The sequence below is a fragment of the Manihot esculenta genome, chromosome 7 (assembly GCF_001659605.2).
Source record: "Manihot esculenta cultivar AM560-2 chromosome 7, M.esculenta_v8, whole genome shotgun sequence".
Classification (NCBI taxonomy): Eukaryota; Viridiplantae; Streptophyta; class Magnoliopsida; order Malpighiales; family Euphorbiaceae; genus Manihot; species Manihot esculenta.
In genome coordinates this window covers 11,022,963-11,167,141 of record NC_035167.2, presented here as the reverse complement: position 1 = coordinate 11,167,141, position 144,179 = coordinate 11,022,963, and the positions used below count along the sequence as shown (strand labels likewise).

The 144,179-nt window shown below is 35.6% G+C and overlaps 4 protein-coding genes and 1 pseudogene across 10 annotated transcripts; all 5 read left to right on the top strand.

Moving 5' to 3' along the window:
* Positions 1-74,219: 74,219 nt before the first annotated feature.
* On the top strand, positions 74,220-77,499 carry LOC122724034. 3 transcript variants are annotated; one of them, XM_043958255.1, is made up of 6 exons: positions 74,909-75,379; positions 75,551-75,672; positions 75,772-75,864; positions 76,747-76,848; positions 76,942-77,292; positions 77,422-77,499. In XM_043958255.1, exons 2-5 carry the CDS (start codon positions 75,616-75,618, stop codon positions 77,248-77,250), a joined length of 561 nt encoding a protein of 186 aa, XP_043814190.1. In that variant the 5' UTR covers positions 74,909-75,379; positions 75,551-75,615; the 3' UTR covers positions 77,251-77,292; positions 77,422-77,499. The 3 variants fall into 3 exon arrangements, with proteins under 3 accessions (XP_043814189.1, XP_043814188.1, XP_043814190.1); XM_043958254.1 differs by lacking the exons at positions 76,747-76,848; positions 76,942-77,292; positions 77,422-77,499 and adding an exon at positions 74,220-74,520 and having other exon boundaries at positions 74,601-75,029; positions 75,135-75,379; XM_043958253.1 differs by lacking the exons at positions 75,772-75,864; positions 76,747-76,848; positions 76,942-77,292; positions 77,422-77,499 and adding an exon at positions 74,220-74,520 and having other exon boundaries at positions 74,601-75,029; positions 75,135-75,603.
* A 3,824-nt stretch (positions 77,500-81,323) lies between these two features.
* On the top strand, positions 81,324-94,649 carry LOC110618598. 4 transcript variants are annotated; one of them, XM_043958257.1, is made up of 10 exons: positions 81,342-81,420; positions 81,559-84,351; positions 86,459-86,965; positions 87,194-87,889; positions 88,635-89,444; positions 89,566-90,246; positions 91,572-92,411; positions 92,505-93,245; positions 93,521-94,417; positions 94,512-94,649. In XM_043958257.1, exons 2-10 carry the CDS (start codon positions 81,580-81,582, stop codon positions 94,551-94,553), a joined length of 7,986 nt encoding a protein of 2,661 aa, XP_043814192.1. In that variant the 5' UTR covers positions 81,342-81,420; positions 81,559-81,579; the 3' UTR covers positions 94,554-94,649. The 4 variants fall into 4 exon arrangements, with proteins under 4 accessions (XP_021617458.1, XP_021617459.1, XP_043814193.1 ...); XM_021761766.2 differs by having other exon boundaries at positions 81,324-84,351; positions 94,516-94,649; XM_021761767.2 differs by having other exon boundaries at positions 81,329-84,351; positions 86,627-86,965.
* Positions 94,650-104,228: 9,579 nt separating this feature from the next.
* On the top strand, positions 104,229-118,865 carry LOC110618958 (annotated as a pseudogene).
* Positions 118,504-123,433, top strand: LOC122724036. Its single transcript, XM_043958259.1, has 5 exons — positions 118,504-118,935; positions 120,702-121,214; positions 121,455-122,150; positions 122,302-123,120; positions 123,242-123,433. Exons 1-4 carry the CDS (start codon positions 118,504-118,506, stop codon positions 123,115-123,117), a joined length of 2,457 nt encoding a protein of 818 aa, XP_043814194.1. The 3' UTR covers positions 123,118-123,120; positions 123,242-123,433.
* On the top strand, positions 123,413-130,139 carry LOC110618600. 2 transcript variants are annotated; one of them, XM_021761768.2, is made up of 7 exons: positions 123,458-123,845; positions 125,000-125,243; positions 127,119-127,464; positions 127,501-127,714; positions 127,834-128,589; positions 128,912-129,663; positions 129,756-130,139. In XM_021761768.2, the coding sequence occupies exons 1-6, from the start codon at positions 123,552-123,554 to the stop codon at positions 128,951-128,953; spliced, it is 1,896 nt and encodes a 631-aa protein (XP_021617460.1). In that variant the 5' UTR covers positions 123,458-123,551; the 3' UTR covers positions 128,954-129,663; positions 129,756-130,139. The 2 variants fall into 2 exon arrangements, with proteins under 2 accessions (XP_021617461.1, XP_021617460.1); XM_021761769.2 differs by having other exon boundaries at positions 123,413-123,845; positions 127,119-127,714.
* The last annotated feature ends 14,040 nt before the right edge of the window (positions 130,140-144,179 follow it).

The following is a 144,179-nucleotide window of genomic DNA, read 5'->3' as shown; positions in this document are numbered from 1 at the left end:
TATACGACTACCTTTATTGTAAGAGTTCTTCTATCCTTCTTATCCTTGATCTTCAACATGTCTAAGGGATGGTAGGAGTCTTAACTCATCTCTTTCCAAGTTTCTCCTTTCAGTTCAATTAAAGGCACTTTTGTTATTTTCCGTCTATTGTCTTACCCAATATTCTGATCAAACACCTGTTGGAAGAGTTTTATCACATCATTTGCATAAGAGGTAATCACTCTACTATACTCTTTACTGAAAACCTTTTCCATGAATCAAATGGATCCTCAGCTGGAATATTATCATCATATAAAATGTTTGAACAAAAATCAATAATAAAGACCAATCTACAACCATATAATCATAAAAATAAAATCAGATAAAATTTAAGAATAAAGGAACATTTGGCTCCTATAACCTATAAACAAACACAAATCCAATAAAGAAGGGAATAAAAAAATAAATACAAAGTCATAGTAAATTTGGGGTTGATGCATAGATCTGTTTTTATATTTGTCTGTGACACATGAAACAATTTGCTCAGTACTCGTTCGCAAAAACAATGGGGAACAAAACTCAGTATATTACACCAGCCAAGCTCTAAAAGGGGCAAAGTTGAATTATCGTCATCTCGAAAAATTGGCATTCGCAGTCCTCATGTCGGCCACAAAGTTGTGACCATACTTTGAGTCATACACCATAGAAGTCAAAACTGATTACCCTCCCTGAAAGATTCTACACAGGCCGCAGTTATCAAAGTGATTATCCACCTAGGCAGTAATATTGTTAGCCTATGATATTAGGTATTTTCCAAGGAAAGCCATGAAAGTCCAGGTACTAGCCGATTTTGCTGCGAAAATGACTCCATCGTTAAAACCTTTGGAGTCCTCTAGTGCGACCATAAAAGAACGAAAGGTATGGGCAGATGGAGTTTGTGGGGCCAGGGGTTCAGGAATCAGGATCCTGTTGTAGTCTCAAACCGGTATAAAACTTCAGTATGCAGCAAAGCTTGCCTTTAATGCCACCAACAATGTAGCTGAGTACGAAGCTGTAATAATGGTCTTGAGAATCATCAAGGAGTTAAGTATCTAAAAATTCATTGTTTTTAGTGACTCACAATTAGTTGTTAATCAGTGGCAGGGATAATTCAAAATTCGAGTATCGTCAAATACGAGAAAAAGGTTTGATCCTTAATAGAAAAGGTAAAAAATGGGCAAGGCAGCTGTGAAATTCGCCAGGTAGCCAGAGGCAATAATGGGAGGCGGACCTTCTAACCAAGATGACAGTGGCCAATGAACGACACTTAACCATTCCAGTTCGAGGAATTGCACACTCCAGCAACAGAAGTGGAAGAGTCTTTCCCCATAGAAAAGGAAGAATCATGGATGACGCCCATATATAAATTTTTGACACAAAATGATCTTCCAACCGATGAGTTATCAACTAAATAAGTAATAATGAGGTTTTCTAAATATGCATTGTACAGGAGGTCCTCCACATAGCTATGACTGCAATGTATTACAAAAGAGGAAGCTTAGGAAATCCTAAAAGATATCCATGAAGGTGATTGCGAGAGCCATGAAGGAGCTCGAACAATTGCCCAAAAAGCATTCAGACAAGGATACTATTGGCCAATGATAATGCAAAATGCAAAGCAACTGGTCAAAAAGTATCGGAGATGTCAAGTACATGCAAACATCCCTAGGACTCCGGGAGAAATGCAAGCAGCCGTTGAAAGCCCCTAGCCTTTCTTTTAGTGGGGGATAGAAATCCTTGGCCCATTCGCCAAGGCATCCGGGTCAAGGAAGTTTGTTGTTGTGGCAGTAGATCACTTCAGCAAATAGGCAGAAGCTGAGGCAGTACAATCCATCACTACCCAAAAAGTAATCTCTCTCATCAGTAAAAACATATTCACTTGAATCAGAATATCAAAAATAGTGATCATCGATAATGGAACTCAGTTTGCAAGTATCGGGTTTAAAGACTTTTGTAAGAAATGAGAAATTGATTTGAGGTTCAGTTCAGCCTATCACCCCCAGTCCAATGGTATGACAAAGGTCACAAACAGGACCAACTTATTAGGGCTGAAGAAAAGACTCGACTAGGCCAAATGCAACTGGCTAGAGGAGTTACCTCACATACTATAGGCATACAAGACTACTCCTAGAAAAGCTATAGGGAAAACACCCTTTCCCCTCGTATATGGGGCCGAGGCAGCCATCCCTATGGAAATATAAGTGAGCAGCTTCAGGAAACAATACTCTGAAATTTCAGGACATCTCGAAAAGATACAATTCAATTTCTAACAAGCCAAATTCCTACGAGAAAAGGCATCAATCAGAATGGTGGTTTACAGAAATAAAATGACTAAAATGTTCAATAGCAAAGTCAGGCCGTGAGCCTTTATTGTGGGAGACTTAGTCCTCAAAAGAACAAATATAACAAGTGGCAATACCGAGCCTAGTAAACTGGGCTAGAACAGGAAAGAACCATTTAAGGTCTCAAATGTTATTTGTCTAGGGTCATATAAGCTAGCCAAACTAGATGGTCAAGTTATTCCCCATGCTTAGAAAATTTGTAATTTGAGAAAATTTTATCAATAATAAGTTAATAAGGAAATTCTTTCATATTTTGTATTCTTCAGTGATAAGGAACGATGGAACTTCCTTCCTCAAAAAAGAAAAAAGGATGAAGCAGAGAAGAAGAGGCCACAAGGTGGATTTTGCCAGGCCAGGTCATGAGGCGAGTTCCACTAGACCATCTAGGTGTTGGTCCCACTAAACAAGGCCACAAGGCGGATTCTGCTAGGCCAAATCATAAGGTAGTTCACACTCGACCATCCGGGCATTGGTCCTACTAAAAAAGGCCACAAGACGGGTTCCGCCAGGCTAGGTCATAAGCCGATTCCTACTAGACCATCCCTGCTAAACAATGCCATAAGGCATAATCTGTAACGACCCGAAAATCGGACCGCTACCGGCGCTAGGATCCAGATCGCCTTAAGGCCGCCGGGACCCGTAGCAAGCCTCACATACATCCTGTACCTGATAACATCCCATACATGATCATACATATTCATAAAAATTTTAAATTTTACATCTACCAAGCTTGACCTGTGCATGCACTGAATCCATATACATAAAACCCCTACTAGAGCCCTCATCAAATGCTCTAGTGGGTAAACATAACAAATATCAAGCTTGGCTCATCATTTCTCAATCATTAAACATCATTAAAACATTTCATTAACAAGATCATGTACAAGGGATTAACATAAACTCTAGGGTCAAGCACAATTCTAATCCTCAATACAAATCCGTACAATATCTTACATTACATTACATTCCATTACTTTTCATGTCCACAACTAACTATTACATACAAAGAACTTTTACTCTTGCTGACTCCCTGGTCTATCCCGAACCTGCAAACCTGGGGGTTAAGAGAAAGGGGTGAGCTACTAGAGCCCAGTGAGCAGAATAGTAAAATATTATAGTTAAAACATATGCATTTATGAGATGCATCACATCACAAACATATCACATCAAGGATGGACTTGTCACCAATAGCCCTCTACATATCTAACCGTGCTAGAACATAGAATGGGTCCTGGTCTTTCTCTTATACTGTGCCAGCGGACGTAGAATGGGTCCCACTGAACTTCCACACCATATCATAACATATCATCTCATCTCATCTCATACCGAGGGCTATGGATCATCCAATACTCATCCACATTAATATCATATTATGCAATGCAACATATTCGTATATTCTAATGCAAACAACCTATTACATAACATGGTATTCATGATGCATGATTGATAAGCGGTTGTCGAAGCCGTCAAAAATAAACCTATTATCAATCAACAAATAAATTTGTAGATAGTGGCAATAGGGTCGAATCACAGGGAATTGACACCAATGATTTTCCTAATAATGACTAGGTCAAGTAAATAACAAGTAAATAAAAGAGGGGGGTTTGATTTGATGAATTAAAACTAAATAGTAAAAGAAAACAATAATTTAAAGATGAGTAAATCAATAAGAGAAAAGCTTCTAGTTGAAGTATGAATCTTTTTCAGATTGTTTAGAATTGATCATTGATTCTTTAATACTCCTATTTATCTCAACAAATTAGTTTAGGATGTGGAAGACGCTTCTCACAATCCAAATTTCTCCTTAGTTCTAGTTTGATTAGGAAACGTTCGCTAATCAAACACTAGTTAACAAGTTGCCAAGGAACGTCCTTGGGGCCTTTGGCATCAAACAACTGTTGACTGTATTAAGACTTAGAGAAACCCAATTCTATCCTTGCCAACCGCGTGGTCAAGTTTAGATTATGCAATTTGATTAAATGTGTATTTGAACAACCTAAGCAATTACAGACCTAAATCATTCAAACAATATTACTTAAGCAATTTAAAAGCAATGGGCCCTTATTGATTCTAAAAGCAAAGTAATAATTATGGAAAGCTCAAATTGCATAAATATTGATAATAAATAGAAGTTTTAACAATGGAGATTTAAATCTCTCAATTCATCACAAAATCTGAAATTCACCAACTTCAACTAGAAAAGGATGGAATTTAGCCACTCATGGTGGACAAAATCTCAAAAGAAAGAAAAGAAAAGAAAGGAAGAAAGCTGCTGTAATTTTCTGCAGTATTGCTGAAGATGGGCTCATCCGATGTTGGTTTGGATGCTGCCCTTATATAGCTGGAGAATCCCAATTCCAATTTGATTAGGGTTTTGGAATCTCAATTTGATTTGGTCTTCTTTGTAGTCTTTGATTCCTCTTTGGATTTTGTATTTGATTGAGAATGGAACTCTCTAAGTGAAGGGCGTGGCTCTTGGGACTGATCTTGTGGTGTTTGAAGTGGATTTGGACTTCTTTTCTTTGAATTTAGATTTTCTGCTCTTTTCCCACCTCTGCTGTAAATTCTGCTGTCAAGGTGATTTGGGCAGTTTCTGCGAGTGATTTGGGCAAATCACTTGCCCAATCTGGGCAAATCGTTCTCTGGGATTCAGTCCAGTTTCTGTCTCTGTCTCTGCGAGTGATTTGACCAGTTTCTTCGAGTGATTTGGGCAAATCACTGACCCAATCACTTCTGCCTGTTGCCTCCAGGTTTCTGCTTCAGCTCGATTTGAGCAGTGATTTGGGCAAATCACTGACCCAATCACTTTTCTGTCATTTTCTGCACTTTTTCTCCATTTTTCCAATTTCTTCATTTTCTGTAAAAACAAGGTAAAAACTATAAATTAAACTAAAAAATGTGTAAATTAACAATAATAATTATGATAAAAATGTGGCTAAATTATGCTTGATCAAATACCCCCACACCTAACTTTTTGCTTATCCTCAAGCAACAAATAACTTAGTCAATCAAGCTCCTTTTTCTTTTGAGCCTAAGTATCACTTAATCAGCCCCCCCTAGACTCCTAAATTGAAGTATCACAGTATAGAATACATGCACCAAGGTTGTTCTTCTCTTTTCCTTGTTTCCCCTTACCTATCATGGTTAAAGGAAAGGTTTTTGATTCATTCATGCTTATTCTCTTTGTATAAGCTCAATGCAACCTCTAAGAGAGACTTGCCCTTCTTTGAGCATTTTATTTTATTTTATTCAGCAGCACTTTTTTTTTTATTCTTGCCTGAAAAAGTCACTAACCTTTTTACGCGAAGGTGCATATTGGTGATACCCACCCCCGGTTACTCAGTTAGTCACTTCTTCAAGTGGCTACTAGCTCTGTTCATAGCTTATTTGGCCATAGGAACAGGTTTTATGATTTGTGCTTTGTGCTGGTTTTTCTTTTTCTTTTCTTTTCATGACAGTTTGGGCAAATCACCTCATAGGGAGTTACACTAACTTTTTATTTGCATGTATTTATATTTTTATTTCCCTTGACCAATGCAAATTTAGAGATTCAATTTAAGAAAAGAACTTCCAAAGTGAAGGTAGCACACTATAATTGATTCAATTTAGGCTTAAAGGGGTGGAAAATCAATGGGGTCATGAGATAGGAAGCTCTTTTAACCTTGTTATCTATGCTGAGTAGAGCAAAAGCTAAGTCAAAATTCTGTGTGTATGTGTGAAAAAAATGTGAAAAAATTTTGGTGTGTGTTTATGGGGCAAAAAGATGCAAAAAGAAATAAAAAGAAAGCAAAAAGATAATGTAAACGGAAAAAATATAACCTAAACCTAACAGCAAATACCCCCACACCTATCCCAAACATTGTCCTCAATGTTTAAACATAAATATGAAAAAATTAATAAGGAGAAGGAAAGGGACTGCCTGGGATGTGGGTGATTTGAGCAGGTGATTTGGGCAAATCACTGGTCAAATCACTGTCGTGGCTGGTCTGTGGGCAGAAAATGTTGAACCAGTAGCTGCAACATGCTTTCCATGTGCTGCATCCTGTCTTGAGCCTCCACCGAATGGTCTTGAGGTGCCTTTTATGTCCTCCAAGGTCCACCTAATTGCTTTCTTGTGCTTCCTCAACAGATCAAGGAGCTTTTCCTCTTCTTCTTGGCTGAGCTGGTTAGAAATAATTGCTGGAAGTGAATTTCCAGCTCCCAAGTAGGCATATTTGAGGTGGCTGGGCAATGGTTTCAGTTTTGATGCAGTTGCTGTTTGTGCTGATTTCTGCTGTTTGCTGTCTGATTTGGGCTATGATTTGGGCAGATTATCTGGTGATCTGGGCAAATCACTGTCTGTCAAGTCTGTCTGCTCCAGTGATTTGGTCTGTGATTTGAGCAGATTATCTGGTGATCTAGGCAAATCACTGGGCAAATCACCCACATCCAGCAAGTTACAGCAGTCTGCTGTTTTTTCTGCTTCAGTGATGTTGCTGTCCACTTCTCCTTTCCTGCAAAGACCATCATAAAGTAAATTTTCTTGATCAAAATCAAAAATTTCTTGACTTAAATCATCAATAACATCAAGGCCATAAACAGGAGAAACATCATTGGGGAATTTCATGGCATCATAAACATTAAATTTGATAACTTCCCCTTCAAACTCCATAGTCAATGTGCCATCATGCACATCAATTTTAGTTCTTGCTGTACTTAAGAATGGTCTTCCAAGTAGGATATCAGAGGTGATTTTGCCCTTGTCTTCCTCCATGTCAATAACATAAAAATCTGCTGGAAAGACTAATTGGTCCACTTGCACCAACACATCTTCTAGCCCTCCTTTGGGGTAGACAACAGATCGATCAGCCAATTGGATCATAATGCTGGTGCCCTTGAGTGTACCTGCATTCAACAAGTTAAAAATAGAAAGAGGCATGACATTTATTGAAGCTCCAAGGTCACACATGGCCTTCTTTATTCCTATGTTGCCTATTTTGTATGAAATGGCAAACATTCCTCTATCCTTGCATTTGGTGGGAAGTTTCCTTTGAATGACAGCTGAGACACACTCCCCCACACTTACCTTTTTATGTTCAGCAAGTTTCCTCCTATTGGTGCATAGCTCTTTGAGAAATTTAGCATATCTTGGTATTTGTTTGATAGCATCAAGTAGGGGTATGTTGATTTCCACTTTGCGAAGTGTCTCCAATATCTCTTTTTCCTCTTTCTCCTTTTGGGATCTTGCAAATCTCTTTGGGAAGGGAGGAGGTACCTTGAATTTCTCCATAAGTTGATGTTTCTGCCTTTGACTGGATTCTGCCTGGTTTGTTGATTTGGGCAGATCACTCTCTGCCTTCTCTGGTGATTTGGGCAAATCACTGCTGGACAGCTCAGTTTGCCCAGCGATCGGGTCAGTTTCTACTAGTGAATTGGGCAAATCACTGCCCTGATCACTTTCTGGCAGAATTTCTTCCATGGCCTGTTTTTGCAATTTTTTAGCCTTGTTGTCTTGTAGCTCTTTTCCACTCCTCAATGTGATGGCACTAGCATTTTGTCTTGGATTTATCTCAGTTTGGGAGGGTAGCTTCCCTTGAGACTCAAATTTGCTCATTGAAGTGGCCATTTGGCTCACTTGTTGCTCAAGATTTTGGTCAACAGCAGGGGATGCAATAGTGGTTGATTCAGTGGTGTATGTTGCTGGTTCAGTAAGTGCAACATCTTCTGGTTCAGTTGTGTCAATTTTTGAGGTTGCTGGTGTTTGGACAGCAATAAGGGATGCAATGGTGGCAGATTCAGCACTTGCTGATTTTTGGACAGCAGGTTCAGCAATTGCCGGTGCAATTTCAGCAGTGGCAGGTGTGGCATTGGGTGAATTTGCTGGTGCAGAAAATTTTGCAGTAACCTGGAATCGGGTATCTGGTTCAGCTTCAAGTGTAGTGGTGATTTGTGCAGCAGACTCAGCAGCTTGGTCTGTTTCTTCGTCATCGTCCCATAGATCTTGAAGCTCTTCCTCTCTTCTTAATATGTGCGTGTTCATTGAGTTGACCGCTTGATCCACTTGCTGTTGGAGAATTTTTCCAGAAATTTCCAATTTTCTCACCATCTCTTCAAGTTCCATATGGGAGTTTTGAGGTGTTGCTTGGGTTTGATAGTTTTGGTAGTAGTCAGCCCTTGCATAGCCATAATTCGGATTGTCCCTCCAACATGGATTGTATTGTAGATCTCTTTGGTAGTAATGGTAGTGGTCTATCCTTGAATAGCCATAGCTCATATTGTCTCCCCAACTTGTATTGTATGTGTCAAGGTAGGGATTATGTCTTGGCTGTCCATAGAATCCTGTATGTGCTTGTTGAAGTTGTTGGGCTTGACCTATACCATAATTTCTCACCATAGAGGTTAGTTCAGAAATTTGAGAAGAGAGAAAAGACATACTTACCGTAGTCATGCTTGAAAGGTCTTGGCAGTGCGTTCAATTTCAGGATCGTAAAGAAGAGCTTCTTTACGATCAGCCCTGGTCATAAAAGGAAAATACGTTAGTTAGATCAATTCCCCGGCAACGGCGCCAATTTTTGATAAGCGGTTGTCGAAGCCGTAAAAAATAAACCTATTATCAATCAACAAATAAATTTGTAGATAGTGGCAATAGGGTCGAACCACAGGGAATTGACACCAATGATTTTCCTAATAATGACTAGGTCAAGTAAATAACAAGTAAATAAAAGAGGGGGGTTTAATTTGATGAATTAAAACTAAATAGTAAAAGAAAACAATAATTTAAAGATGAGTAAATCAATAAGAGAAAAGCTTCTAGTTGAAGTATGAATCTTTTTCAGATTGTTTATGTAACGACCCGAAAATCGGACCGCTACCGGCGCTAGGATCCAGATCGGCATAAGGCCGCCGAGACCCGTAGCAAGCCTACTTTGCATCCTGTACAGTCAGTATAATCCCAAACATGAACAACATTTTATAAAACAATTAAAAACTTTGCCTTTAACCAGCTTGACCTATGTATGCACTATGACTGAACTCATAGAACCCCTAAGGTCAGCATACCTTATGTCAAACTCGGTTCAATACATACATAAGCATAAAAAAAAATAAAACTCATGTACAAAGGGATTATCCAACTCGGGCCAAGCACAATACTATAACTCTGGGCATATTACATAACATCATATTACAATCCAACTCTTTTACATCATCACATTACATATCTTTGCCTTACATCATGTCCACTACTAATCTATTACATGAATCTGACTATAGACATAACTTGCTGATCTTCTGACTATCTCTGACCCTGCAAACCTGGGGTTAGGGGAGAGGGGTGAGCTATAAAGCCCAGTGAGCGGAAACCATACTAGTAAAACAGTTCATTTACAAGTATGCCAACATGGAATGCATCACATCACAAACATATCACATCAAGGATGAATTTGTCACCAATAGCCCTCTACATATCGTAATATGTCCAACTATACCAGGGGCGATGAGGCCACACCTAGTATTCGCTTACATAAATCATATCATAACATGTCCAACTACACCAGGGGCGATTAGGCCTCACCTAGTGTTCGCTTACATAACATAGTGCCAGGGGCGACCTGGTCTTTCTATCTCATATCATACCATGGCATATCATATCATGTCTTATCTCATCTCATACTGAGGGCTAAGGATCATCCAATATCCATCCACATCAACCACATATTATGCAATGCATCATATTCGTGGGTTCTAATGCAAAACAACCTAATACATATATCATGGCATTTTATGATGCATGGATCATGCTCTAAAAACATTTAATTTCTTAATTTAAAACATTAGGTTTTGTTCCACTCACCTGTGACTAGCTCTGCACCGACTCCGAAACGGCTGACACTGCTAAACACCTCGGTTCCTCAGGTTCGATCCTACACAGGTGGACTCCAGTGAGGTACCAAACATACTCTAAACAACTCATAAACAACTCCCCAAAAACCCCCTAAAACATCATGAAATAATCATAGAAGAACATGCATGAAATGGCTGAATAGGGCACTTTCGGCGGCAGGTTCGGCGGCCGAAAGTCTCTCCAGAGCCGAAAGTCAGGCACTTTCGGCGGCACCTTCGGCGGCCGAAAGTCCCAGACAGAGACGAAAGTCTTCTTTCAGGAGCAGGCTTCGGCAGCCGAAAGCTGCCTCCACAAGAGGGTTCGGCGGCCGAAAGTCCCTTCGGCGGCCGAACCTGAGCTTCTCCCGAATGGCAGAAACTCAGCTCTCCTGTGCACATATCGCCTCCCAAGCTCAAATCATGCATACCACTCAACCAAAACATGCATACAAGCTCCTAGGGGCCTCAAACAAACATATACCCCAACTACAACACTTCAAACATACTCAAACATGCCACATTGTTCAAAAATCACATAAAACCTAACATAGCTCAACTAACTTAAACATGCATTTCTACCCCATAAAACTTCATAAAACTCATTTAAAACATACTACGAGCTTAAGATCGGCTCTTACCTCTTGAAGATCGAGAGAGAGACGACCTAAACTCGGAGATCCAAGCAAATGAGCTCCTGAGTTTCCAAAGCTCCAAAACTTGTTTTAAATGCTCAAAACTTGCAATGTGAGGTTAAAACTCAAGAAAAATAGAGGAGATTTGAAGAAAGAACACAAGATTTGGGGAGAGGGAGGTCGAAAGCTAGCTGTGGCCGAAAAAGGGAGAAAGCTCGCCCATTTCGGCTAAGTGACCCTTTTATAGGTGGCTGGCCAGGCCACGTTCGGGGGCCGAAAGTGCCTCCGCATGCATGCCATGTTCGGCGGCCGAACCAGAGTTTCGGCGGCCGAACCTGGACTTCCCTCGCTCATGCTTTCGGGGGCCTAACGTGCCTCCAAAACGCATGCATGTTCGGCGGCCAAACTTGACTTTCGGCGGCCGAACCTGGGTTTTCCTCCAAAGACTTTTCATGCAAAACTCACTTAATTTCATGCTTAAACACATTAAAAATATATGAAAACATTCTATAAAAACATGATGTTACCCTTCTAGAGGTTTCCGACATCCAAATCCCACCGGACGGTAGGAATTCCGATGTTGGAGTCTAGCCGGGTATTACAGTTTAGAATTGATCATTGATTCTTTAATACTCCTATTTATCTCAACAAATTAGTTTAGGATGTGGAAGACGCTTCTCACAATCCAAATTTCTCCTTAGTTCTAGTTTGATTAGGAAACGTTCGCTAATCAAACACTAGTTAACAAGTTGCCAAGGAACGTCCTTGGGGCCTTTGGCATCGAACAACTGTTGACTGTATTAAGACTTAGAGAAACCCAATTCTATCCTTGCCAACCGCGTGGTCAAGTTTAGATTATGCAATTTGATTAAATGTGTATTTGAACAACCTAAGCAATTACGGACCTAAATCATTCAAACAATATTACTTAAGCAATTTAAAAGCAATGAGCCCTTATTGATTCTAAAAGCAAAGTAATAATTATGGAAATCTCAAATTGCATAAATATTGATAATAAATAGAAGTTTTAACAATGGAGATTTAAATCTCCCAATTCATCACAAAATCTGAAATTCACCAACTTCAACTAGAAAAGGATGGAATTTAGCCACTCATGGTGGACAAAATCTCAAAAGAAAGAAAAGAAAAGAAAGGAAGAAAGCTGCTGTAATTTTCTGCAGTATTGCTGAAGATGGGCTCATCCGATGTTGGTTTGGATGCTGCCCTTATATAGCTGGAGAATCCCAATTCCAATTTGATTAGGGTTTTGGAATCTCAATTTGATTTGGTCTTCTTTGTAGTCTTTGATTCCTCTTTGGATTTTATATTTGATTGAGAATGGAACTCTCTAAGTGAAGGGCGTGGCTCTTGGGACTGATCTTGTGGTGTTTGAAGTGGATTTGGACTTCTTTTCTTTGAATTTAGATTTTTTGCTCTTTTCCCGCCTCTGCTGTAAATTCTGCTGTCAAGGTGATTTGGACAGTTTTTGCGAGTGATTTGGGCAAATCACTTGCCCAATTTGGGCAAATCGTTCTCTGGGATTTAGTCCAGTTTCTGTCTCTGTCTCTGCGAGTGATTTGACCAGTTTCTTCGAGTGATTTGGGCAAATCACTGACCCAATCACTTCTGCCTGTTGCCTCCAGGTTTCTGCTTCAGCTCGATTTGAGCAGTGATTTGGGCAAATCACTGACCCAATCACTTTTCTGTCATTTTCTGCACTTTTTCTCCATTTTTCCAATTTCTTCATTTTCTGTAAAAACAAGGTAAAAACCATAAATTAAACTAAAAAATGTGTAAATAAACAATAATAATTATGATAAAAATGTGGCTAAATTATGCTTGATCAATGATCATGCTATAAAAATTTCGTTAATTTAAAACATAGTTCAGTTCTACTCACCTTAGGCTGACTCTGAAGCAGCTATCTCACTGCTGGGGTCCTCGGTTCCTCGGGTCCGAACCTACACAGGTGGACTCAAATAAGGGACCAAACATACACTATCAAGACTCTAAACAACTCTCCAAAAACCCCCAAAAGCATCACAAACATGCATAGAAAATCATGCAAAGGAAGCTTGGACAGGGCACTTTCGGCGGCAGGTTCGGCGGCCGAAAGTCCCTCCCGAGCAGAAAGTCAAGCACCTTCGGCGGCCGAAAGTGCCTCCAGATCTGAGACTTATCCACCTTCGACGGCAGGTTCGGCGGCCGAAACTCCCCTCCAGAGCCGAAAGTCCAAACTTTCGGGGGCGAGTTTAGGCGGCCAAAATGCCTCCGAAGGCAGGTTCGGCGGTCGAAAGTGCCTTCAGCTGCCGAACCTGAGTTCTTCCAGAATGGGAGAACTCGGGTCTCTTATGCACAAAAGCCTCCCCCAACTCTCCAAACTCAAATCCAACACTCCCAAGCATGCATAAACAAGTATTCTAACATATAGGGGCCTCAAACTAGCCTAAACCCCAACAAAACATACACATAGAGCATACATTGCACATTAAACCAACATAACCCTAACATTGTACAACAATGCTCAACATGCATTTCTACCCCACAAACTTTCATAAAACTTATTAAAAACATTTAAGGAAGTGAGGATCGACGCTTACCTCTTGAAGATCGAGAGAATGCGTGACCCAACTTGGAGATTTGGGAAAAACGAGTTCATGGGGTCTCCAAGCTTCACAACTTTAATATGAGCTAGAAAATCTTCAAAACCAAGTTAAAACTTGTTAAAAACTTGTAGGATTTGAGGAGAAAACACAAAATCAACAAAAGGGGTGGCGGAGACTCACCTTGCCCGAAAATAGAGAGAAAAACTCGCTATTTTCGGACATGGGGCCTTTTATAGGTGGCTGGCCAGACCACTTTCGGGGGCCAAAAGTGACTCCGCAACTCCACCATGTTCGGCGGCCGAACATGAGGTTCGGCGGCCGAACCTGTGTTTTTCTCCTTGATCCTTTTCTTTCAAAAACTCAATTTCTTTCTTTGTTCAAACCATAAAACATGTAAAAACATTTTATAAAAACATCATTTTACCCTTCTAGGGGGTTCCGACATCCGAGATTCCGCCGGAAAGCAGGAATTCTGATGCCGGGGTCTAGCTGGGTATTACAGGTTCCTGCCAGGCCAGGTCATAAGGTGATTACCATCAGACCATTCGAGCGTTGGTCCCGCTAAATAAGGACATAAGACAAGTTTCGCCCAGGTCAGGTCATAAGGCGGTTCCCACTAGACCATCCGAGCATTGGTTCCACTAAACAAGACCACAAGGCCAGTTTTGCTAGGTTAGGTCATAAGGCGAATTTCACCAGACCATCCGGGCATGGGTCCTATTAAACAAGGCCACAAAGTGGGTTTCGCCAGACCAGATCACAAGACAGTTTCTGCCAGACCATTCGGGCATTAATCCCACTAAACAAGGCTACAAGGCATACTTCAGTAGGCTACAAGGCATACTTTGGTAGGCTATAAGCCAAACGTCGGTCTCTATAAACAAGTCATCTACACCAGACAACCACGGAGGGGTATACTAATCCCCAAAAGATAAAAGGGGTGCCAATCAAAAGGGTAAATATCAAGGAGGCGAACCTTATAACCAAGAATCAAGATGAAATTGGGTGAAAAGCCCTTATTACAAAAAATGCCCATGGCGTCTTATGGTGCAAGGGCGGGTACCCGCCAGGCCACATGTCCAGGTATTCATTCTATTTTACTGAAATTCTATAAGATATATTCGCTAAGCCAGGCCCACAAATGAATATGTCTTTGTTGCCGAATAAGATAGGCAAAATAAGTATTTTCATTACAAAAGATTACAATGAGACAAAAGGGACTTAGGCAAAGTTTCTAATACATCAGAATCTTCTAAAAATCCATTAACAGAAACTCAATCTCACCCTATGGAAAGACGTCATATGAAGGACTGTCTCTCCAACTACCTTCCTGACCTTACCCTCATAATTAATCTTACACCATCCAACCCCTCTCCTTAGGATCGCAACACTGAAAAGATGTTATAGTTGGGCTAGTTGCAGCCCAAAGCGCTAAGCAGTATACTTGCACCTTCATAAAGACCCACCTTCAGCTGCTCTTCATAAACCATGATGATATCCCCCACACGGATCTGATTGCACTCAAAAAGAAGAAAGAAAGCACTCATTTCATGTCTCCCGTAGATGGTAGTCGCAAACACAAAAGAGAAAGGAGGGTTCATATACAGTGACATAGCCGTCAAAGTCTTTAATATGACTAAAAAATAAGGCCACCATTATGACCAAAGGAAGACAAAACAACGCAAATAGTCAAATTGTGCCACATAATCAAGAAGACAAACTGACACCTTCGAATCTTAAAAATCGAAGACCAGTGGGGGGACCTTTGATACTACATAATAATCTCCCAAAATAAAGGCATGAGCTATCACCACAAGACAAAGCCACATGGCAAGGACCTAATGAGTAAGAAACGCAATCCATCCCAAGGAGTGGAAGACACGGACACCTCAAACACCCAAATCATCGTCAAAGACCCGCCCTTCCCTCGATAGGGCGAGTCTCGGCACAAAATTATCGTTATTTAGCGGAACTCGGCATATCTCCACTATGCCTGTAATCACGAGATTATCAAATCATTAGCTGACAATGCCCCATATCAAGCAGCTAGCCATATTACTGCCAGATTATTGGAAAGTGTCATATTACCTTTACCTTCTTACAGTGTAAAAGGAGAAGAATAACAGAGATAAAAATACGCTATTCTCTGATACAAAAACTCTAAGCAATTCATTGCATTCTTTATACTCGTTAATATACTGACTTAAGGGTCAAAATGGCTGTCATAGGCACCCACTACCACCTCACATCTTTTTTCCTTGCAGGTTTTAGCCAATCACACTACAATTTCTTTCTGACCACGTCATTAATCTACTCTCAGCAACATCATATCTAAATTAACAAATATATACTTACATATACATTAATTTCAATTTCATTACTATAGTTTCAATTAATAAATATATTATATATATAATGGAAAAAATTACTTTCTAGTCCATGAGATATATTATAATTAACTAATGAGTCTATATTTTTAAAATTCAACACTTCTATCTTTGAATTTTAATTCCACTAAAATTGAAGTCCTTCTATTAAAATTGTTATTATAGAAATATGAAATAACCATAATACCCTTAGTTAACTTTTAAAATTCCTAAAAAGCCAACATTCTCACATTTAAAGCTAGATTAGCGAACAATCTTTCTTTATAATATTTCATCAAACAACTTCTATGCATAATTCCATGTACCATATAGAGCATAAAATTGATGATTGTAATTAATATGTGAAGGTCAATTCCAACTTGAATACCAGTGATTTGTATACTCGTGTAATTATGTAATTCCCCATTGCCCTTCATAGTTAACTCCATATCTATTTGGAAGATCAACTAAGTCTTTATTGTTTTCCAAGGAGACCATGCTCTTTGTCTCTTTTTTCGCAATGTTTACTGTCTCTTTGCTCTCTTCAAACCCATATCCAATACATGCTCTCATTATCCACTCCACCATCCATTGTCTCTTTATTCTCATTGTCAATAATTGCCATCAAAGCTCCATAGTAATGAAACACCAGATATAATAGCTTTCCTTGATCTTAAATCACTTGAATTTACTAACCTGCTAGCAATAATAATAGTATCAAAAAAGCCTCCCTCCATAGTAATTACATTTATGTGAGGTCAAATATTTGATGTAATGCCAAAAGACCCCATCTCACAAGTATAGTTCATGATCGAGATGGGTCTTTGATCTTTGCTTGATTCCTCATTGCTTTTGAATTCTACTCAAGTCTTAACTTAAGATTGCTTTAGATTTTTATTGTAGTAATTTTATTTGCAGAAAAGTTGAGAAGATGAGATAAGATTGAACCCAATCCCTCCTTCTCTTGTGCAACTTTTTTTGTTGTCCAAAGGCTAGACCCAAAACATAAACAACCAAGCCTACAGGAAGGCCCATACCATTAACATCAATAATCCAACAATAATCAAAACTCTAAAAAGTCAGGATCTTGACTTGACAACCCATAAATTAGAAAAAAAAAAGTCATTCTACACTACTCGTTGGAACCCCATCTGTCTTCTCCATCCAAAGTCATAAAAACTAAGGTAGATCAACATCACACAAAATATCAGAGGAGCGTAACTCATGGGGAAAGTACCCAAAAGAAGATAAAAAAAGGAGCATGATTCTTAGGCGTCAAGTAGCTTTAATAGAGAACCTTAAAAGATGAAAAAAAAAAAAGTAACCAACAAGTAGGAAACGATGTCCTAGATTTTGAAATCATACCTTACGAACTACTAAAAACCATTTGCTAGTATTGTAAAATCAGTTTAGATTTCAAAAGATTTTATAGCCGTTGAAAATTTTATGATCGTTGAAAATTTTATTTATGAGATTTTTTGATTGTTACAAGTTTGATATTTAAATCTAATATTAAATCTAACCGTTATGATTTTATTATTATCTCAAGATTTTTATAAAAGTTTACAAAGATCATTCTTTCCACTATAAATAGTCTCCATTTCTACAAAGAAATGCAATCCATTTTTCTACTTTATTCTCTCCTCTCTATGTTTTCTGTTAGATTATAAATTAGAAATAAATTCTTGTTGTCCTGATACTGGAAATTAAATTCCAGAAGAACCTGTTTAATTCTGGGGGATTATAAAATAAATCCTTAAGGACGGTGTTCAAATCGACTCAGGTTTCATTATTTTATTCTATTTTTTCAACACTAGATCTGGAACACAGGGAGCACAGAGCATCAAGGATCGTCAAAAGCTAAGCCATGCAGGGGGAGGAGACAAAAACCACACAAACCAGACAGTTCCTTCTCCTACACCTGTAAAACCCAAGCAAACCAAGCATATGAAGAGTAAAAAAATAAAATAAGAAACTCAAAGAACATAGAAAAAAAACATATAGCACTAAAATGTTGGCTGAGGAAACTCCTCCCGTGAAGTATAGTGCCAGCGAGGGTAAAACTATCTACAAACTATCACCCTGCCATAAGTGGGAAAGAGAACCCATTTCAAGGCAGGGGACGACTTTGGATAGGGCAGGAGACATTTGAACAAACCGACAGAAAGAATAAAAAGTTATCATAGGAAGATGAAAGAAAAAAGAGAGAAAAACCTCCCTCTAAAAAGAGTCGAGAGAGGCTTTGGTTCTCTTGTGCAACTTGATTTCTCATCACATTTACTAATTGATTTCTAAAATACTTGTCTGATTGTTGTTTTAAAGAACTCTTTAGACTATGGAATAAGAGAGACAGGAAGAATAGAGAGGAACCGAGAGAGAGAAAGAAAACAAAGAAATTAGAATATTTTGAAAATTTAAATTATTTGTCTCTCATTTGACCACTATTTTGTCTAAATTAGATGGAAAGATTTAAATATAGGAAAAATTACTTTTTAGTCCCTGAGGTTTAACGTAATTAACACTTCTGTCCCTCTATTTTGGCGACCCAACACTTAAGTCCCTCACTTTCTCTTCCGTCCAAATTCATAGTCTTTCTATCCAAAATAGCCGTTAAATATATGATGAAACAGATATTGGAACTAAAACTGTTGAATTTTAAAAATAAAAGGAGACATTCATTAATTTTGATATATTTTAGAGATTAAAAATTAATTTTTAATAAAATACATAACAATTTTATAATATTATTAAGGGAAAATTACTTCTTAGTCCCTGAGGTTTAACGTAATTAACACTTTTGTCCCTCTATTTTGGCGACCCAACACTTAAGTCCCTCACTTTCTCTTCCGTCCAAATTCGTAGTCCTTCCGTCCATTTAAACCGTTTGGTCAAAGAGTCAAAAGTGAGAGGTGATAATTTTTTCCAGAAATACCCTTCTCTTAATGTGAAATTCCTATTTTTTTTTCTCTTTCATGTTTTCTCCAGTTGCAGAAGAAGAAGAAGAAGAAGAAGAAGAAGAAGAAGAAGAAGAAGAAGTTGCAGAAAGGAGGGTAGGAAGAAGAAGAAGAAGAAAGAAGAAGAAGAAGAAGAAGTTGCAGAAAAGGGTAGGAAGAAGAAGAAGAAAGAAGAAGAAGAAGAAGTTGCAGAAAAGGGTAGGAAGAAGAAGAAGAAGAAGAAGAGGCATTTGGGTTTGGGTTTAGTGAGGGTTAATTTTGTCAATTCACGTGTCCCAAATGACTATTTTGGATGGAGGGACTACGAATTTGGATAGAAAATAAAGTGAGGGACTTAAGTGTTGGATCGCCAAAATAGAGGGACAGAAGTGTTAATTACGTTAAATCTCAGGGACTAAAAAGTAATTTTTCCTATTATTAATAAGTTATAATTTAATTATATAAATAATTTAATTTATAAAAATAATTAGATAATATTATATATAAAAATATTCAATGAGAGTGCACAATGAATTAAGAGTTTATTAAATTAAGTCTAAATAATTTTTAAATAATTTATTTTATTTATATCTTCATTCATTTTTTTATACTGTAGAAATTAAATAGTAATTTTTTAATATTATTTAATATATTATAAATTAAAATTTGAGTTCTTCAAATAGAATGAAATAATTTTAGTATTGTATCCCATTTCAAAAAAATTTTAGTATTGTATAATATTATACTGAAATTATATGAAATACAAAACATATAATTGAAACTATATACGGTCATAATATTATTAAAATAATTAAAAATATATATAAAAAATTAATTTTCGATATGATTTTATTTCAGTACAATTTCAATATGCTTCTAGTTTAATTCTTGACAAAAAATCAAAACTTAATCAAATAGCTAAATAAGTTTTCTATAACATTGATTCTTCTTTATTTTCGTTACAATTTTTTGGTTTCAAACTTTAAGAACCGTGCGCAATCCTAATTATAATCCACAGCCTCCCCACTCTCTACTCTCCTTATTTGTCCCTCTTGTCTCTCTTTTAACTTAAAATAATAAAAAAATTATTATTTAATTCTTATGATATGAAAAACATATTAATTACTCCTTTGATTATAAAAAATACATTAAAATGTACTCTATGTTAATTTTATTATTAAATATTTTACTATTTAGTTCCTATAGTTTTAAAAAATTTATTAATTGATCCCTCAAATTTTTAAAAAATTTACTAATTAGTCACTCTGAAATAGGGACATTTTAAACTTTTTTATAATATTTAACATTTAAAACTAACGGAAAGACTAACTAGTAGAATTTTTAAATGCTGAAAATATTTTAATGTATTTTTTAAAACCAAGAAACCAACTAATTAGTTTCTCCATATCATAAAAACTAAGTAATAACAATAAATTCATATCAAAAGTAAATACACAACAAAATTTTTTTAATAATAATAATAAAATTAAATACAAGAAATGGCCAACTATAAAGCAAGAAATGATTGTTGCTGGTTGTCACTCTTTCTTTCTCCCTCTCATCCTTCTTTTTCTTTTCTTTGTCATCGCTATTATAATTTACTGATGCTCAAATAATATTTTCCTCAATGACGGTCAGGAAGGGATTTTATTCGATTTATAATAATTAGGTTTCTTCAGCTATGGATTTAGAAACTTCTTTTTGCAAACAAAAATAGAGAGGTAAAATAAAGGCCTTTTAATAAACAGATAATAGGCACAAAAAATATTTATGAGAATACCCTTTACTAAATTGATCTTTAATACAAATAAGCTATTGCAAAAGAATCAACTCTTAACACTGTTATCTGATAAAAAATCTCAACTACCAAATTTTATTACTTAAGACTAGAATACATAGCAACTAACAACTCACAAACCAAAATAATAATCAAACTCAAACAAAATAAACTTACTAATTTCTACATTATATTCTAACACTCTTCTTAATGCAAAAATTTACAACTCTCAACTTATTTCTGAAATACTCAAACTTTGCAAATGAAAGTGCCTTAGTAAACAAGTTTGCAAGTTGTTCATTAGTGTTAAAATGTGTTATCTTTATGCTCTATCAACTACCAAATTTCTTGTAAAGTGATATTGAGTTTCAAAGTGTCTAAAACTACTATGATGCATTGGGCTTCTTGTCATAGTAATGGTTGACTGATTGTCACAAAAAAAAATAGTTCTTTCTCCTGCTTGCTTTTGCTTCAAATCATTAAGTATTTGTTGAAACTAAATTACTTGGTAAGCTATTGAAGTGACAATTACATACTCAACTTCAGATGAGGATGATGCAATAGATAGTTGCTACTTTGAATTCCAGCAAATGGCAGTTGAACTGAGATTGAAAGCATAGCCACATGTGCTAGATCCTTCCCATTCACTATCTAAATAGCCATACAACTCAAGATTATTAGTGTTAAGAGTACCAAAGACCATGAGGATTAGTATCCTTCAAATATCTAAGGACTCTTTCAGCAGCTCCAAAATGGATTTTACTAGGATTTTGCATGAAGTGTGACAATAAACTTGCTGCAAACATAATATCTAACTTATTATTAGTTAGATATTGTAAACTTCTAATCAAACTTCGATAAATTCAACCTTCAACTTTATCTTCTCCATCTTCTAATTTCAACTTCTGATTTGTATTAAAGAAGCCTTTATTGGATTATAGTATTGCGTCTAAAATTTTTCAAGTAGATGTTTGACATATTTCTCTTGAGAGAGAAAAATTCTAGTTACATTTTGTGTGACTTCTAACCCCAAAAAATAGCTCATCAATACTAAATCAGCCATCTCAAAATTTTTAACTTCTAAAAATCCTCCATAAAGCAACATTATTACTTGTGTAAATCAAATCGTCTACATATAAGCACAAAATAAGGATCTCAGTTTTACTAATTTTCACATATAAGTTTGGCTCGCTACCATCTTTCTTAAAAATCAATCTTCTTGAAATATCATTTGATCTTTGAGTTTTAGTCTCTTGGTGCTTGCTTAAGACTGTACAAGGCCTTCTTCAATGGATAAACTTCTTTTCTTGCATTTAATCTCATAACCTGCAGCCTAATTTATATAGACCTCTTCATCTAAAACACTATTTAAAAATGTTGATTTTACATCAAACTGATGTACATTCCATTTATAAAATATAGCAATAGCTAAAACAATTCTAATGGTGTCAAATCTAACTTTAGATGCGAAGGTTTCTTTGAAATCAATATCTTTTCTTTATATTTCTGTACTAAGCCATTAGATATTATATTTGATATTCTACACCCACTTAAACAATTGTATCCCATTTGGCAAGTCAACAAGCTCCCAAGTGTCATGCTTCTTCAAGGGTTTAATTTCCTCATCCATGGTTGCACACCATTCTTCAATTTGGATAGCATCTTCAAAACAACTTAATTCTTGAGTTGAGGCAAGTTGACACCTTTTGGTTTGTTCATAAATTTCAGTTAAAGAATGCCATTTTCTTGGTAGACTTGATGAAGACTTGAAGTATAAAGGCGATGAAGGAATAATGTTAACACCATTATCATTTACTGAAAAAAAATTTAAAATATTCTTGAAAGAGATTAGACCAACCGTACTCATTTATGCTAATCCCAATCACTTTTTTCATCAAAGAAACATCAGACTAACAATGTTGATTAATTAAAAGATCATAACTACTGTATCATTTCGTTTCAGCATTATAACTAACAAATATGCATTTGACACTATTATCATCAAATTTGTCTTTTTCGAGATGGAACATGAACATATGAACTATAAAAAAAACTTTAAAATGTATCACCTTTGATTTGTACCATGCCAAGCTTTAAGAAATGTTTGGTGATGGAGTGCCCATGTTGGACTCCAAATAAAAATATAGGTTGCTTCAACCCAAAATTACTTGGGCAAATCCTTTATTTTAATCAAACTCTTTGCTATTTTAATAAGATTTCTATTCTTTCTCTTCATTATACTATTTTTTTATAATGTGTAAATAGTTGTTAATTGTATGAAAACACTAAATTCTACACAAAAAACTATCAATTTATTTTTTATTGAAATTCACAGCCATAATCTGTCTTCAAAATCTGCAAAGAATGCCCACATTATTTTTCAACACAACTCTTGAATTTTTTTAAGAATGAAAAAGTTTCTAACTTTTCTTTTGAAAAATAGATTTAAATAAACCTGCTATAATCATTGACAAAACTAATAAAGTAAATGTTATTATTGAGAGAAGAAATTTGAATCCATCTACAACCATTTGTATGAACTAATTCAATAGATGTAGCTACTCCTCTCACCTTTAGGAAAAACCTCCCATTATTATTTTCTAAAAATACAACTTTCACACACAATTCTAACACTTTGAATTTGAGGCGAGCCATTAACCAAATTTTAATTTGATAAATATTCAAACTTCTGAAATTTAGATGCCCATACCTAGTATGTCATGACAATTTTTTGTCATCTAAAGTTGTTTTGAAAGCTTGTCACACATTTAAAATTCGTGTGTCTCAAAATTTCTTTTCCAAAAAGCTATCGTGGGTCTCCATTGGATGTTGGCAGCAAAAGTTAGGGCCGGTCCAAGTCTGCCGTAAAGTCCAAAACTAATTGTTCTGTGTCAATATCACAATAATAGTATGTAAATTTGTGGGGTTTGCCATTGGTACTTCCTCTTTGTGATACTAATGTCGACCATTAGGACGTCCACTGCCATTGCCATTTTATTTTTCATGACAAGGGTTGCCGCCATGACCTTTTTGATTGTAACCATTAGTGTTTCTACTGTTGGACTCCTTGCAATTAGAATTATCTTTCGACAGTTGCATCTTAGTAGAAAAAACATTTGCAATCCCACTATGATCATCATACCGCTTTAATTTGTCTTCATAAGAATACAAGGATCTCATCGCCTCATCAACAGTTAACGCACTCAGATTTGCTTCTTCTATGGTTGCCACTATATGCTCATATTTTCAAGGCAAATTTCTCAAAATCTTTTTAATAACCTTTTTCTCACATCTTCACCATACTTTTGCATTTGATTGACAGCCTCTAACAACTTAATGGAATAAGCTTTAAGAGATTCACTGTCTTTCATAAATGCACTCTAAAATTTTGACGAAGAGTTTGTAATTTCACAATTAATACCTTTGCAGACCTCGATAACATTTTTGGAGCAAATCCTATGCTTCCTATGCTTTGGTCGTTGTTTCAGTGTGAGAAAAATGGTTTCATCTACTGTTTGTTGAATAAAAATGAGAGCTTTTGTATCTCTCTTTTGAATCTCAGTCATGATGCAAATTCATTGCGTCTTTCTCTACCAGCTCTTATATGTCTTATGAGATGATGGTATTGTTTATTTTGGTACTCTGTTGTTCATATCCATTGCCTTAAAGATAGGAATTGAAGGCACTGAAGGATTGATACTGTGGTTGTTGGCCATAAAGTTTCTAGCTCTAATATCAGACGATATAAAGACTATAAATTCTTATAAACTTCTCTCTGCAAACAAAAATAGAGAGGTAAAATAAGGAAGGCCTTTTAACAAACAGATAGGAAGCACAAAAGATAATTGGGAAAACACCCATTATTGAACATTGAATTGATCTTTAAATAGTACAATACAAAGAAACTATTGCATAACTAGCCACTAACACCACTATTTGATAAAAATCTCAACTACCAAATTTTATTCCTTAAGACTGAGACACATAGCAATTAACAATTAACCAAGTAAAATAATAATCCTATAAAACAAAATAGACTTACTAATTTCTGCATTATACTTTAACATCATGAAAGATCTCTTTAATCTCCTATGTTTGGCCACCAAATCACAGGCTATCAATGTCGATTTGTTCTCTAGGAGATGAACAGGAGTTGATTGCTAGATTTAAGTGGTTTTGGCATTACGGGTGGAGAAGGAAAGAAGGTTCAAAGGTTCATCCACCAAAATCAAAAGGGATCGTATGTGAGTATGAAGGTTAAGGTGAGGGAAAAAGGAATAGGGGTATGTTATATAATTTTGCATTTTTAATATTGCAAAATGACTATTTGATCCCTAAAATTCTTTAGATCATAATTATTATTTAATTTTATTGATCAAATGAGACAAATTTAATTATTCAATTCAAATTATATTTTAAAAAGTTATTTATAAAAATACAAAGGACAAATAAATTATTATCTAACCATTAAATTAAAATTCTTATTTGATATAAAACGTAGAAAATAGTAAAAACAAATAAAATATAAATTAACAAATAAATTATTAATAATATTAAATATAAATATTAATTTTATTAATAAGAAAATAATTTTATTAATAATTAATTTTTATTTAATGTTAATAATTAACTAAAATAAGAGATAATATATAAATTGAATAAAATAGTAACGTTCATCTTTGTCGATAAAATAATAATTTTATAGTTTTCTAACCTGTAAACCTGTAATTAAATTTTTTTATTTTGAAATAAAATTAAATTTAAGGAATTTTATTGTTATTGAGGATTAAAAATGAAACAATTTTCTAAATTTAGTGACAGATTGGTGCAATTTACCCTAAAATGTCAGTAATTTAATTTTTATTAAAATATAGGTTAACAATGAATTAATAACGATTGGTAGTATTTTACTAAAAAAATTAGAAGTGAGGGATTAACTTATTTGATTTTGAAAATATAAAAATTTTAAAATATATTAATTGTCCTATATTTTAATGATCATATTGTAACTTGCACTTAAAAAAAAAATAATCAAATTTTAAGATTTCTTTTATAAACTACAAGGACCAAAGGAATAAAGCTTTTTTCTTTTATCTCTCATTATATCCTTTGTGAAAAAAAAAATTTTATATTATTTTTTTTTACTAGTAATAATGTGCATTTTAAGGCCCAGATAAAATGAAAAAAAAAATATAAGGAACAAAAAGTAAGAAAGAAAAATCAAAATCTCAATCCAAAAGAAATCAAATAAAAAAAATAAATCCAAAATTAAACCACACAGCTCAAAGAATCAATCCACAACACGGTTGTAAGAACCAACCACCTGCCATAGTTGTCGAAAGGAGATTTAACTCAATAAAATCAATCAACTCCTACAACGGATGCCAAAACTCATGTTTATTTTATGTATATTTACTCCTCTTTATTTTCGCTTTATATAAGATAATAATAATTTTAAATTATGATAATATTTATCAAATATAAAAAGTTAATAGTGGCATGTGTTATTTTAAAGAAAATTTTCCCTTACGATAACAGCTATACAGATTTTTGTAGAGAAAATATAAATGTAAATTTGCATATTGTAAAAAAATGGAGCATTAATGTTGCTTTATATACACAAGTATAGAGAAGTGAGAAAACTAAAACCTTTGTAACTAATTTATAGCTTAGCATAATTAAAAAAAACAAGAAAAATTTATACACATTTTCAAAATGCATTATTTCAATGTTATCTCTTAGTAGCTTCTTATATGTTTCCGCTATTCACACTTTTTTCAAGTTTTTTTATACAATTAATATCGTTTTATTTATTAAGTTATTTGTACAACCTCTCAAGATGGAGATGTCATAATTGTGTATGATCCCATCTTAGACAAACGAGAGTAGGAGTATAAATGAACTAACCTGAGATTTGAAGAGATAAAGTTTGGTTCATTAAAATTTTTTCAAACTCGAGTTGTTGAGGCCGAGTTTTACTCATTTTGAACTCGATCGGAATATTAATAACCTCAAGTTTGATTCGTTTAGCAAATGAACTAATACAATCCGAGTTTTTATCGAGTTTAATCTTAAATAGTTCATGACAATTATAATAAGTTTTAATTTAAAATTAATAAATTTAAAACTAAATAATTTTAGTTAGATAAGTATATATACAAGTTAATTAGCAAATCTATATATATAAAAAAAAAAGCTCTTAAATCTTAATGATATGAATATTTGCAAGTTTTAAGAGTGTAATCAAGCCGTGTAGAGATAAATTTTAAAAAAACTCTGGCTCATGAAAATGTATCTAGGATTTGAGCTTAGTTCTCTAATTACATTGAACTTGCTTAACAAATATGTTTACTAGCTAGTTCACAAGCCTACTCATGAATTTGAAAATAAGTTGAACTCACGAGTCGAATATTATTGTAATACCCGGCTAGATTCCGGCAACGGAATTTCTACCTTCCGGCAGAATTTCCGTTGGAATCTGGAATTTTGAAGATGCCAGAGTCTTCTATAGGGGTAAAATGGGTTTTCCAAAGTGTTTTTACTGATTTCATGGTTTTAACTAGAAAAGAAATTTAGTTTTGAAAAGAAAAGACCAAGGAGGCATTTGCCAGGTTCAGCTGCCGAAAGTGAGGTTCGGCCGCCGAACATGGGAAGGCTTCAGGAGTGCTTTTGGCCTCCGAAAGCTTTGTTTAAACGAGCCAAGATTCGGCCGCCGAACCTCAAGTTCAGCCGCCAAACATGCATGAGTTTAGGGGGCACGTTAGGCTGCCGAAGGTCTTTGACCAGGCCACCTATAAAGAGCCCTCAGATCGGAAATGGGCAAGTTTTCTCCCATTCTCGAGCTCAGGTGAGTTTTTGCACTCCTTTGGTCGTTTTCATGTTTTCTTTACCCATCCCTCAAGGTTTGCATGATTTCTACCCTTGTTTTGAAGTTTTGAAGCTTAAAAAGGAGTTTTGGGAGCTTGGAGGCTTTTGGAGCTTGGATCCTCCACACCTCCGAGTTAGGGATCGCACCACCCCTCGATCTTCAAGAGGTAAGTGTATATTCTTGCTTTCCTTGTGTTTTAGCGAAGTTTTAAGTAAGTTTTATGATGTTTTGATGGTTGTGTATGGGTAGATATGCATGTTAAGGCTTATCTGGGTTTTATGCAAATGTATGTTTATATGATGATATGTTGGAGGTTTAGGCTAGTTTATGCGTGTGGGAGTGTGTATGCATGTTTGGGGGAGAGCATGTGAGGTTTTGGGTGGTTTTGGAAGGCTTGGAGGCTGTTGTGCATGTGAAGGCTGAGTTCTGCCCTTCTGGGAAGAACTCAGGTTCGGCTGCCGAACTTGCCTGTGGTAGCTTGTTTTGGCTGCTGAACCCTGCCTCCGAAAGTTGGACTTTCGGCTCTGGAGGTGAGTTTCAGCCGCCGAAGGTGCCACCGAACATGCTTGAGTTTCGTCTCTGGAGAGGAGTTTCGGCCGCCGAACCTGCATGGCTTTCGGCTCTGGAAGGGACCTTCGGCCGCCGAAAGTGCCCTGTCTAGCCCTTTCATGAGTATTCTCTATACACGTTTAAGTGATGTTTAGGGGGTTTTTGGGGAGTTGCTTATGAGTTATTTAGAGTGTGTTTGGCACCTCATTCGAGTCCACCTGTGTAGGATCGGACCCGAGGGACCGAGGAGGTCATCAGTGCTAGCTGTTGCAGAGTCAGTCCAGCGTCTGCCAGAGGTGAGTAAAACTAAACCTAATCTTTTATTTTAAGAAATCAAATGCCTAAAGCATGTTCATGCATCATGATTATATGTAATAGGTTGAATGCACTAGTTTCATGAATATGACGCATTGCATTATATACTATTGATGTGGATGGACCAAGGCGACCCCAATAACCCATAGATCTGTCATGATTGAAAGGCCTGTGTGAGTCCTTTGAGAGCCGGGCATTTGATGGATAAGTCCTGTGTGAGCCCTTTTAGGGTCGGGCATCATACTATGTGTTGAAAGTCCTGTGTGAGCTCTCTGTGGACCAGGCACTATGAAAGTCCTGTGTGAGCTCCTTTGGGGCCGGGCACCGACAGAGGGAGTTTTGAGGTCATGTCTAATCCGTGATGTGAAATGTTTGTGCTGTGGCGCATTTCATGAAAGCATGTAATTAATGAATTGTTTTCATTGTTTCTACTCACTGGGCTTTTTAGCTCACCCCTCTCCCCTAACCCCAGTGTTGCAGGTTTGAGGTCGTTCGGGAAGTCTCAAGAGTTAAGGTTATGCTTTTGTAATAGCTTAGTATGTTAGTGTGGACATGTAATGTAAACTGAGATAATGTATCTTAAGATAATGTGATGTAATGTAATGCAAGCATAGTAGAGTTGTTTATGGATTAGTGTTGTGCTTGGCCCTAAGACTTGGTTAGTCCCTGTTTAGTACATGATGTATGTTATGGTTTTATGTTGAGTTGAGTTGAACCAAACTAGTGGCATGTGTTGTTTACCATGCTAGAGTATTTGATGAGGACTCTAGTGGAGGTTTTATGTTTATGGTTCGATGCATGCACAAGTTAGGTTTTGGTTCATTGGATGTGATCCGAGCTTGATGTATGGTATGTTGACCCAGCTAGAGTTTTTGAGGGCTCTAGTAGGGGGTTCTTTATGTTTTCAGTTATGTTGCATACAGGTCAAGCTCGGTATTTACATCAGATGTTACAGTTTTTATGTTAAAGTCTTGATCATGTATGGGATTTGACCATGTAATAGGAGGTTTGTTTGGCTTGCTACGGGTCCCGGCGGCCTTAAGCCGATCTGGAGCCTAGCGCCGGTAGCGGTTCAGGCCGTTACAGAGGAGTATCGATTTCCGGGCTGTTACAGAGTGGTATCAGAGCTTTGGATCTCATTAGTATGGTGTGTCGAGCAAAGATGCTCAAGGATTAGAGATATCCCACATCGGAAAGAGGTTGGTTTAGATGTTATAGAAGGGCAAGCACAATAGGTAAAATCATGTCCACTAGGATAGGATGTAGAGTCCTGTCTTGTATGATAATGATGTGGAATGCCATGATTTTATGCATGTGCATTAATGTTATGTATGATATGCTATGAATTCTATGTATGTAGGTTCATGTGTTTCCACCTGAACCGTATGATGCTAATGCTTGTTGTATGCTTGTGTGTTGTTCTTCAGAGGAGCCAGAATGCGAGGTGCTCGTCGATCTGTGGAATTGACTGGAGTTCCATCTAAGAGGGAAGGTATGAACACCTTTCCCCCTGCTCTGCCAAGAGCGCAGTCGTGGGTAGTCAGCAGATGGGGAACGTCAAGGGACCCTGGAAGGTCTTTTGATGTGAGCAGAGAAGGAATGGCTCCAAGAAGGATGTCAGCTAGTGTGAGGGAAGAGGAGTTGGATGTTCAGAGAAGATATGTCAGTTTGGGAGTCAGAGTGCCAGAAGAAGGTATGGGAGATTTTCAGGAGGATGCTCAGACTCAGGATTCCAGAATCTCAGGTTTAGGAGGAATTGATCCCTCCACTCTGAGTATAGCCGCCACAAGAAGCAAGAAGTGGGGCAGAACCCTGAGGGGGAAGAGGAAGAAGTTTTGGAAGAATTTGAAGGCTAGTCTGGGATTAGGTGGTGGTTCAAGCTCTGGCTCAGGCAGTTCAAGATGCTTGAGGTGCGGTAGGCTGCACAAGGGAGTCTGTCTCGCGGGGACAATGGCATGTTTCAGATGCAGGCAGGAGGGGCATATAGCACGTGAGTGTCCTACTGCGCCTTGGGTGGCTCATCCCCAGCGAACAGCTTCAGATAGAGCGGCTCAGCCAGCAGCTCTAGCCCTGTTGCAGGTTAGTGGTCGAGGCAGAGGGAGAGGGTCAGTCCCTCATTCTTCAGGTTCCCGTGGAGAAGGTCCGTCAGCTCCAGCTCGGATCTTCACCCAAGCTCAGCAGGAGGCAGACACATCGAACATGGTGGTGTTAGGTACGCTCACTTTTGAATGTTCTGATGTGTATGTTTTTGTGAACCCTGGTGTTTCTCTTTCTTTAGTTGCTCTAGGAGCCGTCGAGAGGTTGAGTTGATAGCTTCTGGGCTAGAGTGTTCTCTTTGGGTCAGTGGACCCGAGTGTGATCCATCTGTGGCAGAGGCAGTCTGCCGGTTCAGTTCTGTGTCAGTTGAGGGTAGATGCCTTCCACCCGACTTTGAGGTCTTAGACTTGACTGTCTGGACATCAGTTTAGGGTTGGACTGGGTTTTTCTACTTGTAGTGCTATCTTGGTCCGCAGAGACAAGGTAGTTAGGTTCAGAGGACAGGATGGGTCAGAGGTAGTCTGTTGAGGGGACAGTAGGGATGCCTAGAGGTTTGATGTCAGCCTGCCAGGTTCGTAGGGTACGTAGGAGGGGTTGTCAGAGGATTCTAGCTCTTGTTTGAGAGTTTAGCATTCGGGTCAGGGAACCAGCCTCAGTGCCAGTTGTTAGAGAGAGTCTTAGCTGTCTTCCCAGACGAGTTGTCAGGTTCACCATCTGTTAGGGAAATGGAGTTGAGCATAGGAGTGGTGTCTGGACCCAGAACCATTTCTATTCTCCCCTATAGGATGGCACCTGTAGAGTTGTAAGAGTTGTTAGAGCAGTTGTGAGGCTTGGTAAATAAGGGTTTTATCCGACCTAGTACCTCACCCTGGAGTGTTCCAGTGTGGTTGTGGGAAAAGAAGGATAGATCCTTAAGACTTTGTAACGACTGTAAGCAGTTGAACAAGGTCGCTACCAAGAACAGGTATTGAAGGTTAGAGAAGAAGTCAGTTCAGTAGAGAAGAAGGGAAAAGGGAAAGGATCAGAGTAGCGCTTTGGAAGCGTGTTGAGTTTTAGGAGAAGGTGGGTTTGGAAGATCCGGGAGTTCATACTCAGCAGTACCCGTGTCTCTCCTTAGAGAGAGAGGTTTTTAGGTTTTGCTTGCGTATTGCTTGCTTGTTTATGTATGCTTGATGCTATGCTTTGAGTTTGCCTATTTGTTGTGGAACATTCGGGGACGAATGTTCTTAAAGGGGGGAAGAATGTAATACCCGGCTAGATTCCGGCATCAGAATTCCTACCTTCCGGCGGAATTTCCGTTGGAATCTGGAATTTTGAAGATGCCAGAGTCTTCTATAGGGGTAAAATGGGTTTTCTAAAGTGTTTTTACTGATTTCATGGTTTTAACTGGAAAAGAAATTTAGTTTTGAAAAGAAAAGACCAAGGAGGCATTTGCCAGGTTCGGCCGCCGAAAGTGAGGTTCGGCTGCCAAAAGTGAGGTTCGGCCGCTGAAAGTGAGGTTCGGCCGCCGAACATGGGAAGGCTTCGGGAGCGCTTTTGGCCTCCGAAAGCTTTGTTTAAACGAGCCAAGGTTCGGCCGCCGAACCTCAAGTTCGGCCGCCGAACATGCATGAGTTTAGGGGGCACGTTAGGCTGCCGAAGGTCTTTGACCATGCCACCTATAAAGAGCCCTCAGATCGGAAATGGGCGAGTTTTCTCTCATTCTCGAGCTCAGGTGAGTTTTTGCACTCCTTTGGTCGTTTTCATGTTTTCTTTACCCATCCCTCAAGTTTTTCATGATTTCTACCCTTGTTTTGAAGTTTTGAAGCTTAAAAAGGAGTTTTGGGAGCTTGGAGGCTTTTGGAGCTTGGATCCTCTACACCTCCGAGTTAGGGATCGCACCACCCCTCGATCTTCAAGAGGTAAGTGTAGATCCTTGCTTTCCTTGTGTTTTAGTGAAGTTTTAAATAAGTTTTATGATGTTTTGATGGTTGTGTATGGGTAAATATGCATGTGCGTTTTATGCAAATGTATGTTTATGTGATGATATGTTGGAGGTTTAGGCTAGTTTATGCGTGTGGGAGTGTGTATGCATGTTTGGGGGAGAGCATGTGAGGTTTTGGGTGGTTTTGGAAGGCATGGAGGCTGTGTGCATGTGAAGGCTGAGTTCTGCCCTTCTGGGAAGAACTCAGGTTCGGCCGCCGAACCTGCCTGTGGTAGCTTGTTTTGGCTGCTGAACCCTGCCTCCGAAAGTTGGACTTTCGGCTCTGGAGGGGAGTTTCGGCCGCCGAAGGTACCGCCGAACATGCTTGAGTTTCATCTCTGGAGAGGAGTTTCGGCCGCTGAACCTGCATGGCTTTCGGCTCTGGAAGGGACCTTCGGCCGCCGAAAGTGCCGCCGAAAGTGCCCTGTCCAGCCCTTTCATGAGTATTCTCTATGCATGTTTAAGTGATGTTTAGGGGGTTTTTGGGGAGTTGCTTATGAGTTATTTAGAGTGTGTTTGGCACCTCATTCGAGTCCACCTGTGTAGGATCGGACCCGAGGGACCGAGGAGGCCATCAGTGCTAGCTGTTGCAGAGTCAGTCCAGCGTCTGCCAGAGGTGAGTAGAACTAAACCTAATCTTTTATTTTAAGAAATCAAATGCCTAAAGCATGTTCATGCATCATGATTATATGTAATAGGTTGAATGCACTAGTTTCACGAATATGACGCATTGCATTATATACTGTTGATGTGGATGGACCAAGGCGACCCCAATAGCCCATAGATCTGTCATGATTGAAAGTCCTGTGTGAGTCCTTTGAGAGCCGGGCATTTGATGGATAAGTCCTGTGTGAGCCCTTTTAGGGTCGGGCACCATACTATGTGTTGAAAGTCCTGTGTGAGCTCTCTGTGGACCGAGCACTATGAAAGTCCTGTGTGAGCTCCTTTGGGGCCGGGCACCGACAGAGGGAGTTTTGAGGTCATGTCCAATCCGTGATGTGAAATGTTTGTGTTGTGGCGCATTTCATGAAAGCATGTAATTAATGAATTGTTTTCATTGTTTCTACTCACTGGCCTTTGTAGCTCACCCCTCTCCCCTAACCCCAGTGTTGCAGTTTTGAGGTCGTTCAAGAAGTCTCAAGAGTTAAGGTTATGCTTTTGTAATAGCTTAGTATGTTAGTGTGGACATGTAATGTAAACTGAGATAGTGTATTTTAAGATAATGTGATGTAATGTAATGCAAGCATAGTAGAGTTGTTTATGGATTAGTGCTGTGCTTCGCCCCAAGACTTGGTTAGTCCCTGTTTAGTACATGATGTATGTTATGGTTTTATGTTGAGTTGAGTTGAACCAAACTAGTGGCATGTTTTGTTTGCCACGCTAGAGTATTTGATGAGGACTCTAGTGGAAGTTTTATGTTTATGGTTCGATGCATGCACAAGTTAGGTTTTGGTTCATTGGATGTGATCCCAGCTTGATGTATGGTATGTTGACCCAGCTAGAGTTTTTGAGGGCTCTAGTAGGGGGTTCTTTATGTTTTCAGTTATGTTGCATACAGGTCAAGCTCGGTATTTACATCAGATGTTACAGTTTTTATGTTAAAGTCTTGATCATGTATGGGATTTGACCATGTAATAGGAGGTTTGTTTGGCTTGCTACGGGTCCCGGCGGCCTTAAGCCTATCTGGATCCTAGCGCCGGTAGCGGTTCAGGCCGTTACAGAGGAGTATCGATTTCCGGGCTGTTACAATTATAGAGCTCAAGTTTTGCTTGTTTACTAAACGAGCCTAAAAACTAAGCTCAAGCTTAGTTCATTTAGAAGTCGAGTTAAGTCGGATCGAGTTTTTATTGAGTCAAATCTTGAATAGCTCACGAATAACTTGGTTCATTTATACCCTTAAAAGAGAGTGCAATGCAGCCAAACCCAAGGGTTTGGTGAATAAGTCTACCACTTGAAGGTGAGAATGGACATGCAAAATAAAAATGAAGCTCTTTCAGAACTGATAGTTAACCACATAGCAAGCAATTTCTAGATGCTTCTTTCGCTCATGGAAAAAAGGTTTCACAGTGATATGCAGGGTTGCCTTATTGTTGTAGTGCAATGGAATTAGTAGTCGATGGGCATTTGAAAGTACTCTTAGTGACTAAAGATGTTAAGAATTGGGAGGATGCAAACACAAGTTTGAATAACTAATCATTTAGTTATAACACTACCAAATATAATAAATGTTTGTCAACACCCTATCTACGATATCTCACATGCTCATTAAGTACTTACTCCTAGCTAATCTTTTTTGTATTAGTTGTGACATAATAGTTTTGGTCATATATCATAAAAGAATTTACTATATATGACTATAATGAATACACAAGATTGTACTCCTTATATGTGTGATATTTGTCCCTCTGCAAAGCAGCAGAGACTAGTTTTCAAAAGTAATAGAATATCAACTAAATGTGTATTTGAGTTTATTCATATTGGTCTCTGTAGACCCTATAATATCAGTTTAATTATTGTTTCAAATATGTGTTGATAATTATGGATGAATTTTCCAGAGCAATCTTGATAAAGGACTAATTAGACTCCGTCAGGAGTTTTAACCAATATCGTTTGGCTAAGATGATATAAGAGAAAAGATAGGTTGAAAAGACGAACAGTCTTATTGAAATTCTTCAAATATTGAAAAAGTGCATTTCTAATAGTCAAGGGAGACTATTTATAATAGAAACAAAACTCTAATATGCAAAATTATGAAAATATCCAAAATATCCAAAAAAATAATTAAAATGCAAAATTGACTCCCTAAATGATGAAATTGTCATATCAAACTTTGTGATAAGTTTGTGGCCCTTGTCACACTTTTAAAAGTTGTGTATCTCGAAATTCATGTGTTTCGAAATTCTCTTTCTGAAAAGCTATCGTGGGTCTCCATCGGACGTCGATAGCAAAAGTTAGGCCCAGTCCAAGTCTGTCGTAAAGTCCAAGGCTAGTTGCGCCATGTCATTCCCTTCCACTTGTAAAGAACTTGACCTCGAGTGATCATCAGTGGGATAGTACTGAAATAGATCTGTCACGTTAAAGGTCTTGAAAATTTTCATTTCATGTGGGAGGTCAAGAATATAGGTATTGTCATTAATCTTCTGAAGGATCTGGAATTGACCAATCTTCTTGGTGTTAAGCTTTTTCTGTCCCCCACCATGCTCCTTGCGTAAATACACCATAACTTGATCACCGACATTGAAGGACTTGAAATGCCTATGTTTATCAGCTGTAGCTTTATATTTGTCATTGGCTTCTGTAAGGCATTGTTGTACCTATTTGAAAACATCCATGTGTTGCTTTGCCAAGTTGTTTGCTGCAATATTGTTGTGAGAACCTGTAGGAAGGGCAATAAGATCAACTATATGCGTTGGGACTTTCCTGTACATAACTATAATGTAACGACCCAAAAATCGGACCGCTACCGGCGCTAGGATCCAGATCGGCTTAAGGCCGCCGGGACCCGTAGCAAGCCTGACATGCAGCCTGTAAACCTGTTTAATCCCATACATGATCAACAATCATACATAAAAATTTAAACTTTTTCTTTCATACATTCTATCATACACCAAACTCAACCTGTGCATGCACTGAACTTATACATAATCATAAACTTGACCCCTCTGTGGGATCTCATCAATGCCCCAATGGGCGATTCATCATAAGTTGAGTTGGTTAAACATAGACATCAATAACATTAAGATCATGCATCAACAAGGGATTACAATGAACTATGGTCAAGCACACTATTAATCTCAATATCGCTACATTACATGTCTATACATCATTATACAATCTGTCATGTCCACATTCTAACTATTACATACATATGACTTCATTACTCTTCTTGACTTCTCTGTCTAACCCGTACCTGCAAACCTGGGGAATTTGGGAGAGGGGTGAGCTACAAGAGCCCAGTGAGCAGAATCATAAAGCATTTAAAACACATGCTATCATGGAATGCATCACATCACAACTAATCATATTAAGGATGAACTTGTCACCATTTACCCCTCTACATAATCCAATCATGCCAGGGGCGTAGTGCAGGCCACACCTGGTCTTTCTCTTATACATAACATAACATACATATTCCATGGTGCCGGGGGCGTAGTGCAGGCCACGTCCGGTCTTTCTCTTACATAGTGCCAGGGGCATAGTACAGGCCACATCTGGACTTCCATATCATATCATCATGTCATAACATATGAGGGCTAATGGATCATTCAACATTCATCCACATCAACAACATTTTATGCAATGCAACATATTCGTGATTTCTAATGCAAACAACCTAAAATATCACATGGCAACCGTGATACATGAACATGCTCAAAACTGATTTATTTATTTAAAAGCATAAGGGTTATTCCACTCACCTCTGGCTAGCTCTGACACTGACTGAAGCAGCTGACTCACTGCTGAGGTCCTCGGTTCCTCGGGTCCGAACCTACACAGGTGGACTCAATTGAGGGACCAACATATTATAACATAACTCTAAAAACATCCCCCAAAAACCCTCTAAAACTCCTCAAAACATTCATGCAAAACATGCAAAGGAAGGCTGGACAGGGCACTTTCGGCGGCAGGTTCGGCGGCCGAAAGTCCCTCCAGAGCCGAAAGTCAGGCACTTTCGGCGGCACCTTCGGCGGCCGAAAGTCCCAGACAGAGACGAAAGTCTCTTTTCGGGGGCAAGCTTCGGCAGCCGAATGCTGCCTCCACAAGGGGGTTCGGCGGCCGAAAGTTCCTTCGGCTGCCGAACCTGGTTTCTCCCAAATGGGCAGAAACTTGGCTCAAATGAACCTCTTGCCTCCCAAAACCTCAAATCATGCATAAACTAGTTCTAAAACATGCATACATATCATACATTACACCTAGGGGTCTCAAACTAGCATATACCCCAACTACAACACTTCAAACACACAAAAATCAACATACATTGATCATCAAAACATCAAAACCCATAAACTCATCAACAAGCCTAAACATGCATCTCTACCCATAAAACGACTTAATGCTTGTTTAAAAACACATAACAAGGGTGGATCCGAGCTTACCTCTTGAAGAAACGAGAGGAAAGGCGATCCTAGCTTGGAGATGGAGAGATTGAGCTCTTTGAACCTCCAAGTACCCAAAACTTGCTCTTTACTCACAGATCTTCAAAACAGAAGTTAAAACCCGTGAAAATCATGGAAGATCTAAGGAAAACACTCAAGATCGAGGGAGGGGTGGCGGAGACTCACCTTGGCCGACAACGGGGGAGAAAAAGCTCGCCCGTGCGGACCTAAGGGACCCTTTTATAGGTGGCTGGCCAGGCCACGTTCGGGGGCCGAATGTGCCTCCGCATGCATGCCATGTTAGGCGGCCGAACTTGAGTTTCGGCGGCCGAACCTGGACTTCCCTCACTCATGCTTTCGGGGGCCTAACGTGCCTCCAAAACGCATGCACGTTCGGCGGCCGAACTTGACTTTCGGCGGCCGAACCTGGGTTTTCCTCCAAAGAATTTTTATGTAAAACTCATTTAATTTCATACTTAAAACCATAAAAAAAACATGAAAACATTTCATAACAACATACTTTTACCCTTCTAGAGGTTTCCGACATCCGAGATTCCACCGGACGGTAGGAATTCCAATACTGGAGTCTAGCCGGGTATTACATTCTCCCCCCCTTAAGAACATTCGTCCCTGAATGTTCCTCAACTAGCACATGCATAGCAAACAACATAACATATATACATAAACACATAAAGATCTAACCTTAAAAGAGATGGGGATATTGCTGGAGCATGGACTCCCGTGTCTCCCAAGTACATTCTTCCAAATTGTGGTGGTTCCAAAGGACTTTCACCATCGGGATTTCCTTGTTTCTCAGCTTTCTGATCTGGGTGTCTATGATCCGCACTGGCTGCTCAACATAGGTGAGATCTTCTTGGATCTCCACATCAGGCTCACTAAGAACCTTGCTCGGATCTGACACAAATTTCCTCAACATTGAAACATGGAAAACCGGATGGATTCTTGCCATTGAAGCAGGCAATTCTAGCTTGTACGACACATTCCCAATCTTTTGCAAGATTTCAAAGGGTCCAATGTACCGTGGGGCTAGTTTACCTTTCTTCCCAAAGCGAACCACTCCTTTCATTGGAGACACCTTGAGCAATACCAGATCCCCCTCTTGAAACTCTAACTGCCGCCTGCGGATGTCTGCATAACTCTTCTGTCTGCTTGCAGCAGTCTTGATTCTTTCTCTGATTATGGGTACCACCCTGCTGGTGATCTCTACTAGCTCGGGCCCTGCCAAGGCCTTTTCTCCAACTTCCTCCCAGCAAACAGGTGACCTGCACTTCCTCCCATATAAAGCTTCATATGGAGCCATCCCGATGCTAGCATGATGGCTGTTATTGTAGGCAAACTCCACCAAAGGTAGATGCTGCCTCCAAGAACCGCCAAAGTCCAGCACACACATTCTAAGCATATCCTCGATAGTCTGGATGGTCCTCTCCGACTGTCCGTCCGTCTGTGGGTGGAAAGCAGTGCTAAAATCCAATCTAGTACCCATAGCATTCTGCAGACTCCGCCAAAACCTGGAGGTGAACTGGGGCCCTCTATCCGACACTATCGAAACCGGAACCCCATGCAGCCTGACAATCTCATCCACATATACCTGCGCCAACTTATCCACAGAGTAGCCACTCCTGACAGGGATGAAGTGAGCAGATTTGGTGAGTCTGTCCACAATCACCCATATGGAGTCCACTCTGTTGGACGCTGCCGGTAACCCCACTACGAAGTCCATAGCTATATTCTCCCATTTCCACTCTGGAATAGGTAGTGGGTTAAGCATTCCAGCCGGCTTCTGATGTTCCAGCTTCACCCTCTGACACACTTCGCAAGCTGACACGAACTGTGCCACTTCCTTCTTCATCGCTGGCCACCAATACACTTTCTTCATATCTTGGTACATCTTGGTGGCTCCGGGGTGAACGCTGTATCTTGCATTATGAGCCTCCCTCATAATGTCTCCCTTTAGCCCTATGTCATCTGGTACATACAGTCGACTCCCATAGCGGAGGATCCCCTTACTATCAAATCTGAACTCACTGTCTTTGCCTGACTGAACAGTCCTGGCAATCTTCACTAACTCTGGATCCTCATGCTGTTTCTGAGCCACTTGCTCCAGAAACACAGGTGTCACTCTCATCTGGGCCACTAAAGCACCTGTACCAGACAACTCCAACTGTAGACCTTCCTCAATGAGCTTGTAAAACTCCTTCACCACTGGTCTCCTCTCTGCCATGATGTGGGATAGACTGCCTAGTGACTTCCGGCTTAGGGCGTCTGCCACGACATTCGCCTTACCCGGATGATACTGAATCTTGCAATCATAGTCACTCAGCAGCTCTACCCATCTCCTCTGTCTCAAGTTCAAATCTCTTTGACTCAGGATGTACTGCAGGCTTTTATGATCCGTCAAGATCTCACATTTTACCCCATAGAGGTAGTGCCTCCACATCTTGAGTGCAAAGATTACTGCTGCCATCTCAAGGTCATGTGTGGGGTAATTCAACTCATGCTTCTTTAGCTGCCTAGAAGCATAAGCAATCACCCTCTCATTCTGCATCAGTACACAACCCAGTCCCACACGGGACGCATCACAAAAGACTGTAAAGTCCTCATCACTAGATGGCAGAGCTAAAACTGGTGCTGAAGTCAACCTCTTCTTAAGCTCTTCGAAACTCTCTTCGCACTGGTCGGTCCACAGAAACTTCTGATTCTTCCTGGTTAGTCTGGTCAGAGGAGCTGCTATTTTCGAGAAGTCCTGAACGAACCTCCTGTAGTAACTTGCCAAACCCAAGAAACTCCTAATCTCCGTCACTGAAGTGGGTCTAGGCCAGTTAGCCACAGTTTCTGTCTTCTTGGGGTCCACCTCTATCCCATTCTCTGACACTACATGCCCCAAGAACGAAATGCTCCTCAGCCAGAACTCACACTTAGAGAACTTGGCATACAAGCCATGTTCCCTCAAGGTCTGCAAAACCAACCGCAGATGATGGGCATGCTCCTCTGCATTCCTGGAATACACCAAGATATCATCTATGAAGACAATAACAAAGTGATCCAGGTACTGGCTAAACACTCTGTTCATGAGATCCATGAATGCTGCAGGGGCGTTTGTTAACCCGAACGGCATTACAAGGAACTCAAAATGCCCATATCTGGTCCTGAAAGCCGTCTTTGGCACGTCTCCATCTCTGATCCTCAGCTGATGGTACCCAGATCTCAGATCTATTTTGGAGAAACAACCCGCTCCTGCTAGCTGGTCGAATAGATCGTCGATCCTTGGCAAAGGGTACTTGTTCTTGGTAGTGACTTTGTTCAACTGCCTGTAGTCGATACAAAGTCTAAGGGATCCATCCTTCTTTCTGACAAACAAGACTGGAGCACCCCAGGGCGAGGTACTCGGTCGGATGAAGCCCTTGTCTACCAGCTCCTGTAACTGCTCCTTCAACTCTTTCAACTCAGCTGGAGCCATCCTGTAGGGAGGGATAGAGATCGGTCGGGTTCCAGGCATCAATTCTATCTCGAACTCTATCTCCCTAGCAGGTGGTAAACCTGGCAGCTCGTCTGGGAAGACGTCTAGAAACTCTCTAACCACTGGCACCGAGGCGGGCTCTCTAACCTGACTGCTAGGCTCTCTCACATGAGCCAAATACCCCTGACATCCCCTCCTAAGCAACCTACGAGCCTGAAGAGCTGATATCTGACCTCTAGGTGTACCTCTCCTGTCTCCTCTGAAGACTACCTCTGACCCATCCTGACCTCTGAACCTGACTACCTTGTCCCTGCAGTCCAAGGTAGCACCATGGGTAGATAACCAGTCCATCCCTAGAATGACGTCAAAATCTGTCAAGTCTAGAACCACAAGGTCGGCGGACAAGCATCTTCCCTCAACAAACACAGGACTACACTGGCAGACTGACTCTGCCACTGATGGATCACACTTGGGTCCACTGACCCAGAGAGGACACTCTAGCTCAGAGATCATCAACCCTAACCTCTGGACGGCTCTCGGTGTAACAAAAGAATGAGATGCACCAGGGTCCATCAAGGCATACACATCTGAACAACCAATGACTAAGTTACCTGCCACCACGGTGTTAGATGCATCTGCCTCCTGCTGAGTCATTGTGAAGATCCGTGCTGGAGCTGATGGACCTTCTCCTCTGAAACCCGCTGAAGAAGAGGCTACCCCTCTCCCTCTGCCTCTGCCACTAGCCTGCGTCATGGCTGGAGCTGCTGGCTGTGCTACACTACCTGAAGCTGTCTGCTGGGACTGTGCCATCGGGGCTGCTCTTGGACAATCTCGAGACATATGCCCCTCCTGACCACATCTGTAATAGGCTGTCGTCCCAAACCGACATACTCCTCTGTGTGGCTTACCACACCTTGCACAAACTGCATTATCCGCACCAGAGCTTGAGCCACTCCCTAGTCCCAGACTGGACTTAACCTTGTTCCAAAACTTGTTCTTCTTAGACTTCCTGGGACCTCTGTCCCACTTCTTGCTACCTGAAACTGCTGCACTCACTGAAGAAGAGCCTGGGGTCTTAGAACCAGAAGGCTGTGCCACTGACTGTTTAACTGTCCCCTGAACGATGGCACTGGCCTCCATTTTCCGAGCCATATCCACTATGGCATGGAAGCTCTCCCTATCTGCTGACTGGATCAAGGAGGAATATCTGGAGTGGAGTTTCATGATATACCTCCTTGACCTTTTCTGATCTGAGTCAAGGCTTTGCCCTGAAAAAGGCAACAGCTCCAAAAATCTGTCTGTGAACTCCTCTACACCCATCTCATCGGTCTGCCTCAACTGCTCAAACTCTATCATCTTCAGCTCCCTTGAACTATCTGGAAAAGCCCAACCTGCAAACTCGTTTGCAAACTCCTCCCAAGACATGCTATCCACCTTCGGGTTCACATAATTCTTGAACCACTCTCGTGCCTTTTTGCACTTAAGTGTGAACCCAGCCATCTGAATGGCCCTACTATCATCAGCCCCAATCTCGTCTGTGATCACCTTGACCCTCTCCAGATACACAAACGGGTCATCCCCTTTTTCATACTGGGGAGCACCCAACTTCATGTAGTCAGTCATCTTGGCCTTACTCCCACTGGTTGAGCTAGGTCTAGGAGGTTGGGTAGCTGGGGCTGCGGGTTCTGCTGGAGGAGGAGGTGGGGCAACATTTTCTGTGGTAGGGTTTTCTGGATTTGGATAGTAAGGTGGGGGTGGATACATTGGGTACTGTGAGTATGGTGGATAATAAGGTGGGTATGGCATCTGTGTGGGATAAGAGCTAAAGCTATGGTAATCCGATGTGCCTCCCATCGAATACCCGAGGTTTTGTGAGAAGGGTGGGTAGTGGGGTGGCTGAACAAATCCCGAGGCCTGAGTGCCTCCTTGGGACTCTCCCATTCCCTCTTCTGACATACTAACTCCCAAACTGCCATCCCTCCTCTGCTCTACATCCATATCATCCCCCATGTCCTCTGACAATCCTCCCTGAACTGTTCCTCTTACTGATCTGCTTCTACCCAGATCCAAAGACCTTCTAGGGTCTCTTGCTACTCTATCCCTGTTGGACCTGCTAGACATTGCCCTAGGCAATGCTGGAGGACGGGCGCTCATGCCCTCATCCTCAGGTGGCACTCCAGTCAATCGTGCAGATCGACGAGTTCCTCTCATCCTATTTTCTGAAAAACAGCACACATCACATAATCATTAGCATCAATGCACATGTATATAATCATGGCATTTCACATCATCATGTAAGACAGGACTCTACATCCTATCCTAGTGGACATGACCTTTCCTATTGTGCTTGACCTTCTATAACATCTATGAGCCCGACACTCTAGGTCCGACCATATGAACCTAGGGCTCTGATACCATTCTGTAATGACCCGAAAATCGGACCGCTACCGGCTCTAGGATCCAGATCGGCTTAAGGCCGCCGGGACCTGTAGCAAGCCTGACATGCAACCTGTAAACCTGTTTAATCCCATACATGATCAACAATCATACATAAAAATTTAAACTTTTTCTTTCATACATTCTATCATACACCAAACTCAACCTGTGCATGCACTGAACTTATACATAATCATAAACTTGACCCCTCTGTGGGATCTCATCAATGCCCCAATGAGCGATTCATCATAAGTTGAGTTGGTTAAACATAGACATCAATAACATTAAGATCATGCATCAACAAGGGATTACAATGAACTATGGTCAAGCACACTATTAATCTCAATATCGCTACATTACATGTCTATACATCATTATACAATCTGTCATGTCCACATTCTAACTATTACATACATATGACTTCATTACTCTTCTTGACTTCTCTGTCTAACCCGTACCTGCAAACCTGGGGAATTTGGGAGAGGGGTGAGCTACAAGAGCCCAGTGAGCAGAATCATAAAGCATTTAAAACACATGCTATCATGGAATGCATCACATCACAACTAATCATATTAAGGATGAACTTGTCACCATTTACCCCTCTACATAATCCAATCATGCCAGGGGCGTAGTGCAGGCCACACCTGGTCTTTCTCTTATACATAACATAACATACATATTCCATGGTGCCGGGGGCGTAGTGCAGGCCACGTCCGGTCTTTCTCTTACATAGTGCCAGGGGCGTAGTACAGGCCACATCTGGACTTCCATATCATATCATCATGTCATAACATATGAGGGCTAATGGATCATTCAACATTCATCCACATCAACAACATTTTATGCAATGCAACATATTCGTGATTTCTAATGCAAACAACCTAAAATATCACATGGCAACCGTGATGCATGAACATGCTCAAAACTGATTTATTTATTTAAAAGCATAAGGGTTATTCCACTCACCTCTGGCTAGCTCTGACACTGACTGAAGCAGCTGACTCACTGCTGAGGTCCTCGGGTCCGAACCTACACAGGTGGACTCAATTGAGGGACCAACATATTATAACATAACTCTAAAAACATCCCCCAAAAACCCTCTAAAACTCCTCAAAACATTCATGCAAAACATGCAAAGAAAGGCTGGACAGGGCACTTTCGGCGGCAAGTTCGGCGGCCGAAAGTCCCTCCAGAGCCGAAAGTCAGGCACTTTCGGCAGCACCTTCGGCGGCCGAAAGTCCCAGACAGAGACGAAAGTCTCTTTTCGGGGGCAAGCTTCGGCAGCCGAATGCTGCCTCCACAAGGGGGTTCGGCGGCCGAAAGTTCCTTCGGCTGCCGAACCTGGTTTCTCCCAAATGGGCAGAAACTTGGCTCAAATGAACCTCTTGCCTCCCAAAACCTCAAATCATGCATAAACTAGTTCTAAAACATGCATACATATCATACATTACACCTAGGGGTCTCAAACTAGCATATACCCCAACTACAACACTTCAAACACACAAAAATCAACATACATTGATCATCAAAACATCAAAACCCATAAACTCATCAACAAGCCTAAACATGCATCTCTACCCATAAAACGACTTAATGCTTGTTTAAAAACACATAACAAGGGTGGATCCGAGCTTACCTCTTGAAGAAACGAGAGGAAAGGCGATCCTAGCTTGGAGATGGAGAGATTGAGCTCTTTGAACCTCCAAGTACCCAAAACTTGCTCTTTACTCACAGATCTTCAAAACAGAAGTTAAAACCCGTGAAAATCATGGAAGATCTAAGGAAAACACTCAAGATCGAGGGAGGGGTGGCGGAGACTCACCTTGGCCGACAACGGGGGAGAAAAAGCTCGCCCGTGCGGACCTAAGGGACCCTTTTATAGGTGGCTGGCCAGGCCACGTTCGGGGGCCGAATGTGCCTCCGCATGCATGCCATGTTCGGCGGCCGAACTTGAGTTTCGGCGGCCGAACCTGGACTTCCCTCACTCATGCTTTCGGGGGCCTAACGTGCCTCCAAAACGCATGCACGTTCGGCGGCCGAACTTGACTTTCGGCGGCCGAACCTGGGTTTTCCTCCAAAGACTTTTTATGTAAAACTCATTTAATTTCATACCTAAAACCATAAAAAAAACATGAAAACATTTCATAACAACATACTTTTACCCTTCTAGAGGTTTCCGACATCCGAGATTCCACCGGACGGTAGGAATTCCGATACCGGAGTCTAACCGGGTATTACATATAAATGGTGACATCTTTGTGGAGCTGTGGACATCACTGTTATAAGCAAATTTTGCTTTTGCAAGAGCAAGATCCCAAGCAGTTTTCTTATTACTGCAGATGCAACATAGAAGATTGCCAAGTGTGCGGTTCACCACTTCAGTTTGTCCATCAGTTTGGGGTGGGAAGCACTGCTGTATCGAAGTTCAGTTCTAAAATGTTTCCATAAAGTCACCCAGAAGTGAGCTAGAAATTTCACATCTCTGTCAGAAGTAATGGCCTTAGGGACGCCATGTAAGCGAACAACCTCCTGGAAAAACAGTTTTGCAACATGAGAAGCATCACTAATTTTCTTGCAAGGAATGAAATGCGCCATTTTGGAGAACCTATCAACAACAACAAAAATGGAATCAGATCCACATTGAGTACGTGGAAGACCAAGAACAAAATCCATAGACAAATCCTTCTAAGGATGTGCTGGAATAGGCAGTGGAGTGTATAAGCCTATATTCTGCGAATGTCCCTTCTGAGTCTGACAAACTGGACACTTCTGGACCATCCAACCTGTATCCCTTTTTAATTGTGGCCAGTAAAAACGCTCCTCCAACCCAGTAATAGTCTTATCACGCCCCAAATGATCACTTAAACCTCTAGCAAGGAGGTGTGCTACGGGGAGGATGACAACCCTTTGCCCAAAGGTGCTCCTTGTTTGCCCCTTGAACCTGAGGGGAAGGATACTGTAGACAAACCCTTAAATGACTTAGTTAGTTCTGGTTCTCCCTCCCCTGCTACTGCTGTAACCCATTCAAATAATCAATAAAGTTTATATTTTTCTTTGATTTATCCATGTCTATTTTATTTATCACTCTATATTTGAATTGTTTTGTATGTATTGCTTATGAATTTTATTGGGCCAATATCTCGTAAATCTTAACTTTAACGTGTATTCTGCTCACCTACGTAAATAATTTCAGGTTCTGCTTATCTACTTAAACAATTCTGGGATGTGTAGTTTCTGCATTTTTTCTGAGCTAGCGGCCTTTTTGATCTTGGTTTATTTATGTTTATCTGTAACGACCCGAAAATCGGACCGCTACTGGCGCTAGGATCCAGATCGGCTTAAGGCCGCCGGGACCCGTAGCAAGCCTGACATATAACCTGTAAACCTGTTTAATCCCATACATGATCAACAATCATACATAAAAATTAAAACTTTCCTTTTCATCATACACCAAACTCAACCTGTGCATGCACTAAACATAGCATAACTTAAACATTTATCCCTCTGTGGGATCTCATCAATGCCCCAATGGGCGATACATCATAAGTTGAGTTGGTTAGGCATAAACATCAATAGACATTAAGATCATGTATCAACAAGGAATTACAATGAACTATGGTCAAGCACACTTCTAAACCTCAATGTCATTATACATAACATAACTATTTAACTTTACATCATTTTACAATTTACCATGTCCACTATCTATCTATTAGAACATAAGACTTCTTTACTCTTGCTGACCTCCTGGACTACCCTGTACCTGCAAGCCTGGGGGTTAAGGGAGAGGGGTGAGCTACAAGAGCCCAATGAGCAGAATAGTAAAACATTTAAAACATATGATAACATGAAATGCATCACATCACAGCTAATCACATCAAGGATGAATTTGTCACCAATAGTCCCCTACATGGACCAATTGTGCCAGGGGTGTAGAATGGGCCTCACTGGTCTTTCTCTTACATAACATAACATAACATGGTCCAACTGTGCCAGGGGCGTAGAATAGGCCTCACTGGTCTTTCTCTTACATAGTGCCAGGGGCGTAGAATGGGCCTCACTGGTCTTCCGTACAGTATCATCATCATCATAGCATAGGGGGACTAATGGATCATTCAACATCCATCCACATCATCAAACATAATATGCAATGCAACATATTCGTGAGTCTAATGCAACACCCTATTATCTCATGGCATTCATGATGCGTGAATCATGCTAAAACTGATTTATTTATTTAAAAGCATAAGAGTTATTCCACTCACCTCTGGCTGAAGCTCTACTGACTCTGAAGTGACTGACTCACTGCTGGGGTCCTCGGTTCCTCGGGTCCGAACCTACACAGGTGGACTCAAATGAGGGACCAAACATACATGAACATAACTCTAAAACATCCCCCAAAAACCCCCTAAAATACCTCAAAACAATCATGCAAAAACATGCAAAGGAAGGCTGGACAGGGCAGGTTCGGCGGCACATTCGGCGGCCGAAAGTCCCTCCAGAGCCGAAATCCAGGCAGGTTCGGCGGCACCTTCGGAGGCCGAAAGTCCCAGACAGAGATGAAAGTCTCTTTTTGGGGGCAACTTCGGCAGCCGAAAGGCCTGCCTCCCAAGCCATGTTTGGCGGCCGAAAGTTCCTTCGGCTGCCGAACCTGGTTTCTGCCAAAGGGTAGAAACTTGGCTCCCTTTGCACAAAATCTTCTCCCATCCAATCCAACATGCATCTAACTCACCAAATCATGCAAATATACATACATTGGCTCCTAGGGGTTTCAAACTACCTAAAACCCCAACTACAACACACAACAACAACACACAACAACAACACAATCCAACATACATTGCTCAAAACATAACATTAACTCAAAAACCTAACTATGAGCTAAACATGCATTCTACCCCATAGATCTTGCATAAAACTTACTTTAAACATAAAATGAGCTTAAGATCGGCTCTTACCTCTTGAAGATCGAGAGAGAGACGTCCTAAACTCGGAGGTGGGAGATTTTGAGTTCTTGAACCTCAAAGCTCCAAAACTTGTTCAAATCTCTTCAAAACGACATAAACCTTGTTAAAACATGAAGGATTGAAGGAAAATCATCAAAAACGAACCATGGAGGAGCAAGAACTCACCGTGGCCGAAAATGGGGAGAAAATTCACCCGTTTCGGCCATGGAGCTCTTATATAGGGGCTGGCCAGTTCACGTTCGGGGGCCGAACGTGCCCCCACATCTCATGCATGTTCGGCGGCCGAACATGAGGTTCGGCGGCCGAACCTGGTTTCTTTCAAACAAAACTTTCGAAGGCCAAAAGTGCTCCCAAAACCTATCCACGCTCGGCGGCCGAACATGACTTTCGGCGGCCGAACCTGGTAAAGGTTCCATGGTCTTTTTCATTTAAAAACTCAAATTCATTCTTATTTAAAAATCATTAAAACATGAAAACATTTGTGAAAACATGATTTTACCCTTCTAGAGGTCTCCGACATCCGAGATTCCACCGGACGGTAGGAATTCCGATACCGGAGTCTAGCCGGGTATTACATTCTCCCCCCCTTAAGAACATTCGTCCCCGAATGTTCCTCAACTAGCCCTAGCATGGCATACACATATCATACATACAAAACACATAAAACACATAAAACTCACAAGGGGCTAATCTCAGAAAAGATAAGGGTATTGCTGGAGCATGGACTCCCGTGTCTCCCAAGTGCATTCCTCCAAATTGTGGTGGTTCCAAAGGACCTTCACCATCAGGATTTCCTTGTTCCTCAACTTCCTGATCTAGGTGTCTAGATCCATACTGGCTGTTCAACATAAGTGAGATTCTCTTGAATCTCCACATCTGGCTCACTAAGAACCTTGCCCGGATCTAACACAAACTTCCTCAATATAGAAACATGGAAAACCGGATGGATTCTTGCCATTGAAGCAGGTAAATCCAGCTTGTACGATACATTCCCAATCTTTTGCAAGACTTCGAAGGGTCCGATGTACCATGGAGCCAACTTACCTTTCTTCCCGAACTGAACCACTCCTTTCATTGGAGACACCTTAAGCAATACCAGATCCCCCTCCTGAAACTCTACCTGTCTTCTGCGGATGTCTGCATAACTCTTCTGTCTGCTTGCAGCAGTCTTGATTCTTTCTCTGATTATGGGTACCACCCTGCTGGTAATCTCTACTAACTCAGGCCCTGCCAAGGCCTTCTCTCCAACTTCCTCCCAACAAACCGGTGACCTGCACTTCCTTCCGTACAAAGCTTCATATGGAGCCATCCCGATGCTAGCATGATGGCTGTTATTGTAGGCAAACTCCACCAAAGGTAGATGCTGCCTCCAAGAACTGCCAAAGTCCAGCACACACATTCTAAGCATATCCTCGATTGTCTGGATGGTCCTCTCCGACTGTTCGTCTGTCTGTGGATGGAAAGCAGTGCTAAAATCTAATCTGGTACCTATGGCATCCTGCAGACTCCGCCAAAACCTGGAGGTGAACTGGGGTCCTCTATCAGACACTATTGAAACAGGAACCCCATGCAGCCTGACAATCTCATCTACATACACCTGCGCCAACTTGTCCACAGAATAGCCACTCCTGACAGGGATGAAGTGAGCAGATTTGGTGAGTCTGTCCACAATCACCCATATGGAGTCCAATCTGTTGGACGTCGTTGGTAACCCCACTACGAAGTCCATAGCTATATTCTCCCATTTCCATTCTGGAATAGGTAGCGGGTTAAGCATTCCAGCCGGCTTCTGATGTTCCAGCTTCACCCTCTGACACACTTCGCAGGCTGACACTAACTGTGCCACTTCTTTCTTCATTGCTGGCCACCAATAAACTTTCTTCATATCTTGGTACATCTTGGTGGCTCCGGGGTGAACGCTGTATCTCGCATTATGAGCCTCCCTCATAATGTCTCCTTTTAGCCCTATGTCATCTGGTACACACAATCGACTCCCATAGCGGAGGATCCCCTTACTGTCAAATCTGAACTCACTGTCTTTGCCTGACTGAACAGTCCTGGCAATCTTCACTAACTCTGGGTCCTCATGCTGTTTCTGAGCCACTTGCTCCAGAAACACAAGTGTCACTCTCATCTGGGCCACTAAAGCACCTGTACCAGACAACTCCATCTGTAGACCTTCATCAATGAGCTTGTAAAACTCCTTCACCACTGGTCTCCTCTCTGCTGTGATGTGGGATAGACTGCCTAGTGACTTCCGGCTTAGGGCGTCTGCCACGACATTCGCCTTACCCGGATGATACTGAATCTTGCAATCATAGTCACTCAGCAGCTCTACCCATCTCCTCTGTCTCAAATTCAGATCTCTTTGACTCAGGATGTACTGCAGGCTCTTATGATCTGTCAAGATCTCACATTTTACCCCATAAAGGTAGTGCCTCCACATCTTGAGTGCAAAGATTACTGCTGCCATCTCAAGGTCATGCGTGGGGTAATTCAACTCATGCTTCTTTAGCTGTCTAGAAGCATAAGCAATCACCCTCTCATTCTGCATTAGTACACAACCCAGTCCCACACGGGACGCATCAAAAAAGACTGTAAAGTCCTCATCACTAGATGGCAGAGCTAAAACTGGTGCTGAAGTCAACCTCTTCTTAAGATCTTCAAAACTCTCTTCACATTGGTCGGTCCACAGAAACTTCTGATTCTTCCTGGTTAGTCTGGTCAGAGGAGCTGCAATCTTCGAGAAGTCCTGAACGAACCTCCTGTAGTAACCTGCCAAACCCAAAAAGCTCCTGATCTCTGTCACTGAAGTGGGTCTGGGCCAGTTAGCCACTGCTTCTATCTTCTTGGGGTCCACTTCTATTCCATTTTCTGACACAACATGCCCCAAGAATGAAATGCTCCTCAGCCAGAACTCACACTTGGAGAACTTGGCATACAGGCCATGTTCCCTCAAGGTCTGTAGAACCAACCTCAGATGATGGGCATGCTCCTCTGCATTCCTGGAATACACTAAGATATCATCTATGAAGACAATAACAAAGTGATCCAGGTATTGGCTAAACACTCTGTTCATGAGGTCCATGAATGCTGCAGGGGCGTTGGTTAACCCAAACGGCATTACAAGGAACTCAAAATGCCCATATCTGGTCCTGAAAGCTGTCTTTGGCACATCTTCCTCTCTGATCCTCAGCTGATGGTACCCCGATCTCAGATCTATTTTGGAGAAACAACCCGCTCCCGCTAGCTGGTCGAATAGATCATCGATCATTGGCAATGGGTACTTATTCTTGGTAGTGACTTTGTTCAACTGCCTGTAGTCGATACAAAGTCTAAGGGATCCATCCTTCTTTCTCACAAACAAGACTGGAGGACCCCAAGGTGAGGTACTCGGTCTGATGAAGCCCTTGTCTACCAGCTCTTGCAACTGTTCTTTCAATTCCTTCAACTCGGCTGGAGCCATCCTGTAGGGAGGGATAGAGATCGGTCGGGTTTCAGGCATCAATTCTATCTCGAACTCTATCTCCCTAGCAGGTGGTAAACCTGGCAGCTCGTCTGGGAAAACGTCTAGAAACTCTCTAACTATTGGCACCGAGGCGGGCTCTCTAACCTGACTGTTAAGCTCTCTCACATGAGCCAAATACCCCTGACATCCCTTCCTAAGCAACCTACTAGCCTGAAGAGCTGATATCAGACCTCTAGGTGTACCCCTCCTGTCTCCCCTGAAGACAACCTCTGACCCATCCTGACCTCTGAACCTGACTACCTTGTCCCTGCAGTCCAAGGTAGCACCATGGGTAGATAACCAGTCCATCCCTAGAATGACGTCAAAATCTGTCAAGTCTAGAACCACAAGGTCGGCGGAAAGGCATCTTCCCTCAACAAAGACTGGACTGCACTGGCAGACTGACTCTGCCACTGATGGGTCACACTTGGGTCCACTGACCCAGAGAGGAAACTCTAACTCAGAGATCATCAACCCCAACCTCTGTACGGCTCTCGGAGCAATAAAAGAATGAGATGCACCAGGGTCCATCAAGGCATACACATCTGAACAACCAATGACTAAATTACCTGCCACCACGGTGTTAGATGCATCTGCCTCCTGTTGAGTCATCGTGAAGATCCGTGCTGGAGCTGATGGACCTTCACCTCTGAAACCCGCTGAAGAAGAGGCTGCCCCTCTCCCTCTGCCTCTGCCACTGGCCTGAGTCATGGCTGGAGCTGCTGGCTGAGCCACACTACCAGAAGCTGTCTGTTGAGACTGTGCTCCAAAAGCTGCCCTAGGACACTCCCGAGCCATGTGTCCCTCTTGCCCGCATCTGAAGCAGGCTGCTGTCCCAGCCCGACAAACTCCCCTGTGTAGCCTACCACACTTTGCACAAACTGCATTATCAGCACCAGAGCTTGAGCCACCCCTTAATCCCAGACTGGACTTAACCTTGTTCCAAAACTTGTTCTTCTTCTGCTTCTTGGTAGTACTGCTCCACCTCTTGCTGCCTGAAGCTGCTGCACTAAAAGAAGAAGAGCCTGGGGTCTTAGAACCAGAAGGCTGTGCCACTGACTGTTTAACTGTTCCCTGAACGATGGCACTGACCTCCATTTTCCGGGCCATATCCACTATGGCATGGAAGCTCTCCCTATCTGCTGACTGGATCAAGGAGGAATATCTGGAGTGGAGTTTCATGATATACCTCCTTGACTTTTTCTGATCCGTGTCAAGGTTTTGCCCTGCAAATGGCAACAGCTCCAAGAATCTGTCTGTGAACTCTTCTACACTCATCTCATCGGTTTGCCTCAACTGTTCAAACTCAATCATCTTTAGCTCCTTCGAGCTATCGGGGAAAGCCCATCCCGCAAACTCGTTTGCAAACTCTTCCCAAGACATACTGTCCACTCTTGGGTTCACATAATTCTTAAACCACTCACGGGCCTTCTTGCATTTGAGTGTGAACCCAGCCATCCGAATGGCTCTACTGTCATCTGCCCCAATCTCATCTGTGATCACTTTCACCCTCTCAAGGTACACAAACGGGTCATCTCCTTTTTCATACTGAGGAGCACCCAACTTCATGTAGTCGGTCATCTTGACCTTGCTTCCACTGGCTGAGCTAGGTCTAGAAGGTTGAGTAACTGAGGCTGCTGGTTCTGTGGGTGGTGGAGGTGGGGCAACATTTTCTGAGGTAGGGTTTGGATAGTAAGGTGGGGGTGGATACATTGGGTATTGTGAATATGGTGGGTAGTAGGGTGGGTACGGCATCTGTGTGGGATAAGGGGTGAAGCTAGGGTAATCCGATGTACCTCCCATCGAATACCCGGGATTTTGTGAGAAGTGTGGGTAGTGGGGTGGCTGAACAAATCCCGAGGTCTGAGTGCCTCCTTGGGACTCTCTCATTCCCTCTTCTGACATACTAACTCCCAAACTGCCATCTCTCCTCTGCTCTACATCCATATCATCCCCCAAGTCTTCTGACGCTCCTCCCTGAACTGTTCCTCTGACTGATCTGCTCCTACCCATATCCAGAGACCTTCTAGGGTCTCTTACTGCTCTTTCTCTGTTAGACCTACTGGACATTGCCCTAGGCAATGTAGGAGGACAGGCGCTCATGCCCTCATCCTCAGGTGGCACTCCAGTCAATCGTGCAGATCGACGAGTTCCTCTCATCCTGTTTCTGAAAAACAGCACACATCAAGCAAACATTAGCATCGTATGGTTCATGTGGGCACACATGAACCCTCATCACATACATCACATAGCATAGCATATCATTAATGCACATGCATAAAGTCATGGCATTTCACATTATCATGCAAGACAGGACTCCACATCCTATCCTAGTGGACATGATCTTCCTATTGTGCTTGACCTTCTATAACATCTATGAGCCCGACACTCTAGGTCCGACCATATGAACCTAGGGCTCTGATACCACTCTGTAACGACCCAAAAATCGGACCGCTACCGGCGCTAGGATCCAGATCGGCTTAAGGCCGCCGGAACCCGTAGCAAGCCTGACATATAACCTGTAAACCTGTTTAATCCCATACATGATCAACAATCATACATAAAAATTAAAACTTTCCTTTTCATCATACACCAAACTCAACCTGTGCATGCACTAAACATAGCATAACTTAAACATTTATCCCTCTGTGGGATCTCATCAATGCCCCAATGGGCGATACATCATAAGTTGAGTTGGTTAGGCATAAACATCAATAGACATTAAGATCATGTATCAACAAGGGATTACAATGAACTATGGTCAAGCATACTTCTAAACCTCAATGTCATTATACATAACATAACTATTTAACTTTACATCATTTTACAATTTACCATGTCCACTATCTATCTATTATAACATAAGACTTCTTTACTCTTGCTGACCTCCTGGACTACCCTGTACCTGCAAGCCTGGGAGTTAAGGGAGAGGGGTGAGCTACAAGAGCCCAGTGAGCAGAATAGTAAAACATTTAAAACATATGATAACATGAAATGCATCACATCACAGCTAATCACATCAAGGATGAATTTGTCACTAATAGTCCCCTACATGGACCAACTGTGCCAGGGGCGTAGAATGGGCCTCACTGGTCTTTCTCTTACATAACATAACATAACATGGTCCAACTGTGCCAGGGGCGTAGAATGGGCGTCACTGGTCTTTCTCTTACATAGTGCCAGGGGCGTAGAATGGGCCTCACTGGTCTTCCATACCGTATCATCATCATCATAGCATAGGGGGACTAATGGATCATTCAACATCCATCCACATCATCAAACATAATATGCAATGCAACATATTCGTGAGTCTAATGCAACACCCTATTATCTCATGGCATTCATGATGCGTGAATCATGCTAAAACTGATTTATTTATTTAAAAGCATAAGAGTTATTCCACTCACCTCTGGCTGAAGCTCTACTGACTCTGAAGTGACTGACTCACTGCTGGGGTCCTCGGTTCCTCGGGTCCGAACCTACACAGGTGGACTCAAATGAGGGACCAAACATACATGAACATAACTCTAAAACATCCCCCAAAAACCCCCTAAAATACCTCAAAACCCCCTAAAATACCTCAAAACAATCATGCAAAAACATGCAAAGGAAGGCTGGACAGGGCAGGTTCGGCGGCACATTCGGCGGCCGAAAGTCCCTCCAGAGCCGAAATCCAGGCAGGTTCGGCGGCTAAAAGTCCCAGACAGAGACGAAAGTCTCTTTTCGGGGGCAACTTCGGCAGCCGAAAGGCCTGCCTCCCAAGCCATGTTCGGCGGCCGAAAGTTCCTTCGGATGCCGAACCTGGTTTCTGCCAAAGGGCAGAAACTTGGCTCCCTTTGCACAAAATCTTCTCCCATCCAATCCAACATGCATCTAACTCACCAAATCATGCAAATATACATACATTGGCTCCTAGGGTTTCAAACTACCTAAAACCCCAACTACAACACACAACAACAACACAATCCAACATACATTGCTCAAAACATAACATTAACTCAAAAACCTAACTATGAGCTAAACATGCATTCTACCCCATAGATCTTGCATAAAACTTACTTTAAACATAAAATGAGCTTAAGATCGGCTCTTACCTCTTGAAGATCGAGAGAGAGACGTCCTAAACTCGGAGGTGGGAGATTTTGAGTTCTTGAACCTCAAAGCTCCAAAACTTGTTCAAGTCTCTTCAAAACGACATAAACCTTGTTAAAACATGAAGGATTGAAGGAAAATCATCAAAAACGAACCATGGAGGAGCAAGAACTCACCGTGGCCAAAATGGGGAGAAAACTCACCCGTTTCGGCCATGGAGCTCTTATATAGGGGCTGGCCAGTTCACGTTCGGGGGCCGAACGTGCCCCCACATCTCATGCATGTTCGGCGGCCGAACATGAGGTTCGGCGGCCGAACCTGGTTTCTTTCAAACAAAACTTTCGAAGGCCAAAAGTGCTCCCAAAACCTATCCACGTTCGGCGGCCGAACATGACTTTCGGCGGCCGAACCTGGTAAAGGTTCCATGGTCTTTTTCATTTAAAAACTCAAATTCATTCTTATTTAAAAATCATTAAAACATGAAAACATTTGTGAAAACATGATTTTACCCTTCTAGAGGTCTCCGACATCCGAGATTCCACCGGACGGTAGGAATTCCGATACTGGAGTCTAGCCGGGTATTACATTTATGCCCCTTTGGGATTTAGCAATCTTCATCCTACAAGCTCGGTCGAGCCTCTTAGCTTGCTTAATCCCATTTACTTAGGTTATTTCTGTAATACCCGGCTAGACTCCGGTATCGGAATCCCTACTGTCCGGTGGGACCTCGGATGTCGGAAACCTCTAGAAGGGTAAAACTATGATTTTATGAAATGTTTTCATGTATTTCATGTTTTTAAGTAAGAAATTAAATGAGTTTTTACATGAAAAGTCTTTGGAGGAAAACCCAGGTTCGGCCGCCGAAAGTCAAGTTCGGCCGCCGAACATGCATGCGCTTTGGAGGCACGTTAGGCCCCCGAAAGCATGAGTGAGGGAAGTCCAGGTTCGGCCGCCGAACCTCATGTTCGGCCGCCGAACATGGCATGCATGCGGAGGCACATTCGGCCCCCGAACGTGGTCTGGCCAGCCACTATAAAAGGGTCCCTTAGCCGAAAACGGGCGAGTTTTTCCCCATTTTCGGCCAAGGTGAGCTTTCCGCCGCCCCTCACCCATTTTTTGATGTTCTTCCTCTAAATCTTTCAAGATTTTCACTTGTTTTCCCTTGGTTTTGAAGATTTAAGCTTTTGAAACAAGTTTTAGGAGCTTGGAAGTCTTGGAGCTAAATCCCTCCATTTTCCGAGCTAGGGTCGTTCTTCCTCTCGATCTTCAAGAGGTAAGCTTCGATCTATGCTTCTTTTATGTTTTATGAAAGTTTTATGCAAGTTGATGGGGTAGAATGCATGTTTAGGCTTGTTGTTAGGTTTATGGGTTTATGTTGTGTTTTGAACAATGTATGTTGGAAATGTGTTGTGTGAAGTGTTGTAGTTGGGGTATATTATAGTTTGAGACCCCTAGGTGTGATGTATGATGTGTATGCATATGTTGTTATGTACGGGATTCCACAGGTTTACAGGAGGTATGTAGGCTTGCTACGGGTCCCGGCGGCCTTAAGCCGATCTGGATCCTAGCGCCGGTAACGGGTCGGATTTCCGGGTCGTTACAATTTCTGCACATACAGCTAGCGAGTCCTACCAACTCGTTGACTTGCTCTTTTTAATATATTTAGGATATTTTTATGTATTTAGATTCAGAGCCTTACTTAGGTTGTGAGCTCGTTTGCACTATACTTAGACTTTTTCATATGTTTAGCCTGTGAGCTCAACTATATTATATTTAGGTTGTTTTTTGCACATTCAACTTGTGAGCTCGTTCGATATGTAAGCTCAGTTACATTATACTTAGGCTTCTTTTCTTTTTTCCTTTATTTTTTTTTTCGCTTGTTCAACCTGCGAGCTCAGCTATGTCATACTTAGGCTGTTTTCACATGTTTAGCCTATGAGCTCATTCGTGTTGTGAGTTCGGTTATATTATACTTAGGCTTTTTTCGCGTGTACAGCCTATGAGCTTGTTTGGCCTGTGAGCTTGTCTATATCATACTTAGGCTATTTTTCACGTGTTCAGCCTATGAGCTCATTTGTGCTGTAAGCTCAGTTATATTATACTTAGGTTATTTTTTGCGTGTTCTGCCTATGAGCTCGTTCGAGCTGGGTTTTCTTATTTTACCCCGCATTTTTCCAAGGCCTTTAGGTGGGCCGAGCTCATTTTTATGGTATTGGGACCTCTTTTTCCAATAGGTCTAGTCTTTTAATTGATTCAGATTTAGGTCTTTCTGATTTTGTTGAGATCTGTATCCCTCAATGAGGTCGGATTTGAGCTTACGATGCGTGGTTCTGCACTCTGATCCTTTAAGCGAGGTCGGGATCGAGTTTTTCCTCATCATTCCTAAGTGTTCCAAACTCTTTTCTATGAATTCGAGCTTTTTCTTTTTTGCTGCGTCGTACTTGAGCCGAGGTCCTATTTTAGGTCAACTGTTTATTGCTCAATTTTCCTTTAGGAGGCTCGTGGCCTTTATTTAATGTTGTTTTTGTTGTGTTAGCCTTCTTTTTCCCTAGCCAGTTTTGTAGTGCCAACGGTCATGTTTCGAGACTGGACACCTACTTCACCGGAGTCTTCTTTTCCTCGGGTAATTTTTGGTGTCCGTGGTCATATTTTGAGACTGGTCACCTACCTCACTGGGGGCTTCTTTCCCTCAGCCGATTTTTTGGTGCCAGTGGTCATATTTTGAGACCGGTCACTCACCTCACTGGGGTCTTCTTCCTCTCAGCTGATTTTATGGTGTCGGTGGTCATTTTCTGAGACTGGTCACCTACCTCACTGAGGGATTCTGTACCTACTTCAGGGATACTAGATAGAAAAAGAGGAGTAGCATTCTTCATTTATATTTCAAAGAACAGGGGTTTACATTGTATGCTTTTTAGGAGAAATACCTCTTCAAATGCTAGATGTTCCAAACGTGAGGCTCTGAGTTTCCTTGCAGGTCTTAAATCCGGTACACCCCTGTCTTGACGACTTTATCTATTCTGAATGGGCCTTCCTAGGTTGGTGCCAGTTTACCCATAGCTGCTCTTTTCCCTGTTGTTTCTAATCTTCTCAAAGCTAGGTCTCCAACCTTTAGACTTCTCTCGCTGACCTTTTGATTTTAGTACCGAGCTGCCTTTTGTTGATATGTAGTCGTCCTTATCTGAGCTTCTTCTCTAATTTCCTCAAGAGCATCCAAGTTGCTCCTCAACTTCTCCCCATTAGTATCCTCGTCGTTGAACTGGACTCGTTGGGAGGGGATTTGCAACTCTATGAGGACTACTACTTTGGTTTCGAATGCTAATGCAAACGGTGTCTCTCTTTTCGGTATCCGAGGTGTAGTTTGAAATGCCCACAAGATACTATTCAGCTTGGCTGCCCAGTTCTTTTTAGCTCCATCCAGTCGGTTTTTCAATGCCTATAGGATAGCTTGGTTCGTTACTTCCATTTAACCATTTGTTTGGGGGTGAGCCACTGAAGAAAACTTGTATCATATGCCCATGTTTCTTGTGAAGTCCTTGAAGGATTTGCAATCAAACAGTTTGCCGTTGTCCAATATAAGCATTCTCGATATTCCAAATCGGCATATGATGTTTCCCCAGACGAAGTCTATCATCTTGCGAGTTGTCACTGTGGGCACAGCTTCTGCCTCAAGCCACTTGGAGAAGTATTATACAGCTACTATCATGAACCTCTTCTACCCCACAGTCTTTGGGAAGGGACCCAAGATATTGATTCCCCACTGCGAGAATGGCCAAGGGCTAGATATGTTGGACTATGGTGTGGTCGGGTTGTTAATGGCATTGGCAAACCTCTGGCAGACATCACATCTTCTGATGAACTCTTCTGCTTCTTTTTTAAACATAGGCCAATAGTACCCTTGCCTGAAAATCTTGTTTGCCAATGTGGTTGCTCCTTCATGAACCCCACAAACTCCCTGGTGTACTTCTTGAACTACCCTGCGGACTCCTCAAGACCCACACACCTCAGCCACGGGCTAGACTTCCCCCTTCGATACAATGTTCCCCTCACTACTTGGTAGCTGGCGGCTTTAGCCGCAATTTTTCTGGCTTCTGCCTCATCTTCAAGCAACTTTCCTGTTTCCAAGTACTCCAAATATGGGGTCATCCAACTTTGTTCTTCTTCTATCTGCATTATAGGGGCTGGTTTCTCGAAAGTGGGGACATTAATGGCTGTATGTATACTTCGTCTGGAAGATGTTCTAATTCTTCTTCGGACATTTTACTGAGCAGATCTGCTACTTCATTTTCTTCCCGGGGTATCCTTTCATTTGCACGGCAATCCCCTGTTCGCCAAGCTCTACTTCTATGGCTCGTACCCTGGCCAAATACTTCTGCATGACAGGGTCCTTTGCCTGGTATAGCCTTGTTATTTTGTTGATTACTAGCTGGGAGTCACTATTTATCTTGAGGTTAGTTGCCCCCATTTCTAATGCTATCTGCATCGCATTTATGAGGGTTTCTGTAATACCCGGCTAAGCTCCGGCGTCGAAATTCCAGACTTCCGGCGAAATCTCCGTTGGAATCCGGAATCTCGAGGTCGGAATCCCTTAGAAAGGGTAATGTGATGTTTTTACATAAAATGTTTTTAAAGAGTTTTTAAGGTTTTAATAAAGAAAGAAAGAGTTTTGAAATGAATTGCCTTTGGAAGGAAACTCAGGTTCGGCCGCCGAACTTCATATTCGGCCACCGAACATTGTAGTGTTGCGGGAGCTCTCCTTTGGCCCCAGAAGGTGGTCTGGCCAGCCACCTACAAAAGGCCTCCAGTCCGAAAATGGGAGAGTTTTTCTCTCCATTTTTGGGCAAAGGTGAGTTTATGCCCTTCCATGGTTATTTTCGTTGTTTTCCTTCAAATCTTTCAAATGTTTATGAGTTTTTATCTTATTTTGAAGTTTTAAGCTTGAAACCAAAGTTTTGAAGCTTGGAGGCATCCGGAGACCGTTTTCTCCTCATCTCCGAGTTCGGATCACATCTACTCTCGATCTTTAAGAGGTAAGTGTTGATCCTTGTCTTTTCTTATGTTATAATGATGTTTTATGAAGTTTTTGAGAGTTTTAATGCATGATATGGGTAGATCTATATGTTAGGGTTTGAGTGTTGAATGTATGCTTAGATGTGTTTATGTTGATGTTTCTTGGGGTTTAGGCTAGTTTTATGCCCCTTTATAGATGTTAGTGTGTTTATGCATGTTTTGAAAGAGTTGGAAGTGAGTTTGGAAGGTTTTGGGGGCTAAATGCTTGAAGTAGTGTAACAGCCCGGACGTGAACCCCGGCACTGTTACCGTTCACGGCCTAGGGCTATCCCTTGCCTGGCCTGTGCCACCTCGGGCTTTCCACTGGCGTCGTGAACAGCTCTTAACATCCATTCACCCTCACGGGTTCCTGGCAGGATTTGTCCCCTTGGGTTCTTGCATCGAATGCATCCTTCCCCAAGTGGATTTGGCCCAAATTTCCCTTTGGAAATTAGGTCGCCTCCCCCACTACTCGAACCCTTGACCTCCCACTTTAAGGGAATAGTCTGGTGAGAGTGAGTACCAATTGTTCCATTAAAGTGGGAAAGTGGGAGGTCAAGGGTTCGAGCGCCTTTTTATGTAACAGCCCGGACGTGAACCTCGACACTGTTACCGTTCACGGCCCAGGGCTATCCCTCGCCTGGCCTGTGCCACCTCGGGCTTTCCACTGGCGTCGTGAACAGCTCTTAACATCCATTCACCCTCACGGGTTCCTGGCAGGATTTGTCCCCTTGGGTTCTTGCATCGAATGCATCCTTCCCCAAGTGGATTTGGCCCAAATTTCCCTTTGGAAATTAGGTCGCCTCCCCCACTACTCGAACCCTTGACCTCACCAGACTATTCCCTTAAAGTGGGAGGTCAAGGGTTCGAGTAGTGGGGGAGGCGACCTAATTTCCAAAGGGAAATTTGGGCCAAATCCACTTGGGGAAGGATGCATTCGATGCAAGAACCCAAGGGGACAAATCCTCCAGGAACCCGTGAGGGTGAATGGATGTTAAGAGCTGTTCACGACGCCAGTGGAAAGCCCGAGGTGGCACAGGCCAGGCGAGGGATAGCCCTGGGCCGTGAACGGTAATAGTGCCGGGGTTCATGTCCGGGCTGTTACAAGTAGAATCAGGTTCTGCCATCTTGGCGAACCCAGGTTCGGCTGCCAAAGCCAGTTTCGGCAGCCGAACCTGCCTGTGAAGGCAGAAAATGGACTTTCGGCTCTGTCAAGCACTTTCGGCCACCGAACCTGCTGCCGAAAGTGCCTGACTTTCATCTCTGGAGGGGCTTTCGGCCGCTGAACCTGCCGCCGAAAGTGCCCTGTCCAGCCTTCCTTTGCTTGCTTTCTTATGCATGTTTATGATGTTTTAGGGGGTTTTTGGAGAGTTGTTTAGAGTCTTGATAGAGTATGTTTGGTCCCTCATTTGAGTCCACCTGTGTAGGATCGGACCTAAGAGACCAAAGAGCCCAGCAGTGAGTTAACTGCTTCAGAGTCAGTAGAGCATCAGCCAGAGGTGAGTAGAACATAACTCTTTTATCTTTTTAAAGCAATCAAATCTTTAAGCATGTTCATGCATCACGGATACCATGTCTATGTTTTAGGTTGTTTGCATTAGAACTGACGAATATGATGCATTGCATAATTTATATGATGATGTGGATGGATATTGGATGACCCATTGGCCCTCGATATGTTATAGTATGATATGGTATGAAAGTCCAGGTCGAGGCCCATTCTACGCCCCTGGCACATTTGGATATGTTATGTTTAAGCGAAAGTCCTGAGGAGCTCCCGTTGTGGGCCGGGCACATTGGATTATGTAGAGGGTCATTGGTGACAAGTTCATCCGTGATATGATATGTTTGTGTTGTGATGCATTTCATGAAAGCATAAGTTTATATAACTGTTGTTACTGTTCTGCTCACTAGGCTCTTGTAGCTTACCCCTTTCCCCTAACTCCCAGGTTTGCAGGAGCACAGGTAGCTTCGGAAGAGTCTTCAGAGTTTGGTATAGCTAGATGTAATAGATTAGTAGTGGACATGTAATGTAATGTAATATGGATTAGTATTGTGTTTTGCCCCTATTGATAGTTTGTAATCCCTTTTGTACATGATCTTTATGTAAATATTTTAATGATGAGATATGTTGAACCAAACTTGATGTTTGAGATGTTGACCCTACTAGAGCATTTGATGAGGGCTCTAGTAAGAGGTTTTTATGTTTACAGTTATGATGCATGCATAGGTCAAGCTTGGTATATGAAAAGTTTAAATTTTTATGAAATGTATGATCATGTATGAGATTTTATCAGGTACACAGGTTGCATAGTAGGCTTGCTACGGGTTCCGGCAACCTTAAGTCAATCTGAATCCTAGCGCCGGTAGTGGTCCGGTTTTCGGGTCGTTACAGTTTCGTACTCTGCCATATTATTGGATGTGGGGAACCCAAAATGCTGTGTGTAGCACACTATGAGTCCACCATGGCCTTTTAAAAGTATCCCTGCCCTGCTACCCGCAGCACTGGATGCTCCATCCACAAATAGGTTCCATATGAACTCATGCGGTTGTTGGTCCCTTTCCTTCTCTTTGGCTGAGCTTGGTAACCTTTCACTCTATACCTGTTGATTCGAGCTCAAGGAGCACTCAGCTATGAAGTCAGCTAAGGCTTGGGCTTTGATGGCAATCCGAGGTCGGTAAATGAGGCAATATATGCTAATTTCCATGGACCAGGCTAGCATCTACCCCGAGGTCTCAAGTCAGTGCCAGATTTTCTTTAAAGATTGGTCAGTCATTACTATCCCTGATGGCATTCCAGGTATACTTTGAACTTCCTTACTGCCAACAACAAAGCAAACGCCAACTTTTCAATGTTCATTTACCTGACCTCGACATCCTTAAGCACCTCACTGACATAGAAAATAGGCTTCTGCGTCCCAACTTTGTCCCTCACTAGTACTACAATTACAGCTTGTTCAGAGGTGGCTAAGTATATTAAAAGTTCCTCCCCAGCTAAAGGAATACTGAGTAGATATGGAGAACAGAGGTACTACTTGAGATTACTAAAGGCTTCTTGGCAGTCTTTCGTCGATTCAAAGTTCAAAACTTCCCTCAGTGTCTTGAAGAACGGTAAGCATCTTTCAACTGACTTCAACATGAACCGATTGAGCGCCACCACTCTTCCTGTAAGTTTCTGCACATCCCTTACACAGGTCGGTTCGGACATCCTTAATATGGCCTCTACTTTTTTTGGATTTGGCTCTATGCCCTTTCCGTTGACCATATAGCCTAGAAATTTTCCTCCCCTGATAAAGAAGGCACACTTTGCCTGGTTTAATCTCATTCTACACTGCTACAGTACCCGAATACCTCTTCCAGGTCGGCTAGGTGCTATTGGAAGGTTTGGCTTTTTACTACCATGTCGTCCATATATACCTCTACATTCCTCCCTATCTGATCTTTAAAGATTTTGTTCATCAACTGTTAGTATGTTGCCCTGGCGTTTTTTAGTCTGAACGGCATAGCCTTATAATAATATGTCCTGTCTTCAGTTATGAAGGAGGCCTTTTCTGCGTTCGACCTGTCCATAGGGATCTGGTGATACCTCGTGTAATACCCGGCTAGACTCCGGTATCGGAATTCCTACCGTCCGATGGAATCTCGGATGTCCGAAACCTCTAGAAGGGTAAAACCATGTTTTCACAAAATGTTTTAATGTATTTTATTGTTGTTTTAATCAAGAAAGAAAATGAGTTTTTATATGAAAATAGCCTTGGAGGAAGACCCAGCATGCACTTCAGGAGTGCTTTAGGCCCCCGAATGCATAGGTGAGGGAAGTCCAGGTTCGGCCGCCGAACCTTATGGTCGGCCGCCGAACATGGCATGCATGCAGAGGCACATTCGGCCCCCGAATGTGGCCTGGCCAGCCACCCATAAAGGGGTCCCTTAGCCGAAAACGTGCGAGCTTTTCTCCCCATTTTCGGGCAAGGTGAGCTCTCCGCCGTCCCTCACCGATCTTGAGTTTCTTCCTTCAAATCTTTCATGATTTTCATGAGTTTTTACTTTGTTTTGAAGATTTTTGAGCAAAGAGCAAGTTTTGAGGCTTAGAAGACTCAGAAACTCTTTTCCTTTGGTTTCCAAGTTTAGATCGTCTCTCTCTCGATCTTCAAGAGGTAAGAGCCGATCTTGAGCTCATTGTATGTTTTAAACAAGTTTTAAGTTGATTTATGGGGTAGAAATGCATGTTTAGGTTAGTTGAGCATTGTTAGGTTTTATGTTATGTTTATGGATAATGTGTGTTATATATGAATGTTTGATGAGTTTTAGTTGGGGTTTAGGATAGTTTGAGACCCCAATGTGTTGATGTAAGAGTTTATGCATGTTTTGAGTAAGTTGAATGCATGTTTGGAAGTTTGGGAGGCATGGGAGCATGTTTGAGCCGAGTTTCTGCCCTTTTGGCAGAAACCAGGTTCGGCAGCCGAAGGACTTTCGGCCGCCGAACCTGCCTGTGAGGCAAGCCTTTCGGCTGCCGAAGCCTGCCCCCAAAAATGGACTTTCGTCTCTGGAGGGCACTTTCGGCCGCCGAAGGTGCCGCCGAACCTGCCTGACTTTCGGCTCTAGAGGGACTTTCGGCCGCCGAACCTGCCGCCGAAAGTGCCCTGTTCAGCCTTCCTTTGCATGTTTCCTATGATTGTTTTATGAGGTTTTAGGCGGTTTTTGGGGAGTATTTTAGAGTCATGTTCTAGTATGTTTGGTCCCTTATTTGAGTCCACCTGTGTAGGTTCGGACTCGAGAAATCGAGGACCCCAGCAGTGAGTCAGCTACTTCAGTTCATTGTCAGAGTTAGCCTGAGGTGAGTAGAATAAACCTTATGTTTTAAATTAATGCAAGTTTTAGCATGAATCATGCATCACGAATGCCATGTGATATAATAGGTTGTTCCATTAGAATCCACGAATATGTTGCACTGCATTCTTTGTTGTGGATGTGGGTGAATGCTGTATGATCCAATTAGTCCCTGAGGAAAGACCAGGACCCCATTCTACGGCCTGGCACGGTATGAAAGACCAGGACCCCATTCTACGGCCTGGCATGGTATGGAACGCGAAGACCAGGTGCCCAGATGAGGCCCTGGGGCAATGGTAAGTAATGTTATGATATGACAGGAAAACCAGGACCCCATTCTACGGCCTGGCACGGATATGATGCTGGGACTATTTGGTGATAGGTTCACCCTTGATGTGACTTGTCTGTGATATGATGCATTACATGATGGCATATGTTTTAAATGTTTTAGTATTCTGCTCACTGGGCTCTAGTAGCTCACCCCTTTCCCTATATCCCCCAGGTTTGCAGGTACGAGATAGATCAGGGTATCCCGAAGAGTAAAGTCATGTGAATTGTAATAGTTAGATGTGGACATGATGATTTGTAAAATGATGTAAGGATATGAACAGTCATGTTTTGTAATAGTGATATTGAGAATTAGAATTGTGCTTGACCATAGTATGTTTGGATAATCCCATGTATATACATGATCTATATTTTATGATGTTTATGTTCAACCAAGCTTGATGTTTAATGAGATACCCCATTGGAGCATGTGATGAGGCTCCAGTGAGTGGTTTATGCTTATGTTTATGTGCATGCACAGGTTGAGCTTGGTAAAAGAAAAGAAAAAGTTCTTATGTTTATGGATATGTATGATCATGTATGGGATTTGACAGGTATTCAGGATGTATGTTAGGCTGGCTACAGGTCCCGGCGACCTTATGTTGATCTGGATCCTAGCGCCGGTAGCGGTCCGGTTTTCGGGTCGTTACACCCCGACATTGCATTTAGAGATGACAAATAATCGAAATCGGCTATAGAATCAATCATTTTATTAATATTGGGAAGGGAATAACAATCTTTTGGGCAGGCTTGATTTAGGTTGGTAAAGTCTATACACATTCTATACTTTCCATTGGCCTTTTTTACTAGCACTGGGTTGGCTAACCACTATGGGTACATGACTTACCTAATAAATCCTGTCTCTTTTAGTTTTTGCACCTATTCTCTGGTGGCTTGTTGCTTCTCCTTTCCTAACACTCTCTTCTTCTGTTTTATTGGTGTAGCTCCAGAGAGGACATTCAATTTGTGTTTCATCACCTCAGGGTCTATCCCCGACATGTCTGAAAGCTTCTAGGCAAAGCTTGAGGCATGCTTTTTGATAAGAGCCATTGTTGTCTCCTTCTGGTCTTTTCCAAGGTTCTCGTTGATGCTGAAGACTTTGTCGCTTTCTTCCTGAGATAGGGGGAATGTATCCAGCTTATCAACTGGCTCAGTCCTGGCCTCCTTTTTCTCATCCCAAACGTCCATGACCTCCTGGTTTATTTCCTCGGGCAGAGTGCTTGGTTCTTCCACAGTGGCCAAATATATAGCTCGGGCCTCCTCCTGCCTTCTTCACACTATATCCACCCCTGACTCCGTGGGGAATTTCATGGTTAGGTACTGGATGCTGGTCATTGCTTCGAATTCGTACAGCACCGGCCTTCCTAAAATGGCATTGTAGTTCAAGGGCAGTTTTACCATGAGGAATACTGTGTAGTGAGTGCAGGCCAAGGGTGGTTCTCCTAATTTCAGGGTTACTTTCACTTTCCCTTCTATTGCCACAGGGGTTCCGCCTATCCCCTTAACCGGGGCCTAATCCCTGACCAGCTGTTCTTCAGGTATTTTCATTTGTTGAATGATCCGGTAAGGCAACAGATTCACTTTACTCCCATCATCCACCAAGACTTTGCGGACCCAAAAATTGTGAATGACAGCCTCAATGACCAGGGTGTCATCATGAGTCATTTGGATCCTATGAACATCTTCTAGAGAGAAAGAGATGGTCACAGGGGAGTGTTTTACTATCTGCATGACTTCAACATTGCTTCCATCTCCACTTCTGCTCCTCTTTTTTCCCCTCCTGCTCATTCTTCCTCCAGATCCTCCCATGATCATGTTGATTGTCCCACTGGATCTATCATTCACAACTCCCCATGTCTACCTATGAGGCCTCTCTGCCATCGCATTTTGCTGAGGTCTCTGCCTTTCTGGTTTCTTCACAAAGTTCCTAAGATGCCGCCTTTTAATGAGCCTTTCTATTTCGTTTATCAGCTGGTAACAATCATTTGTTGCCATGGCGTATTTGTCCGGATCCCTTCGGTTGGCCTTGGCTTTCATGGGTTTGGGCCACTGTATAAAATCTTTGTCTTACACAGCTACAAGAACCTCGGCTCTAGACACATTCAAAGGAGTGATTACCTCAAGGATTTGAGGCTAATACAACATCTGCTCTTTCCTTTCCCATGGGTGTTTCTTTAGGATCTCTAGCCCTCGATTCTGTCTTTTCTCTTGCCTTTCCGGCTGTCTGTCTTCCACTGCATTTTCCCTATCTCCCCCTTCCTTTGTGAATCTACTTGTAGTCAAGGCATCATCCTATCTGATATACTACTCAGCCCGTTTCATCAATTCAACTAGGGTAATGGGCGACTTTCTGCATAATGAGCCAAAAAACTCAGGGGATGTGGTACCGTTTTGCATGGCTTCCATTGCCCTTGCCTCATCAAGCTCAAGGATTTGCAGGGTCTCAGAGTTGAATATGGCTACATATTCTCTTAGAGACTCATTCCTTCTTTGTCGGACTGTCTTCAGGTAGCTTGTTTTCCTCTCCACCAGGACTCTCGCGATGAACCTACTGATAAAGATGTTGGCCAGGTCCATGAAGCCTTTAATGCTTCCTGCTGTCAGGTTGTTAAACCATGCTCGAGCTAGCTCTATGAGGGTAGTGGAGAAGACTTTACACATCAGGACATTCGAATGAGTCTGGAGCTCCATAAACGTCTTGTAATTCAGGACGTGCTCTCAGGGGTTTCTCGTGCTATTGTAAGCTGCCATTGGCGGCATCATAAGCTTATTGGGAATGGTCTCTTGTTACACCCATCTCGTGAACGAAGAGGACGTAGGCAGCAAGGGGTTTCTATTATCTCGTGCCCCCAGTTTTGTTAGGAGTTGTTCCTTCAACCTTTCCAGCTTTTGGTCTACATTTGTCTCTTCCTGTCTCGGCCTCTTTTTTTGGCAGTATCCTCCTTCCAGCCCCTCCCTTCCCAATCCTTGTATCGGCTCAAAGGAATAGCTCTCGACTTCATCATTTTCAATGAGCTCCCTAACTGTTCTGCCCCTTACTCTAGCTGCCGGCTCATTTCTCCTGCAGTCCTCTTCACCTCCTTCGCTTCTCCTGCTGCTTTGCTGAGGGACTTGGTGGTTCAAGATAGGCTGGGGCTCATTAATATTGAAGCCCTCAGCCACAGGTGGTACGCTCAACGGGGTGCTGAGTCCCCTTTGCTGCAACATTTTCCCTAGCCAGTGGGCAGTGTTTTGTAGTTGGATAGCCATATTTTGTAATTCTTAGTCAAAAAGGGTAGTTCTAGGCACGTTCCCTGCCAAACTTGGCGAGGGGTTAAACAATGCAGGGAATTGGTTAGATGGGGCTATAGGACTGGAGAATGAAAACTGATGACCTTCATGGGTGGAACTTAGGTTGTTTGGGGTATTCCCGGTGTGGTTTTTGCAGTGGTTTGCCATGTGGATCTCAATCGATGTAATGAGGATGAGAACTCCGGTGATGAAAAGATCTTCTTCGTTCCCACAGACGGCACTAATTGATGATATGAGATCCAGAAGAGAGTAGGGTTTTGGTATGTGTGATTGAGCTTAACTTGAATAGTTCACACCTTCTTCCTTTATTCCCTTTTCTATTTGTCCTCTAGTAACGTATAACTGCCATCTTACTACAATATCACCTGTCACTATCATATAGGGCCGTACGTACGGACGTACTCCCCCCTCTCTCTATTGTTAGGTAGCTATTTAATTTCCTCCGGTATTCGTGCTGACAGGGTCATGGGTGTAGATGGGTCTGTTCCCACACTGACTCATCAAGTCAGGTGAGTTGGATCTCTCTTTGTTGAGTCCGGACCCCAGTCTGTTCAGTCTACTCGAACATGATCTGGGTTGTGTGCTAGTGGACAGACTTGTGTAGTGAGTTCTAATGGAATTTGGGCCTGACTTTTCTACGAGAGCTTGACTGCAGTTTGAATGTCAGTGGCCTAACAGTCATCAGCTTATTAAAATAAAAAAAATTACTATTTAATTTTATTATATAAAAAAATTTATTTATTAAGTCGTTTAATTTTGAAAAATATATTAAGTGGTTTGACTTGTACATTCAATATAGTTGAATGTAGTAATGCTTTGAGCTTTTTATTATAGAGCCTAGGCATGTATAACAACATCGATTATTATTTTTTAATCATTGTATTTTTTTTAATTAATTTTAGCTATAAATAAGAAAATTTTTTATGATTTTTAATTATAAATAAATTATTATAAATATATTATATTTATAATATATTTAATCATTTATTATATATCAGCTTATAGTAAAAAATTGTATAATGAAAAAGGAATTCCATCACTTTTAGAAATGCAATTCCACCATCACAATTTGTTGCTTTACTTTACTTTTCCTTTTTCAATTCGAAGTGTCAGATAGAAGCTCCACAATAATAATTCACATGTATATACTCCCATTCACTTTTATTTGTTATTTAATATTTTATAATAATTAAAAAAAATTAAAGTAAAATAATATTTAATCTGAATAAATTACTTCGTTCTCAATAAATTCCCAAGTTGAAACTAAAAGTAAAATCATACATTTCTTTTTGCTTTTTCTTTTTCAATTCAGCTCCACAACAATAATTCGCATACTTTCTTTTTCTTTTTCTTTTTCTTTTTCTTTTTCTTTTTCTTTTTGTTATGTAAGATTTTTCATAATAATTAAGAAAACAATTTAAATACTATTTTGCTTAACTAAACACTTTTTTTTTTATCCTAATTCATTTGGTTAAAGATTTAATTTTAATTAGCACAACAATAATTTTAAAATAAATTGATTTTCTCTTTCAAATAAAATTAAATTAAATAATTAAAAATAATTATTTATCTTTCAATAATTTAATAATATATTAATTAATTTATTAAACACTGTAATTATTTTTTTTAAACTCTATAGTCCAAATCTTTATTTTCAATCCAATTAGTATTTTTTGTGATATTTAATTTACTATTTCATCCTGAAACGTTAATAGTTTCATGATAAAATCATTCAACCATCATAACAGTATTCAAACCAACGAGTATGTATAACTCGTTATTACAGCTTAAAGATATTAAAATACTATTATTGGTTGTTCTTATTTTCACTCTATTTTTGGATATATAACTCTATATGAAATGCAAGTTGGACCTTTAAACACAACTTTTAGTGTTCTATTTATAGGCGAATTGTGTGTTAAGCGACTATGGATAAACTAGCACCTCCCCTAATCAGCTCGAGGTTAAGCTAGCACCTCCCCTAATTAGCTCGAGATTAAGCTAGCACCTCCCCTCATTAGCTCGAGGTTAAACTAGCACCTCCCTTGAAACTAATTACTCTAACTTTAGAATGGTACAATTTAAAACTAATAGTTTTTTTTATTTCTATCCATAGGTTTTGGAATGTGACAACCCCCTTTTAATGAGCCTTTCTATTTCGTTTATCAACTGGTAGCAATCATTTGTTGTCGTGGCCATGTGTTCGGTGATACTAGCAGTATTTGTCCGGATCCCTTCGGTTGGCCTTGGCTTTCATGGGTTTGGGCCACTGTATAAAATCTTTATCTTGCACAGCTACAAGAACCTCGGCTCTAGACACATTTAAAGGAGTGATTACCTCAAGGATTTGAGGCTAATACAACATCTGCTCTTTCCTTTCCCATGGGTGTTTGTTTAGCATCTCTGGCCCTTGATTTTGTCTTCTCTCTTGCCTTTCCGACTGTCTGTCCCCCACTGCCTTTCCCTATCTCCCCCTTCCCTTGCGAATCTACTTGTGGTCAAGGCATAATCCTACCTGATATACTTCTCAGCCCGTTTCATCAATTCAACTAGGGTAATGGGCGGCTTTCTGCTTAATGAGCCAAAAAACTCAGGGGGTGTGGTCCCTTTCTATATGGCTTCCACTGCCCTTGCCTCATCAAGCTTAGGGACTTGCAGGGCCTCAGAGTTGAATCTGGCTATATATTCTCTTAGAGACTCATTCCTTCTTTGTTGAACTTTCTTCAGGTAGCTTATTTTCCTCTCCACCAGGACTCCCACGATGAACCTACTGATAAAGACATTGGCCAAGTTCATGAAGCCTTTAATGCTTCCTGTTGTCATGTTGTTAAACCATGCCCGAGCTAGCCCTGTGAGGGTAGTGGAGAAGACTTTGCACATTAGGACATCCGAATGAGTCTAGAGCTCCATAAACGTCTTGTAATTCAGGACGTGCTCTCAGGGGTTTCTCGTGCTGTCGTAAGCTACCATTGGCAACATCATAAACTTCTTGGGAACACTACAACATATTACATCTCTAGTTACGATACGTAGCTATAAAAAAAATTATTGTGGCTAATATATTTATATTATTACGGCTAAAAACCTATTGTGGCTAATTTAAACTATTTAGTAATAAAAATGCAACAATTATAACTAATATGTATTTTCTGTTTTATTTTATATATAATGTAACTATTTGTTGACTATTTGCCACAATTAATTTTAGCTATAAAGTAATATCATAGCTAATAGATATAATAGCTATAAATTTAATTTTTTTGTAACAATTACTACCATTGTAGTCACAACACATTAATATTATAGGTAATAATTTTAATAGCCACAAAGCTAATATGATTGTAGTAATAATTATTTTATTAGCTACAGTTTATTAGTCATTACAAAAAATTTGTGGCAGAAACATAAAAATATTAGTCATGTAATTATGTTTGTCATAACTATTACTAAATCATTAGCCACAACATCGTAGCTAAATGAATTGTATGAGTACTATGATATTTTAGTTATAATTATCAAAGAGTCATGGAATTAGCTATCAAATTAGCCACAATTATATAACTACGATAGAATACTATAACTAATAAAATAATTTGGAGAATTACTCTGAGGTCCTCTAGGTATTATAAATTGGTTTATCAAGTTCAAAAAATATGCTTAGAGGTTCTAAAAAATTTCATATAATATGTTTTTTTTTGTCTCTCAATCAATTTTTCTTCTATTGTCCATTTGTATAGATAGAAAAGTTATTGAGAATTATTTTCTAACTTAAAAAGTTACATATTAATGAATCAATTTTAGTTGAAAGATGCTTTTAAATTATGGTAATCTGTGTCAAAATATATCATTGGACGAAGCAAGTGCACTTATAGTTTAAGAACTGATAATTTGTTTTTAATCAACATGGTTTGAGTAGCGACCACAAAAGATACACAAGAATTGAGCACTTGCATTATCTTTTAATTTTTCATTCTCAAACTGATTGTTATTTTATAGAGTTAATTTTGCTATTTGGAAATCACAAGATACATATATTAAGAATGTTATGTATATATATTTTCAGCACATAAAACAATTAGATAATAGTGTTGGAAACTTTTTGTGAAATCATTTTTCAAGAATCAAACGATTAGTCTTAGCACATAAAAAATATTAAAATGTCAGTTTCAAAAAATTCAAACATCATGAATATTTCATTAAAAAGAATTACTAATTACTGAACATAATTACTAATCGGTAACCAAAAAACCAAAATTCTTTATCCATAATATATAAATTAAATTTATACCAAAATTATTTCAAATTTTTAACCAACGATTTAACACCTTTAGGGTCTTATTCCATCAAAAAACACAATTATGCCAAATTTGGCACACTTAAAAAAATTTTTTTTTTACATACTTGAATTTTCTTTAGCTACATATTTGTATTTTGCGTATAAATTAATTTTGAAGTTTTTTTTTTGAAAATAAATTTATTTTGATGTTAAAAATACAGCTCTACAAAGGTGTGGTCATGATTTTTTTTCTTTTAAAAAAAAATTCATAGCGTTGATTTTGAATCTGCTTAAACAAATTAAAATTATTTTATTTTGCTTATTTAATTAAAAATATAAAATATTTTAATTACAAAAAAGTAAAAATAAATAATATTATATTAATTAATAAAGGGAACCCTATCAATTAGTGTATATTTTTGACTTAGGGGGAATGAAAACCTTAAAATTAAAAATTCCCTCCCTACGGCCGCTACTGTTATTGCTACGAATTCTAATTTTCATTCTCACTCATGATTCATTCAGTTTTCAATTTCTGTCCACTATCAAAAGGAGAAGCTCCCACTATCAAATCCAATCAGGTACATTTAAAATTACAAAAGCCTTAAAATTAATGTTTCATTGTAATTGTTCTAGGTTAAACACGTGAAAGGCATCTGATATTTACTTTTCATTCGTTTTTCATCTGTTAAAAAGCTTTGATTCACTATTTTTATATTAATTTATCCTCTATGTGTAATATTCAATTTTTTCCATGAAGCAGAAGCAAACATCATGGCTCGACGATGCAAGTTGCGGAAAGGGAATTCCATCAATATTAACTTTGAAAATGAGACTGAAAATAATGTTAACCAGAACTTTCAAGAAACTCAAGAGTTACACCAAAATCAGGCTTCAAATTTTCAAGGTAAATAATATTTATGTGATTTATAAATTTTAAGTTGTTTTCGTAAATAATTAGATGGCTAACTTCAATTTTTTTTTTAGGGAATACTAGTCAGAAGACAATGAGGTATCATTATGAAGGCCATTTTATATTTTCACCAAATAGAATATATGAAAATGGTAGGTTCATGGAGAAACCTAATTTTGATGTTGATTTCATCTCATTTTTTGATATATTGGATGACTTGAAAAAGGATTGTGGATTTGATGTTATAAAAGGAGATAAATTTTATTACTTGAAGGCTGATAAAGCTCTTAGTGATCTTGATGCATTGATAGAGGTTAAAGATGATACAGATGTGAAAAATATGATGGATAGTTATAAGAAGTTCCCTTCGAAACCCATTGATATATACACTCTATTTCGAGATTATGATATTTTACCAAATGGACTTGGTGACGAGCTACCCGCAGTTACCGTTGATCACACTTCTAATCAACTTCAAAATCCAAATGCAACTGCAGCAACAGGTTTACTCATTTAATTTTATTTAAACAATTGATTATGTTTACTTGTTCTATGTACAGAAATTCTTGTTATTATATGATTATTGTTTTACTTTTGTTTTGAAATAGGTTCCAATACAATTAAAAGAAAAACTAGAGGACCAACACGATGCTTGAAAATCACACAATTGGAGAATGGGCAAAAATTGCCAGTAGAATTTGATGAAGATGATCAAGCTATTGGTGATAATGCTACTGCATTTGTTTGGTTTTTAGGACAAACTATTAGAAGTGTGTCGTGTTGTCCATTGCAAGTGAAACAATGGAATAAGATTACCGATGATAAGCTCGACCACATGTGGTCTACCATATTGGTACGAAAATTTATATTAAATTACATCCATTATAAAATGATTATAAGTTTTTTAGTTCTATTAAGTATCATAATCTTTGTTTCTTACTTCTATGCTAAAAGGAAAAGTTCACTTTTGAGTATTCTGATGAAGAAAGGGAGCAATTTTCGGTCATATGAATGCATTATATAGGTATTATAGGCATAAGTTGAAGAAGAAGTACTTTGATTCAAAGGCAACTTATTCACTTCGTCTATATGGATGTAAAAGATTGGAAGTATTTGGTTAATCTTTGGACAGAAAATGCATTTCAGGTATTAAAAATTCGTGTAAAATTTAATAATTTATTTTATATGAATTCAGTTTCTGTTAGCTAACATAAATTCTGAAAATTTTTCATTGTTTTTCTTTAGGAGAGAAGCAACAAAAATAAGACAAATAGATGCAAGCGTTCTATGCCGCCATACACGGGGACAAAAAGCTTTGCTCGGCTGAGAGATCATATGGTATGAGTTTGTTTTTATTTTATTAGTATTAGAGTGTTTTTTATTAATTAAATGATACATAAATAATCCCTTTTTACTGCTGTCGTTTTGTGGACTATGGCTAGAAAGAAACAAAATAGTATTTGATAATTCTAGTTTAGAGCTTGAGAAAGTTTATGATTTGATCTTTTATGGATCTTTTGTTTGGTTTAAGATGTGCCTAGCTTTCCTTATTCCTTAATCCAAATTCTTTTTAGTAGCTCAACAATCAAGAACTGGTCAACCTGTAATGGTATAAGCTAGCTGCTTGTTGTTATTCTTTGTATTCTGCTATAACTCTCAAAGTTCTAATAAAAGCTATTTTTATCAAAAAATAATAATAATAATGCCTTTTGAAGTTCATATGATTGTTAGAACTTTTTGATATGTCATTTACTATTTTTTCTATAAATGCCTAATTAGACTCAGACTGCCGTTATTAACCTTCATTTCCCACATCAAAACAAATCCCCTTTTTCTTTATGCTCATTAAAGTTAAACATGACAATTTTTTAGTAGTATTAGATTAGACAGCAAACACCATTAATAACTCACTCATTTAATGGTGGAATTTGACCATGTTTAATATTCTAAATATAGGAATGAATTATGATTGGTCAACCCTATGAGCATCCAAACTTGTAGAGTAAATAATAATCAACAGTATTATGAATTTTAACGCTTGAATTGATATCATTAGCTGTAAAAATGTTAGCTCTTTTATACAAGTTTTGTTTATCTGCAGCATATTTGTAGTTAAGTCAATTGACTCTTTTACGGAAAGTTTGGTTGTGCTTGAACTCAAATTTTTATTGATATAGATCTATGATAAACTAATACTAATTGTTATATTTATTTGAACAGAAGAAAAAAAATGGAAAAACACCTTCTCGCTTAGAGCTTTTTCTTGAATCCAGAAAGAGAAAGCAAGGCAAAGAAATTGATCCAATATCACAAGAAGCCATTGTAATACTTTTTACATATGTTTTATTTATTTGTTATGTATTTTATGCTATATTTTGATTTTTTTAATATCAATAAATATAAATATCTCTATAGGAAAAGTTTCAGCAACTAAAGAAACAACGAGAAGAAGGACAAATTTCACTGGATGATGATGCTATATTTGCTGATGTACTTGGGCCAGAAAAAAATGGTTATGTACGTGCTTATGGTCCTGGAAAAAATGTCACGGAATATTTTGGTGCTAGACCTACAAAGATAGAACTACTTAGACAACTTGATACTTCAAGAAGAGAAGCAAACGAGCGTGTCCAACAAATTCAAAAAGAAGCAAGTGAACAAGTAAATGATGTTAAGAAGCAAATGGATGAGAAACTTGCAGAGATGAATAGAATATGGGAGTAGAAATTCAAGATGGTTTTGGAGAAAAACAATAATATTGCATCAGTAAGTGATTAAAAACTAAGTCTCATTTTTTTTCTAATATAAGAATTTTTGTAAGCTATATAACTAGTATGAACCTTATCTATTTTATATAATTTTGTTATTAATATTTTCAAATAAAATTTTATACAGCCTATGGAGGATTCCCAAGATGATGAAATTGGAGGATGATTTGCAGTATATTTGAAGTTTTGAATTTTGAAGCAGCCAGCAACCTTATAATACTACTTTTAGAAAATTTAGATATTAATATTAGTGTTAGTATAGTATTATAATTTCAAGTATTTTTAGTGTGATTGCTTTATGACTTAAATTAGTTTATTTTGGATATTAGTTATTTTGAATTAAATTTATTGTTATTTTATAATTGTCATTCTGATTGAGTCTTAATATTAATATATAATTATTTTATAAATTTAAATTTTAGCTAAATTTTTTATATAAATTTTATATTCTATTATAAATTTTACCAAAATTATTAATAGATAAATAACATATGTAATAGTAAATTATAATATAATCCCATTAAATAATAATAAATAAAATAAATATTACATTTTAGCTACAAATAATTAATAGTAGCCGTATGTACTATATTTAGAATAGCTTCTAATTAAATAATTTTGTGGCTTTATTCAATAGTTATAAAATAAAATTAAGTGTAACAATTATACTATAACTTATCACTTTCTTATTTTTGTGGCTATAAATTTTATTCTTGCCTTATAATTATTTAAATGTGGCTAATAGTAAATATTTTTTGTCATACAATTAAGTTTATGGCTAAATTTAGATATGTTAGCCATAAAATTAATTTTGTAACTATACATAAGTTTAAATTGCCACATTATTATTTTTGTAACATAATCATAGCAAAATCACTTACAAAAAAAGTTGTTGTGGCAAAAAGAAAATGTGGTTACAAATATTCCATTCTCGTGGCTAATAACTAGCCACAATATTTATTTTTAATGGCAATATTTTTGCTTCATTTAAATAAAAAGTGTGACTATAAATATTTATTTTAGCCACAACATAGGTAAATCCTGTAACTAAACTTTAGTTACACCACTTCTAGCTACGGCATGTCACGGGAAAAATATATTGTGGCAAAAGCATCTAGCCACCAAAATTCTATTTTTAGCTACAATTTATTTTGTGACAAGATATGGATAATGTTGTAGTGGAATGGTTTTCTGCTGTACCCATCTCGTGAACGGGGAGGATGTAGGCAGCAAGGGGTTTCTATTATCTCGTGCCCCCAGTTCTGCTAGGAGCTGTTCCTTCAACCTTTCCAGCTTTTGGTCTACATTTGTCTCTTCCTATCTCGGCCTTTTTTTTTAGCGGTATCCTCCTTCCAACTCCTTCCCTCTCGATCCTTATATCGGCTCAAAGGAATAGCTCTCGACTTCATCATTTTCAATGAGCTCCCTAACCATTTTGCCCCTTACTCTGGCTGCTAGCTCATTTCTGCTGCAGTCCTCTTCACCTCCTTCGCTTCTCCTGCTACTTTGCTGAGGGACTCAGTGGTTCAAGGTAGGCTGGGGCTCATTAACGTTGAAGCCCTCAGCCACAGGTGGTACGCTCAATGGGATGCTGAGTCCCCTTTGCTGCAACATTTGCCCTAGCCAGTGGGCGGTGTTTTGTAGTTGTATAGCCATATTTTATAGTTCTTGGTTAGAAAAGGTGGTTCTAGGCACGTCCCCTGCCGAACTTGGCGAAGAGTTAAACAATGCAGGGGATTGGTTAGATGGGGTTGTAGAACTGGAGAATGAAAACTGATGACCTTCATAGGTGGAACTTAGGTCATTTGGGGTGTTTCCGGTGTGGTTTTTGTCGTGGTTTGCCATGTGAACTCAGTGGGTGTAATGAGGATGAGAACTCCGGCGATGAAAAGATCTCCTTCATTCCCACAGATAGTGCCAATTAATGATATGAGATTCAGAAAAGGGTAGGGTTTTGGTATGTGTGAGTGAACTTAGCTTGAATAGTTCAAGTTTTCTTCCTTTATTCCCTTTTCTATTTATCTTCTAGTGACGTATAACCGTCACTCTGCTACAATGCCACCTGTTGCTATCATACAGAGTCGTATGTACGGACGTACTCCCCCCTCTCTCCATCGTTAGGCGCTATTTAATTTTCCCGGCGCTCATACTGATAGGGTCATGGGTGTAGATGGGTCCGTTCCTACACTGACCCATCAAGTCAAGTGAGTTGGATATCTCTTTATTGAGTCTGAGCTCCGGTCTACTCAGCCTGCTCGAATGTGATCAGAGTTGTGTGCTAGTGAACAAACTTGCATAGTAAATTCTGGTGGGTTTTGAATCTGACTTTTCTATGAGAACTTGACTGCAGTCTGAATATTAATAACCTAATAATCATCAATTTATTAAAATAAAAAAATTACTATTTAATTTTTATTATATAAAAAAATTTATTTATTAAATCGTTTAATTTTAAAAAATATATTAAGTGGTTTGACTTGTACATTCAATGCGATTGAATATAGTAATGCTTTGAACTTTTTATTATAGAGCCTAGGCATGTATAACAACATCAATTATTATTTTTTAATCGATGCACTTTTTTTAATTAATTTTGGCTATAAATATAGGAAATCTTTTTATTATTTTTAATTATAAATAAATTATTATAAATATATTATATTTATAATATATTTAATCATTTATTATATATCAGCTTATAGTAAAAAGTTGTATAATGACAAAGGAATTCCATCACTTTTGGAAAAGCAATTCCACCATCACAATTTGTTGCTTTCTTCAATAGAATCATTCCATCAATTAGCTTCTCATACATCACTTTTTTACTTTACTTTTCCTTTTTCAATTCCAAGTGTCAGATAGAAGCTCCACAATAATAATTCACTTTTATTTGTTATTTAATATTTTATAATAATTAAAAAATTAAAGTAAAATAATATTTAATTTGAATAAATTACTGTTTATCTTAACTTATTAATATCTTTAATATTTATTTATTTTCAACAAAAATCCTATTGACTATTTTAGGTTGATCAGTATTAATTTAATTATTTTTAATTTATAATAAATCTCATAATTACTTTTCGTATTTGAGTAAAATCATACATTTCTTTTTGCTTTTTCTTTTTCAATTCAGCTCCACAACAATAATTCAGATACTCGAAAGGAGAAAATATATAATAAGTAATTTAAAAATTTACTCTATTAATTTATATTTAATTTAATAAAAAATTAAATATTTATTTTAAATGTTTAAAGATATTTTATAGGGATTTAATTGAAAACTATTTATAAAAAAAATTTTAATTAATTTTTTAATTTTAAAAATTATATTAAAGTATTTAATTTTTTTAAAAAACTTACTAATTAATTGTTTTATCAATTTTAATTGGTTAAATATTTTATTATTTTAAAATATTTATTAATTAATCTTTTAATTTTAAAAATTATATTAAAATATTTAATTTTTAAAAAATTTATTAATTAATTACTTTATCAATTTTAATCTGTTAAATATTTTATTATTTTTAAAAAATTTATTAATTAGTTATTTTATTAATTTTAATCATAATTATTTTATTAATTAATTTTTTTAATTTTGAAAAATTTATTAATTAATCACTTAAATTTTTAAAAAATTTATTAATTAATATATCCTTATTAAAAGTATTTTAAATTTTTTTATAATAATTAATATAATAATTAATTAATAAATTTTTTAAAATATTAAAAATGTTTTAATATATTTTTTAAAATTATAAAAATTAATTAATGAATTTTTCTATGCTATAGAAACTATATAATAATTTTTCAATATCATATAAAAGAGGAACGAGAAACGAAGATAAAAAAAGGAAAAACTCATAGATGTGAAAATAACAATCTTTGAAAAAATATAAATAAATTTATTTAGTTTAAAATTCAAAATTTGGTATTTTATTGAGTTAAATTGTTAATTTATTATGTATTAACAATTTAACTTCACATTATTTATTTTAACATATTAATTTAATTATAAAACTAAAGCAATAATTAAGACATCGCTCGTCAACTCCTACATTCCCTCCCTTGTATTCAGTATTCACCAACCTTTACTCATCCATAACCATCGCTCCTCCATCTTTCTGTTAGTTCTCTGCTTCCTCTCTTCATTTGGCTCTCTATTTCTTTTGCTTTTCTGTTGATTTCAGCAGTCCTTTCTTGTCTTTATTTTCTTTTATTTTGTTCGACTCTGATTTCTTGGTTTATTTTGTTTTTGGCAAAGATTTCAAAAAAGAAAATCAAAATGGTTCTTGATATCTTTATCTCCATCTTCACTGAGGTCATTAAAGAACCCATCATGGAATTTGTTGTCGTCCCAATCAAACGACATATCAGCTACCCTTTCACCTACAAGAGCAAGGTTGAGAAGCTCCATCATGAGGCTGGAAAATTGAAGAACAGAACAGTCAAGTTGCAGCAAGCTGTTGAGGAGGCTACAAGGAAAGGGGAAGAGATCTATGAAAGTGTTAACAAGTGGCTGATCGATGCAGGCAAAGCTATTGAAGAAGCTGAGGAATGTATCCAAGGCGAAGAACAAGCGAAAAAGAGGTGTTTCGTTGGATTATGTCCTGATTTGAAGACACGCTACCAGCTTAGCAAGAAAGCAGAGAAGAAAGCTCTGGCAATTCATGAGCTGGCGAATGAAGGCGACCTTGATTCAATTTCCTTCCGTCCCCCTCTACAGCAGATAGTTGCCCCGTCAGTATATGCTCGTGAGGGCTTGAATTCAAGAGAGTTGTTCTTGGAGAAAGTTATGGATGCACTATTAGATCCAGATCTTAATATGATCGGGGTGTATGGACTTGGAGGTGTGGGTAAGACCACCCTAGCAAAACAGGTCCATAGAAAAGCTATAGAAGAGAACCTGTTCGACGTCGTGGCTATGGTTGCTGTAAATCAAACACCAGAACTCCGAAGAATTCAATCGGAGATCGCTGATATCCTGGGCTTGAAATTTGATGTGGAGGAAATACCTGGAAGAGCTAATCGGCTATATGAGAGGTTGAAGAAAGAGTTGGAGAAAGAGAAGAAGGTATTTATAATTCTTGATGATATTTGGAAAAAACTTGATTTAAATGCAGTAGGAATTCCCTTTGGAGATGTTTTCAAAGGATGCAAAATACTTCTCACCTCAAGGAGCCAAGATGTGTTATCTCGCGAGATGGGCACACAGAAAGAATTCAAGCTCGACGTTCTACAGGACGAAGAGGCCCGGAGTTTGTTTGAAATAACTGTAGCAGGTGCTAAAGATTCAGAATTGCCCCCTATCGCCGCAGAAATTGCTAAAAAATGTGCAGGATTGCCTCTTCTACTGCTCACAGTGGCGACGGACTTGAGAAATAGAGAGTTATACGCGTGGAGTGATAAACTCAATCAGCTATCCGAGTTTGACAACGAAGAAATATATTCAAAAGTGCACGCGATTCTGGAGTCAAGCTACAATAATTTGTGTAGCAATGAAGTCAAGTCGTTTTTCTTGCTTTGTGGTCTGTTAGGACAATCTAATATTGAAATCCAGTCCTTGCTGAAATACATTGTGGGTCTTAGTTTATTCAAGAACATTTCCACTGTCCAGGGAGCAAGAAACAAAGTATATAGTTTGATTGATACCCTTAAAGCGCAGAGCTTATTGCTAGATGGCGACATGTATGGATTCGTTAAAATTCATGATGTTGTTCGAGATACTGCTCTCAACATTGCATCTAGAGAGCAACATGCGTTTATAGTTACAAGTGGCATGGAATTGGTGAAATTCCCAAATAAGGATTGCACCAGAATTTCTCTGCCGTATTGTGATATTGAAAATCTCCCCGAAGGATGGGAGTGCCCAAAAGCAGAGGCATTATTCCTTTTCACAGAAGTTTTTTGTTTGGGAATTCCACATCAGTTTTTCAAGGGCATTAGAAACCTGGAAGTAGTGGATTTTACTGGGATCCATTTTGTGTCCCTCCCTTCATCGCTAGCTTTCCTATCCAACCTTCATACCCTTTGCTTGCATCGATGCCAACTGGACGACTTAGCTATCATTGGAGACTTGAAGCAACTACGAGTTCTTAGTTTTGCAAACTCTTACGTTGTTGAGTTACCCAGACAAATAGAGCAACTGGCTCGACTAAAAGTCTTAGATGTGAGCAATTGTTCCAAACTCAAAATGATTCCAGCAAATGCCTTATCAAAGCTGTCGGAGCTCGAAGAACTGTACATGAGTAACAGCTTTGTTGAGTGGGAGGCCGATGGGAACAATGCAAGCCTTGCGGAGTTGGAAAAGTTGTCTCAGTTGACTACCTCGGAAATGCACATACTGGATGACAAGATATTACCAAAACACTTGTTCTCCAATGGCCGCTTGCAGACCTTTAGAATACTAATAGGGGATAACTGGGACTGGGATGACAACTATAAAACCTCCAGAGCGCTGAAACTTAAGCTCAAGGCAAGCATTCATTCAGGATACGGGATTAAAGTGCTATTGAGGGAGACGGAAGATTTATGCTTAGATGAAGTGAGGGAGGCTGAGAACTTGTTGTATGATATTGACGGGGACGGCTTTCCAAAATTGAAGCATCTCCGAGTTCAAAATAATCATGCCATTCAACATATCATCAATTCGATGAAGTGGGCTGTATGTGATGCCTTTCCAATTCTAAAGTCCTTGATTTTGGAAAATTTGATGAAGTTGGAAAAGATCTATCATGGTCGACTCGCAGCAGGATCTTTTAATAAATTAGAAATTTTGCAAGTAAAAAATTGTCAGAGATTGACGCATCTCTTCTCATTATCTGCTGTCAAGTGTCTTTTGCAACTACAGGAAATGAAAGTGGAAGATTGTCCTCAGATGAAAGCTATTGTTATTGATGAAAGTGAAAGCAGTAATGAAGTGTTTGAGTTCAATGGCTTGCGCTCCTTAAATTTGCGAAATCTTCCAAATCTTAGAACTTTTCACAGCCCATTGAAAATTGAAGAATTTCTATCAGAACGGGATGATACTACTCATTTATCATTTTTTAGCAGAACGGTACGGTACGCGTGCATTAATTTTTTTTATTTATTGAATATATATTGAATATTTGAGATTAATTGTTAAATGCTTAAATTTTTAAATAACCATTATAAGTCATTATTATTAATAATTTGTCAAAAAAAATTATATAAATAATTATATTTGATTACTATCAATTACTCTATATTTATTGATCCAAATCGTATTTTAAGTTTCTTACAATGAAAAAGATATTCTGATTTTTATTTTTAAATATAATTTTATTGTTTATGAAAATTTAGAACATAATCATATTTAATTTATTTTTTGAGTATATTATATGAATAAGCTGATCAAACAATAAATATGAATTAATTGTGATAATTTTATATTTAAAAATTATATCTTTACATTATTACTCCTTTTAACATATTTTCTTAAAATAATTTGACCATTTTAAAATTTGAATCACACATTCTCTTTCATTAAAAACACTTCATCTTTATTTAGTACACAATTCTTTCCATAAAACAATTAAATTTTATTAATGGAATTCAATTTATTTCTATTCATAAATAAATTCATTTATTTGACATCAATTTAAATGTAATAAAATTTATTTTATATTAGATAAATTAATAATAAAATTTAAATTGATTTAATTTATTCATCATTCTTATTATTTTTAAACAAAACATAAATATTTATTCTTATAAATAATTATTATTTTTATTATATTTATTAAAAAAATATTATTAATATTTTTGTAACATTTTGAATTTTATATAATTTTTACCATTTAAAATATAATTTTTTAAATTAATAAAATAATATAATAAAATTTTAATATTAATTATAAATGTATTAAATATTATTAGTTACTATTAAATTAAAATAATTTTTATAAAGATTAATTATTAATTAACCATAAGAAATAAATTTAAAATAAAAAAAAGTAAATGGCTAATTAAATAATTTTGATGTAAATAACTTTAAGTAAAATTATTTTTTATAAAATTTTAATAATTTTAGCAAGATTTATTTTTAATTCAAAATCAATTCTCATAAGAATTCATGAAAATTTTATTCTTACATTATTAATTTTGCTAAACATAAAAATTTAAGAAAAATAATTCTTTTTTTTTTTTTGAATTTTTTCAAAATTTTACATTTTAAGCAAGGATAGAAGTTTCAAAATAAAACAAATTACCTAATTTTTATTTTCTCGTCATTAAATAATTTTTTAAATTGATTTTATTTTTTACCTTTTTAATTTTACTAAATCAAAATTTAACATAAATGCTTCCGTAGCTATGTTTTTAATGTAGATTCTATTTTTTTAAAAAAAAAAGAAGAAATTCTCACCAACTCTAGGTGATTGGACAGATTTTCTAAAAATAATAGGAAAAAAAAAGCTGATGGAAATATGAGGGATCCTTATAAAATAATTATAATAATATAATATAAATATTTAAATGAGACATACATATATAAATATTTTAATATGGTTAGTGATAGTTTACATGCTAAATTGCTAAATTTTGAGTACAACGAAGATGATATGAAATAGAGAGAATTTTCTTTAATTTTTGATGTGAGATATAACTAAATATCAATGTGAAGGATTGCTAATTTTGCCTGTAATTATCGATTGTCGATAATTTTTAATTTTTATTTAATAAATATTTTATTTTAAATTTTTAATAATTTTTAAGTTATTTTTACTATTTTAATTTTAAATGATCAAAATTAATAAATAGTAGGTCCGTTTAAATCCCACAGAGGATCCAGCTTTAATTTGAAACTAGTTATTTATCATTTCATTTTAACAATTTAATTTAATGTATTTTTATATTTTATTTTTAAAGTTATCTCATAAAATGATAAAATTTAATGAATCATTTTTTAAATTACTTTATATTTTTAATTGTATTTTTTATTATTGGATTATAACAAATTAAGTTAAGAAAATTTCAAATTTGATACTTAAATATTTATAAAAAATTGGCTAATTGCCTCCAAAACTAAGAAAGGATATTAAAGACTTTTCACATTTTTTTAGAATTCATTGTTGATCCGTAAAGCATTTCTATTTATTTTGATAGAAAAGTAGTGCTTCAAATAAATGTGTTATCTGCTGTAGGTTTCTTTCCCCAACTTGGAGCATCTTGAATTGCATTTAATTAGTTGTGAAAAGATATGGCACAACCAATTTTCCGCAACTTCTTCAAAATTAGAGAGACTGTCTGTGATTCGTTGCAACGAGTTGAAGTATTTATTTACAACTTCAATTGTTAAAAAACTCTTGCAGCTCAAAACACTTGATATGAGTGATTGTAGTTCCATGGAAGAGATAATACTACCAGAGGAATTTGTAGAAGAGAAAGATGAGAGGATGAATCAAATACTCTTCCCTAAATTGGATAAGCTGACACTTTGGGATCTTCCAAAGTTGATTAGATTCTGCACTGGATATCAAATTGAATTTCAATCTCTTAGAGAATTGAACATAAGCAAGTGCTATGCATTGATGTGCTTGGTCCCCAGTGTCCCTCATACTGGCAGGATGGAAAAACAAAATGACACAGAGATGAATCAGAATCAAAATCAAAATCAGAATGCTGAAATTCAATCTCTCTTCAATAGAATGGTGATTAATTTTACCCTTCTCTCTTTATGCATGCATAAATGCATACATATTTGGACATCCTATATTCAAATGGCATTCATTAATAGGTAGGCCTAATCCCTCTATTGACTAAAAGACCTTAATTTGATAGGTCTTCACTTCACATCATCTCGAACGATTACATTTTTGTCTCATATTTATTTAACTGAAGTTCCCGCATTTACTAAATCAGTGTGTTTGGTATTGCAGGTTAGTTTCCCTAACTTGGAGAGATTGAGTCTCTTCAGGATAAATAAGTTGAAAAGGATATGGCACAGTCCACTTGCGGCAAATTCCTTCTTTAAACTGAAATCATTGTATGTTTATGATTGTCATAAATTGATGGTTATTTTTCCATCAAATGTCTTAGAAAGATTCCGAAGAATGGAGGAGTTGGATGTGACCAATTGTGTATCATTGCAAGAGATATATCAACTTGAAGAATTCAATGTGGATGAAGCATTTGAGTTGAGAAGATTAAATATACATGGATTGAGATCGTTGAAGCATGTATGGAGGAAGGATCCACAAGGAGTTTTTAATTTTCAAAATTTGAAATCAGTTGAAGTTTTACATTGCTATGTTCTAAACTATCTGTTTCCAGCCTCCATTGCCGAGGGCCTTTTGCAGCTTGAAGAGCTTACAATAACTTGGAGTGGGGTTGTGGAGATTATTGCAAAGGCTAAAGATGTGGAACAAGCATCTTGTTATTGTTTTAAATTTCCTCAACTAACCTCCCTTCAGCTTATATATTTATCAGAATTAAGGAGTTGGTATTCAGGGACACACATTTTTGAATGTCAGAAATTGACAAGTTTGGATGTTCGTAATTGTTACAAAATAACAAAATTCAGTTCCCAAGAAATACAAGAAGAGAGCATACAACCCCTACTTTTTTTGGAAAAGGTAAGGTCCTTTCATTTTTTACTTCATAATATATTAGTTGTAAATTTTTTTTCTCAAATTTTCTTAAATATTTCAAATTAATTTTTTTTAAAAAAAACAAAAAAAATATAAACAATACAATATATTCAAACCGCCTATTTGAATATCAAAAGCTAAACTTTATGTTTAATGATAATTATACTTGTAATTAGTTTAACATTATACTTGTTTGTTGTGCATATATTCAAAACGCCAATTGAGTATAAAAAGCTAAACTTTATATTTAATGATAATTATAATAAAATTTTTTATTTTAGATAATAAAGCCTAAAAAAATTTAATTTATTATACCTCAAACTTTTAATATTATATTCAAAATTTTTAAATTTTTTTATAAAATTTATACCAAAATTTTTTATCAATCTTAAATTAGTATACGTATAATGCAAAATATATATATATATATATATATATATATATATATACTTTTTAAAATATTAATTAAATCTACACGAACAACTATTTAATAACTAATTAACCATTACCTTACAAACACTTGATTTTTATTGTCCTATTAAAAAATCATCCTATTTTCTAATTTAAATTTTAAACTCTTTAATTTAAATTTTAAATTTTTTAATTTCAAACTATTCTATTTAGATTTTAAAAGTGAAAATTTTGGATTTAAATATAATGTTTCAGATGTATTTGGAGATTTCACCATCATTGTAATTAGTTTAACAATATACTTATTTGTTGTGCATAGATGAGTCCCAACTTGGAGGAATTGACTTTAGAGCACAAGGACTTGATTGCGATACAGCAAGGACAATTCTTTTCTAAACTCAAAATGCTTACTTTCACCAACTTACAGAACAAATCACGCCCTTTCATAATTGGTTTCCTTGAAAGATTATATTCTGTGGAAACAATTTTGGTAGAAGGTCATAATACTTCAAAAGAGTTGTTCTCATATGAAGGACTTGCCGGAGAAGATGAAGAACATCCCAGGACACTTGCACGAGTGAAAAATTTGAAGCTACAGAGCGTTTATAATTTAAAGCATATATGGGACCCAGACTCCGCACTGAAACCACTTCTTCAGTATCTCGAGACTTTGACTGTATTTGATTGTGATAGTTTGATCAACATAGCACCATCCTCATCATCTTTCCAAAATCTAGCAACTCTTGAAGTGAGTTACTGTGCAGGATTGACAAACTTGATAACAGCGTCCACAGCCAAGTCCATGGTGCAACTCACCAAAATGACAGTACGAAGGTGCAAAATGATGACAGAAATAGTGACCAGCGATGGAGATGATCATACAGAGGATGAGATTATTAATTTTGACAAACTGAAATGTTTGGAACTTGATTATCTGCCTGGTCTCATCAGCTTTTGCTCCGGCAATAATGCCTTCAATTTTCCAGCTTTAGAAAATGTTACCGTCAATGAATGCTCCAGGATGAAGATTTTCGCTTTCGGAGATCTAAATACACCAAAACTACGAGGAATACTCCTGGGAGATCAACAGCGTTGGGAGGGAAACCTTAATGCAACACTAGCAGAAATGGTATTTGCGTATTTATTCTTATGCTTTCTTTTTAATTTTCATGATATCTGTTGCATGCATATATGTTTTATGTTTATGATAAGTCAGTTCATTTGTTTTTTCCTTTGTCTTGTGGGATCAGACATTTTGCAAATATTTTAAAGCATCTGAATTTCCTGAGCTCTGGCATGATGGGATGCAAGGGAGACTCTTACGCAATGTAGAAAGGCTTGAGGTGGATAAATGTGCAATGTATAACAAAGCTATACCATCCAATGTACTGGTGTTTTTAAACAAGTTGGAAGAGCTTGAGGTGAAAGACTGTGATTCAGCAGATGAAGTATTTGATTTGGAAGGGGTATCTGCTGATGATGGGTTACTTCCACGACTAAAGAAATTGCAATTAACAAGTCTTCCAATGTTGAGACATTTATGGATCAAAGATCCCATAGGAATTTTTGAGTTCAAGAACCTAAAGTGGCTTCATGTTGGAAACTGTAGCAGCTTGAGGTACATTTTTACCTGGTCTATGGCATTGTGCCTCTTGCAACTGGAAAAGATAGAAATATACAATTGTAAGATGATTGAAGTAATCATAGAAATGGAGGAAGCAGCTGATAAGATGATATTATTGCCTTCATTGAAATCTGTAGTCCTTAAATATTTGCCTAGATTTGTCAAATTGTGTTCAGGATGGAGTAATGTGGAATGTCCATTGTTGGAAGAGATGAGCATACATGAATGTCCAAGTTTAAAGAATATCTTTGCCACACAGACACCGGTAAACACAATTGATGAGTTTCATACATCTTTTCTTCGTAAGGTTAGTTTTCTATTCATTTTTTTCTCAAACATTACATTTGAAAAGTATAAAAACACTAATTTATAGGTCAATTTATTTTATTTTAAATAATTTTTACGTTTAAAAAGAATTTAAAATATTAATTTTTCTTTCTATTTTTTTTTTAAAATGAGTGTTTTTTCAAATAAAAATTTACAAAACTCTTCATTAAAAGATAAAAAAAAATCAAATATTAAAAGAATTTAAAAAAAATAATAAAATTTTATCTTCTTTAATAAAAACTGAAATAAAAAATACATTAATTTTAATTTAATTATTCGAATTCATTATAAACGCATGAATTTAATTGAATTTTATTAATTTTAACTCAAAACATTAAAAATTTTAATTAAACATGTCAATTTTATATATATATATATGTTTTAATTTTTACTCAAATTTTTAATTTTTCTATTTGAGAAACTTTTCAAAGTTTTCTAATTTACTCAAAATAAACTTTATATTAGAGAAATTTAACAACTTAATGTATTTTTCTATCCTCTTTAAAAATTCTTAATTAATTAGGTTGTTAAAAAAAAAAAAAAAATCAATTTTCTATTTTTACTATTAAAATGTATAAACAATTATTTATAATTGATTATCTATAACTTATAAAATTTAAAATTCAAATTCATTTGTATTTATATATAAATTAATATTACATAAATTTAAAATATCGATTTCTTTTATTTTTTTTCACTTAAAAATTTTAACTAATGAGATTATTATAATTTTATAATTAATAAAAAGACATAAATTCTGCACATCAAACTATATTAAAAAATAAATAATTATAAAAAAAGTGCTGAAATTATTTAATGATAATATAAAATATTTATATTTTTCATTTGTTTCAATAAACTTTTAAATTTATAGGTTAACAATCATTAAAATTTACTAACATATAAACTTATAAATACAATTTATACAAAAATAAGAGTACCATTTATATTAATATAAAAATTTGTATTAATAAAAATAATAAAATAAAAAAATGAATATAAAACTTTAAATATAGTTAAAGGAAAATCAAGTAATTTTTTTAAACATTTAAAGATAAAAGAAAAAAATAGTGAAATATTTAATAAGATTACTATATTTTTATTTTAATAAATATATTTATAGTTTTTATATCTAAGTTTTCTCCATATTAAACTTTAATAATACATGTTTATTATAACATAGCAATTGTTTTCTTATTAATATATTAATTAATTAAATATATTATGAATTTTTATAAGCATTTGGGGGATTTATCATTAACAATCTTTTACTAATTAGAAATTTTTTTATTTGCTGATGTGCAGATGTTTCCAAATTTGAAAAAGTTTTCGTTGGACAAGAAGTCTACCATAACCATACTTGGATTTCAATTTCCAACAGGCTTCTTTTCCAAAGTAAAAGTTCTTGAATTGAGTTTCTTTCTAAACAAATATCATGTTCCTCTGTTTAGTTTACTTCCAATATTCTCCAATCTCGAAAGACTTGAAGTTCTTGATTCTTCTCTCGACAAACTACTTCCATTTGAAGGACTGGGTGGTGACCAAGAAGATATCACTACAATCCCACAGATAAGAGATTTAAAGCTCTACAATGTTCATGATCTGAAGCATATATGGAACCCAGATGGCCAACTGCATGAACCGTTATTTCAGTCCCTTGAGACTTTTGAGATAGAGTTTTGTGGAAATTTGATTGTTTTAGCACCCTCCTCTGTGTCTTTGGGAAATCTGAAAACTCTCAAAGTATATGGATGCAACACATTGGCAAATATTTTTACATCAGCAGCAGCCAAAAGTATGGTACAACTTAAGACATTGATTGTAAGATCTTGCAATATGTTGACCGCAATAATAGGAGGTGTTCAAGAGGATGGATCAACTGATGAGATTGTTTTCAGTAAGATGAAAACATTAGAACTTGAAGATTTACAGAACCTCAAATGCTTCTGCTTGGGCAGTTACACTTTCAAATTCCCATCTTTAGAACAAGTGGATGTTTTCAGATGCCCCAAGTTGAGGATTTTCACTGTCCACCAGCTGAGCGCACCAAAGATACATGGTGTATTCACAGGCAACAGATTCAAAAGAACATTTCATTGGGAAGGCGATCTCAATGCGACCATTGAACAGATTTACATGAAATATGTACGTATTTTTACCAACTCTTGCTTCTCCCTGTATTAAAAGTATCGATGCTTGTTTATTGTTCTCCAATAATGCAATATTTTGGATTTGTAGATTGGATTTAAAGGGATATATGATATTCAACTCTCCAACTTTCCCATGCTGAAAGAAAAATGGCATGGCCAATTTCCATTCGAGAACTTGGAGTACTTGAGAAAATTGATGGTGGACCAGTGTGCATTTTTCTCAATTGCCATATCATCAAATCTACTAAAGCGCTTGTCCTGGTTAAATAAGCTGGCTGTAGAAAGATGTGACTCTATGGAAGAGCTGTTTGAATTAGAATGGCTAAATGCTGATGAAGGTGATGTTGGGTTATTGGAGTCTCTAGAAGAATTGAGGTTAATTGATTTGCCTAGATTGGTGCATGTGTGGAACAAGGATCCTCAAGGAATTTTGAGCTTTAGAAACCTAACATTGTTGAAAGTTGAGAATTGTAGCAGCTTGACTAATATATTTACTCTGTCCATGGCTTCGGGTCTTATAAAGCTCAAACATTTGGAATTGAAAAGATGTAATTTGGTGGAACATATCATCACAAAAGAAGCAGAAGAGGAAATAGCAAAGGATAATACCATATTTCCATCAATGGAGTCCATGAGTCTAGAGTGTTTGCCTAACTTGTTAAGTTTTTATTCTGCAAGCGATGTTCTGAAATGCCCATCCTTGAAAAGAATTGAGATAGTTGGCTGTCCAAACATGGAGCTATTGGCTTCTAAATTTTGCAAAGAACATGATCTAAGCATGATTGCTGAGGGAAATGGAGAAAGAATTGCAGCCTCTTCTGGCGGGAAGGTCAGTTTTCTGTATAATAAGGAGAATGCTTTCTTGTTCAATTTCATCACTGTACTTAATGGAGATTTTCAATTTAGTTGGTTTATCCAAATTAATTCAGAAGTTTGAACTTAAGCTCAATTTAGCTCAATTTAAAAAAATTTAAAAAGCTCAATTACTGGGATCTTTAAGATATTTGTTTTCATTTACATTCTATTTCTAAGATGAACCATATGTTCTTAATATTTTGATCTCATATATCCTTATTTATAATTACTGTTTATTTGGTTTATTAGGTTTTCATCCCAAGTTTAGAAGAATTAGGAGTGGAATGTAACACCATAAAGGATCTGTGTTCTCAAACATCTCAAGCTGATTTCTTGTGTGGACTGAAAGGCATTGAGTTGACATGTATTTCTAGTGACTCTACGCTTTTGCCATCTCAGTTCTTTGAAAGTTTACCCATTTTGGAAAAGTTTGTTCTGAGTGATGCTTCTTTTGAAGATATCATTTTCTGTGAAGAGATTATTGGCGAGGAAATACATCCTCAATCACTTGTGAAATTGAAAGAACTAAGTTTGTCTAAACTGCCAAGGCTCAAGCATCTCAGGGACGCCAAACTACTCTCAGTTTTCCAATCTCTGGAGACATTAAATGTAATGGAATGTGGTAGATTGCAAGTGTTAGTGGCATCCTCTGTTTCTTTCCAAAATCTAACAACACTGCAGGTATCAAATTGCCAAGGTCTAGTAAATTTGTTGTCTTCTTCAACAGCGAGAAGTCTTGAACGACTTGAAAAAATGAAGATAGAGGAATGTGAACTGATACAAGAAGTTATAGTGGCTGAAGTAGATAAAGAAGAAGAAGAGAATGAGATTTGCTTCAACCAACTGAAATGTTTGGAACTTCGACGTCTACCAAGTCTCTCTAGCTTCTGCTCTGGGAATTTGACCTTTAATTTCCCATCTTTGGAAGAAGTAATCCTTGTAAAATGCCCCAATATGAAGATTTTTGCTCAAGAAGTAAGCACGCCGCAGCTGTGGAGAGTTCAAACAGGAGAACAACGTAAATATGATAAAAAATGGAAAAACAATATATGGTGTTGGGGTTGGGAGTACACCATTCAAGTTATATGTGATTGGGAGTGGGAAGGCAGCCTTAACAACACCATTGAAGCACTATTTAAGGAAAAGGTAAATATTTACTGAAAAAAAAGTAATATATATATTTTTAGTATGTAATAATCATAAGGTTTCTCATTCTTTCGCTGTCAAATTGATTTCCTAGAAAGCTGAAGAGACGGGGATAGGCCAGTGTTCATATGGGTGAGCTTGAATAAGGCCAATGCTCATATTCTATTTCACCAACTTCCTTGACTGCTATACTTCTTCTCATTCAAGGTAGTCTTTTTGTGATGCTTTCTCATTTTCCTTTTTCAATTATCCCTATCAATGTTTTTATTGATTAAGAAATAATAAAAAAATTTATTATTTTAAAAGTTATTAATTTTTATTTAAATTTAAATTAATAAAATTTAATGAGAATTATTCTGTCAACAATAATGTTAAATAATGAAAATTTATGCCCAAACTTATATTTATATGGTTAATATTATTACAATTAATATTAAATAAAAGTTAAAATTATTTTAATAATAATTTTAATTATACTAAAAACTCTATTATAATTTGTAATTTATAATTTAAATAATTTTATTATCTAAATCTAATAAATAATATTAATTAATTTAAATTATTTTATCTATTAGAATAAAAATTAACAAAAATATATATATATATTATTGCATATTAAATTATCATTAATAAAATTTAATGTCAATCATTCTGTCAAATAATAACATTAAATAATGAAAATTTATGCAAATATTTACATTTGTATTGTTATTATTACAAATTATGATAATAGCATTATAAATTTTATAGTAATAATATAACATTGAGAAGAGATTTATATATTTAAATGAAAATTATTAAATAATTTAAATTAATTATTTTAATAAAAAAATTATAAAAATTATTTAAATTTTCACATAATCATTAAATATAAATATTAAATTTAAAATAAATTAACTAATATTTCTTTTATAAAAAGATAAAGACGTGAATACATACAAAAATCTTTTAATGAATTAATGGAGAATAGAATATAATAATTAATCTTCACAAAATAAGGGGAGCTTCCAGTGATTTGGACTTCATGTAAATCATTTTAATCGTTAATCGGTAAAGTCAACCCAGGTTAATTAGGTGGCAAGGCATATAGTAAGGTACAGCAAATCATGGGTTCTACTCTCAATTCCTCCATCCCCTACTCTCTACCTCTTAATAAAAAGAAATTAATTGGTGAAAATTATGAAATTTACCATATTTAGAGTCTTTTATAATGATATAAATAGAAATGAAGGAAATTACAATTTGAAATAGAAAATATGATATTTGTATATTAGCTAATTTTGACAAGCTTCCTAAATTGAGATTATTTAACATTCACTAATCATAGAATTTTTAGTATTTAATAATGATTGCACAAAGCTTATTATGCGTAATTAAATGTGTACTTAATTTTTTTTTAATTTTCTTAAACTGCAATTTCTTTATTTATTTTTTTAAAACAATTGAGGGTATGAAAATTCAAAACGGACTCTCTCATGGGACGCCTTTATCCATTGAACTAAATTAGAATAGTTAAAACGTATAAATTTTTTAAATAATAATTACCTTTTTATTTTTTCGACAACGTGATATATATGAAGTGAATAAATAAATTCAACAGTTATGAAGAAATATATTTTATTTGATTATGTCTAATTTTTATATATTATTAAAAATATAATATATTATTTAATTTTATTGATTTTTTAATAAAAATTAAATTAAATTAAAATAATAAAAAATTTAAAATAAAAATAAATCAAATAAAAATTAAATTAAAATTTTAAATTAATTTAATTCAATTAATTTTTTTAATTTAAATTAAATCCTGCTAACCCGTATCACATCAACCAAAAGACCTTGTACCTCTCCAATCTCTTTTATATAGTTGACTAGCTAGCTATCATTTTCTTGGGTCATAACAAAGTCCCAGTAGTTTTAATTTGTCTTTTAAGGACCCAAACATCAAATTGAAAATTTACCTCATTTTTCGAAAATAAAATTTGCTGAAAATTTTAGGGAAGTTGACCTTATTTTGTTTATTTATTACTCTTATGCTTCATGGCTTGATTCAGATAACCATTTATTTATTTAATTTAGGGTACACTTTTCAAACCCATTTTTAGTTATGCTAACAAGAAAGGCAATAATGCTAGGTGATGATTTGAAAAAGACTGAGGCAATCCAAAAGAAAATTTTTAGAAAAAAAAAAAAAAATTGAAAAATTGCTTTAAAAGCAAGGGATCATCGATATATATTTAGGGTTGAGAAAGATGGAATGAGATGTTGCATCTCGTTTATATTAATTATTAATTAATTAAGTATTTAGTTAATTGAAAATGAATAATTATATCTTAGCTTGCAAATATGATATCATCACAAGCAATTTCTTTGTACTAGTTGATAATAATCTATATAAGAAGTATCAGCACTATCCTCTGAAATTTTGCATTTTGAATAAAAGTATTCAATTTTTTATATTTAAAAAAAATTATGTATAAGTGTGGAAAAATTCCTGTGAATAAAATTCATATTGTAAGTGAAACATTTCAAGCAATATATATATATTTTCGTAGCGTATTTAAAGTTAAAAGTTTGTAAGAATTTAATTTAATTGATTTATTTTTAAGAGAATTATTAGTTAAACTTTATAATACGGAGAAATTCATTAATTACTAGATAATATAATGGCACGGAATTACTATTACTAGATATTTTTTTGCTAGGGTTACCGTTACTAAATATTTTTTCACTTTGTCTATGATAATGGAATCATCCATCCATTAGCCGACGATATCCATTATTGAGCAACTAGCCACATTATCGCTGGATTTTTAGAAAATATTACATTTATCTTCATCTTTTTACAGTATAAAAAGAAACGATCACAGAGACAAAACTAAGCTATACTCTAACACTAAAAGCTCTAAATCATTTGTTGCATTCTCCCTGCTTGTCACAATACTGACTTGAGCGTCAGAGTGGCTGTCGTGGACATCCATCACCACCTTACATTTTCTTCATTGCAGGTTCTAGCCAATCACTGCATAGTCTCATTCCAACTACGTCATTAATTTAATCTCAGCAACATTATTTGGTTCTATTGTCGGGAAACCCATTGGATTTTTTTTTGTCATTTAGGTTCATGTTAGGCCCTTAGTCCTTTTTTCTCTCTAAAAAATGAACTTTTCTTCCCTATTCTTAGAAATGGCTAGAAGTGTATATGTCATCACCAAAGGACCTGATAAGGGAAAAGAAAAAAATAAGCGGGTAGCAGAGATTGTCCTATCTATCCATCAAGAACTATGGATTAAGCAAGAGGTAAGGTTCGGCCCCATGGACAAGGTAATCTTTGCCAGGCCAGCTCACAAGACGGTTTTTGCTAGACCACACATGTGTTGGTCCCACGAATCAAAGCCACAAGGCAATCTTCGCTAGGCCAGGTCACAAGGCGATTCCCACTAGACCACTCGAGCATTGGTCCCACGAATCAAGGCCACAAGGTACTCTTCGCTAGGCCAGGTCACGATGCGGTCCAGTCATACCACTCAGGTGTTGGTCCTACGAATCAAGGCCACAAGGCACTCTTCGTCAGACCAGGCCACTAGACAGTTCCCGCTAGATAACTCAGGCGTTTATCCCACGAATCAAGGCCATAAGGCACTCTTCATCGGACCAGGCCACGAGATGGTTCTCGCCAAACCGCATGGGCATTGGTCCCATGAATTAAGGCCATAAGGCAAATTTTCATAAGGCTAGGTAATAAACCCACCTAAGGCATTTTGCAACGGAAGGACGACAGTCTGCCGGGCCACATGTCCAGGTATTAATCCTACTTTTTTCAAAGACTATTTTATGACTAAAAGAGCATTAGAGAAGATACACTTTAACCCCCTTCGGTTGGCAAAAATAGTGGCATTAAGGGAAGCGCACAAAAGCATTCAAAACATATATTTTTTTCATTACAAAAGATATAAGGAGTCCAGAAATGGACTTGAATAAAGTCTCTAATACATCAAAAGTCTTTATAACATCGAAAATCTCTATTACATCAAAAGTCCCTATCACATCAAAATCCTTAAAATCTATGAAAGGAAGCCGTTTGAAAGGTCGTGAGAAGAGTTGTCTCTCCAACTACCTTTCTAGCCTTGCCCTCGGAATTAATCTCGCATAATGCAACCCCCTAGAGGTCACGATGCTGAAAAGCCATTATAGTTAGGCTGGTTGCAGTCCTCAGCCAATACACAGGGTTAAGCAGTATGCCTGCACCTTTAAGAAGACCCACATTCAGTTGCCCTTCGAAGACCGTAATGATATCTCCCACACAGATCTGATAGCCCATGATGCTATCTCCCACAAAGATTTGGTTACTCTCAAAAAACAAAAGAAGAAGAAACCTTCGCTCCTCTATCCTATGAGAAATTGTTGTGAACCAAAAAGAAAAATAAAGGATTTTTATACAGTGAAATAGTCGACAAAGTTTTGAATGCGACGCAGAAGATAAGGCGATCAACAGGCAAGCGAAACGACGCTCATAACCGAGATCATGCCAGGTGTCCTAAACCGGAAAGGCAAACAGTCACCTTCGAACCTAAAAAGTTGAATACCAGTGGGGGACCTCAGATGTTAGATAACATAACATCTGCCCAAAGTAAGTTATGAGTTAACACCACAAAACAAGGGTCACGTGGCAAGAATATGATAAGTGGGAGATGTGATCTCGCTATGGAAAGGGAGACCTTGACACTTTAATACTCGAACTATCGTCAAGACTTGCCCTCCCTTAATAGGCCAAGTCTTGGCATAGGATTATTATTACTAGATACTTTTCCACTTCGCCTATGATCGCAGGATCATCAACCCATTAGCTGATAATATCCATTACCGAGCAGCCGGTCATATCATCGCTGAATTTTCAAGAAATGTTATATTTATCTCCATCTTTTTACAATATAAAAGTGGAATGATCACAGAGATAGATGTATGCTATGCTCTAACACTGAAAGCTCTAAACCATTTATTGCCTTCTCTCTGCTTATCACAATACTAACTTGAGCGTCAGAGTGGCTGTTGTGAGCATCCACTATTATCTCATATTTTCTCCCTTATAGGTTCTGGTCAATCACATCATAGTCTTATTCCAGTCTCATCATCAATCTAATCTCAGCAACATCAGAAACTATCCAGTATTGAACCTAAAGATTCGATCTCTGAATTGAGGGACTACTGATGTAGATCGATAATAAATTATATTAAATTTGATTTGAATAATTCAATTCACGTCAATTATTCACATACACTATAACTCCTAATAAAGTGATAGAATCCTAATCGCAATTAGGATATTATCCTTATATGTATAAGTTTTAATATCATATTTCATGTAGAATTCTATATCTAATTCTAAATATAATTCTATTATCTCATACTCTCTTAATAATATCTAAACTCTATCCATTACACTGTATAGGGAGCTCATATCCTCTAACAAGCGTGCTAATTTCTTTCTAGTCTATTATATTATTAACTAAGTATCCATATTAACTTAAGTATCGGAGAGATTGACAAATTAATATGATACAAACAACATAAATAATTATGAAAAGGATCAGCTAGTTATTAAAGTTTTATTAAATAAATTAATTGCGGTCTAAGGCTCTATTTATTTCCATATCTTCTGGTGTATGTAAAATTAGTCGACTAATAATATTTTCCTGAAAAAGAAAAGGTCAAGTCATTTTTAAATAAAATGATTTCCTTTTTTAAAAAAACAAATCATTTTTTATATTTTGAGAATTTTATTAAGATTTCTATATATAAATTTATTAATGTATTTTAGTTTTTAAAATTAAAAATAAAAGCATAATTTATTTTATTAGAAAATATTTTTTAGAATTTTCTAAATACATATTATTTTTTTTGAAAACAAACAGAGTTTTAGTACGCAAAAATTAGTTATGGTTTTATTAGTTTTGTTTTATCTTGTTTAGGGAGAGTAAATTAAAAAATAAAAAACCAATTAAATCAAAATTTAAATCAAAATCAAATCGAAATTAAGAAGAATCAAATCAAACTGAATTAATTCGATTTGGTTCTATTTCAGTTTGGAACTAAAGTGCTTATCTAAGAAAAATTCCATTCACTTGCATTGCAATATGAAAGTCCAATAGTGTTCTTTGAAAAAAAAAACGAAATTCTAATAATCCAAATCGCATAAGAATCCTAATTCTTTAAGAATTCTAAAGTAAAAAAAAAATCAACCAACTCAAATTTAATTAATAACAATCTCAAATTAAATCAATATGATATAAACAAATATAATCAATTTACAATCCTAAATAACCAATATCAAACTTTACAAGAAACTTACAATAAATTCCATCTAAAAGAGTTTCAAAAAAAAATCATCATCAATGAAGAAGGAGAAATAAGAAGATGACCGATCAATAAAAATAATCAAGATCTATACTCCAAATCAAACAAGATAATCAAGAACTATACTCAAAATTAACTAAAATAATCAACATCTATACTCAAATTAACCAATAAACCAAAATAATAAGAATTTAATTTATAGTAATAAGATCTGTACACAAGCCCAATCAAAAAGAGGAATTAACAAGATCTGAAGAAGAAGAAGAAAAGAAGAGGCCGAGGCGTCTGAGAAAGGACGAGTCGAGGAGGAGGTCAATTTGCATTCGCTCTTATCTTCTTGGGTCATCTGAGAAAGAAAAAAGAGGGAAATTGCAACACCTGAGTCGTAGCTGAACAAGAAAGAGAGAGAGGAGTTGAGGTGAGGTTGATTGACTGAAACAACAAAAAAATGGAAATCACAGCATTGTGGGATCTGGTCGCAGCATGAGAGAGAGCGAGGAGTGGGGAAGGGTGATGACTAAAATAAAAAAAGGGAGAGGGGCTAGGGTTTTTTAAGTGTTATATATATATATATTCGGTTGGTTCGGTTCTTCTCTTTGCTTTTGGTTATTTAAATGAATCGAATAAAAAATCGAAAAAATTTTAAAATTAATAACCAAATCAAATAAACCAAATAATCAAACTGAACAATTCAATTTGGTTTGATTTTTTCAATTAAACTGAAAACTACTCTCCTCTAATCTTGTTATTAGTAATGGAAGACTGTTTCCAAAATTTTCATTAGGGGACAAAAATAGCATACATCTCATATTCTTGGCTTTTGGACTACTTTCCTTTGGCTATGTATGGTTTTTATAGCCTTAGTTGCTTTGGCGATGTATGATTTTTATCGCCTTAGTTTATTTATCTCGTCATAGGTTTCGCTTAATCGTCGATGATGTTTCCTACTCTGATGGTGCAATGCATAGGGATGAGCAGCTGCAGGAATGATGAAAATAAATGCTAACTACATAGTTTGAACCTAATATTTACATAAAAAGTCAGTCATAATCTTTACTTTGTAATTTTTAATACTTAACTTTTATAAAAGTATAACTATTTAATATATAAATATTATAAAGCATAATTATTACACCATTAAACTTTATAAATTATAATTATTTAACTCTAGAAAATTCAAGATACGTACAACTCACCTTGGCACGTAAGGGGTTAAATAATTATATTTTTATAGGGTCGAGTGATAAAAGTGAATAACAAAAAGGTAAGAGTGTCAATTGACATTTTGTATATCAATGTTAGGGATTAAATTATATATTGAGCTATAAATGAATGATACTCCCTCCGTCTCATAATTTTTGTCCACTTTATTTTTTCACACATATTAAAAAAGATAATTTTTTTTATTAACTTTTCAATAATACTCATCTTAAGGATATTAAATTTTATTAAATATTAAGAGATATTTTGAGAGATTTCTTAGAAATAAAAAAAAATTAAATAGAGTTATAATATTCAATTTATATGTTACTATAGTTTTAAAAAAAAAGTGAATAATAATTTTGGGATAATAAAAAAGAAATAAGGACAAAAATTATGGGACGGTGGCCGTATATTTTAATATTTGCTTATTGTAATTATTTTTATTTACTTTTTTACATAAATAATTCTTTTTGCAATATATTGATCGTTGTTTGATGAAGAAGGTTTATTCAATTGCTTAGAGTACATGGACAACGAAATTGGTTTCTGTAGCATCCAAAGCAATCAACTATAGTTGAAAAGATTGCTTTAGGTTCCAAGATTCTCACTGAGTGAAAAAATGTGCATCTTGTGCCTAGGAGCATATAGTTGGATTTTCAATGGATTGAACACAGTGGAAAGAATAAAAAAATAGAATTTTTTTACTAACATGGATCAAGTTTAAATGAATAAAGTAATAATATTAAAGATAAAATAAATATCTTTTACTTTCTTTGCAACAAAAACACGAGATCATTCGTTTTGATTGGGTTGTCGCAAACTATAAATCGACCAAGTGTCTGATCTCTACTGATGTCCAAACAGAATGACGATCGAAAAACCTTAGAATTGTTCTAAGAGTTTGAGAAGGGGAGAAACTATAAATTTATATGTCCTAAGAAATTCTTTCATGCTAAAACTCTAGAATTTCAATATAATAATATTTATTTATTTAATTAATTAAATAAATAAATTATAACTATAGTTTAAAATTTTAATAAATAAGACATATAAATTTTAGATAATTTTAATTAAGTTCCTACTTAATTAATTAGATCAAAATCACAATTCTTTCAAATTACAATTTTACCCCAATATCAATTTATATGCAATCAAGTCTTATATGATTTAACTTCTTATTTTATTTTCTCATACAATTCTTTGTGTGTGACCCATTAAGTTTCAAATATATTGGCAATGAATATAATTAACTAATTAATTAATTTAAAGGTCATAAATATTATCTAGCAACATGTCAAAACTATCCAAATATTTGAAATATCAAAAATGGTTTGACTTAACCTTTCCGTACATAGATTCTCAAGTTTAATTAATATGTCTTTATCACAAATGTCTCGATTTAATATTTAATACATAAAACATATCTAAAATGTTAAATCATATTAGATATCATTTATTAGTCATTAACCAATTGAATGAAATTTCAAATCTCATTTGCTAATTTCATTTCACCTTACACAAGAATTTCCTAATCAATGCTAGTATAGAACAAATGGGACATTACCTAATTTAATTTAGGTGATAAATCTTATCTCAATTACATAAATACTTTCACACAGTTTCTAATATATCTAATTCATACCTATTCATTAGTCAATCCCATACTTTCACACCGTTAATTTATTAAAATTATATCAAAATTTAGTTAAATTATCAAATTAAAATATAAATTATTAAATTTAAAAATTTACTAAAATTATATCAAAATTAAATTAAAATTAAAAATTTGAAATTAAAATAAAAATAAAGACAAAAAGTGAGATTTTTTGAGTTAATTAGCTTTTTTTTAATTATATTTATAATACATTATGCCATTACTAGATATAATAGATATATTTGTAAAAGAATATATATGTGATAAAATAATGATTTTTATTTCTTAATTTAAATATTTTAAAAACAATAAATAATTTATTGATATAAATAATAGTCTAATAACTATAATAATGTAAGAGCTTAAAAAAAACTAATGGAATGACAAATACCTTTAAAAAAAATAAAAAAAGAGAATATAAAATTTATGGGATTTAATCTTGCTATAATGACTATTAACTTAATATTTAAAAAAAATATATTATTTTTTTAAATAAAAATTAAAAATTAAAAAAATAAATATGAAATCTCTTAAATTTAAATTTGTTCAGATTATCCTAAGCGAAAAATTTACTGTTTATTTGATTAATTAATTTAAAAATAGCATCATACCATCATAATCTATAAAATCAAGAATACCAGAGAAAATGTCTGAGAGAAAAAACAAAATCTATCAGAAGAGGAAGAGAAGAGAAGACCACAAACCAGAAAGAAAACCATACTCTACCTGTAATTGAAAATTTAATCAGAACTAAAATTAAAAATACTTATTAATTTAAAATCTATTTAATTTATTACAAATGTCTCTCCAAAGATTCATCAAAACCAAAAATCCCCAATACACACACTTCCCCTGTTCTTCTTCCTCTGAATCTACTCCCAATTCTCACTCATCGCTACCAACTCTCTCTCTCTGTGAAGCGTTTTCACTCCCGATTACCAAGGCTAAGGCTGTGACTTCGCCAAATGTGGGTAGAAAGGCCACTGCAGAGAGGAGGAAAGCGACTCCTGTGAGAGATCAAGGGGAGAATTCGAGGCCTCTGGATCAGCATAGGTGGCCGGGGAGGATTAGAGAAGGGAATTTAGGTTCGGCAGAAAGAAAGCCGATGTTGTCTAGGAGTTTGGATTGTAGTGGTGGAGATAAGAGGAGTCTGGGATCTGGGTTGATGATGGTTAAGTCATTGCAGCCATCTGTGATGGTTGATGAGAGGAGGTTGAGCTTGGATTTAGGCGATGCTAAGCAAAACCCAGATGCCAATTCGGTGATTGAATATTCTCTTACTGGTGATCTCACTGTATCTGATAGCGATAGTGTTTCCTCTGGTAGCACTTCAGGATTGCATGAATTAGGTAGTGGGATTTCCAAAGGAAAAAATGGGGCTCATGGCATTTTTGTTTCTGCAAGGTTTTGGCAAGAAACAAATAGCAGGTTGAGGCGCTTGCAGGATCCAGGTTCACTATTACCAACTAGTCCTAATTCCAGAATGAGCATTTCATCAAAAACCAGTCAATCAAAAAGATTTGGTGTTGATGGTACAGTGACATCTCCCAGAACTATTGCTTCTTCAACTATTAGGGGAGCCACGAGGCCTGCCTCGCCTACTAAGCTTTGGACACCTACGGCTTCGTCTCCATCACGACGGATTTCTAGTCCTTCAAGGGTGAGACCCATGAGTAGTTATCCTGGTAGTACACCTTCAATTCTTAGTTTCTCAGTTGATTTAAGGAGAGGGAAGATGGGGGAGGATCGAATTGTTGATGCACATATGTTGAGGCTTCTGTACAACCGTTACTTGTAATGGCGGTTTGTAAATGCAAAGGCAGATGCTTCCTTCATTATGCATAGACTAAATGCAGAGGTATGGTATACACACTTTTCATTGTTTTCTGTCCATTGATTTTGGTTTCTCATCTATAGTAACCATATCCGTAGCATTCCGACTCAAACTTAACCAAATAACTTTTGGACACATTTTTCACTTACTCAGTAGTTTTTGCTAGCTATTATAAACCCATCAATGTTCCTCTAAACAATCTATTCTGGACACTACAATGTCAATAGTAACATCCTTGGCATAATGTAAATTTCTTAGGACTTGTAGCTTCTAATATCAGTTTCTGGAAATGACAAACAAAGAACTGCATTTAACTGGAGCAACGTCAATGCTATAATTTTAGGAAAGATGTTACAGAGTTTCTATGATTTTTTCTTTTGGGATGGTAAAGATTTTTAAGGCTCAAGATTTAACTATACTGCCTAAGAATAGAGTTTAAGCTCTAGATATAGCCAAAAGTGGAATATATACTCAAGGCAATGTGTCTTCCCATCACCTAAAATGGAAAGAAAACAAACTGAACCTTAAAAGTAAGCTTGAGTTTGCATCATTAATCATAGTGAACAGGTATGGACATAGTTACCTAGACCATGGTACTCTTGAGTCCTGGTACGGGTACATGGTATGCTAATTAATGAAATATAGGATAAGTAGGAGGTAACCTTGATTGGTATTAGTGGTATGTTTAGTTAGTATGCCAATTTAATTTGGGAATGTAAATTATATTTACTCAATATAATATAATGTTTAAATACTTAAATATATGATTAATAGTTGATAATATTTATATTTTCTAAAAAATTTTAAATTTTAACTAATAAAATAGCCAGTTACACTCCCACTTCAACCTATTCCACTAACATGTAAATCAACTATCTTGCTTAAAATGTTTCAAAATGTATTCTCTTCTGTTTATTATTCTTTTGCTATAGCCTTTTTCCTCTCCTCCTCTTCTTCTTCTTGTGCCTGCATGGTGCTATTGCACACTTTCATATTTATTGATCTTTCTTCTTCCTTCCTTCCATATTTTCATTTCTTGTGGAACTTATAATTTTGGCAAACTGGATGGTGTCCCTAGCAATTTGGGACAGAAGAGTATTGTGTTTCAAGATGCAGTACCTGGGTCGCGGTTTCCAGGGGGTGAGACAATCTAGTAATTATGGGTATGAACAAGCTTAATGAAGTGAAGCTCTACCTCGAAAATAACAAATGGCTTAGTTCATTTGCAGCAGGCCTATTTAAGAGTCACTTGGTTATGTCTGTACTAGGCACATTTGGCTTCTTCATTTGTTATTCCCTCAGAAATTCAAATGAAAGAGTTCATAGTTTTTTATAGGGTGATCTAAGGTTAGCGAGCATAATTTAAACTATAAAGTGCTCCATTTATTTTAGTTGGGTCAAATTAAAGGTCATCTAAAACTAAGGTAGACTCAATATGACAAACGAAAGTTACTTTAGCTTGTTTGAGGTTCAACAAAACGAAATCTACATGCTTAGGGCATGTTCAGACTTGTTTCTAATAGTTGGTTTGGTTTTGAAGAAAATAATACTTTGCAGTGGATAACTTCTTCTCATAGTTGTTTCTCAGAACAAGTCCATACGTTTACTTGTATACATTCCATTATTTAGACATGAAATGTTATTTTCAGTATTTCGAAAAGCTATTCATGGAAGAGCACATGGAGAAAAATGAACCTTTATCCAAATAAGAAAGTTTCTTCTGTAAAATTTGCTCATTTGAGTTTATGCATGCATACATATATACTTATACACATACATACTTGTATATATATAAAAATATATATTCCAATCAAGCTTTTAAGCATTCAGAGTAGGTGAGGTCATATGCACCTGATTGATTTTCAACGGCAATTCTCTCTTTTGTCTAAATACTCATCTTTTGGATTTGTGATCCATTACTTGTTCTTGCTTGTGTTTAATTTGATATACTATTTGTACTGGTTTCTGCACCTGCAGCACTGTATGACTTTTGTTTGTTGGCAAACTGTAGAGAATAAATATGATGGACACAATTGAGTATTCTTACAGTTTTTGTATTGTTCTTTATTCCAGAAAATTTTGTGGAATGTATGGGTGACCATCTCAGAACTACGGCACTCTGTCATTCTTAAAAGGATCAAGTTACTGTTGCTGAGACAAAAGTTAAAGCTAACTTCTATCCTCAAGGGACAAGTAAGATTTACAAACTCACTTTGCTTTAATTGACTTATAAATCCATTTAGAGCTTCTAATAAACCGTCTGTGCTTAAAATTCAACTATCTATTAGCTTTTCTATTTCTATTGTAGGGTTAAATCTTCCTGTCAAATGTGATGATGGATAGAAAACATGTTTACCTGTTGAAAATAGTTGAAAAACATGACTTTTGTTATAAAGGAAAATAGTAGAAAACAATCTAAAGTTATTTTTCAAATCCTAGCTAAAATTTTGGAAAATGGGCACATGTATAAGCAAAATCTTGTTTTCTAGTTATTTTAAATAACTTTTCAGAAAACTACCCCAGTTTACTTTGAGAGAACACAGCCTTGTTGCATGTAAAATTGAGAATTAAGCATGTCTTTTGCATCACATTTGAAGTATGAATAAATGTTTGAAAAGAGATATCCATCAAGGTGAAGGCTTGAAAATTCATATATAGATAGGCCTGTGCAGCAGGGATTATAGATCCTCAATAGTGTGGCAAATTTGAAAGATCCCTTTGACTTCTACCAGTCTTTTTGTTATAACTGGTTCTTTTATATATTTTCCAACTGTTTTTTGGAATTAGGAGGTTCAGTCTCTTCATGTAATGATTGATGGAGATGGTTGTCATGTGGGTTTAAAAAGTAAGACTGAGGGAGGGAAGTAGAATAGGGGCAGGGGAGATGATTCACTCAACTAAGCCTCTAGTCCTTAGCTAATTAGAGAGAAGGACAATAAGTAAACAAAATCTTAGAGGAGAATTTCTTTAATTAGAGAGAATTTCTTGTATATTTTATAAAATATATTTTTTTAATTTTTATGTTAAAAATTTATTAGTTATCTTAGAGGAGAATTTCTTTAATTAGAGAGATTTTGTGGTGTCTCCTTCTCGTGCATAATGATTTTGCTATAGGTTGTCTTTGGTCTGTCTTCTTTCCTGATAGTCTAGATATGGCATGCTGGCTATTTTATGCTCTGTCGTTGTTGTCAACATTGCTAGTTTTTTGCTCACCTTTCAGACTATTGTTGTTCGGTATTGATCGGCGATAATCTGGTGAGAGTTGCGTTTGATTGGTGATAGTAACGTTAGCATCTCATGGTGCTTATTTTTTGTTCTAGTTCAAATCGGTTCTAGTTCAAATCGATGCTAGACGTAGTTATGAATCAGAATCGGCGATTCGATTTATTGTTCGAATCAAATCGAAATAGATTTGATTTAAAATGGTTCAAGATGGTTTAGGTTTTTTAATAGTTTCAGTCTAGTTTTAAGTTTACAGTTTTGATTTTTCATAATTCTGATTTTTCATGATTCCGGTTCCAATTTCAATTAAATTTAAATTATAAACGATTAATCTAATTTCAATTTAAAAAAAAAATAAAAAAAAAAATTTAAATAAAATACAAAGAAGTAAATATAAATCTTAAGTATTATTGAATATGTATTTTATCAAATAAGAAAATTGTAAAGTGTATCTATTTATATGATATAAAAAAATAATATATGTATAATATAAAAATAAAATAATATTACATTTAAATATCAATAATATTTTTTATAAATTAAAAATAAATTTAAATTTAATTTGCTTATACATTAATTTTAAGTGACATAATTTTTTAAAAATCATTTATTTAAGAAATAAAAAAATCGAATCAAAATTAAATCAAATTGTCGAATTGAACCGATCAATTTTAATTTTGAGTTTGATTCACGGTCTAAACTACCATGGCCATGTCTAGTACATCATCTTATCCTATAGATGGATTGAGTTGAGCTGAATGGTGTGAACTGGATTGAATTATGAGTTTTGGATTGATATGTAATTTACTTGATTTATTTAATATAGTTTGAGTTGCTTTTTTTAGTTTTCTTGAATGGTAGACTGATCTTTAATTTTCTATGTACTTTTGCCTTTTATGGTATTAATAAATGCAATATTATCTTTGCAATGATAAAGAAAATAGTATTTCTTGTTTATTTATACAATGATGACAAATAGATACAAGTTATTTTTCGACAATAGTTTATTTTTTTAACTTTCATTAATTTATCAGAAGTTAATTATTTTATAATTTATTTGAAAAAACCACTCAAAACTAAAAAAACAAAATTATATCTTGAATTTTAGTTATTAAATAATATAAACATAATGTTAAGATTAATGACGATTTTTATCAATAAATTAAATTAAATTTAAAAGTTAATAATAAATTACAATATAATTTTTAAACTTTTATTTAATTAATAAAATAATTCTTTTAAAAGAAATATTTTTGTTTTAATTATGTTCTAAATAATTTAAAAATTGTAAATATTAATTTTAAATTGAATTTTTATTAGCAAATCCTGAAATACCAAAATATTACTTTTAATTTAATTTAAGCTGTATTTATTTTTTAAAGTTTTTAAAATTTATGTACATGGATTTTAATAGTATTAATTATCAATGATATAATATTTATACTTAATATTCTCTACTCTTATGTATATAAGTTTTAAATACTGTTAAAATTAATTTAAATATATTATTTCATTATTTTTAATATGTCTTAATAAAACATTAAGATATATTAGATTTAATTTCTACAATTATTTAATTATGGACAAGGGAAACTAAAATAATTGAAAAAATATGGCGGTTTGTAAATGCAAGGGCAGATGCTTCCTTCGTGTTGCATAAACTAAATGCAGAGGTATGGTATACACACTTTTCACTGTTTTCAGTCCATTGATTTTGGTTTCTCATCTATAATAACTATATCCGTAACATTCATGCTCAAACTTACCCAAATAACTTAATAGTTTTTGCTAGCTATTATAAACCCATCAATGTTCCTCTAAACAATCTATTCTGGACACTACAATGTCAATAGTAACATCCTTGGCATCATGTAAATTTCTTGGGACTTGTAGCTTCTAATATCAGTTTCTGGAAATGACAAACAAAGAACTGCATTTAACTGGAGCAACATCAATGCTATAATTTTAGGAAAGATGTTACAGTTTCTATGATTTTTTTTTTTTTTGGGGATGGTAAAGATTTCTAAGGCTCAAGATTTAACTATACTGCCTAAGAATAGAGTTTAAGCTCTAGATATAGTGAAAAGTGAAATATATACTCAAGGCAATGTGTCTTCCCATCACCTAAAATGGAAAGAAAACAAACTGAACCTTAAAAGTAAGCTTGAGTTTGCATCATTAATCATAGTGAACAGGTATGGACATGGTTACCTAGACCATGGTACTCTTGAGTCCTGGTACGGGTACATGGTATGCTAATTAATGAAATATAGGATAAGTAGGGGGTAAACTTGATTGGTATTAGTGGTATGTTTAGTTAGTATGCCAATTTAATTTGGGAATGTAAATTATATTTACTCAATATAATATAATGTTTAAATAATTAAATATATGATTAATAAGTGATAATATTTATATTTTCTAAAAAATTTTAAATTTTAACTAATAAAATAGCCAATTACACTCCCACGTCAACCTATTCCACTAACATGTAAATCAACTATCTTGCTTAAAATGTTTCAAAATGTTTTCTCTTCTGTTTATTATTCTCTTGCTATAGCCTTTTTCCTCTCCTCCTCTTCTTCTTCTTGTGCCTGCATGCTGCTATTGCACACTGTCATATTTATTGATCTTTCTTCTTCCTTCCTTCCATATTTTCATTTCTTGTGGAACTTCTATTTTTGGCAAACTGGATGGCGTCCCTAGCAATTTGGGACAGAAGAGTATTGCGTTTCAAGATGCAGTACCTGGGTCGGTTTCCAGGGGGTGAGAGAATCTAGTAATTATGGGTATGAAAAAGCTTAATGAAGCGAAGCTCTACCTCGAAAATGACAAATGGGTTAGTTCATTTGCAGCAGGCCTATTAAGAGTCACTTGGTTGTGTCTGTACTAGGCACATTTGGCCTTTTCATTTGTTATTCCCTTAGAAATTCAAATGAAAGAGTTCATAATTTTTTATAGGGTGATCTAAAGTTACTGAGCATAATTTAAACAATAAAGTGCTCCATTTATTTTAGTTCGGTCAAATTAAAGGTCATCTAAAACTAAGGTAGACTCAATATGACAAACGAAAGTTACTTTAGCTTGTTTGAGGTTCAACAAAACGAAATCTACATGCTTAGGCATGTTGAGACTTGTTTCTAAAAGTTGGTTTGGTTTTGAAGAAAATAATACTTTGCAGTGGATAACTTTTTCTCATAGTTGTTTCTCAGAACAAGTCCCTACGTTTACTTGTATATATTCCATTTTTCAGTATTTCGAAAAGCTATTCCTGGAAGAGCACATGGAGAAAAATGAACTTTTATCCAAATAAGAGAGTTTCTTCTGTAAAATTTGCTCATTTGAGTTCCTGCATGCATACATATATACATATACACACAAATATTTGTATATATATATATATATATTCCAAGCAAGCTTTTAAGCATTCAGAGTAGGTGAGGTCATATGCACCTGATTGATTTTCAACAGCAATTCTCTCTTTTGTCTAAATACTCATCTTTTGGTTTTGTGATCCGTTTCTTGTTCTTGCTCGTGTTTATTATATGAAGACATAGTTTTTAATTTGATATATTATTTGTACTGGTTTCTGCACCTGCAGCACTGTATGACTTTTGTTTGTTGGCAAACTGTAGAGAATAAATATGGACACAAAATTGAGTATTCTTACAGTTTTGGTATTGTTCTTTATTCCAGAAAATTTTGTGGAATGTATGGGTGACCATCTCAGAACTACGGCACTCTGTCATTCCTAAAAGGATCAAGTTATTGTTGCTGAGACAAATGTTAAAGCTAACTTCTATCCTCAAGGGACAAGTAAGATTTACAAACTCACTTTACTTTAATTGACTTATAAATCCATTTAGAGCTTCTAGTAAACTGTCTCTGCTTAAAATTCAACTATCTATTAGCTTTTCTATTTGTATTGTAGGGTTAAATCTTCATGTCAAATGTGATGATGGATAGAAAACATGTTTACCTGTTGAAAATAGTTGAAAAACATGACTTTTGTTATAAAGGAAAATAGTAGAAAACAATCTAAAGTTATTTTTCAAATCCTAGCTGAAATTTTGGAAAATGGGCACATGTATAAGCAAAATCTTGTTTTGTAGTTATTTTAAATAACTTTTTCAGCCAGTTTACTTTGAGAGAACACAGCCTTGTTGCATGTAAAATTGAGAATTAAGCATGTCTTTTGCATCACATTTGAAGTATGAATAAATGTTTGAAAAGAGATATCCATCAAGGTGAAGGCTTCAAAATTCATATATAGATAGGCCTGTGTAGCAGGGATTATAGATCCTGAATAGTGTGGCAAATTTGAAAGATCCCTTTGACTTCTACCAGTCTTTTTGTTATAACTGGTTCTTTTATATATTTTCCAACTGTTTTTTGGAATTAGGAGGTTCAGTCTCTTCATATAATGATTGATGGAGATGGTTGTCATGTGGGTTTAAAAAGTAAGACTGAGGGAGGGAAGTAGAATAGGGGCAGGGGAGATGATTCACTCAACTGAGCCTCTAGTCCTTAGAGAGAAGGACAATAAGTAAACAAAATCTTAGAGGAGAATTTCTTTAATCAGAGAGAATTTCTCGTATATTTTATAAAATATATATTTTTTTAAATTTTTATGTTAAAAATATAGGAGAATTTCTTGTATATTTTATAAAATATATATTTTATGGCATTAATAAATGCAATATTATCTTTGCAATGATAAAAAAAAATAGTATTTCTTGTTTATTTATATAATGATGACAAAGAGATACAAGTTATTTTTCGACAATAATTTATTTTTTTATAAGTTATTTTTCGACAATAGTTTATTTTTTTAACTTTCATTAATTTATCAGAAGTTAATTATTTTATAATTTTAATTATTTTATAATTTAGTGAAAAAACCACTAAAAACTAAAAAAAAATAAAATTATATTTTGAATTTTATTTGTTAAATAATATAAATATAATTTTAAGATTAATGACGATGTGCATAGACCTGATGGTAAGTGCATTTGAATAAATCTGGAACGTCTCAGATTTTACTCTTCCACTCTCAATCTCCAATTTTCAGTTAAAAGTTAATAATAAATTACAATATAATTTTTAAACTTTATTAAATAAAATAATTCTTTTAAAAGAAGTATTTTGTTTTTAATTATGTTCTAAATAATTTAAATATTGTAAATATTAATTTTAAATTGAATTTTTTTAGCAAATACTGAAATACCAAAATATTTCTTTTAATTTTATTTAAGCGGTATTTATTTTTTAAATTTATCAATAATATAATCTATTAAAAGTTTAATTAAATATTTATATTAGATTTAATTTCTACAATTATTTAATTATGGACAAGGGAAACTAAAATAATTGAAAAAATATGATGTTATTAAATTTTAAATATTACTAAAATAAAAAAAATTAATTTTAAAATACTATTTTATAAATTTAGTATTTTATGGTGAACTTTTATATTTAATTTAATTCATCTTAAAATTTATTATTGATCTTGAAATTTTTCATTTTATTTATCTAAAAATAAATTTATCTATTATTTTACGTTTCAAAATATTTACTTTTCATCTTCAAATTTTAATACTTCAAATAGTAATTATTTTTTTAAAATTATTTTACTCATTATCTAATTTAATTTTATACATTAATTTTATTATTATAAGTATATTTAGTATGAGATTAAATGAGATTTATATAGTGTGAGATAATACTTAATTTTATTTAGTTATAATTAGTTTTAAATTAAATTTATACTATGCTAATATATCTTCATGTAATATCCGACCTGAATTATATCAAACATAAGAAAAGTTAATAGGATAATAGTTAACCTCACTCTAATATTAAATCAAACATTGAAATTTATTTTTCAGGAAGTTAATTATTATTCCAAATTAAACTATTTAAATTTAGAGATAGTAAATTTTTTTTTTCATAATAAAAGTGTTGTTTTATGAGTGATAGTAGATTATTTAATAGCTTTCATGGATTATTTAAATTTAGAAAATATAAATTTAATAAGTAATAGGTTAAATATTTAAATTTTAATTAATAAACAATAGATAAGAATTATTATAATTTTACTATATTATTATTAACTTTTATAAAAAATATTCTTCTTAATATATAATTATTTTATGTATTTTATTTTTCTTTTATCGCTTATTTAAATCGAATTCAGACTCTTGACTTAAATTTATATATCCACCCTTAAAACTTTTTATATTCTGTTCGTCTAAAATTATAATTATTTCATCTATTATAGACATTAATTAAAAACTATTGGATGAACTTATGAAAACATAATTTTTCTCTTTTCATAATTTTTCTCTTAAAATACTACGTGTAAAGTTTACGATCTATAAATATTTTGTACTAATAGTTAAATTTATAAGTTTTTTTTGAAAGTTTTAAAACTATCTGGTATTAAAATATTTTAATAAATAAAATTATTCATTTAATTTTTATAATATAAAAAATTATTAATTAATTTTTTAATTTTAAAAATTATATTAAATATTTAATTTTAAAATGATTTACTAATTAATTATTTTATTAATTTTAATCTGTTAAATATTTTATTATTTAATTTTTATAATTTTAAAAAATTTATTAATTAATTTTTTAAATTTTTAAAAAATTTATTAATTAATATATTTGTATCAAAAGTATTTTAAAATTTTTTATTATATTTAATAAAAAAATTAACTAATAAAATTTTCAAAATATTAATATATTTTTAAAATTAAAAAATTATAAATATTTTTAAAATTAAAAAATTATAAATATTTTTATATTATAAAATTAAATAATAATTTTTTAATATCATATAAAAGGAACAATAAACGAGAAACGAAGATAAAAAGTAAAAGACTCATGGATCAAGTAAAAATAATAATCTTTAAAAAAATATAAATAAATTTATTTGGTTTGAAATTTAAAATTTGATATTTTGTTGATTTAAAAATTATTATTTTTTAAAATTAAAAAATTAATTAAAAATTTTTTATATAATATAGAAATTAAGTAATAATTTTTCAATATCCTATAAATGAAAAATTAAAACGAAGGTAAAAAAAAAACTGAAGAATAGATCAAGTGAAAAAAAATATTTTTTTTAAAAAATATAAATAAATTTATTTAGTTTAAAATTCAAAATTTGGTATCTTGTTGATTTAAATTGTTAATTTATTATGTATTAACAATTTAACTTCACATTATTTATTTTAACATATTAATATAATTAATTTAATTATAAAACTAAAGCAATAATTAAGTCAACTCCTACGTTCCCTTGTATTCAGTATTCACCAACCTTTAGCGACTTTTTTGCTTTTCTGTTGATTTCAGCAGTCCTTTCTTGTCTTTATTTTCTTTTATTTTGTTCCACTCTGATTTCTTGGTTTATTTTGTTTTTGCTCTGAGATTTCAAAAAAGAAAATCAAAATGGTTCTTGATATCTTTATCTCCATCTTCACTGAGGTCATTAAAGAACCCATCATGGAATTTGTTGTCGTCCCAATCAAACGACATATCAGCTACCCTTTCACCTACAAGATCAAGGTTGAGAAACTCCATCATGAGGCTGGGAGATTGAAGAACAGAACAGTCAAGTTGCAGCAGGCTGTTGAGGAGGCTACAAGGAAAGGGGAAGAGATCTATGAAAGTGTTAACAAGTGGCTGATCGATGCAGGCAAAGCTATTGAAGAAGCTGAGGAATGTATCAAAGGCGAAGAACAAGCGAAAAAGAGGTGTTTCGTTGGATTATGTCCTGATTTGAAGACACGCTACCAGCTTAGCAAGAAAGCAGAGAAGAAAGCTCTGGCAATTCATGAGCTGGCGAATGAAGGCGACCTTGATTCAATTTCCTTCCGTCCCCCTCTACAGCAGATAGTTGCCCCGTCAGTATATGCTCGTGAGGGCTTGAATTCAAGAGAGTTGTTCTTGGAGAAAGTTATGGATGCACTATTGCATCCAGATCTTAATATGATCGGGGTATATGGACTTGGAGGTGTGGGTAAGACCACCCTAGCAAAACAGGTCCATAGAAAAGCTATAGAAGAGAACCTGTTCGACGTCGTGGCTATGGTTGCTGTAAATCAAACACCAGAACTCCGAAGAATTCAATCGGAGATCGCTGATATCCTGGGCTTGAAATTTGATGTGGAGGAAATACCTGGAAGAGCTAATCGGCTATATGAGAGGTTGAAGAAAGAGTTGGAGAAAGAGAAGAAAGAGTTGGAGAAAGAGAAGAAGGTACTTATAATTCTTGATGATATTTGGAAAAAACTTGATTTAAATGCAGTAGGAATTCCCTTTGGAGATGGTTTCAAAGGATGCAAAATACTTCTCACCTCAAGGGGACAAGATGTGTTATCTCGCGAGATGGGCACACAGAAAGAATTCAAGCTCGACGTTCTACAGGACGATGAGGCCCGGAGTTTGTTTGAAATAACTGTAGCAGGTGCTAAAGATTCAGAATTGCCCCCTATCGCCGCAGAAATTGCTAAAAAATGTGCAGGATTGCCTCTTCTACTGCTCACAGTGGCGACGGACTTGAGAAATAGAGAGTTATACGCGTGGAATGATAAGCTCAATCAGCTATCCGAGTTTGACAACGAAGAAATCTATTTGAAAGTGTACACGATTCTGGAGTCAAGCTACAATAATTTGTGTAGCAATGAAGTCAAGTCGTTTTTCTTGCTTTGTGGTCTGTTAGGACAATCTAATATTGAAATCCAGTCCTTGCTGAAATACGTTATGGGTCTTAGTTTATTCAAGAACATTTCCACTGTCCAGGGAGCAAGAAACAAAGTATATAGTTTGATTGATACCCTTAAAGCGCAGAGCTTATTGCAAGATGGCGACATGTATGGATTCGTAAAAATCCATGATGTTCGAGATACTGCTCTCTTGATTGCATCTAGAGAGCAACATGCGTTTATAGTTACAAGTGGCAGGGAGTTGATGAAATTCCCAAATAAGGATTGCACCGGAATTTCTCTGCCGTATTGTGATATTGAAAATCTCCCCGAAGGATGGGAGTGCCCAAAAGCAGTGGCACTACTCCTTTTTACAGAAATTTTTTCTTTGCGAATCCCACATCAGTTTTTCAAGGGCATTAGAAACCTCCAAGTAGTGGATTTTACTGGGATTCATTTTGTGTCCCTCCCTTCATCGCGCGCTTTCCTATCCAACCTTCGTACCCTTTGCTTGCATCGATGCCAACTGGACGACTTAGCTATCATTGGAGACTTGAAGCAACTACGAGTTCTTAGTTTTGCAAACTCCTACGTTGTTGAGTTGCCCAGACAAATAGAGCAACTGACTCGACTAAAAGTCTTAGATGTGAGCAATTGTTCCAAACTCAAAATGATTCCAGCAAATGCCTTATCAAAGCTGTCGGATCTTGAAGAACTGTACATGAGTAACAGCTTTGTTGAGTGGGAGTCCGATGGGAACAATGCAAGCCTTGCTGAGTTGGAAAAGTTGTCTCAGTTGACTACCTCGGAAATGCAAATACTGGATGACAAGATATTACCAAAACGCTTGTTCTCCAATGGCCGCTTGCAGAGCTTCAGAATACTGATAGGGGATAACTGGGACTGGGATGACAACTATAAAACCTCTAGAACGCTGAAACTTAAGCTCAAGGCAAGCATTCATTCAGGATACGGGATTAAAGTGCTATTGAGGGAGACTGAAGATTTATGCTTAGATGAAGTGAGGGAGGATGAGAACTTGTTGTATGATATTGACGGGTCGGCTTTCCAAAATTGAAGTATCTCCGAGTCCAAAATAATCATGTCATTCAACATATCATCGATTCGACAAAGTGGACATCACATAATTCTAGTCTCTTTGATTTTGGAAAATTTAATGAAGTTGGAGAAGATTTGTCATGGTCGCCTCACACCAGGATCTTTTAATAAATTAGAAATTTTACAAGTGAGAAATTGTTGGAGATTAACGCATCTCTTCTCGTTATCTACCGCCAAGTGTCTTTTGCAACTACAGGAAATGGAAGTGAGAGATTGTCCTAAAATGGAAGCTATTGTTATTGATGAAAGTGAAAACAGTAACGAAGTACTTGAATTCAATTGCTTGCGCTCCTTGAATTTGCGAAATCTTCCAAATCTTAGAAGTTTTCACACCAAAATAAAGGCATCACCGAAAATTGAGGAATTTCTCTCAGAACGGGAGAATGATACTCACTTATCACTTTTCAGCAGAACGGTACGCGGATACTAGTCTTTCAATATTTGATATTAATCCTTAAATTTTTAAATATTTTAATCATTATTAGTCATTATTATTAATAATTTATAAAAAAAAATTATATAAATAATTATATTTCATTATCGATTACACTATATTTTATTGATTTAAATCTCTTTAAATTTCTTAAAACGAAAAAGATATTCTGATTTTTATTATTAAATATAATTTTATTGTTTATGAAAATTTAGAACATAGTCACCAGAATATAATTTTTATAATTTTTTATTATTCATATTTAGTTTATTTTATGAGTATATTATATGAATAAGGTGATCAAACAATAAATATGAATTAATTGTGATAATTTCATATTTAAAATTATATATTTACATTATTACTCCTTTTAACATATTTTTTAAAAACAATTTGACCATTTTGAAATTTGAATCACAAATTCTCTTTCATTAAAAACACTATACTCTTATTTGATATGCACTTCTTCTAAGAAAAAAAAATTAAATTCTATCAATGAAATTCAATTTATTTCTATTCATAAAAGAATTCATTTATTTGGAATCAATTTAAATGTAATAAAATTCATTTTATATTTGATAAATTAATAATAAAATTTAAATTGATTTAATTTATTCATCATTCTTATTATTTTTAAACAAAATATAAATATTTATTTTTATAAATAATAATTATTTTCACCACATTCATTAAAAAATCATTATTAATATTTTTATAACATTTAAAATCTGAATTTTATATAATTTTTACCATTAAACATATAATTTTTTTAAATTAATAAAATAATATAATAAATTTTTAATATTAATTATAAATACATTAAATATTAATAGTTACTATTAATTTAAAATAATTTTTATAAAGATTAATAATTAATTAAAAATAAAAAAAATAAATTTAAAATTTAAAATTAAAAATAAATAAAATAAATAAAATTTTAAAAAATAATAATAAAAAAAATATAATTTTTTTTCTCGTCATTAAATAATTTTCAAAAATAATAATAAAAAAAAAAAAGCTGACGGAAATAGGAGGGATCCTTATATTTTTTGATTGACCAATTTTTTAAAAAAAGTAATTATAAAATGATTATAATAATATAATATAAATTTTTAAATGAGACATATATATAAAAATATTTTAATATGGTAAGTGTCGGTCGTCGTACTAAATTACTAAATTTTAAATGATTAAAATTAATAAATAGCAAGTCCATTTAAACCCATAGAACCCGACTCTAATTTAATTTATCCTTTCATTTTAATAATTTAATTTAATGTATTTTTATATTTTATTTTTAAAGTTATCTCATATTTTTTTATGATAAAATTTAATGAATATTTTTAAATTATTGTAATTAGTGAGAATATATTAAGAATTACTTTATATTTTTAATTGTATTTTTTATGATTGGATTATAACAAATTAAGTTAAGAAATTTTCAAATTTGATACTTAAATATTTATTTTTTTAAAAAAATATAAAGATTTATACATTTAATTTTAAATTGAAGTAATTATTTTTATTATTTTATTAAGTTATACAAGATTTACTTGTATAAGAGGTGTAAGTATATATAAAATTAACTAATTGCCTCCACTTAAAAAATTGACTAATTGCCTTCAAAACTAAGAAAGGATATTAAAGACTTTTTACATTTTTTTGGGAATTCATTGTTGATCCGTAAAGCATTTCTATTTATTTTGATAGAAAAATAGTGCTTCAAACAAAGGTGTTATCTGCTGTAGGTTTCTTTCCCCAACTTGGAGCACCTTGAATTGCATTCAATTAGTTGTGAAAAGATATGGCACAACCAACTTTCTGCAACTTCTTCAAAATTAGAGAGACTGTCTGTGATTGGTTGCAACGAGTTGAAGCATTTATTTACAACTTCAATTGTTAAAAGACTCTTGCAGCTCAAAACACTTCAAATTTTCTCTTGTACTTCTATGGAAGAGATAATACTAACAGAGGAATTTATAGAAGAGGAAGATAAGAGGATGAATCACATACTCTTCCCTATATTGGATTGCCTGACACTTCTGTATCTTCCAAAGTTGATTAGATTCTGCACTGGATATCAAATTGAATTTCAATCTCTTAGAGACTTGAACATAAGAATGTGCGATGCATTGATGTGCTTGGTCCCCAGTGTCCCTCATACAGGCATGATGGAAAAACAAGATGACACAGAAATGAATCAGAGTCAGAATCAGAATCAAAATCAGAATGCTGAAATTCAATCTCTCTTCAATAGAATGGTGATTAATTTTACCCTTCTCTCTTTATGCATGCATAAATGCATACATATTTGGACATCCTATAGTCAAATGGCCTTCATTAATAGGTAGGCCTAATCCCTCTGTTGTCTAAAAGACCTTAATTTGATGGGCCTCCGCTTCACATCACCTCGAATGATTACATTTTTGTCTCATATTTATTTAACTTATGCTTATGTTGAAGTTCCCGCATTTACTAAATCAGTGTGTTTGGCATTGCAGGTTGGTTTTCCTAACTTGGAGAGATTGAGTCTGATAGGCATAAATGAGTTGAAAAGGATATGGCACAGCCCACTAGCAACAAATTCCTTCTTTAAACTGAAGTCATTGAATGTTTCTGATTGCCACAGATTGATGACTGTTTTTCCATCAAATGTCTTAGAAAGATTTCGAAGAATGGAGGAGTTGGATGTGAGCAATTGTGCTTCATTGCAAGAGATATATCAACTTGAAGGGTTCAATGTTGATGAAGCATTTGAGTTGAGAAGATTAAATATAGGTGGACTGGGATCGTTGAAGCATGTATGGAGGAAGGATCCACAAGGAGTTTTCAGTTTTCAAAATTTGAAATCAGTTAGAGTTTTATATTGCGATGTTCTAAACTATCTATTTTCAGCCTCCATTGCCGAGAGTTTTTTGCAGCTTGAAGAGCTTACAATAATCGAGTGTGGGGTTGAGGATATTATAGCAAATCCTGAAGATGTGGAACAAGCTGCTTATTATCGTTTTAAATTTCCTCAACTAACATCCCTTCAACTTACAGATCTATCAAAATTAAGGAGTTGGTATCCAGGGACACACATTTTTGAATGTCAGAAATTGACAAGTTTGAATGTTCGTAATTGTCACAAAATAATAAAATTCAGTTCCCAAGAAATAGACGAAGAGAGCAGACAACCAATACTTTTTTTGGAAAAGGTAAGATCCTTTCCTTTTTTACTTCATAATATATTAGTTGAAAATTTTTTTCCTCAAATTTCCTTAAATATTTCAAATTAAATTGTACTTGTAATTAGTTTAACATTGTACTTGTAATTAGTTTAACAATATACTTATTTGTTGTGCATAGATGAGTCCCAACTTGGAGGAATTGACTTTAGAGCACAAGGACTTGATTGTGGTACAGCAAGGACAATTCTTTTCTAAACTCAAAATGCTTACTTTGACCAACTTACAGAACAAATCTCGCCCTTTCATAATTGGTTTCCTTGAAAGATTATATTCTGTGGAAACAATTTTGGTAGAAGATTATAATTCTTCAGAAGTGTTAGAAGAGTTGTTCTCATATGAAGGACTTGCCGGAGAAGAAGAAGAACATGCCAGGACACTTGCACGAGTGAAAATTTTGAAGCTACAGAGCGTTTATAATTTAAAGCATATATGGGACCCAGACTTCGGACTGAAACCACTTCTTCAGTATCTCGAGACTTTGAGTGTATATGGTTGTGATAGTTTGATCAACGTAGCACCATCCTCATCATCTTTCCAAAATCTAGCAACTCTTGAAGTGAGTTACTGTGCAGGATTGGCAAACTTGATAACAGCGTCCACAGCCAAGTCCATGGTGCAACTCACCAAAATGACAGTACGAAGGTGCAAAATGATGACAGAAATAGTGACCAGTGATGGAGATGATCATACAGAGGATGAGATTATTAATTTCGACAAACTGAAATGTTTGGAACTTGATGGTCTGCCTGGTCTCATCAGCTTTTGCTCCGGCAATAACGCCTTCAATTTTCCAGCTTTAGAAAATGTTACCGTCAAGGGATGCTCCCGGATGAAGATTTTCGCTTTCGGATATCTAAATACACCAAAGCTACGAGGAATACTCCTGGGAGATCAACGGCGTTGGGGGGGAAACCTTAATGCAACACTAGCATAAATGGTATTTGCGTATTTATTCTTATGCTTTATTCTTAATTTTCATGATATCTGTTGCATGCATATATGTTATGTGTTTATGATAAGTCAGTTCCTTTGTTTTTCCCTTTGTCTTGTGGGATCAGACATTTTACCAATATTTTAAAGCATCTGAATTTCCTGAGCTCTGGCATGATAGGATGCAAGGAAGACTCTTACGCAATGTAGAAAGGCTTGAGGTGGATAAATGTGCAATGTATAACAAAAGAAAGGGGCTTTGGAAGGGGTATCTGCTGATGATGGGCTACTTCCACGACTAAAGAAATTGCAATTAACAAGTCTTCCGATGTTGAGACATTTATGGAACAAGGATCCCAAAGGAATTTTAGAATTCAAGAACCTAAAGGGGCTCATGTTAAAAACTGTAGCAGCTTGAAGTATATTTTTACATGGTCGATGGCATTGTGCCTCTTGCATCCGGAAAAGATAGAAATATACAATTGTAAGATGAATGAAGGAATCATAGAAAAGGAGGAAGCAGCTGATAAAATGATATTATTGCCTTCATTGAAATCTATAGTCCTTAAATGTTTGCCTAGATTTTCCAGATTGTGTTCAGGATGGAGTAATGTGGAATGTCCATTGTTGAAGGAGATGAGCATACATGAATGTCCAAGCTTAAAGAATATCTTTGCCACACAGACACTAGTGAACACAATTGATGAGTTTCATACACCTTTTCTTTATAAGGTTAGTTTTCTATTTATTTTTTTTTCAAATATTGCATTTGAGAAGTATAAAAGCACTAATTTATATGTCAGTTTATTTTATTTAAATAACTTTTACATTTAAAAAGTATTTATAATGTTAATTTTTTTTCTAATTTTTTTTTAAAAAATAAGTGTTTTTTCAAAAAAAATCTTATAAAACTTTTCATTAAAAGATATAGAAAAAAAATCATACGTTAAGAATTTAATTTATTTACCATATTTATTACTAAAATAAAATTTTATCTTCCTTAATAAAAACTGAAATAAAAAATACATTAATTTTATTTTAATTATTCAAATTCATTATACACATGAATTCAAATTAATTTTATTAACTTGAATTAAAATTTTTGGAATATCAAATATTTTAATTAAGCATGTTATTATATATATATATATATTTTAACTTTTACTCAAATTTTTAATTCTTCTATTTGAGAAATTTTTCAAATTTACTCCAAATTAACTTTATATTAGAGAAATTTAAAAATTTAATATATTTTTCTATTCTCTTTAAAAATTCTTAATTAATTAGGTTGTTAAAATAAAAAAAAATCAATTAAATAAATAAAAAAATCAATTAAATAATTATAAAAAAGTGCTGAAATTATTTAATAATAATATAAAATATTTATATTTTTCATTGTTTTAATAAACTTTTAAATTTATATTCATTGGATAAGTTTATCGGTTAATAATCATTAAAATTTACTACCATATAAGCTTATATATACATTTCAGAAATTTTATATAAAAATAAGGTTATCATTTATACTAATATAAAAATATTTGTATTAATAAAAATAATAAAATAAGAAAAAATAAATATAAAACTTTAAATATAGCTAAAGGAAAATCAAGTAATTTTTTTAAACATTTGAAGATAAAAGAAAAAAAAATAGTGAGATATGTAATATATTTACTATATTTTTACTTTAATAAATATATTTATAGTTTTTATATCTAATTTTGCTCCACATTAAACTTTAATAATACATATTTATTGTAACATAAAATTGTTTTCTTATTAATATATTAATTAATTAAATATATTATGAATTTTTATAAGCATCTGGGAATTTATCATTAACAATCTTTTACTAATTAGAAATTTTTTTATTTGGTGATGTGCAGATGTTTCCAAATTTGGAAAAGTTTTCGTTAGACAAGAAGTTTACCATAACCATACTTGGATCTCAGCTTCCAACAGGCTTCTTTTTCAAAGTAAAAGTTCTTGAATTGAGTTTCTTTCTAAACAAATATCATGTTCCTCTGTTTAGTTTACTTCCAATATTCCCCAATCTCGAAAGATTTGAAGTTCTTGATTCTTCTCTCAACAAGTTACTTCCATTTGAAGGACTGGTTGGTGACCAAGAAGATTGACTCGCGGTTGTCGAAGCCAGTCAAAAATAACATTTCCGGTTATCAACAATATTACTACTGCAGATAGTGATAAAGGATCGAATCCACATAGAATTGAAAACTTATTTATTTTCCTTATCAAAACCAAAAGAATTAACTGAAACAAAAATAAACTGAAAGAGAAGTAAATTGAAAGCGAAACAAATGGAAAGCAAAATAAACTGAAAGCAAAATAAACTGAAAGAGAAATAAACGGAAAGCAAAATAAACTGAAACGAGATAAAACGGAAAGCAAAATAAACTGAAACGAGATAAAACTGAAAGAGAAATAAACAGAAAGCAAAATAAATTAAAACGATATAAAATTGAAACCAACTAAACTGAAAGTAAAATGGGGGGTTTTGAGATTGATTTAATTAATCTAAAACTGAAAGCAATAAAAATAAAGCAAATAATAAAAATAAAGAGAAATCAATAATAAGAAAGATCTAGTTGAAGAGTTGGATCCACTTCAGTTGTTGGGATTGATCATTGACACTTAGATGGAGATGAAAGACGTTTCTCACCACCATGTCTCTCCTTATGATTAAACTAATTAGGGAACGTCCTCTAATTAATTTCTAATTAACAAATTGCCAAGGAACGTCCTTGGGGCTTAGGCATCAAACAATTGTTAATTGCATGAAGAAAGAGAGAGATCCAATCCTAACTACTCAAACGCATGAGATGTTGCTAGATCATACAATTCCTTAGTTGTTACACCAAGTATTCTTATGTTTGAATAATTTCAGCAATTACGGACTAAAAATTATCCAAACTAACAATTAATTACCTTGCAATCACAAATCAAGTGGCCAATTTGATCAAAACAACAAAGTAACAATAGATTTCAAGCATGAATTATATGAATATTGAATAACCAAAAGACAAACAATGTGTGTTCAGATCTCACAATCCATAAAACAACTAAAGTATCAACCAATCTTTAACTAGAATAAAAGGTTTCAGCCACTCATGGCTGAAACAAAATAAAAAAATAAAAGAAAGGAAGAAGAAGAGATGGTGTCACTTGCAATCCCGTAGGTGTCTCCAAAGTGGTCTTGAAAGGGCATGGGGAGGCTCCTTATGTGTCTTTTTATACTTGAAAAGTGTTGTCCTAGATGATACTTGCTTCCTAATTAGTGAAGAGGCTGCCCAAGGTGTCAAGAGGCTGCCCAAAATGCCCTTGGTGAGAAGGGAAAAACGTGGGGCATGTGTTCAAGTGCAAAGTGCAAGGAGTGGGACCTTTGGTCTTTGCTTGCTGCCCAAGTGTCTTCAAGATGCTGCCCAAGGTGCCCAAGAAGCCTCTTCACACCATCCTTGCCGCCCATGCACAATTAAGAAAGGTGGAGCCTCCTTTTGCAATTTGAATTTTGAATGTGCATGGCATGAAGTGGGAAACATGTGATCTTTGGATTTGGCTTCCTTAATAAGTTGAATCTTGAAATTCAAATTTTGAATATGAATCTTGGAAATTTTGGAAATTTGAATTTCAAAATACTTTCCTTATTTGGCTCTTCATTTATGGGAACTTGAGACTTGGCTTCTTAAACAAGGAAAAGGCTACTTGAAGATTTGAAAATTGAATTTCAAATCGCCTTGGCTGAATGTTCTTTCCATATTTGCCACTTTCCTTATTTAGCACTTTCCTTATTTAGATTGACTTGGTTTCAACTTAGCAGGCTTGCACTCTTTTGCTCCAAATAAGGCAGTTTTAGGGGGATTTTCTCCAAAATGTCCTTTTACACGATTTTCTGCAAAATAATATCAAAAGCACTAAATTAAGCAGAAATGATGTAAATAATCATCAATAATATCAAGATAAAATGGACTAATTTATGCTCTATCAAAGATATCACTACAATTCCACATATAAGAGATTTAAAGCTTAAAAATCTTCCTGATTTGAAGCATATATGGAATCCAGATGGCCAACTGCATGACCCATTAATTCAATCTCTTGAGACTTTTGAGATAGAGTCTCGTGGAAATTTGATTGTTTTAGCACCATCCTCTGTGTCTTTGGGAAATCTGAAAACTCTCAAAGTATGTGGATGCAACACATTGGCAAATATTTTTACATCAGCCGCAGCCAAAAGTATGGTACAACTTGAGACATTGATTGTAAGATCTTGCAATATGTTGACCGAAATAATAGGAGGTGTTCAAGAGGATGGATCAACTGATGAGATTGTTTTCAGTAAAATGAAAACATTAGAACTTGAAGGTTTACAGAACCTCACAAGCTTCTGCTTGGGCAGTTACACTTTCAATTTCCCATCTTTAGAACGAGTGGATGTTTTCAGATGCCCCAAGTTGAGGACTTTCACTGTCCGCCAGCTGAGCTCACCAAAGATACATGGTGTATTCACAGGCTTCAGATCCAATCCAACATTTCATTGGGAAGGCGATCTCAATGCGACCATTGAACAGATTTACATGAAATATGTACGTATTTACCAACTCTTGCTTCTCCCTGTATTAAACTCAGTCATGCTAATTTGTTTGGTTAAATGTATCGATGCTTGTTTATTGTTCTCCAATAATGCAATATTTTGGATTTGTAGGATGGATTTAAAGGGATAGATGATGTTCAACTCTCCAGCTTTCCCATGCTGAAAGAAAAATGGCATGGCCAATTTCCATTCGAGAACTTGGAGTACTTGGAAAGATTGGTGCTGGACGAGTGTGCATTTTTCTCAAATGCCATATCATCAAATCTACTAATGCACTTGTACTTTTTAAATGAGTTGGCTGTAGAAAGATGTGATTTAGTAGAAGAGCTGTTTGAATTAGAAGGCTTGAATGCTGATGAAGGTGATGTTGGGTTATTAAAGTCTCTAGGAGAATTGAGGTTAATCGATTTGCCTACATTGGTCCATGTGTGGAACAAGGATCCTCAAGGAATTATGAGCTTTGAAAACCTAACATTGTTGCAAGTTGAGAATTGTAGCAGCTTGACTAATATATTTACTCTGTCCATGGCTTCGGGTCTTGTAAATCTCCAACATTTGGAAGTAAAAAGATGTAATTTGGTGGACCATGTCATCATAAAAGAAGCAGAAGAGGAAATAGGGAAGGATAATACCATATTTCCATCAATGCAGTCCATAATTCTAGAGTGTTTGCCTAGCTTATCAAGTTTTTATTCTGCAAGTGGTGTTCTGAAATTACCATCCTTGAAAGGAATTGAGATAGTTGGCTGTCCAAACATGGAATTACTGGCTTCTAAACTTTGCAAAGAGATGGATCTAAGCATGATTGCTGAGGGAAATGAAGAAAGAATTCACGAGGGGGACTTCAATATTTCAATTGGTGGGAAGGTCAGTTTTCTGTATAATGAGTTTAATTTCTTGTTCAATTTCATCATTGTACTAACTGGAGATTTTCAATTTAGTTGCTTTGTCCAAATTAATTAAGAAGTTTGAACTTAAGCTCAATTTAGCTCAATTTAAAAAATTTAAAAAGTTTAATTTCTTGATTTTTCCAACTCTTAGCCTGAAAAATGGAAAATTTTAATTTACTGGGATTTTTAAGATGTTTGTTTTCATTTACATTTCATTTCTAAGACGAACTTAGTATGTTCTTCATGTTTTGATCATCTTATATCCTTATTTATTAATTATTATTTTTTTGATTAATTAGGTAATCGTCCCAAGTTTAGAAGAATTGGGAGTGGAATATTAAACCATAAAGAATATTTGTTCTCAAACATCCCAACCTGATTTCTTGTGTGGACTGAAAGGCATTGAGTTGACATGTATTTCTAGCGACTCAACACTTTTGCCATCTCATTTCTTCGAAAGCTTACCTAATCTGGAGAAACTTGTTCTGAGTGATGCTTCTTTCGAAGATATCATTTTCTGTGAAGAGATTATTGGCGAGGAAATACATCCTCAATCGGTTGTGAAATTGAACAAACTAAGTTTGTCTAAACTACCAAGGCTCAAGGTGTTACTGTCATCCTCTGTTTCTTTTCAAAATTTAACAGCGCTGCAGGTATCAAATTGTCAAGGTCTAGTAAATTTGTTGTCTTCTTCAACAGCGAGAAGTCTTGAACGACTTGAAAAAATGTAGATAGAGGAATGTGAACTGATACAAGAAATCGTAGTGGCTGAAGTAGATAGAGAAGAAGAAGTGGAGAATGAGATTTGCTTCAGCCAACTGAAATGTTTGGAACTTCGACGTCTATCAAGCCTCTCTAGCTTCTGCTATGGGAATTTGACTTTCAGTTTCCCATCTATGGAAGAAGTGATCATTGTAGAATGCCCCAATATGAAGATTTTTGCTCAAGAAGCACGCCGCAACTGTGGAGAGTTCAAACAGGAGGACGTAAATATGAATGGGAATGGAAAGGCAGCCTTAATAACACCATTCAAGCATTATTTATGGAAATGGTAACATTTATTGCCAAAAATTAATACATATTTTTTTATACCTCAATGATCACAAGATTGCTCATTCTTTTACTGTCAAATTACTTTCCCAGAAAGCTGAAGATAAGGGGATAGGCCAATGTTCATATGGGTGAGCTTGGATAAGAAGGCTAACGATCAAGTGATTTATGATAGATAAACTCACATTTTTCAAATTGAAGATAGATGGTGAGACTACCATTTGGTACCATTTGATCTCTTGGGGATTAGCTTGTCTTTCTTTCATGAATAAGAATCAATATTGCTGCATGCCGAGTTTTTCAGCATTGACAAGACTAAACTATCCATTTTGTCATGCCTGAATCTGTGTTTTATTTATATTATACTTCCAATTTTGAATTTCTTGTATTATTTTTTTGGCCCATTTTGCTTTTATTTGAGTTTTTGAATTCGATTGTTGGAGCTTGAAATACATTAGAAGATTTTCCGCTCTTCTATTCTTTTCTGTACTAGATTTCATTTTTGTTCACTTTGTTCAAAGATATACAACTAGCAGTTAATTTTGCATTTAAAATTAAGATTTGCACATTAATTATATATTCTACTTAATCATGAAATGTTTTGCACCAGAAATTGAGAGACTTGCTTTGTATCTTGCACTAGCTGTGATGATTCAAATGTGCTAGAATAGATTGAAATACAAGTTGATTAAATTATGTTGTTTATCGTTAGTTTTTAAGAGCCAAATTGGTTGTAACTATTTCTGTTGGTTCATCAAACCAACAGATATAAACTGCTGTAAATAGTTTCTATTCTTTTTTTTTCCTGCAAGATTAGTCAAGAAATATTCTAAAGAAGATATTCAGGAGTTGCTGCTTGCAGGATTTGGTTGGTTTTGTTGTATCCTGGAAATGATTTGCCATAAGTCTGCAGCAATATAAGAGGGCAAACATCACTTTAAAGATAGTGTTCTTCATGCCTCAAAACCAACAGATGCTTTTTATTTTATCTATTGTTTTAGTACCAGCAATTTTAAAGTGATGTTGATAGCACCAATTTTACTTGTTGGGGAGGTAAAATGTTATTTATACTCACTGCTTTGAAGATTGCTTATATCCTAAATCCTTCTTTAATCACCTAATAATAGAGGTTAGCATTCGGTCGGTTCAGTTTAAAATCGAACTGAACCGACCGAATAAACTGAAAATCGAAATTAGAGTATTTTTAAAAATCGAATCGAATTGATTTTGATTAGAAACCGAATCGAACTGAATCGATTTGATTCGATTTGATTTGGTTCGATTTGATCGATTTGTATTTGCGACTAGGGAGAGCATATTTTAGTTTAAACTAAAAGATCAAACTGATCGATTTTAATTCAGCAATTTAGTTAATCGGAATGTTCGATTTAATTCGATTAGTATTTTTCATATTATTTAATTTTTGATTTAATTCGATTTAAACGTGTTAAATAACTGACTAATCGAATTAAACGATTTTACTATATATTATCGAATTAAACGATTTTACTATGTACTATTATATTAAGTCTTACACAATCCGATCAGCACTTTAAAAATAAAAGATATTTTTCTAATATTATATAATTTCAGTATTACAATTAATTTTTAAAAATAATAAAATATACTTTTTATAATAAAATATATTATAAAATTGTCACTGTAAAATATACATATATATAAAAAAATATATAAGGAAACTGTATAAGAAACCGCCAATTTACTATGTTAAAATTTAAATTCTAAAAATTATATAAATATCAATGAAAAAAAATGAAACGATATCATTTATTAACAATATTTTTTAATTTTTGCTATATTTTTTGAGTTATTGATACTAATAAGTTGTTGTAAGAAATTATTTTTTTAAATGAAATTTATTTGTAATATTAAAATTATATACTACCAATAATATATTCTTCTATTTTTTTATAATATAGCATTAAGAATATTTGAAAAAATTAAATATAATAAATTTATAATTTATAGTATAGTATTAAATATATTTTATATTACATTTAATTTTAATAAAAATATATTTAATTTATTATATATTATAATAAAAATATATTTTATTATATTTATTATAAAATATTTAACTATATTATAATAATATACTTTAATTTTATTAATTTAAATTTTAAAAATTAATAATAATAATAATAATAATAATAATAATAATAATAATAATTTAAAAAAGCCAGCCACGTGATAGGGCTAATTGATCTAATAATTAACAAAAAGCCTGTCATGTAATAGGCTAATTGATCTATTGCGTGGCAGGCATTTCTAGGTAGCCTGCAGTGGGTAGACTCTCAAAAATAGCAGCGCGTGCTTGTGTGATAGACAGTACATGGAGTTTGACCATAAAGTAGCTGAGCTAATGGAGATGATTAAAGAAAGGGAAAAACTCTCTATGAATGAAGCCTAACAACAATAGGATATTCTTATCCACTCAAATATGTCTGTAGCGTACAATCTCTCAACCTAATCTCATGTACGCTATACTATGCAAGTTTATGTGCCAGGATTAGTTATAATTGGACAAGTTGATACCTCTGTTATTATACCATTCACCTCTTAGCCTTTTTTTTTTTTTTTTTTTTTCAGATTATGTTCTAAATTGACATTCTTCCTTTTTATTAGGCTACTTGTAAGATTATTAGGGATGAGCAGTATTCAGTTCAAATAAAAAAAATCGATCGAATTGAATTAATTTAAAAATTCATTTTGATTTTTTTATTCATTTCGATTCAATTCAATTTTCAATTTTAAAATTTTCTATTATTTCGGTTCAATTTGATTTTGATAAAAAAAAATTAAAAAAATCGAATCGAACCGATTAGTAATAATATTATATTATTTTTAATAATATAGAGAGATTATATCATATTAAAGTTAAAATATTTCAATTAAATTTTAAAATACTAAAAATAAAGTGTAAAAAATAAAGAATTTATTAAAAATTCAAATCGATCAAATCGAACTGAATCAGACCAGCTTGATTCGATTTGATTTCTGATCAAAATCAGTTCGGTTCGATTTTTATAAATACCAAAATTTCAGTTTTCAGTTTATTCAGTTCGGTTCGGTTTTAAACCGAACTGACATTCAGTTCGATACCGAACTGACATTCAGTTCGGTTTAGTTTTAAACCGAACTGACCGAATGCTCACCCCTAAAGACTACATCATACCCACCATTACTAACCGAACCGAACGAATGTTCACCTCTAAAGACTACATTATATCCACCATTACTCCAATATCTCTCCTTCATTCTACTATATCAACTCCTCACCTGACCAACCCTCAGTATCCAATGGTCAATAAGATGTTATGTGGACCCCAATAGTGGACAAAGGAAAAAAGTAAGATAGAGGAGGAAAAAATTTCAGCAATTAAGAAGTGATTAAGAGCCATTGAAGGTTTGAATATGTATGGGTCAATTGACGGGTCATCTTTATGATTGGTCCTTAATGCGATTGCTCCTTGAAAGTTCAAAGTTCCTAAGTTTGAAAAGTATAACGGGACATCAAGCTCTCAGATCCATCAAGAAACATATGTAGCAAAGATGTCAGCAATGACAGATGATGATAAGTTATATCCACTTCTTCCATGAGGGGCTCATAGGTCCAGTTTTTTTATTGTACATCTAGTTAGATAAAAGAAAGCTTTTCACATGGAAAGACCTAGCTGATGTTTCGATTGAGATCTCCAAAATATTTTGCAAAAGACGAAGAGAGCTTTAAAGAGTATGCCTAAAGAGGGAGAGAGAAAGCACCTGAGGTGCGTCTAGTGACTGACCATGAGTTGTGCTCCTTATTTATTAACACTCTAAAGGCTCTCTATTTCAACCATACTTCAAATAATTTTGTAGATGTCATCCAAAACGATGAGAGAATTGAAGCCAACTTGAGATTGGGGAGATTGTAAGATATTGGAATATAAAGCGGTAAGAAGACAATCAATGGTAGTATACGGGATACAGATTTGATAATGCATAAAAATTATGGATCTCACTCACACCAATGCAACTTTTGCCCTCAATTCCCTGTTCGAAACACAATGATTGCCTCACAAGCTGCATTGATTGCTAATGTACCCCCTCCATACCACCAACAATCATATCAGTTATATCCTTATCTCTAAATTTCATAATCCTAAAATGTATATGTCCCTCGACCACCATCCCTATCTAACCCATTTATTCAAGCAACGATTCCTCAAAATGGCCATGTCAATCCAATACCACCCAGAAAACTTGACCCTTCTCTTCAAATATCTCTAAGCGAGATTATCATTATTTATGGAGTATCAACCATATTATCCCTATTCGGTTGGATCCAGTGTAACCTCTATACCCTAGATGGTACAACTCCAATGCTCAATATGAATTCCATGGAGGTGGAATTGGTCACTCCACTGATAATTGCACCACAATGCGATCTAGGGTGAATGTGCTTATTGGAAATGGGTGGCTAAAGATAGAAGCAAACAAACCCCTAATGTATTAACCAATCCTTTTCCAAATCATAGTAATGAAGCCAATACCAATGTCGTGAATGTTATAGAAAGGAAGGAGATGATCTGATTTGTGAGGTTGAGTAATTTGTTGATCATTGAAATGAAATTCTTCAAATAAGGGTAAAAGATGGATATTTTAGTCTTGTTCTAAGAGTCTTGAGGAATGATTTTGATGATCCTCAAGAGGAACTGAGTTGCACTTTCCATATGGGAGCCCGTGGGCATGACTTTAGGAGTTGTAAATAGTTTAAGGATGAAGTGACCAAGTTGTTGGCATCTAAGTTCTTGAGATACCAAGAGAAGCAAATATCAAACAAGCCACTTGAAGTAATTATAGCTAGAGCTAGTGAAGGCTTAGTTTGTCTAGCCAATCCTCCTGAAATGGTTATCCCACCTTAACCTTTACTACCAGTGAATGTCATTATAACCCAAGAGTTAGTAAGGAAGCTAATAAGTCAATACCTGAAGCATCCTTGAATGCCATATAATCAAGTTAGAATTGAGTTCTATTAGTTACTTCAATGCAAAAGTTTCAAGAGCTTAATAATAGAGTAGAGGATGATGTTCTAAGTTCCTTTCTAAAGCAATATACGTTTTATTACCACTTGATGATCTGAGATCCAAGAAAATAGGGTTTTACAAGGATTCTGTAAAACTGGAAAAAAGCCTGGAGGTTTTCGGGAGGGGTCTCTCCCCTTTTATTCTTTTCCTTTCGTTTGCTAGTGACGTACAACGGAATCCCGCCATTGGGCCACGTGTCTCTGCTGTACAGATATGGACGTACGAGGATATCAGGCATCTGCCTCATGAGTAACGGCTTCTGATTCTCCTTGTGCGCATGCGTGAGTGGGTCCACAAGGCAGACAGATAGGTCTCGTTCTTGGTTCTAGGCTGGGCCGAGAGATGAAATGGGAATCGAGCCCAAAAGGGGACCTATATGAGAGGCTGGGCAGGCCGGGCCGATTCTGGATGAGAAATCCGGGTGGAGCTCGACCTTAAGGTTTGGACGAGCCGGGCCTGTTTTATGCAGAGGGTGTGTGGGCCTTCGGATGATGGGCTATTGCCGGGGTCCTGGCCCTTGACCGGGGTGGAGAAATCCAGCGGTCATCACCACCCTTGACAACTTAGTCCAGTCCATGGTGTCAAGGGGCATATGTAAAAGGACATTCTTTTTATAATTTTATACTATTGGATTTGTAGTGCATTTTCCGTGAAATCTTATACCTTACTCTTTCTCTTGAATTTCCTTTCCTTTTATCTAAAAATTGAACCTCTTTTGCACTTCTTCTAAAATAGGTGAAGAATAACATAAAAATAGTTCAATCAACGTGTATTTCTCAAGTTATATTTCTTCGACCTATGGTTGCTATAGAAGTTAGTAATTTTAATTAAAAAAAAAAGGTTTGTGCCCTTAGAAGAGATGTATGTATAATTGCAATCATGTGTAATCTCTTAAAAGTATTGTCACTAAAGAGTCTAAATTGATCAAATATTTAAAACCTAAACGGATAGTTCAAAATTTCAATGCCATGATTCTTCTCTTTATTAAAGGTGAATAAAGGCTATAAAAGTCTAAAAGGTTTTCTATATTATTCTAAGCATATGACACTTTGGTTGGGACAAGCTCATATCCTTTTTGTATGGAAGTAATTGCTATATCAAGTAAGAGGGTCATCTTGATGACTCTCAATAGGGCACGTTCTCTACTAGTAGGACATCTATATAATTAAATTTAGTCAGGGCAAGATGAGATAAAGCATAATAGATTAGAGCATGTCTTAGCTAGAAAATTTTAGATTGAGCAAGGAAAGAAAAGTTGCAATTTGTCATAAATGACAAAAAAATGAAAGAAGGACAAAAGGAAAAGGAGAAAAAAAGAAGAACAAAAAAGTAAGAAAATAAAAGTAGGAATGAAAACCTAAAAGTTTCTTCCTGGTAAAATGAGAAAAAGTAATGTTAATTAAATATAAAAAGTTAGCAGTGGCATGTGTTATTCCTGGAGAAGATTTTTCCTATTATATAAGGTTTTACGATAATAACTACTATAGATTTATATAGAGAAATTATAAAATGTAAATTTGTAAATCGTAAAAAAATAGAGAATTTCATATTACTAATGATTGAATGTTGCTTTATATACACAAGTAAAGAGAAACAAGAAAACTAAAATCTGATGCAACTAATTTATAGCTTAGTATAACCAAAAAAAATTTTACGTATTTTCAAAATGCATTGTTTCAATGGTGTCTTCCGATAGCTTCTCGTCTGTTTCCTCTATTCACACCTTTTTCAAACTTTTTTATACAATATTATTTTATTTATTAAGTTATTTGTACAACTCCTCAAGATGGATTTGCCTTAACTGTGTATAATCTAATTTTAAACAAAAGAGAGGGAAATGCAGTCGTCTCTAAGTGTTTGGTGAACAAATCTGCCACTTGAAGGCAAGAAGAGACATTCAAAATGAAAATGAAGCCTTTTTATATTGATAACTAACCACATAGCAATTAATTTCTAGATGCTTTCATTCGCTCATGGAAAATAGGGTCCGTAGCAATATGCAAGGCTACCTAGTTGTCATAGTGCAATAGAATCGATAATCGTAGGGGCATTTAAAACTCCTTATAGAAGATAAATAATACACTAAACTTCACTAATGTTAATAGCCATGATTCTTACTCTGCTTCTGTGGAGAAGCGACTAATTGTGGTTTGTTTTTTCTTATCTTTTCATTTTCCAATAAATTGAGGTTCTAAGGAAAAATACAAAACACAATATGTAATTTTTGTGTGATAGCTTAGTCTATGTTGCAATACGTAGGAAGCTAGAAAATGCAACTAAGACCGTTACCCACATTGGCACAATCATTCTACATCCCAAAATGCAATTGAAAAGATATTTTATATATCTCTAGTTTCAAAAGCAATATGTTACGGGGCTTAGTAACTAAAGATATGTTAGCAATTGGAAGGTTGTAGAAAGGTCTATACAAGTTTGAATGAGAAATCATTTAGCTGTCACCCACCAAATACTCCTCTTGTTTTTTTTTTTTTTTCATCTTTCCACTTTTTGCCATTTCAAAATTATTATTCACTTTCCTTCTTTTACATAATAGTTAATACATAAATTAATTATTATAAATTGATCATTATAACCCTATTTAAGTTTATCTTATTTTGAACATAATCTCTCATTAATTATTTTTTTTCAAATAATAATTCAAACTCTCTCATAGCATTTAATTCAAAGCATACATTATTAATAATATTTTATCATTTCAATAAAACTTAAATATGGGTATAATTGAAAATTTAGTAGAAAATTTTATCTTTTAACTATAATAACAATCATTTCTTATTTTTTGTGAAAAAATAAACGGAATAAAAATTATGAGATGAAGACGGTATAATAATATCACTACTAAATTTTAAGATTTATGCAGCAATATCATAGTATTAGTTATAAAATTATTATCTTAATACTATTAAGACAACGATTTAAATTTTTTGTTTTCATGATCATTGTATATTACAAAGTGACAGGTATCGAATCCGTCAATTTAAAATTTACTTCTATTTACTTGATTGATAAAAACTTGTAGATAGGGTAAGCGAGTAAGCGAGTATCGATCCCACAGAGACCTTAATCCTGTTTAATTTAGATGACCAATTATACAACAAATGAGAAAAAGAGAATCTTGGGTAAGTCAAAAAAATAAACTTAAAAGAGAAATAATAAATAATGCAATTGAAATTGAAGAAACAAATAATTAACTAAAACTTTCAGCTGAAGGTAATCAAATTGAGGTATTTTGCAGTTGATCATTGGTTAGAAAAAAAGTATTTCATATTATTATCTATTGTTTGGTTATAGTGATCAAACACGCGAATCCCACCAATTCTTCCTTATGAATAAATTAATCCGCTTCGCGCTTAAATTAATTCCTAGTTAACTAATAACCCCAACACGCGTGTAGATTTAATTAGTCAACTGAATTAAGAGAGAAGAACTCAAACTTAATCAATAAAAACACCACGTTTTATTTAAATCAAATCTACATTTCTTAATATAAACTAATATATTAATTGCTACTTGTTATTAACCCAATTAAACAATTACGGATTTAATTAAATTAATTAGCAATATGTTGTCTTCCCAAGAGATTCAATGAGCCCCTTGAATTCTCAAAAAAACAATAATGGAGGTGGTGTTCCTCGAATTTAGAAATTAATAGAAAATAGAAATAAGATGAAGATAATTAAAGCATAACCTCACAATTTGAACAAATCTCAATTTAATTTAATATTCAACTGAAAAATAATTATTTAGCCACTCATGGCCATAATAATATTATAAAAACTAAGCAAAAGAAGAAGAAAAAGAAAATAAGATGGAGAAGAAATGAGGACAGCAAGAGAGGAAATGAGATGAGAGGTAGAATATGATCCATAGGTTTAATGCTATGAGACTTTATATAGGCACAAAAAGATAAAATTTAAAATAAAATCTATTATTTCTATCTATCTCTATCTTAATCTTATCTTTATCCTCATCTGATTGAGTTTGATTCAATTTGATTCCACTTGAAGTTGATCTTATCCTTGCTTAGGCGGCAAAATCTATCTTATCTTCCCATCGCCTTGGATTACAGGTTTGATCAAGGTTGTAGCCTCCCATTATAAAAAAATCCTTTAATTCAGCCTTTTTCCGTTCCTTTTCTCAACTTCTGCTCACAAACCTATCCAAAATTAAATTCAAATTAAAATTAAATATTTATCTCAAAATTATAGTAAAATCATGGAATTAAATGGGAATAAAATTGTGAGTTTTGCAACTCATCAGATTCCTCAAGCATAGAAATGAAACAATAAAACTCAGCCCTGTCCTCAACCAATCTGAAATTTAATTTGTCCAAAACAAAGAACCAAACTGTCATGAAATAGGATGATAGCAGAAATAGCTTAATTTCACCAAAGTTAACCTTAACAAGTTTCATATTTAAAATGTGTTTCTCAAGACATAAAGTTAGTCCTCAATTCAATTTCAAGCACAAAAATATTAGAATGTCATATAATATTAAACTGCGCTTTTGAAAGAGTAGAATCTTAAGAACTCTTGACTAGACCAATAAAATTTAAAGACTTTGGGGTTATTATTTATTATTTACACTTCCTACTATATTTTGCCGGAAACCGATAAAGTGAACGTGAAACAAATGGTTATTGAGCCACTTGTCCCAGGTTATTCAGCTCAGGTGGCTACTAGCTCTACTCATAATTATCCAATAAAAAGATATGGACGAGTTTTTAAACAGCCCAAAAGGGGTGATACTCTCCCAAACACCGATTTCTCCATACAGAATCACCTTAAGGGGTCACCAAGTACCGCACTACTTGGGCCATCGGGTTGGTAACCAATTGATAAACAACCAGAGGAGTGGGTCATAGAAGTGCATTTATTTTTTATTTTTTATTTTTATTTATTATTTTTTATATTTTTATTTTTTCTTTGATGACCCTCCTTAATTTTCACATAAACATATAGTCTAGAAAATGTCCTTTAATTCATTCTCAATAAAGGGCAGCAACTCATTTAAAAGAACATGCATTTATTACTCAACTATTTAGATAAAAACCATACTTCATGATTTTTCAAAATAAGCCTTAAAAATAAAACTAACAAAATGAACAATGATGAATTTATTCTATTTAAGCTAGCATACAAATGGCATAAGAACTTGAATTCTACGACAAAGGACGTACCAATTTCTCATGGCAAGTAAGGAGCTGTAAAAAATTTTATTTTATTTTATTTTATTTTAATTTTTTTAAATTTTTTTTGGTAGAATATGATGTCAATACTAGAAATCATAAAAATTAAATCTGAGAAATAATTTAAAGTGCAAGTGTTGAGAAACTGCTGAGAATCAGATTAAGTGTTTATAGGCTTGGGCAACCTCTAGCTCAAACATCAAAAACTCAAAGAAAAATGGCAAAAAAAGAAATAAAAATTCCTAGAAATTTTAGAATACAGCAGATATATATGTTCTTCAATCATCAATCAATCTCATTAATCATAAAAACACTTTTATTTTCATACCACATCTCCCCCCACACTTACTCCTCACATTATCCTCAATGTGGAAAAAATTCAATTCAACTGGGGAAGTTCACAAAATAAAATAAAAGTAAAATCAAAGAGAACTTCCCTTAAGAGTAAGTCGCCTGGAACTCAGGTTGCTGGTGGTTGGGGTATGGGCAACCCCAAGTGAGAGAGAATGGCATCCAATTTGGCATCCATAGTTGACTGGTCCTCTGTCCGAAATAAACGCGATCGTGGTGGAATGATAGGACCTGGAGGACAAAACACAAATTCTTTCCTCTCGTTGAGGCAAAGTAAGCCCATAGAATTAAGTGCAGATATGTCAAGTGGAAGAATAGGCTCAGCTATGTGTAAATTAGTGTTTTTAATATCAAGTACACCGAACCCTACTGCTAGCATTGAAATTACAGAACCCAAGTATATACCACATCCAGCATTAGATATACTTTTAAACTGTGAGGCTAACTAAAAACCAAAATTAACTTTTCCTTTTTTTAACATGCACCACAAGAAGAAAGGTTCATATTTTGTGAGTTTAGGTGGATCTTTATTTTTTTCAAAAAATGTGTAACACAGGAATCTGTGAAGGTATCTAATGGCAGCGCTCTGAATATCATTATCTTTAGATTTTCCACCCCTAAATTTAAGCTCAGGTTTCCCTGTTAACTCCTTGTGTGCTAAAATTGGATTCCAATCCGTTGGGTAGTCACATAATAAATCTAAATATTCAACAGTTTTGACATATTCATTATCATAAATACCCAAATACAAATTAAATGTTGTGATTGAACATGGGACCATTTTATTTTGCAACCTAAAACAAATTGTAGGAATATTCAAATTAAAATCCTGTGCATCAAAAGAAAACTCATAGGCTGCATAAAATTCACGGCAAAGCTCAACATAGGAGGGGCAATTTATAACAAAAAATTTTCTCCATCCAATTGTATCAATTAAAGCGTAAACTTCATCACACAATCGCAATTGGATCAAGGTATCATCATTTATTTTCTTACAAGCATAAATATCAGAATTGAGAAAAATTTTATATCTCATCTCATCATCGCCGACAAAGCTAAAATTGCCATGAAGGTCTTGCTCTGCAGGTAGATATCTGGCCTTTCCACTAGTTATCCTGGGCATCCATTTTTTCTGCTTTTTCTTTGGAGGAGAATAAGCCTGGATTTCTTCACTAGCACTCGAGGTCGTGTCCTCGCTGCTGTCCTCCGAAGCCTCCACGATTAATTTTATGGTTCTTGGTTGCATTTTCAGGATTTCGGGTTTCACCTCCCATTCTTCCTCATCATCACTCATTAAGTCATAAATAGGAACCTTACCTTTCATTTGTGAACGCTGGCACGTGGTTGCATCTGGCGAGGAAGTGGACGGCGGCGGTGTCGGCGTTGGAGAGGCTGCGACCGGCGAGGTGGAACGCATGGAAGGAGCTGCGACCGACAAGGTGGAACGCGCGAAAGGAGCTGCGACCGATGAGGTGGAATGTGCGGAAGGAGCTGCGACCAGCGCGTCCGCTGGTTTGCGCTGCCTGCGAGGCCTGTCCCCGCGTGCGCCAGGATCTTCGTTGTGGTCTGACGGCGGCGCGATGAGCGGCAGCTCCCGATTGTTGCGCCGGCGGCGTGGCTCTCGGCACGGGAAGAGGCGGTGCGGGCCATCTGCAGGGAAGAGAAGAAAAGAAAAAAGAAAAAGATAGAAGATGAAGATGACAGGAGAGAAAAAAATCAGGTTTCTCTTTCTTTTTTTTTATTATTATTTTTTATTATTTTTTTATTATTTTATTTATTTATTTTTTCTTTCTTTTTTATTTTTTTATTTTTTTTATTTTTTATTTATTTTTTTAATTAGAAAATAAAATGAAGTAGAACAAAACCTACCTTCCTTTGGGAGCAATTTTAAAAATAATAACTTCCAAAAAGTTTCCTAAAATCCCGAATTATCTAGAAGATTCAATTTTCTCCAAAAATAATAAATAAATTAATTTAAAATTAAAAATTAAAAGAAAACTTACTTGTGACTCTATAGGCTTGGGCAAGCCTGTAATCTTAGGTTGCCTCTCAAGCAGGGCCCTTGTTTATTGTCCTAGGTTGGACTTTTCTTTCTTTAAGTTCCGATCTGTGGTACTCCCAGAATCATAATTTCTTCATCTTTGGGCTTGAATCCCTCATAAAAGAGTTTGAGCCTATGGCCATTTACTTTAAAAATTTTACTAGTTTCAAGACTTTGAATTTGCACGGCTCCATGGTTAAAAGTCTTAATTACAACAAACGGACCAATCCATCGTGTTCTCAATTTTCCTGGAAAAAGTTTTAACCGATAATGAAAAAGTAAAACTTTTTGGCCCATCTGAAAATTTTTCCGAGAAATTGATTCATCATGAAAAGTTTTGGTTTTCTCTTTGTAAATTCTGCACTCTCGTAGGCTTCATTCCTTATTTCCTCCAGTTCCTGCAATTGCAACTTTCGATTAGAACTTCCCTCTATTAAGCTGTTGTTCCATTGCTTTATTGCCCAAAAGGCTTTATACTCTAGCTCAACTGGCAAATGGCAAGGCTTGCCATAAACTAGCCGGAATGGTGACATGCCTATTGGGGTCTTATAGGCTGTCCTATAAGCCCATAGCGCATCATCAAGGCGGTTGCTCCAGTCTTTCCCATTAATATTGACAGTTTTCTCTAGAATCGATTTAATTTCCCTGTTAGAAACCTCTGCTTGACTATTTGTCTGTGGATGGTATACTGTAGAGGTACGATGAGTCACTCCATATTTTCTCAACAATGATTCGATCACCTACGATGAGTCACTCCATATTTTCTCAACAATGATTCGATCACCTTATTGCAAAAGTGGGTTCCTCGATCACTCACTAGTAGTCGTGGAACTCTCAACCTAACAAATATATGAGTTTTCAAAAAAATAGAAACAACTTTTGAATTATTAGTCCTGGTGGCCTTAGCCTCCACCCATTTTGAGACATAGTCAACAGCAAGCAAAATGTATTAGTTTCCAAATGAAGAGGGAAATGGACCCATAAAATCTATACCCCATACATCGAAAATTTCAATTACCAGTATAGGTGCAAGGGGTATCTGGTCTCGGTATCCTAGGTTACCGTTCTTTGACAATTGGAACATGCCTTACAAAACATATAAGAGTCTTTGAATATATTGGGCCAGTAGAGTCCACATTCTAACACCTTCCTTACTGTCCTCTTTGGTCCAAAGTGCCCTCCACAGGCTTCTGAGTGGCAGAAACGAAGAATAGACTCTATTTCACTTTCTGGGACACATCTCCTTACTATTTGGTCAGCACAAAATTTCCATAAGTACGGCTCATCCCAAAAGTACTGTCGTGCATCATGCTTCATTTTCTCTTTTCGGCTTTTTGAAATTCCTACTGGAAAACTTTTGGTCACCATATAGTTTACCAAATCTGCATACCAAGGGCTTGTCACCTATGAAAAAAATAATTGTTCGTTAGGAAATTCATCTTTTAAAGGGAATTCATCTTGGGATTGAAATAAACGACTGAGGTGATCGGCCACCAAGTTTTCTGATCCCTTTTTATCCTTAATTTCAAGGTCAAATTCCTGCAACAATAAAATCTAATGAATTAGTCGCGGTTTCGCTTCTTTCTTCTTTAGAAGGTATCTCAAAGCTGCATGGTCAGAAAACACAATTACTTTAGTACCCAACAAATATGATCTAAATTTTTCTATGGCAAAGACAATTGCTAAGAGTTCTTTTTCAGTGGTGGTATAATTGCTTTGGGCCTTATCTAAAGTTATGGATGCATAACATATTACATGGGATTTTTTTATCAATTCGTTGACCAAGAACGGCCCCTAAAGCATAATTACTTGCGTCACATATTATTTC

Excerpts from the sequence above, each read along its gene's own strand:
- LOC122724034 (XM_043958253.1), top strand. The coding sequence starts at position 74,388 with ATGGCTCGACGATGCAAGTTGCGGAAAGGGAATTCCATCAATATTAAC. Across the intron at positions 74,521-74,600 it reads TCAGGCTTCAAATTTTCAAG|GGAATACTAGTCAGAAGACA; the intron begins GTAAATAATATT and ends TTTTTTTTTTAG. Across the intron at positions 75,030-75,134 it reads AAATGCAACTGCAGCAACAG|GTTCCAATACAATTAAAAGA; the intron begins GTTTACTCATTT and ends GTTTTGAAATAG.
- LOC110618598 (XM_043958257.1), top strand. The coding sequence starts at position 81,580 with ATGGTTCTTGATATCTTTATCTCCATCTTCACTGAGGTCATTAAAGAA. Across the intron at positions 89,445-89,565 it reads ATGCAACACTAGCAGAAATG|ACATTTTGCAAATATTTTAA; the intron begins GTATTTGCGTAT and ends TTGTGGGATCAG. Across the intron at positions 90,247-91,571 it reads ATACATCTTTTCTTCGTAAG|ATGTTTCCAAATTTGAAAAA; the intron begins GTTAGTTTTCTA and ends GCTGATGTGCAG.
- LOC122724036 (XM_043958259.1), top strand. The coding sequence starts at position 118,504 with ATGTCATTCAACATATCATCGATTCGACAAAGTGGACATCACATAATT. Across the intron at positions 118,936-120,701 it reads TATCACTTTTCAGCAGAACG|GTTTCTTTCCCCAACTTGGA; the intron begins GTACGCGGATAC and ends TATCTGCTGTAG. Across the intron at positions 122,151-122,301 it reads CAATACTTTTTTTGGAAAAG|ATGAGTCCCAACTTGGAGGA; the intron begins GTAAGATCCTTT and ends TGTTGTGCATAG.
- LOC110618600 (XM_021761769.2), top strand. The coding sequence starts at position 123,456 with ATGGAACAAGGATCCCAAAGGAATTTTAGAATTCAAGAACCTAAAGGG. Across the intron at positions 123,846-124,999 it reads ATACACCTTTTCTTTATAAG|ATGTTTCCAAATTTGGAAAA; the intron begins GTTAGTTTTCTA and ends GGTGATGTGCAG. Across the intron at positions 125,244-127,118 it reads ACTGGTTGGTGACCAAGAAG|ATATCACTACAATTCCACAT; the intron begins ATTGACTCGCGG and ends GCTCTATCAAAG.